The sequence below is a fragment of the Podarcis filfolensis genome (genome assembly GCF_964270895.1).
Source record: "Podarcis filfolensis genome assembly, chromosome: 8".
Classification (NCBI taxonomy): domain Eukaryota; kingdom Metazoa; phylum Chordata; class Lepidosauria; order Squamata; family Lacertidae; genus Podarcis; species Podarcis filfolensis.
The window spans coordinates 86,378,489-86,519,510 of NC_139611.1; the positions used below are offsets into that span (position 1 = coordinate 86,378,489).

General features: G+C 48.4%; 5 protein-coding genes across 8 annotated transcripts in view; 2 read left to right on the forward strand and 3 right to left on the reverse strand.

Annotated features, from left to right (window-relative positions):
- The first annotated feature begins 19,592 nt into the window (after positions 1-19,592).
- Positions 19,593-31,952, forward strand: LOC310768960 (uncharacterized protein). 3 transcript variants are annotated; one of them, XM_083627953.1, is made up of 5 exons: positions 19,593-19,887; positions 26,012-26,283; positions 27,975-28,008; positions 28,382-28,502; positions 30,784-31,952. In XM_083627953.1, exons 1-5 carry the CDS (start codon positions 19,885-19,887, stop codon positions 31,089-31,091), a joined length of 738 nt encoding a protein of 245 aa, XP_083484079.1. In that variant the 5' UTR covers positions 19,593-19,884; the 3' UTR covers positions 31,092-31,952. The 3 variants fall into 3 exon arrangements, with proteins under 3 accessions (XP_083484079.1, XP_083484078.1, XP_083484080.1); XM_083627952.1 differs by having other exon boundaries at positions 26,025-26,283; positions 30,784-31,951; XM_083627954.1 differs by lacking the exon at positions 19,593-19,887 and adding an exon at positions 21,037-21,259 and having other exon boundaries at positions 26,025-26,283.
- A 5,549-nt stretch (positions 31,953-37,501) lies between these two features.
- On the reverse strand, positions 37,502-52,088 carry LOC310768916 (uncharacterized protein). Of its 2 annotated transcripts, XM_083627830.1 has the most exons (8): positions 50,941-52,088; positions 50,748-50,837; positions 48,248-48,337; positions 43,302-43,379; positions 43,107-43,238; positions 41,038-41,207; positions 39,826-39,902; positions 37,502-37,883 (listed from the first exon to the last, which is right to left on the reverse strand). In XM_083627830.1, exons 1-8 carry the CDS (start codon positions 51,008-51,010, stop codon positions 37,757-37,759), a joined length of 834 nt encoding a protein of 277 aa, XP_083483956.1. In that variant the 5' UTR covers positions 51,011-52,088; the 3' UTR covers positions 37,502-37,756. The 2 variants fall into 2 exon arrangements, with proteins under 2 accessions (XP_083483956.1, XP_083483955.1); XM_083627829.1 differs by having other exon boundaries at positions 43,107-43,379.
- Positions 52,089-56,138: 4,050 nt separating this feature from the next.
- On the forward strand, positions 56,139-76,731 carry ERCC1 (ERCC excision repair 1, endonuclease non-catalytic subunit). The gene is made up of 10 exons (XM_083627791.1): positions 56,139-56,559; positions 58,647-58,738; positions 60,141-60,452; positions 61,222-61,325; positions 62,628-62,727; positions 67,700-67,776; positions 69,401-69,500; positions 70,343-70,414; positions 70,995-71,063; positions 76,430-76,731. Exons 2-10 carry the CDS (start codon positions 58,658-58,660, stop codon positions 76,481-76,483), a joined length of 969 nt encoding a protein of 322 aa, XP_083483917.1. The 5' UTR covers positions 56,139-56,559; positions 58,647-58,657; the 3' UTR covers positions 76,484-76,731.
- On the reverse strand, positions 76,635-82,219 carry POLR1G (RNA polymerase I subunit G). Its single transcript, XM_083627599.1, has 3 exons — positions 82,124-82,219; positions 80,101-80,239; positions 76,635-78,077 (listed from the first exon to the last, which is right to left on the reverse strand). Exons 1-3 carry the CDS (start codon positions 82,164-82,166, stop codon positions 77,006-77,008), a joined length of 1,254 nt encoding a protein of 417 aa, XP_083483725.1. The 5' UTR covers positions 82,167-82,219; the 3' UTR covers positions 76,635-77,005.
- Positions 82,220-107,897: 25,678 nt separating this feature from the next.
- EXOC3L2 (exocyst complex component 3 like 2) overlaps positions 107,898-141,022 on the reverse strand; it is a 54,742-nt gene continuing 21,617 nt past the window's right edge. The window contains exons 3-12 of the mRNA XM_083626975.1: positions 139,886-140,528; positions 136,470-136,584; positions 135,355-135,465; positions 132,876-132,976; positions 128,457-128,567; positions 126,600-126,735; positions 125,435-125,557; positions 124,311-124,466; positions 119,288-119,409; positions 107,898-109,188 (exon numbers count right to left, since the gene is read on the reverse strand). Coding sequence (XP_083483101.1) covers positions 108,876-109,188; positions 119,288-119,409; positions 124,311-124,466; positions 125,435-125,557; positions 126,600-126,735; positions 128,457-128,567; positions 132,876-132,976; positions 135,355-135,465; positions 136,470-136,584; positions 139,886-140,528 — 1,931 coding nt within the window. The 3' untranslated portion in view covers positions 107,898-108,875. The remainder of the gene's footprint in view (positions 109,189-119,287; positions 119,410-124,310; positions 124,467-125,434; positions 125,558-126,599; positions 126,736-128,456; positions 128,568-132,875; positions 132,977-135,354; positions 135,466-136,469; positions 136,585-139,885; positions 140,529-141,022) is intronic.

Here is a 141,022-nt window from a genome sequence, read left to right on the forward strand (position 1 = left end):
TATCAATTACATTATTTCCCCCCCTTCCCCCCCATCCCTCCCTCTCCCCCCCCACCACTCCCTCTCCCCCCCCCCCACCCCGGACTTTCCTCAGCTCCCCTCTCTGGTTTCTTTGCACATACAGTATTGTTCTCTGCTTACTATAAAATTGTACATATCCTTGCCTTATCTATCATGCGTTCAACTAATAAATTTGTGGGTGTTTATTCAAAACCTGCCAAGGAGTCCAGATCATTTTGTTGTCATTTTAAGTAATTTGTAAAAAGTTCCCATTCTTCCTTGAAGTCACAATTGTCTTCGTGTTATAAAGGTAAAGGGACCCCTGACCATTAGGTCCAGTCATGGCCGACTCTGGGGTTGCCGCGCTCATCTCGCTTTACTGGCCAAGGGAGCCGGTGTACAGCTTCCAGGTCATGTGGCCAGCAGGACTAAGCCGCTTCTGGCGAGCCAGAGCAGCGCACGGAAACGCCGTTTACCTTCCCGCCAGAGTGGTACCTATTTATCTACTTGCACTTTGACGTGCTTTCAAACTGCTAGGTTGGCAGGAGCAGGGACCAAGCAATGGGAGCTCACCCCGTCACGGGGATTTGAACCGCCGACCTTCTGATCGGCAAGCCCTAGGCTCTGTGGTTTAACCCACAGTGCCACCCGTGTCCCTGCTTTGTGATATACACATGTGGAATTCTACAGCTGGAAGGGACCTCTGAGGGGCATCTAGTCCAGCCCCCTGCAATGCTAAAATCACAGCTAAAGCATCCACAGCAGACAGCCCTCCAACCTCTGCTTAAAAACCTCCACGCTTCCAAGGTAGTCTGTCCCACTCTTGAACGGCTCTTACAGTTTTTACTAATGTTCCATCAGAATCTCCTTTCTGGACATTTTAATCCCTCGGTTCAGGTCCCGCCCTCCTGAGCAGCAGGAAACAAGCGTGATCCAAATTCCATGTGACAGCTCTTCAGATGCCTATCTTCTCTCAGTCTCCTCCCCTACAGGGATCCGAAGGTGGCTATCATATATCTAAAGGGTTGTCACATGCAAGACGGTTCCTAACACGATAGGGAACTTTGTTTCAGAGGACGCAAGCACAGGAACATCCAGCGGCCACAAACACATGCAAGCGTTCACACATTCAGCACCTGTAAGAAGGCGATTTGTGCAGGTGAATGCGCAAGGGACCTTGCTCACAAGTTTTCCTTGCACACCTAAAGAGAGGTAGTGCCGCATAGTGGTCAGAGCGCTGGACTCTTGACCTGGTAGAGACCAGGGTTCAAATCCCACTCGGCCATGAATAATTTGTTTCAGCATTTTGTCTTTCATACACTTCAATGTGTGGTTGTTTGCTTTTCTTGATTTTACTGTTTTACCTTTTTAAAACTGGTTTGAGGGTTTTTTGTTATGTTTTAAAAAATGTCAATCCGTGTATAAGCTTTATGAAACATAGAATAAATAAATTAAGCCGAGTCACTGGGCGACCGTGGGCCACTGTCCCTGCCTCCCAGTCTAACCTACCTCACAGGGTTGTTTTGGGGGGACGAAACCCATGTTTTACCATCTTGAGCTCCTTGTAGAAAAAGGTGGGATAGAAACACGATCAATAAATAAAGAGAATCTCAGAGAGGAATCAGAAGAAGGGGAAGAAGACACTTCTCCACCGCAGATGGCGATTCATAGAATCACAGAACTGAGGGGAGGGGGGGTTGGAAGGGGACACCCAACGGCCATCTAGTCCAACCCCCTGCCATACAGGAATCACAGGGTTCACGCTGGACTCGAGTTGCATGCAATCCTGGCACTGGTAGCCGGTAGGACAACTTTCCCCAGCGCACGTCAAAACTGCTTCTAAGTGGCACCTCCGTTAAATTTGCCTACCTCCATCCAGCCCGCCCACCCTGCAGTGTTGCACCAATACTTTATTACTAATTAATTAATTAATCCGTGTGGCCAAAGATACAACAACAACAAAACGACAACGACAACAACAAAAAGAAAGCATTGCACAGTTAAAATAACTATGCATTCTCTCAAATAAAAAATTGCTCTCCTGAAGGATTTAGGGTAACTTTCCAAGCTCCTACAAAGTGCTACACCGCTTAGGTCAAAGCTGCCTGAAAGACCCTATTCCCACATAGGAACCTTGCCCGGGTTTGGAGATCTTTGCGGGAGGCCCTTCTCTCAGCCCCCGCACCTTCTCAGGTCCCCTTGGTGGGGATGCAGGATACGGCCTTCTCGGTGGTGGCCGCCCCAGGCACCTTCCAAGAGAAGTTAGACCGGCTTCCGCCGGCAGGTGAAAACTCTTTCATTCCAAGAGGCCTTTGGGAATGGACTGGTTTGAGTGAAAGGGCTGGCGCTGTGCTGTTTTTCGGGCGGCTTTTAGAAGACATCTGAAGGCAGCCCTGTTCAGTTATTAAGGGTTGATGTTTCAGCATGTTTTTAATGTTTTGTTGGGAGCTGCCCAACCCCGTCAGATGGGCAGAATATTATTATTATTATTATTATTATTATTATTATTATTATTATCTCTTGCCATTATATTTTCATAGAATTGGAAAGGGACCCCAAGGGCCATCTAGTCCAACCCTTGCAATGCCACTTCCATATATTTTATATGTGCATATTACAGTATTTATATATTAAACACAGAGCTTTAATTGCATTAGTCTAACTGGGTTTTTAAAATGATTTTTATTCTATCTCTATGTTTTTAGCTCCTCTTATTTTATTCGTAAGCCGCCTTAAGTCCCTGTCAGGGCGAAAAGCAAGGTAGGTAGGTATAAATAAATAAATAAATAAATAAATAAATAAATAAATAAAACGGAGGAAAGTGAATAATCAAGTACCCTGTAAGCTGGGAGAATTAAATCTTTGAGCAAGGCTGCCCTTAAGACCTTGTAGATGGAGGCAGCCCTGTTTAGAGAACTTTTGAATGACTGGTGTTTTAACATATTTTTTACTATTATTTTTAGTTACAACTTTGTAACATGCAGAAAACAGCAGTCTCAGAGAAACCAAAGACTGGAACTGAGGGAAGTCGGGGGGGGCGGGTTGTGGGGGGGGGGAACAAGGATGATATGCTTTTGGATAATATGTCTTGTTTTAATTTTGAATAAAAAAACTTTTTAAAAAAGTATTTTTTAATCTTTTGTTGGAAGCAACCCAGAGTGGCTGGGGAAACCCAGCCAGATGGGCCGGGTAAAAATAATAAATTATTACCATTATTATTATTATTATTATTATTATTATTATTATTCAAACAACTACGTCCTCAGGCACTTAATCCCCCCCCCCCCCGCTTTCCTGCAGAATTCAACCATGATATGGGCTTTTTCTCAAGTGGGGAACGTGCTCCTTCCTTCCTCCTCCGCCTCCCTCCAGTCCACAAGCTTCCTCATGCCACACGCAGCAGCCAAGGGTTCCTCAGCCAGCCACAGTCAGCTGGCCAGCCATGTGCTTTTGTTTACACCCCGCCCAGACTGGGGGGGGGGGCCAGGATAGAGGCAGGCTCAATTACTACGTTTTCCCGAGCAGAGCCAAAGATTACGCAATGGTGTACAGCGTGTTCCCAGTACACGGAGACCCACACGCACCTCGCGTATAGGCATGCGTCCCTGTCCCCGCCCCCCCCCCACCGCCGCCTTCCTTGGGGGAAGGGAGGGAGGCTGCACTCTGTGGGGCCCCACCCCTGCCTCAGTGCCACGGTTATAATTTTATGGATCCGGCCAGGGTGGAAGTGTGTTGCAGAACTGCAGAGCTGGGAAGGGACCAGAGCTGCCAACTTTTCCCTTTTCTTGCGAGGAATCCTATTCGGAATAAGGGAACTTCCCTTTAAAAAAGGGAAAAGTTGGCAGCTATGGAAGGGATCCGCCAAGAGTCATCTAGTCCAACCCCTTTGCAATGCAGGAAAGCGGCGGCTGGTGTAGGCAGGTGTGTGCGCTCAGGTTGTTCCCTGGAGGGCAGGTGGAAACCCTGGTCCAAAACCACCGGGTCAGACCCCCCAGACGGGTTCCACCTCTTCTGCTTTGCACCCCCCACCACCACTTTAAAAGCAAAATTCACCCGCTGCCCACAAGCCAAGGGTGTGCTCCCATACTCTCGGCCCCTGTGGCGTTCTGGGAACTCTGCCACAATTCCGGGGCGCCAGGAACGAGGTCGCACCTAAATTGTGGGGATGATGTATGAGGCAGGTGCACAGGAACTTGGCACAGAACCACCCCATTGTCCGTCTGACAAAAGAACACCCTACCCGGAGCTTCTGTACATCTCCAAGCTTCTAGGAGGAAAAAATCGGGAAAGGTAGTGTAGCGTAATGGTTAGAGCGCCGGAATAAGACTTGGGAAAGCAGGGCTGGAATCCCCCTACTCAGGCAGGAAGCTCACTGGGTGTGACCATGTGGCCCTAGCCTACCTCACAGGGTTGTTGTTGTGGGGTTTAAATGATGTGGGGGAGAGGAATGGATGCCCCCCTTGGGCTCCTAGGAGGTAATAAAAGCTGGCAAATAAAATAAAATAATCAGTGGGCTCCAGCTGACGACGCAGAGGAAACCTGGGGGTCAGCCGGGAGGATGCGAGTGTCTGGGTGACCCCGCCTGCAACCCACAAAGTCCCAAAAGCCGCAGTGAGAATGAGATGTCGAAGACGGAACGAGCCATGCCCACAACACCAGCCGTACCCAAAGGTCCACCATCGATATATCGCAACCCCACAAGCCGCCAGCCTCCCGATGGAGCCCCACATACCTGCTCAGCACTCACCCTTCCGACTTTGCCGTCCGAAACCCCTACCTCAAAGGCTTCCTCTCTCCATCATCTGTGGCGAGGGCTCAGCTCCCCTCTCCAGCCAAGCCGGGGAGAAAATAACCTTTCCGCCATAACTGGACGTGCGGGGAGGTGTCTAGGGGCAGGGCCGTCTGATCTGCCATGGGAAAGTTGTGGGAGAGGGGAGGGGAGAGAGGCGCCCCCCCCCTCATGCGTGCTTGCACATGGGGGGGTGGGAGGCAGAGACTCCGCTGTCTAAATATGGACACAGCTTAGAAGCGCGGCGTCACATGGAGCAGCACACACATGAGGCGCAGCTGGAGGAAGGGAAAGAGAGAGAGCGCTCCATTCATCATCTTCTCCCCACGCACCCTTGCCACACCTCCCTCCCACCCAGGCAAGGGGAGCAGGAGGCAGGCAGAACTAAATCTGGATCAGGCATGAGACACGGGCAGACAAAGGAAGAGTCCCCCTTCCCTCCTGACGGGGAAGGCAGACGCATCTTCCGGCTTTCGCTTCCGGTCCCAACAGTTTTGTGTTGTTCCAGGAGCACAAAAAATAAAATAGTTCTGAAGACCCAGCATGGGTTTCTGAAAAACACAAGCACTGCCAAACAAGCTAGCTTCCCTCCTTCCTTCCTTCCTTCCTCTTTCTTTCTTTCTTTCTTTCTTTTTCTTTCTTCCTTCCTTTTTCTTCCTTCCTTCCTCTTCCTTCCTTCCTTTTTCTTCCTTCCTTCCTCTTTCTTTCTTTTCTTCCTTCCTTCCTTCCTCTTTCTTTCTTTCTTTCCTTCCTTCCTTCCTTTTTCTTCCTTCCTTCTTTCCTTCCTTCCTTCCTTCCTTCCTTCCTTCCTTCCTTCTTCTTCCTTCTTTCTTTTCTTTCTTTCTTTCTTTCTTCCTTTCTCTTTCTTTCTTTCCTTCCTTTTTCTTCCTTCCTTCTTTCCTTCCTTCCTTTTTCTTCCTTCCTTCCTTCCTCCTTCCTTCCTTCCTTCCTTCCTTCCTTCCTTCCTTCCTTCCTTCCTTCCTTTTTCTTCCTTCCTTCCTCTTCCTTCTTTCCTTTTTTCCTCTTTCTCTTTCTCTTTCCTTCCTTCCTTCCTTCCTTCCTTCCTTCCTTCCTTCCTTCCTTCCTCCTTTCCTTTCCTTTCCTTTCCTTCCTTCCTTCCTTCCTTCCTTCCTTCCTTCCTTCCTTCCTTTCCTATCTTTCTTTCTGACGGAGTCGCAAGCTTGTTGGAACAGGGGAATGCTGTGGAGGAGCTGTTCCCAGGGCGGAACAGACTCTCATGAGAGGTTTTGAGACTCTCCTGCCTTGGAGGTTTTTAAGCAGAGATCAGGTAGCCACCTGTCCTGGGTGCCTCAGCTGAGATTCCTGCATTGCAAGGGGTAGGACTAGATGACCCATGGGGGGGGGGCCTTGCAACTATGCAATTCGGCGATTCTATGGGGAGGCACCAACGGGAAGTGAACTCTCGATTCTCTCTCGGAAAAGCCACTGCCTTCCTCCAGGAGGAAACATCCTAACTTCTTCCATCAGGAAGCCAAGGAAGATTTGGCACAAGAAAACACGAGTCCTGCGGCACCTACAAAATTAAGCCCCCCCCCCCATCACAACACAGTGCACTGCTCTGGGGGTCAAGGAGGACCCCACTTCTGCCCCTGCCCCTTAGTTGTGATTCCTGCATTGCAGGGGGTTGGGCTAGATCAGGGGTCAGCAAACCTTTTCAGCAGGGGGCCGGTCCACTGTCCCTCAGACCTTGCGGGGGGCCGGACTATATTTTGAAAAACAAAACAATGAACAAATTCCTATGCCCCACAAATAACCCAAAGATGCATTTTAAATAAAAGCACGCATTCTACTCATGTAAAAACACCAGGCAGGCCCCACAAATAAACCAGAGATGCATTTTAAATAAAAGCGCACATTCTACTCATGTAAAAACACGCTGATTCGGATAGTCCGCGGGCTGGATTTAGAAGGCAATTGGGCCGTATCCGGCCCCCGGGCCTTAGGTTGCCTACCCATGGACTAGATCAGCCTTTCTCAACCTGTGGGTCCCCAGATGTTGTTGAACTACAACTCCCATCACCCCTAGCTAGCAAGGCCAGAGCTCAGGGATGATGGGAGTTGTAGTCCAACATCTGGGGACCCACAGGTTGAGAACTGCTGGACTAGATGACTCACGGGGTCCTTTTCCAACTCTATGGTTGCAGGATTCTATTGTTCAAATCAGCCCTGGCCAGCGAAGCTTTTCAAAACGCCTAGTCTCAGCAGCAAACTTTCCGAGACCCTCTGGGATTTGAAACGCAGAGGGTGCCCGGATATAAACAGGCAGCCAAGCTGCTTGGATTGTCCCAGCCGTACTTTAACAGGATTGGGGGGTATGCAGCGAAGGAGGTGCCTTTGTTGGGGCCAGTCCCTCTTGCTGCTGGGAATTCCCAGAGAAAAGCCTGGGCCAACTGTGCGTATGCGCAGTTCCTCCAGGATCCTCAGAAGAGCCTTCTGGGTCAGGCCAGGGGGTCCCATCTAGTCCAGCGTCCTGACCAAGACTCCTGTGGGAAACCTGCAATCAGGATCCGAGAACAAGAGCCTACAGGTCAGGAGATATTCAGAATCACTGCTGCCTCCTCCATCTAGCTTGGTGCCCACTCCTGAAGAGGCCGTTCCTTTTACCTGTCCTGTCCTGAAACCAGCAGCGCCAACTTGAATAAAATATTGGGGGTGGGAGCAGGTAAGCCCCACCCTGCATAATTGCTAACAAGACACGCACCATCTGAATGGCAATGCCCATCAACTTGGGGGAAGGGGAAGGGCTCAAATATTCTATTGAGGGACATCAAAGGGACCTCAGCCCTTAGGAGTTGGCTCCTATGCCTGAAACCAGGAAGCAGCCCCAGGGTTTGCAAAATCAAAATGCAAAGCCACACGTCAGATTCTGGGGACAGAAAGGTGGGATCTGGAGGTACAGGATGCCAAGCCCGGACCAAGCTTGCAGCCCCCAGACTGTACAGTGATAATAATAATAATAATAATAATAATAATAATAATACAGTGGTACCTCAGGTTACAGACACTTCAGGTTACAGACTCCGCTAACCCAGAAATAGTGCTTCAGGTTAAGAACTTTGCTTCAGGATGAGAACAGAATTTGTGCTCTGGCGGCGCAGCGGCAGCAGGAGGCCCCATTAGCTAAAGTGGTGCTTCAGGTTAAGAACAGTTTCAGGTTAAGAACAGACCTCCGGAACGAATTAAGTACTTAACCCGAGGTACCATAATAATAATAATAATAATAATAATAATAATAATAATATGTTGTTTATACTCTGCCCATCTGGCTGGGTTTCCCCAGCCACTCTGGGCAGCTTCCAACAGAATATTAAAATACAAAACCTATTAAACATTAAAAGCTTCCCTAAACAGGGCTGCCTTCAGATGTCTTCTAAAAGTCTGGTAGTTTTTTGTCTCTTTGACATCTGGTGGGAGGGCGTTCCACAGGGCGGGTGCCACTACCAAGAAGGCCCTCTGCCTGGTTCCCTGTAACTTGGCTTCTGACAGCGAGGGAACCGCCAGAAGGCACCTCGCCGCTGGACCTCAGTGTCCAGGCAAAACGATGGGGTGAATGTGGTCGTGCCCGGAATTGCTGAAGCCGCATTTTTAACGCAGTGTTTTCCCACCCCACAACAATGCGGACAACTTTTCTGGGCTGGCCTTTCAACTTGTAAGAAGAGAAAGCACGTAGGGAACGGCACTTGGCCGCCCCGGACTATTCCTGGAGCAAGAAAGAGGATTTTGTCCTGCGAGAGCTTCTGTTAAGCTCGGTCAGCTCTGGGCCATTACCACCCCAACCCAACCCCCAGCCTAAGCAGGTGTGTGGCTACTCTGAGTCTGCACCGAAAGAGGCACAGTAAGCAGCCAGTCGCTGCCAGCGATTCAGCAGGAACCCAAAATCCAGGGCAAGGGAAAATGCAGCGCAGAAAAAACAAGCAAAGTCTAGCCCAGCCCATTATAATGAATCCCTCATACAGCAATTTCCATTTGCAAAGCATTTTCCTTTAACCTGTATGGAATTTGCTCCTTCCTGCAACATCATGACGCATTTCTATAATTCGCAAAAAGGAAACTGAGGCTGATGGATGCAGCAATGGCCGGGGTCACAAAACCCAAACCACAGCAGAGGGAGAATCTGAACCCACATCTCACAAGAACTGCAAAAAAAAGAGCAAATTCAAAAAAGAGCAACACTCCTGGGTCATCCATGCAGATCAGTAAGCTAAAGGAAAAGGTGATGGTGATGCAAATTGCGGCTTAGGGACCGCCTCTCCTGGTATGCCCCGCGGGGGACCTTAAGGTCCACAAATGACAACATTTTGGAGGTCCCAGGTTGCAAGGTGGTTAGACTGGTCTCAATTAGGGCCAGGGCCTTTTCAGTACTGGCCCCGACTTGGTGGAATGCTCTGTCACAAGAGACTAGGGCCCTGCGGGACTTGACATCTTTCCACAGGGCCTGAAAGACGGAGCTGTTCCGCCTGGCCTTTGGTTTGGACTCAGTCTGACCCTTATGTTTCCCTCCCCTTGTGGCTTTGATCTATGGGCTACTTTTAAAATGAGGGTGCATTTTAAATTGCATTTTAACCTGTACTTCAAATTGTGTTTTTTTTTCTTATTATGTTTTTACTGTAATTTTACATGTGTTAGCCGCCCTGAGCCCGGCTCTGGCCGGGGAGGGCGGGTTATAAATAATTATTATTATTATTATTAAATATCAAATAAAGGTACAGGGACCCCTGACCATTAGGTCCAGTCATGACCGACTCTTGGGTTACGGCGCTCATCTCACTTTATTGGCCAAGGGAGCCAATATCAAATACCCCAGCTTAATAGATTCCTTGAAGCAGAGGAATGGTGGCAACTCAAGCAGAGAGCTTTCCACTCAACAGAGGCCTTTCGCACATGAACTTGCCAAGTCACCAGATGCCCCAAAGGGAAACCCACAAGCAGGATCCGACCACAAGAGCAACTCTCCCCTCCTGTGGTTTCCAGCAACTGGGATTCAGAAGCACCACTGCCTCTGACTGTGAAGCACAGAGCAAAGCCATTGTGGCTAGTAGCCACCAATAGCCCTCTCCTCCTCCATGAATTTGTCCAATCGTCTTTTAAAGCCATCTAGGCTGGGAGCCACGGCTGCCTCCTGTGGGAGGGAGTTCCACAGATTAACTATGCAATGTGCAAGGACTTCCTTTTCTTTTATCTGTCCGGAATGTGCCACGTCTTAACTAAACATGGCAACTGGCGTTGGGGATGGAGGGCTGCCAAACCCGGTGATGAGCTGGTGACGGAGCAGGTGACAACAGCCTCTTGCGACGAACTTCTTATTCCGCCCGACGACAAACATCTGTGGCCTTGCACCCAAAAGACCTCACCGCGAGAAAGGGAGAAGAGCCACACAGGGCCATTCCGATCGCACAAAGCAGCAACTCAGAATCTAGCCAGGAGTTCATGGAATCATAGAATTGTAGAGCTGGAAGGGACCCCAGGGGTCATCTAGTCCAACCCCCTGCATCGCCGAAAAGGACTGGAGCATTTGGGGAGGGAACCCTCGTACGCATCGGGGGAAAGAGCCAACTTACAGCGGCATGAAGCTAGTTGTGGTGTTAATCAGGGCCTTGACCGATCTGGCATGGAAATCATTCTGACGGCCCTTTGAGGGCACCAGAGATACTGCCTGTTTGCAGCAGGCTAAGCAGGGAAATTTAAAATAGTCCTGGAGTCGACGTGAGAGCTGCCTGTCTGGTTCCCAGAACTTTCTCCAACCTCCTTCTGCTTGCCCGGGGCTCGTCCCTGCCCAAAATCTGTCTTCTGGTTCAACTGGTTCCACTAAACAGGACCCGCATGACGCAACCCTGGTTATGAGTGCGAGATCAGACACAGCAGAAGCGGCTGGAAGAGGCAGTCCTGGGCTACTGGCCCACATGCAGAGCTGGGGAAACAAGACACGGTCTGATGAATGGCTATGCATTTGGGAAGAAAAGCTCAGGGCTTCCACCAGCCCCACACGCTAAGGAAGGGTGTGGATCCTTCTATTTCAACGGGGGGGGCGCTCGGGGATTGGCCATGATCCGTGCACACTCCAAAACTGGGCGCCTGCAAAGAGAAGCGTCGACTTGCACATGTGAACTGGGCAGCACGGGTGTGACCTCACATCACCCTGAATACACACAGAGCAGATTCCCATATTCAAATGTAAAGGAATCAAGGGGTACACATCACCCCTCGGCAGAAGCTACAATTCCCATCCTGGTGAACTGGCTGGGGCTGATGGGAGTAAGTGCCTGGAGGGCACCAGGTGGGCAAAGGCTGGTGTAGGCACAACATACATAAACACATGCAAAACAGACCTAGGACACAAAATACAACAGGTCTGGTCCCATACTGTCAATGACACTAAGCTCAGCAATATTCACAGGGCGCCTGTTGATTTCTTGCAACCAAGCCTTAAAGGTGCACGTAGGACAATCGGGTTGCTTGTGGCATGCGCAACTTGTGTGCCATGTTTGTCTTCCTGCCTGAGAACGTGCAAAACCGCACCTGCAGCAAGTGCAACCTGGCTGCCTTCCTGGAAAAGAAGGTAGAGCGACTTCAGTCCCACCTATTCACACTTCGAGCCACCAGGTAAGATGACGAAATTCTCACTAGACAGGAATGGACTGACCTGGAAAAGAGACGCAGGTGGGGTGCCCCTAGGGAGAAAGATCGCCCAACCCTGGAGGAATGTGACCCAAAAAGGCAAAACTGTCTGGAGCCTTGCTGTGTCTCTGGAACTACAAAACTGATTCCATGCCCTCACCTCGGACACCGGTTTTCGGCCAGAAGAGAGCAAGTACAGTAGTTTCAAACCCCAGAACAAACAAAGGTTGCAGTTCCTGCTGCTCCCCAGAAAAAGGAAGAGGCATGTGGTGCTGGCAGGTGACTCCCTACTGAGGGAGAGAGAGGCAGCAGCGTGCAGAGGAAGGACTTGTGATTTCAGCTGTGTCTATACTAATGCACAGTGTATGGGAAACAAACAAGACAAATTTGATCACTTACAACAGGTTGGCAAATATGACCTAACAGACAGTACTGAAACCTGGTAGGATAAGACTAATGACTGGAATGTAGGAATTGAGGTGATCAAAAGAAATAGATCAAAAGGAAGGGAGGAAGAGGAGCATTATATGTAAATGATGTGTACACTTGTGAAGAAATCCATGACCTGGAGCATGAAAAACAGATTGAGAGTATATGGGTAAAAACTGTAGGAGAAAGAATCAACACTGATCTTACTGTGGGTGTCTGATATAGATGATGCCTTCCTAGAAGGTTACCAAACATTCAAAAATGAAGGATACTGTAGTCATAGGAGACTTTGACTACCCCGATATATGTTGGAGCGCAAACTCTGCCAGGAATGTCAGATCCAATGAATTCTTCCATTGCCTCGCTGACAATTTCATTTCCCAGAAGGTAGAAGCAGCAACAAGGGGGTGATCTATCTTGGACCTGGTCCTCACCAACATAGAGGAACCGATCAACAAGGTGGAAGCACTGGGAACCTTGGCAGGAAGTGATCGTGTTTTCTTGGGTTTCATTATACACAAGCAAGGGAAAGATGAGTGTAGTCTCTGCACTTTCAGAAGGCTTATTTCCGAAAGCTTAAGGACAGGGGTACCAACATGAATAAAATGGGGAGGGGCAGTTAAGCAGCTGAGGGGATGCAGGTGACACCAAACTTGGGGGGGGGGTAGCTAATGCCACAGAATCAGAATTCAAAATGACCTTCACAGATTGGAGAACTGGGCCCAAAACTTACAAAATGAGTTTCAGTAGGGACAAGAGTGAGGTTCTGCACTTAGGCAAGAACAACCAGATGCACAAATATGGGATGGGGGACACCTGGCTTATTAGCAGCACATGTGGAAAGTATCTAGGGGTCTTGGTGGACCACCAGTTAAACATAAGTCAACCGTGTGATGCAGCAGCAAAAGAAGCTAATGCTATTCTAGGCTGCATCAACAGAAGCTTAGTGTCCAGATCAAGGGAAGTAATAAAGGTAAAGGGACCCCTGACCATTAGGTCCAGTCGTGACCGACTCTGGGGTTGTGGCGCTCATCTCGCTTTACTGGCCGAGGGAGCCGGTGTACAGCATGACTGAGCCGCTTCTGGCGAACCAGAGCAGCGCACAGAAACGCCGTTTACCTTCCCGCCGGAACGGTACCTATTTATCTATTTGTACTTTGACATACTAGGTTGGCAGGAGCAGGGACGGGGCATTGGGAGCTCACCCCGTTGCGGGTATTCGAACTGCCAACCTTCTGACTGGCAAGTCCTAGGCTCTGTGATTTAACCCACAGCGCCACCCGCGTAAGGGAAGTAATAGTCCCAGTCTATTCTGCCTTGGTCAGACCACACCTGGAATACTGTGTTCATTTCTGGGCACCACAATTTAAGAAAGATGTTGACAAGGTAGAATGTGGGCAGAGGAGGGTAACCAAGATGATCAAGGGTCTGGAAAGCAAGCGGGATGAGGAACAGTTGAAGGAGCTGGGTATGTTTAGCCTGGAGAAGAAGAGACTGAGAGAAGAAAGGAGAGCCATCTTCAAATATCCCCTCAAGTTGCAAGGGAGTCCATTCCACAGCTGAACAACTCTTACCCTCAAAAAGTTCTTCTTGATGTTTAGACAGAATCTCCTTTCTTGCAATCTGAATTCACTGGTGCAGGTCCTGCCCTCTGGAGCAGCAGGAAAGAAGACTGCCCCAGAACTCCATCCTCCTTCCTCCCAACCTGGAAGGGTCCTGGGTTTCAGACAGGGAGGCAGGAGAGCACAGCCACCCTGGGACAAGGACAGCAGACGTTTAGCTGAGACACCTACATTGCAGCGGGTTGGGCTAGATGACCCCTTGGCGTCCCTTCCAACTCTACAATTTTATAGGGTATTTTTAAAATCCATGATTCCTGCTTCCGCCCACCAGCACTGAGGGTCCTCGCAATAGGTGCCCTCACCTGCCCCCTCCCTTAAGAGGTTCCCCCAGTCCTGAGCCACAAAGTGGACACTTCTCCCAGGGTTATAACCAGGAACAATCACAGAGCCCACCCCCCCCCCAAAAAAAACCCCTCATGGAACACCACCACTCCCAGAGCACAGGGCGGGCAAGGGGGGCATTTAGCTGAACGGCAGTGGGGGCATCTGGGGTAGTAATCATCATCATCATCATAAATTTTATTTATACCCCGCCAAGACCGGGCTCAGGGCGGCTAACAACCAATAATAAAAACATGTTGATTAAAACACAATTTAAAAAACAAGATTAAAATACAACATTAAAACATTAGGATGCAGCCTCTTCACAGGAGGAGAAAGGAGAAAGAAAGAGGGGAAGGGAATCAAACTGATTCTAAGCCAAAGGCCAGGAGGAACAACTCTGTCTTGCAGGCCCTGTGGAAAGAAATCAGATCCTGCAGGGCCCTGGTCTCATGAGGCAGAGCGTTCCACCAGGCCGGAGCCATCACTGAAAAGGCCCTGGCTCTGGTTGAAGCTAATCTGACTTCCTTAGGGCCCGGGACCTCTAGGGTGTTGCTGTTTATTGACCTTACGGTCCTCCATGGGGCATACCAGGAGAGGCGGTCCCGTAGGTACGAGGGCCCTAAGCCACAAAGGGCTTTAAAGGTCAAGACCAGCACCTTGAACCTGACCCTGTACTCCACCAGGAGCCAGTGCAGCTTGAAAAGCACTGGGTGAATATGCTCCCATGGCAGGGACCCTGTGAGGAGCCTCACTGCAGCATTCTGCACCCGCTGGAGTTTCTGGGACAGCTTCAAGGGCAGCCCCGCGTAGAGCGAATTACAGTAGTCAAGCCTGGAGGTGACCGTCGCGTGGATCACTGTAGCCAGGTCAGGGCAGGAAAGGTAAGGGACCAACTGCTTGATGCGGCAAAGGTGGAAAAATGTCGCCTTGGCTGTTTCTGTAACCTGTGCCTCCATGGAAAGGGAGGCGTCAAGGATTACACCCAAACTCTTAACGGGTAAAGGGGAATAGAGGCAGCAGGCAGAGGAAGGGGGTGGGTCGTGGTCCAAATGCCAAACATCACCAGCAGCATCTCAATCCGGGAGGGACGGGCAGAAGATGAATTTGAAGGGGGTCGTTTGGAAAACTTTTATTACTGGGGGAGGCAAGAGACCTAAGAGAGACGCTGACCCTGGCAATGGTCTGTCCATCAGCGATGCAAAGCCAGCAGCCCCCTTTTCTGCCCCACACTGGGAGCAGCAGGGGAGCAGGTGGACAGCTCATGGCACTCAAATGAAAGGGGCTCCCTAGTCCTCGTGGAGGAAGGCGAATCACAGAATCAAGAGGGTGGGAACTGGGGGTCATCTAGTCCAACCCCCGGCGTTGCAGGAATCGCAACTGAAGAATCCCTGGCAGATGGCAGCCCAGCCCCTGCTTAAAAACAGGCAAGAAAGGAAGGCTCACCACCTTCGGAGGGAGTCCGTGGGGCTGGGGGGCTGTCAAAGCAGACCCTGTAGCTCTAGTCCTCACTGAGGATGGTGAATAAGGGGCTGTCATATCGCAACCTTTAACCTGGGATGGTTCTAGTCCCCGCTGAGGATGGAGAGAGGCTGTCAAATGAGGGCCCACAACACGGGGTGCTTGAAGGGGGAGCTTGTCAAACCAGCCTCTGTAATATGGGGTGGTTCTAACACTCTTTGAAGGGGGTGAGGCTGTCTAATCAGACTCTGTGACACGGGGTGCTTCTAGCCCTCATTGAGGATGCTGGAGGTGAGATGTCAAATCAGGCCCCGCAACAAGGGGATGGTTCTAGCCCTCATTGAGGATACTGAAGCGGGGAGCCTGTCAAATCATGCCCCATGACATGGGGGTGCTTCTAGCCGTCATTGAGGATGCTGAAGCGGGGAGCCTGTCAAATTATGGCCTCTGACATGGGAGTGCTTCTAGTCCCCATTGAGGATCCTGAAGGGGGGAGCCTGTCAAATCATGCCCCATGACATGGGGGTGCTTCTAGCCGTCATTGAGGATGCTGAAGTGGGGAGCCTGTCAAATTATGGCCTCTGACATGGGAGTGCTTCTAGCCCCCATTGAGGATCCTGAAGCGGGGAGCCTCTCTAATCATGGCCCATGACACTGGGACGGTTCTAGCCCTCATTGAGGATGCTGGAGGTGAGCTGTCAAATCAGGCCCCACAACATGGGGACAGTTCTAGCCCCCATTGAGGATCCTGAAGGGGGGAGCCTGTCAAATTAGGGCCCCTGACATGGGAGTGCTTCTAGCCCCCATTGAGGATCCTAAAGGGGGGAGCCTCTCTAATCATGGCCCATGACACGGGGACGGTTCTAGCCCTCACTGAGGATGCTGGAGGTGAGCTGTCAAATCAGGCCCCACAACATGGGGATGGTTCTAGCCCCCATTGAGGACCCTGAAGCGGGGAGCCTGTCAAATCATGCCCCATGACATGGGGTTGCTTCTAGCCCCCATTGAGGATCCTGAAGGGGGGAGCCTGTCAAATTATGGCCCACGACATGGGAGTGCTTCTAGCCCCCATTGAGGATCCTGAAGGGGGGAGCCTGTCAAATTATGGCCCACGACATGGGAGTGCTTCTAGCCCCCATTGAGGATCCTGAAGGGGGGAGCCTGTCAAATTATGGCCCACGACATGGGAGTGCTTCTAGCCCCCATCGAGGATCCTGAAGGGGGGAGCCTGTCAAATCATGCCCCATGACATGGGGGTGCTTCTAGCCGTCATTGAGGATCCTGAAGGGGGGAGCCTGTCAAATTATGGCCCACGACATGGGAGTGCTTCTAGCCCTCATTGAGGATCCTGAAGGGGGGAGCATCTCAAATTACGGCCCATGACATGGGGGTGCTTCTAGCCCCCATTGAGGATCCTGAAGGGGGGAGCCTGTCAAATTACGGCCCATGACACGGGACGGTTCTAGCCCTCACTGAGGATGCTGGAGGTGAGCTGTCAAATCAGGCCCCACAGCATGGGGATGGTTCTAGCCCTCATTGAGGATACTGAAGGGGGGAGCCTGTCAAATTATGGCCCCTGACATGGGAGTGCTTCTAGCCCCCATTGAGGATCCTGAAGGGGGGAGCCTCTCTAATCATGCCCCATGACACGGGACGGTTCTAGCCCTCATTGAGGATGCTGCCGGGAGGGGGCTGTGCAATGGTGGCCCACGGCGTGGGGGCGGTTCTCCTCCCCCCCGCAAGGCGCCCCCTTCCCCCGCGCCCTCCCCGGAGCCATGCACCCGAGGCGGAGATGGGGGGGTGGTCTTTACCTGCGCCCTCCTGCCCGCTCTTCCTTCCTTCCCCGACACAAAGCTCGCAGCAGCGGCGGCGGCGGCCGTAGCCCCGCCCTCGGCTCTGAGCGGCGGCTCCGCCAGCCAATGGGCTCGGCTCTTGCCAGGCGCCCGGGTCGCCCGGGCGCCTCCGCCAGCCACGTGCGAGGCGAGGAGCCCGGTGCGCGGGCACGTGACGGGGCGGGGACAGAACGCGGAGACATGTGCGGGGGCGGGGCCGGGCGGGGAGGCACGTGCAGGAGGGCGAGCGGCGGCGGGGGGAGGGGTCTCGGCGGCGCCCCGTTCACGTGTACAGACCGTTCCGACGTTACGCGAGCGCCGACGCGTGGATTTCCCAGGCGAGAGGCGGAAGGCGTCGCCCAGCGACCACCCGCCGTATCCTCAGGCTGTCCATTGTCCTGCCCCGACCCCGCTCCGCGCCCCTCCTTATAATCTTGCTAACTCATTCATAGAATCGTATGCAGTACGGAGCTGGAAGGGACCCAGCTGGAGGGTCATCTAGTCCAACCCCCTGCAATACAGGAATATTTTTGCCCATCGTGGAACTCGAACCCAAGACCCCGAGGTTGATAGTCTTTTGCTCCCACGACTGAGCTATTTCAGCTGTTCCTGGGTTGGCTGAGAAGAAAGAAGGAAGTAGAAACAGAAAAGAAATTGCACGGCTGCAGCTCAGCCAGATGGGCAGGGTTCAAATAATAAAATTAATATCATCATTGTTGAAAGCATAAAGGGACGAGCCAGTCATTAAGAAAACAATTAAACATTAATAGAATTAAAACCGTTTATAGAGACATAGATAAGATTTCTAAAAACGAAAAGATAGTACAATGATACCTCAGTTTACATACGCTTCAGGTTGCATACGCTTCAGGTTACAGACTCCGCTAACCCAGAAATAGTACCTCGGGTTAAGAACTTTGCTTCAGGATAAGAACAGAAATTGTGCTTCCGGTGGCGCGGCAGCAGCAGGAGGCCCCATTAGCTAAAGTGGTGCTTCAGGTTAAGAACAGTTTCAGGTTAAGTACGGACCTCTGGAACAAATTAAGTACTTAACCCGAGGTACCACTGTATTGCGGGACGTGGGTGGCGCTGTGGGTAAAACCTCAGTGCCTAGGACTTGCCGATCAGAAGGTCATCGGTTCGAATCCCCGCGGCAGGGTGAGCTCCCGTCTTTCGGTCCCAGCTCCTGCCCACCTAGCAGTTCGAAAGCACCCTTAAGTGCAAGTAGATAAATAGGGACCGCTTTATAGCGGGAAGGTAAACGGCGTTTCCGTGTGCTGCGCTGGTGCCGGTTCGCCAGAGCAGCTTCGTCACGCTGGCCACGTGACCCGGAAGTGTCTCCGGACAGCGCTGGCTCCCGGCCTCTTAAGCGAGATGAGCGCACAACCCTAGAGTCGGACATGACTGGCCGGTACGGGCAGGGGTCCCTTTACCTTTACCTTTACCACTGTATTTGGAATCATAACTGGAATTGTAGAGTTGCAATATTAGCTAAAGTAAACCTGGCAGGGGGGGCAGAATAATAATAATAATAATAATAATAATAATAATACTGTAATCATCATCATCATCATACAAACTAATAGCAAACCTAAAAACAGCAAACTAAAACGGCAACCAAGTTGGCAAAGCCAGTGTGTTGTAGTGGGTAAACTTGAAGCTTGGCACTGGGACCCGGGAAAGACCCGGGTTCAAGCCCCGCCAGTGGGCTTGCCCTTGGGGGCCCATCACTGCCTCTTTTTTTTCTTTTTTTTAAAGATATTTATTGGAGTTTTACAAAGACATGAATTTAAAAGATCATATAAAAAGAAAGAAATACAATAAAAAAACATAGAAAAATACATAAAATAAGAAAAGGAAAATAAAAACAAATCCATTTTTGTAGCCCTAACTCGTTACCTTATTTCCTTGGCCTCCTCACACCTCCCCTTTATGTATTCCCATTTAAATAATCAAATCAGCAAATCCTTACCCTCTTTCGTTTATCTTAACTCTATACCTTAACATATTATAACTCTATATTTTCATCCATTTATCAATTCATTTTTGCATATTCTTATTAACTTTGTTGCTAATGCCACTTATTTTCAATCCAACATCATTTTAACATTCATTAATTTTACAGTGTTTCTGAAGATAATCTTTAAATTTCTTCCAGTCTTCTTCCACCAACTCTTCCATCACTGCCTCTTAGCCCATCCTACCTCACAGGGGTGTTGTGAGGATAAAACAGAGGCAGGGGCGCCATGCGTGTCACCTTGAGCTCCTTGGAGGAAAGCAGGAGGGAAATAAATCAAATAAATAGTAAAAAAAAGGAAAAAGTCGCAGAACCGGCAGCAGGGAGTAGAAATGGCCCTGCCCGGTGCCTCAGTGAGGGTGAGGGTGCCTTCCAGAGTGCCTTGTGAAAGCGAGGAGCCACCACAGAAAAGGCTCCGTCTCCTCCCCCTTCACCCCACACGGGTATTGAGGCATCATCCCTGGTCTTTCCCAGTCCAAGAATCTAGCCAGTGGCCAGACTGGTTGAACTGGGAGGCAGCCCTCCATACCCACAGCCTGCCTTCCGTGGATAGGTGAAGAGGCTGCTCCCAGCTGGGCTCTGATTGGCTGAGAGGGATGCTGCTTCAGGGATGCTCGGGGATTAGACGATCAGAGCAGCATCGGCTTGTTTTCAGAGCCTCTGCCTGCCTGTGCCTGCCCCCTCCTCGCCACGCCGCCCTCTGATGGGTGGCTCCCGGCGGGATGAGCAGCGCTGCAGGGATTCCCGCAGGGATCCATCAGGGCTACCTCCGCAAATATGGTGAGTTACCCAACTCCCACCCACCCCACGACCCTGGCACTCTGCTCCATCAGGGCAGAAATGCATCACCCTGCCCCTGGCATCTTGTTGGGGGGGGCGGGGTGGGAACAAGAATCCATGTTGTTGTTGTTGCTGTTGCCTAGGTCTCCTGCTTGTCCCACACCCCCTCTTTCAAAAAATGCTTTTTAAAGAAATAAAGCACTTTTGCTTGCAGAGCGGCTGAGCGTTTTGCAAAAGACCTCCGTGTGGCTTGTATACTTCTCCCTCTCCCGATTTCATCCGCACGACAGCCCTGTGAGGGAGGTTAGGCTGAGAGTGAGTGGGTGGCTCCAACCACTAGGCCATAGCTGTTAACGTTTCCCTTTTTTTATTCCCTTCTTCCAGATAGGATTCCTTGCAAGAAAAGGGAAAAGTTGACAGCTATGCACTAGGCACCCACAGCCACTTCCCAGCTTAATTGGCTCAAAAACCTGTATTTATGTATAAATGTGTATGTGTGGGTATGCAAAATGGTGGCACTTTTGAGTTGCTAGCAAAGTCCCTGTCAAGGGATGTTGTTGTTGTTTAGTCGTTTAGTCATGTCCGACTCTTCGCAACCCCCTGGACCAGAGCACGCCAGGCACTCCTGTCTTCCACTGTCTTCCGCAGTTTGGTCAAACTCATGTTCACAGCTTCAAGAACACTGTCCCACCATCTCGTCCTCCGTCGTCCCCTTCTCCTTCTGCCCTCCATCTTTCCCAACATCAGGGTCTTTTCCAGGAAGTCTTCTCTTCTCCTGAGGTGGCCAAAGTCTTGGAGCCTCAGCTTCACGATCTGTCCTTCCTGTGAGCACTCAGGGCTGATTTCCTTCAGAATGGAGAGGTTTGATCTTCTTGCAGTCCATGGGACTCTCAAGAGTCTCCTCCAGCACCAGAATTCAAAAGCATCCATTCTTTGGCGATCAGCCTTCTATATGGTCCAGCTGTCACTTCCCTACATCACGACTGGGAAAACCATAGCTTTAACTATACAGACCTTTGTTGGCAAGGTGATGTCTCTACTTTTTAAGATGCTGTCTAGATTAATGGATATGGAAAGGCAAATGCTACTACAAACCCGGAGAAATCGCTGGGACAAAATTTATGGGAAGTGGGACTCAAAAGTATCTGGAAGAAGCACACTTTCTGCCCCAGAAGATGCCTGCTTCATTCCCTAATCCCAGCTGTGTAGGATCTCAGGGTTGCGCAAAACAGCGCTCTGCACATGTTCAAAGGGCCCATTCATCTTTCCTAGCGGTTCATCGTGTCTTTCCCATGACAACGGGTTAATGACTTCTCAACCAGAAACCAGGTAATCAGGCTGTGTAAAAATCACCAGCTTAAAATGTGTAAAGGTTGTTCTTTTTCTCAATTCTAATCAAAGCTGGGGGTGTTTTTTGGAGGGTGGGGACATCTAAATACAGCGTTTTGCAAGAAAGAAGAGGATAGGTATGTGATTGTTCCCAAGTAGCTGGTCGTTCTGACGCTTGCTCTGTACTGCTGTTAATGGGTTTTGTTCCGTATATTGTCTCGGCTGTGATATTTCATGAGAGGGCGGTATACAGATATTTCTGCAAATAGATAAATATACAAAAGCAAGCAAAGGAACAATGAGGCTATGCGATTCAGTCTTGGAGGAGACTTGTGCTCAGGCTCAGCCCTGAAAGTAGGTTTGTTGATTTATCATTTGGGGAATATTCAGAATTAGAACTGAGATTAAGAAGAAGAGATCCCTTCCCTTTGAATCTGCCATTTGAGATTCCCAGACTCCAGAGATTCCTAAAGTCCTGGCTAAGTGTAAACAAGTCAGTGTTGTGCCAGCTGCTGCTATGCAGACAGAAATTCAACATGTGGTGGTTGCCTTCAGCCTGAAGGGGGGAGCAGAATGGTTATAGTGATGAGCTGTGCCTGTTGAATTTCTGTCAGCCACACTTTGAGGGTTATTTCATCTTTATTTTTAAATGTCTTAAAAAATCCACAGCTAGGCAGCTTCTACCCAACAGGGGGCTAATTTTGCATTGTGGCAGGTACTAAATTTCTAGAAAGCAGTGAATGCTCCCTCTCATCCTCAGTGAGAGCGATTTACACTCTGTACCTGCTCAGAGGCAGGGACAGCTCCTCTTTCATACATCCCAGGGCTCATTCCTGCTACTGGAGTGGAAGCAGGTGCCAGGATTGAGCCCCAGCACAAATAAATAAACCCCCACTGTGGGTCATGATTCCTTTATAATCCCACCAGTCTTGCATCTTCTCCCACCAGGCAAGGGATACAACTGGCTGATTCTGCCCTTGTTGTGTGTCCCTTTTTTCACAGGATTTTGGGGAGATGAACGCAAATAGTTTTTCTCCCCAGGCAGGGGAAAAAACCACAACTTTCTAGGTCAATCAGGATGCTTTTAAATTACATTTTTAAAAAATCTGCTCCTAGAGCTTTAATTAATTAATTGCATAATTTAGTTGATTAAACCCAAAGCACCAGATCTCCCAGCTGTGCAAAAGGATCAGCTCACCCCGAACCCTGATGACGAGGGTACCCCAGGCCCAAATTTAGCACAGTAATAATAATAATTTTCTTATTTGTACTCTGCCCGTATGACTGAGTTGCCCCAGATCCTCTGGGCAGCTGGGTAATCTTCCTGGCCTGCAAAAGGAAATAACAAAGCTTTTTATCGTTCTGTGATATCGTAATATTGCATTTTATTCCTTCTTCTGCGTGTGTGAGCGCCTTCCGGGGAAGACGTGTCACTGACTGGCCTGCACAGATGAGAGTCAACAAATAAATAGCTCTTACTGGTTACAGTTTGAGGAGCTTTTAAAACTGGACTGCCAACCACTTCCTTTTTTATTTTATTACTCAGGCCTTCCAACGCTGCAGGCATTAGCAGCAGACGACATCAGCCTCCAAGCTTCCCTTGAAGATTTCTCCTCCTAAAGGCAGAGGAGCCAGCTGGGGTGGCTTTGGGTTGATAAGTTGGCAGCCCTGTTTCACACACACACAGACCCTTAACCAGTTCTGACTGTGAATTTGCCCCAATGCTTTTCCATCCGCAAGCTCCCCTCCTGCTTGGAAGATGAACCTTTTCCTCCACCTTCTGCAAGAGGGAAAAATGCTGCTTGAACCCTCTTGGTTTATCTGAGCTGCTCTGCTGCACACTGGCAACTGCAGACCCTCCCAGGTGCCCCTATTTCCCAGGGACAATCCCAGATTTACTTATTGACTTAAGAAAATGATGTTGTTGTTGTTTAGTCGTTTAGTCGTGTCCGACTCTTCGTGACCCCCTGGACCAGAGCACGCCAGGCACTCCTGTCTTCCACTGCCTCCCGCAGTATGGTCAAACTCATGCTGGTAGCTTCGAGAACACTGTCCAACCATCTCGTCCTCTGTTGTCCCCTTCTCCTTGTGTCCTCCATCTTTCCCAACATCAGGGTCTTTTCCAGGGAGTCTTCTCTTCTCATGAGGGGGCCAAAGTCTTGGAGCCTCAGCTTCAGGATCTGTCCTTCCGGTGAGCACTCGGGGCTGATTTCCCTCACAATGGAGAGGTTTGATCTTCTTGCAGTCCATGGGACTCTCAGGATCTCCTCCAGCACCAGAATTCAAAAGCATCAATTCTTCGGCGATCAGCCTTCTTTATGGTCCAGCTCTCACTTCCATACATCACTACTGGAAGAAAATTATACAAACAGCAAAACAAAGAAGTCTGAGTTAACATTGCCTTCTACCAATCAGAGATAGTAATAACTATTACAATAGTGAAAATACTAAAAATACATTTACTTCCCCTTTTGAACTTTTATTCTGGTTACAATGTATTACTATTCTGTAAGAATCTTATTATATCCTTTGCTGTCCCATATATTATTTTATTTCCCAAATTCAACCTAACCCTCCCCTCCTCTCCATTGCTTCCCTTCACCTGTGTGAGATCTTCCCAACATAATATTTTATCTAGTTGCTTTACCAAAATAAAATAACATGAAAACTTATAAATTATAATTACTTCTTTTGTCCTTACACAATTGCCTATTAAGAGTTCTGCTTTAACACCATATTTCTTCATGTATTCACCTATGCATTCCCAATCTGTATAGAATTTTTGATTGGAGCAGCCCCTGATTAATGCAGCCATTTTTGCCATCTCGGCAAGCTCAAATCATTTGTGGTACTTTTTCTGTTTTCCAATATTTTGCCATAAGTATTCTTGCGGCTGCAGTTATATACAAAAATATATTCCTTTTGTCCTTGGGTATGTCTATAGAGTCGGACACGACTAAACGACTAAACAACAACATGTTTATACAACTTTTAAATGACATCTGAAGGCAGCTCTGGTTTTGTTTAATGCTTAATGTTTTATTATGTTTTTATGTATGTTGCAAGCCATCCAGAGCGGCTGGGGCAACCTAGTCAGATGGGCAGGGTATATATAATAAAATTATTTGTAGTAGTAGTAGTAGTATGGAATAGGACATCCCTCCCCCCCCCAGGCCTTTTGGGATTATTGCCGCTAGCATTTGATTGAATCCTAATCCCAAAGCGCCCACGAGAGAATTTAATCATTGTTTTAATCTGTTTGTTGCTGTGCATGATGTTTGTCCCGTCGTCGGCCTGCGACAGATTGATGGAAACGGAATCTCCTTAGTAGCAAATTACTCTGTGGGATAAACGAGCCATCCGTCCACTCAGTAATGAGAGAGCCTGATGAACAGCGGAGGAGAGGGCCAGAGAGGCATAATCCCCACTTCCGTCCAAAAGGGAGCAGAGGAAGTTGCTAGTCCCCAAGAGGCAAGGGTGTTCTGGGGTTGGTCTGGATGACCCCTGGGGGTCCCTTCCAACCCTACCATTCTATAAGATTGAGGTTGAATCCTGACAAGACAGAAGTACAGTGGTACCTCGGGTTAAGTACTTAATTCGTTCCGGAGGTCTGTTCTTAACCTGAAACTGTTCTTAAACTGAAACACCACTTTAGCTAATGGGGCCTCCTGCTGCCGCCGCACCGCCGGAGCACAATTTCTGTTCTCATCCTGAAGCAAAGTTCTTAACCCGAGGTACTATTTCTGGGTTAGCAGAGTCTGTAACCTGAAGCGTATGTAACCTGAAGCATATGTAACCCAAGGTACCACTGTACTGTTTTTGGGGGACACGAGGCGGGTGGGTGAGGAGGAATCCCTGGTCCTGAATGGGGTAACTGTGCCCCTGAAGGATCAGGTGTGCAGCCTGGGAGTCATTTTGGACTCACAGCTGTCCGTGGAGGCGCAGGTCCATTCTGTGTCCAGAGCAGCTGTCTGCCAGCTCCATCTGGTACGCAGGATGAGACCCTCCCTGCCCGCAGACTGTCTCGCCAGAGTGGTGCATGCTCTGGTTATCTCCCACTTGGACTACCGCAATGCGCTCTTTGTGGGGCTACCTTTGAAGGTGACCCAGAGACTACAACTATCCAGAATGCGGCAGCTAGACTGGTAACTGGGAGCAGCCGCCAAGACCACATAACACCGGTCCTGAAAGACCTACATTGGCTCCCAGTACGTTTTTGAGCACAATTCAAAGTGTTGGTGCTGACCTTTAAAGCCCTAAACAGCCTCAAAGGCCCAGTATACCCGAAGGAGCGTCTCCACCCCCATCGTTCTGCCCGGACACTGAGGTCCAGCACCGAGGGCCTTCTGGCGGTTCCCTCATTGCGAGAAGCCAAGCTACAGGGAACCAGGCAGAGGGCCTTCTCGGTGGTGGCGCCCGCCCTGTGGAACGTCCTCCCACCAGATGTCAAAGAGAACAACAACTACCAGACTTTTAGAAGACATCTGAAGGCAGCCCTGTTTAGGGAAGCTTTTAATGTTTGATGCGTTACTGTATTTTAATATTTTGTTGGAAGCTGCCCAGAATTGCTGGGGAAGCCCAGCCAGATGGGCGGGGTATAAATAATAATTATTATATTATATTATTATTATTATAACCAGACTGGGTTGCCAATGGAAAGGTCCCTGGGCTCATATCCGCCTGCGAGTCACACCTTCCACCTCTGAAGCTAGTCGGCTGAGATTCCTTGGCCTTGAACCAAAGCAAATGCTCTCGCACTTCTGACTTCTACCTCCTTGCCAACCTTGACCTCAAGTGGTCCTTTTCAGGAGGCTTCCTTTTCAAGCAGTGGAAGGAGAAGTTCCTCGTCGTCTCGCTGGACGGCAGCCTGCTCATCTGCCCGGATGCCGACTCCCCGGCCGAGCTGGGCATCTCCCTGGGCAGCAGCTGCGAGGCCATCCTGGAGGGCAGCGAGATCTGCGACCTGCCGCGCCTTCCCCTGGGGGCCCAGATGGACAGCTGCCTGGGGCTGAGCCTCCGCGACGGCAAGTTCCTCCTTTTCCTCGCCCCTGACGGCCAAGTGTGCAGGTGGGCCTGCCCTCCTTCTGTAGTTTATTTCGGGTGCTGAGAACTGTGGCTGCATGAGGGGTCTCCGCAAATTCATCCAATCCCCTTTCAAAGCCATCCAAGTCAGTGGTTGTCACTACAGTACGACTTGCGGAGGCGATTTCCAACATTCCTAGCATTGTTGCACACCATGCAATTGCATAATAGTGTTGCGTGTGACTTAGCCCTCATCAGGACTGACAGCAGAGCCATAGAGAACACTGGAGGCTGACCTTGTGTCTTCAGGTACATTTCAGGTGTAGAGTGTTTTGCACAGGAATAGATTTCATTCAGCGCGTCTTGGTAAATATTTTAATGGATGCAACTAAAAGTGGCCCAGGAGTTAAATATTTTTGTTATGTGTTGCCTATATTTTTGCACAATAAGCTGTCATAAAAAGATGTACCTGAATGCAAGAGACATAAAAAGAACAAATTTCCTTTTTATATTGGCTGCATATAAAAATCAAGTTTTCTGAAAATGTGAGCAACGTTGGTATGAATAAAATGCTTCTAGGCTCTGTGCCAACTTTACACCATGTATTTCATTACTATTTAAAACTGTTCTCCATATTTGTGATATAATGATAATGATGATGATGATGATGATGATGATGATGATAATAATAATAATAATAATAATAATAATAATAAATTGCATAAAGGTGCAACGATACTGGCAGTCTTATTTTTGTTCCTCTTCCTACAACGTATTTATTTCTTACTTTTATATCCGACCTTTTCCCCCAAGGAGCTCAAAGCTTTGTGCTTTCTTCTCCACCTCCCACCTCCACCTCCACCTCCAGGCTGAGGACTCACCACACTGACCTTTTGCCCCAGGCACATGTGTGCGCTTAAAAGCGACATAGGATCATAAAATGGTTGAGATGGAAAGGACCTCAAAGATCATCCATTCCAACCCCCCGCAAGGCAGGAATAAGCCGCTTCGAACCTGCAACCTTGGCGTTATCGGCACCACCCTCTAGCCAACTGAGCTATCCAGGCTCTAGCTTGGATATACAGTGGTACCTCGGTTTAAGAACAGCCCTGTTTAAGAACGATTCGGTTTACGAACTCCACAAAACTGGAAGCAGTGTCCCGGTTTGAGAACTTTACCTCGGTCTAAGAACGGAATATGAATGGTGGAAGGGCACCAGCCGCGGGAGGCCTCATTAGGGAAAGCGCGGCTTGGTTTAAGAACAGTTTCGGTTTAAGAATGGACTTCCGGAACGGATTAAGTTCGTAAACCGAGGTACCACTGTATGTCCGATTCACTTGGCTTTGCCCCAGAACTTTCCCCATGGAAACCTGCACTTTCGCATTCAACCGGAGCAAATGTCAATTTGGGTTTTCCACCGCTGGCCATTGGCCTGCTTTAAAGAGCAGGTTACCACAATGAAAGTTCCAGAACAAAAAAAAGGGGGGCTGCTTTGACACTGAGCTTCAAAGCTCAGACTGCCTTGAAAGATCAAGTGTGGATAAGCCCTGAGTGGGGGAATTTGAACCCTGGTCTCTCCCAGGTCCTGGTCCAACACTCTTAACCCTTAGGCCAAGGCAGTTACAGCACCGTAAGATGCCAGATGGGTCAACGGAGTGATGCTTGCAGGGGCAGAGTACGTGATGAGGCACAACGGCATCCATAACACAAAATCCTGTTTTCCTTTTTTCCTGCAGACGGTGGCTCAACATCTTGAGAAAAGTCAAAGAGGTAAGGATTTGAAATGGAAACTGTTGTAAACAAAAATTGCCCTTTTCCCTTATGGGGCATCCAAGAGTCCACTCCTCTATCAGTTTTTGGTCTGATTGGCCTCTTACTACTGCTGTAAGTCTTGCTGATTCTATATATTCACAAAATATATAGCCGGACTATATTTTGGAAGGGAAAAAAATGAACGCATTCCGATGCCCCACAAATAACCCAGAGATGCATTTTAAATAAAAGGGCACATTCTACTCATGTAAAAACATGGATTTAGACGGCGATTGGGCCAGATCCGGCCCCTGGGCCTTAGTTTGCCTACCCATGATCTAGATGACTCTCTGGGGTTCTTCCAACTGTGATTCTCGGCTTCTTTCTGCAGAGCTTCTCCCAGGGATCCCCCTCCAGTTGCAAGCTCCACATCAACTCGCCGGTGAGAAAACGCTTCTGGAAAGGCGCTGGGGACAGCGGATCTCCCAGCCCCAGCACGGAGAGACGAGAAGGTAGTGGTTCCAGGGGTTGTGTGGGGCACCAGTGGGGCACATATGGGCATGTTCGCTCCCTCCTGGTCAATCATTCGGGAGCTTCAAAAGCTTTCTTCAGCCCGAACATCACAGCGATGCCAACAGACACTGGCACACTTAGGGATCCGCAGAGTCTTCGCAGTTCGCGTGACAGACCTCAGCAACTCAGCATTTTGGCTAATCTACTTTATTTACATATAAACACACACGGAGCACTGCAACATGGCTCCCTCTCTAGCATCAGACAGAAAAGAGGAAAAGAACAAAGGACAATAGTCCCACTTCACGGAACACAGTAACACAAACATCCTGTCTCCGTCACTTCCCACTCTGTGGAGTCAAAACATATACCGTCATGTGAAAGACAACAATCCCATGACTGCAATCACGGAGCAGGAATTCTAACATCCCCTCTTGGGTCAGGGCAAGGGAGATACCAATCAGACGGGATTAGCTGGAAGGGTGGCAACCATAATGAACACAGAGGAAGCCAGTATGCTCTACATTCCCCAAACTGGTGCCTTCCAGATGTTTGGGACAACATGTCCCAGCCAGCCCAGCCATATCTCCATTTCCTTGTGGAACCCGCTGCCGCAGGAAACAGTGATGGCTACCAAACCAGATGGCTTTAAAAGAGGATTAAGACAAATGAATGGAGGAGAGGACTATCAGTGGCTACTAGCCAGGATGACTGTGTTCTGCCCTCCACAGTTGGAGGCAGCAACGCATCTGAATCCCAGTTGCTGGTGTTGTAAACAAAAATCTGCCCTTTTTCCCTTTCGGGGTATCCAATAGCCCATATAGAGTCCTTACATAGGTTCCCTATCGGTAGGAGAAAATAACAGAGGCCAACCAGAGAATATTGAGAAGCAAAGCAGCTAGTAAGCTTGATCTTTATTGATCTGTTGCAATAGGGTGCTCCCCTCTCACGCAGGAAAGGAGGAGGACCCAGAAGCAAGGTGTGCCTGCCCTTATATAGACATTTTAAATTCCCTGCCCTGGAGCTCAAGACCACCCCTCCATACATCATACATACATCACGGGAAGTGTGTAACCCAAGACCACCACCCCAGATACATCATACCTACATCACAGAAAAGGCGGTCTACAGCAGAAATCTGAGTGCGTTGTTTATCTCGTCTGACAGGTTACCTGTTAATGCTCACTTGATTGGATACCCTGGGGAGCCCGGCCAGTTTTTTGTAATGATGAATACTTAGTTCCTGAACCAGGTCACAGGCTCGCCCTATTCATACACAGACATACCCTTAAGACAGGATTTGTGAAGGGAAAGACAATGGGGAGGCTTTTCCATTTTCCTTTGACCTTGCAGAGAAAACATTTGGTCAGTTTGGGAATCAAAAATGGTTTCAGGTCGGTCTTCCTGTTCTGATCTATGTACATGATTGGTTGGTACATTTATGAACATTTATTACATATCCAAGACTTTGAAATTCCTATCACACTGGAAACCACAGAAGGGGAGAGGGCTCGGATCCTGCTCGGGGGTTTCCCATTGGTAGGCAGGCTGTATAGCCTTCCGGGTGCTACCACAACAACCATCCACCACAACTGTCCAGCTAGGCTAACTCTCCTCCAATCCTCTTTCCTGGGTCTCACAGTCTCCTTGCAGATGCCAAGACCCAGGTCTGGGGCAAGTAATCTTTGGTGAGAGAACCTCTCCAGAGATTTAACAATCACAAAATAGGCAGCATAGGAAAGCATGGAAGTTTGGCTGTAAAACCTTTAAAAATATGTGTTTTCTATTGAACCCCAAAGTATTTCCTAGCACACAGATAGACCACACATTTGGTCAGCTGTGAAACGGTTTACTTACCAAACTCTTCAAAGGTCAGATTCATGTGATTTTCCGTGCAGCAGTCGTAAAAAGTTGCACAGGCAATAAAACGTCGCTTGGTAACAAAACGGTAAAAGTTCCTAAAATATCAGGATAGGTGGGAAAGGCTGGAGTTTCAGACTCCATCCTTGTCTGGAACGAAAGAGGCTGGTTAAAGCCATGCAGCTGGAGGGAGCAAGTCAGAGCTCCTCACGTGCCGAATCCACATGTAGGCTGAGAACAACAAAAGCCTTCGTTGCCCATTTCCTCCCAAGGAGAGGGGAAGTGACATAGGCAAAGCCTGGCAGGACAGCTTACTCTATGGCATTAACCCCTTCATGTGCCAATTAGACTCAAGCATGATGACTATATGAGGTTGGTTACCCACTCTTACCCCCCCTTGCCTTTTGCTTCTCTCTCCAGTTGCCAGGTCCAGCCTGTGCCACGAAACCTGCTCCCCGCACTGCCTCCGCCACGGCCCCAAGCCCCCCAACACAGGGGTGAAGGCCGCCTGCCTCCTGGTGGGGGGCGCCGCCGCTGGTCCCAGCATGGGTCACATGGTCAGCTCATCCACAGCCGGACCCCCTGCGGACCCCCACCCGCCGGACTTCAAGGAGCTGGGCTACCACCCGTCGGCCTGTGATTCCGAACCGCAGTACGAGGCCCCCCTGGATTACGACGGGATGGAGCAGGACTTAGACATGGTGGATTTTGGGGGGTTTGCCTTCTAGGCTCTGGGAGCCCCAAAGGGAGAGGTCTAAAGGGCTAAATTGCGGGCCTTCTAATCTGGAGCTGGCAAAAGGGGGTGCTCTGCTCCCTCCCTCTCCCCCAGGACTCGCTCGTCTGGCACCCCCTTGCAGACATTTCCTACACATGCCCTTCGTTTGGAAAGGGTGGGGGTTCCTGCTTCAGAGATTTGCCTCCTTTTCCTGTCCCCCCCTCCCCATTTTTTTTTAAAAAATATTTTTTATTGAGGGATTTTTAAAACCAAGGCAACGAAATACAGAAGAGAGCAATGGGATTGCCCCACAAAGAGAGTGGGGAAATCACGAAGGGTTCAAATGAGCACAAAGGACTTTCTCCATCAGCTGGGGGGGGGGAGCATAAAGCAAAAGGACTAAAACTAAGCATTGTGTAGCTACAAAACTACCACAAGGTTTGATCGTGAATTCTTACAGAATTAACCATGCCCATTTGCATTCGGCCGGGGTTTCTTGTCCATGCCTTTTGTTGTTGACGTGAGCAATAAATCCATACCAAACTAGAAGAAAACTACTTTATTTTTCTTTTCTTTTTTGCTCTGTCCTCTGGTGTGTTAACTTTTCTAGCAGGGGTGTCTCCCATCCTTTAGAGCACAAAGCAGCCACGTCCACCTGCTTCAGATGTTTCCGGAAACGAGCTATAATGGCTCCGGTAGCAGCACAAAGATGGGAAATCAACCCTTTAAGCTCCTCATTAAATAGATTTTAAAGGGTGGGTTGGGGGTATGGGAGAAACTTCCTTTCCAATGATCTTCCTGGTTTCTTTGAAAACTGGTAGCCAGACTTTCTTAACCTTGGTGCAGTGCCACCAATGGTGGAGATAGGGTCCTGCTCTCCCCCTGTTTTAAAGTCTTTGTTATCAGGAGAGCTGTGGTCTGTAGCTGTAGGTTCCAGGTCGTAAAGAGCATAGCTGTCAAGCGTCCCTTATTTGGCGGGACAGTCCCTTATCCCAGCACCATGTCCTGCTGCTGTCCCTTATTGATGATGTCCCTTAAATAAGCTACTGAAGGTAATGGGGCCCTTTCTATGTCCAGCTGTCCTTTGTCAACAACAAATTGTTGCTGTTTTTTGTGTTGAATATATGCTATATGGTAATTTATGGACCTAATAGGTATCTAAAGCCATTTGCACGCAACAAAATATGTATTTTATCAAAGTAATTGTTGATCCCTTACTTTGGCTGCTGATCCCTTATTTTCAAGGCTGCTGGTCCCTTATTTTCAAATCTGTAAGTTGACAGCTATGCTAAAGAGTCCCTGGCAGATAGCCATCCATCCTCTCTTTGAAAACCTCCAAGGAAGGAAAATCTGCCACCTTCTGAGGATTCCAAGGACTCTTCACCCAGTCTAAAATGCATAAAGGACATGAAAATGATTTACAGGTGGTACATGACTCCAGTCAAGCTCGCAAAAATTTACCACTTGCCTGATAATAAGTGTTGGAAATGTAAAGAGACTGAAGGTACATTCTTTCACCTTTGGTGGACATGCCCAAGGATCAAGGCTTTCTGGGAAATGATCTATAATGAAATGAAAAAGGTATTTAAATATACCTTCCTGAAGAAACCAGAGGCCTTTCTCCTGGGTATGGTCGGCCAATTGGTGCCAAAGAAGGACAGAACATTTTTATGTATGCTACAACAGCAGCAAGAATACTCATTGCGAAGCATTGGAAGACACAAGATTTACCCACCCGGGAAGAGTGACAGATGAAGTTGATGGACTATATGGAACTGGCGGAAATGACTGGCAGAATCCGAGACCAGGGAAAAGAGACGGCGGAAGAAGATTGGAAGAAATTTAAGGACTATCTTAGGAAACATTGTAAAATTATTGAAGGTTAGAACGATGTTGATTCAGAAATTAAGTGGTTATAAGCTGTAATGATTATGTGATCAAGAAAAGAAAGGTTAAAAATTATACAGAAATTAGGGGAAGGATTTGCTGAATTGAATTAATTAGAGATTGGAATACAGAAAGGGGAGGTATGAGGAGGTCGGGAAAGTAAGTTTTATGAATATAAGGGATTGAAATTATACTTGTTGTTGTATGTGTTTTGTATGTTTTGTATGTATTTTTACTGTTTTTGTTTTTTGTTTTGTTTTTTCTATTTTATATAAACTTTTAAAACCTTAATAAATATTTTATAAAAAAAAATGCATAAAGGACATTCCACATTCTCTTTATTTTTTCTAGCTCAGGGCTTTCTAACGCAGGGCTTCTGTTCTGTATTCTGCTTAGGACCAGCAGGCCAGGCTCTGCACAACAGAATAAAGGTAAAGGGACCCCTCACCATTAGGTCCAGTCGCAGACGACTCTGGGGTTGCAGCACTCATCTCGCTTTATTGGCCAAGGGAGCCGGCATACAGCTTCCGGGTCAAGTGGCCAGCATGACTAAGTCACTTCTGGCGAACCAGAGCAGCACACGGAAACGCCGTTTACCTTCCCGCCGGAGCGGTAACTATTTATCTACTTGCACTTTGACATGCTTTCGAACTGCTAGGTTGGCAGGAGCAGGGACCGAGCAACGGGAGCTCACCCCGTTGTGGGGATTCGAACTACCGACCTTCTGATCAGCAAGTCCTAGGCTCTGTGGTTTAACCCACAGTGCCACCCACGTCCCTCGCACAACAGAATAAATGCATACAAATCTGACATCGGAAATGGCAGTATCTGAAAAACTTTGCATTCTTCCAGGAGGGCCCTGTGTTTCTGACCTCAGCATGGGAGTTCTTGATTTCCAGGAAGAGACTCCAGCATCAAACTGCTGAATTGCAACTTTTATGGAAGTTTGATTCTATCGCCTCCGGCTTACATTGAGATAATGGCTCCCTGTGCACTACTACAGCTATTGATTGACTTAGCAATGTTTGGGTGATTGTGTCATCGCTTATTAGCAATTACTGCTGTTGTGAAACATCACTAGACGCATCGCGAACTTGACATAGAGTTGGCACACGTTCCATTGCCATTCCACACAAGCACATTGTGTGCAAAGCGTACATAAACCGGCCAATTGCAGATAACACATAATGAACCTGTTTGCCTTTGAGACGCCATGGGAATTCGTAGTTGAAATGCTTAATGCTCCTAAGTGGTGCAGCGCTATGGGAGAACTGCTCAAAAGACGTCAGATCTCTCAATAATTTCTCAGAACTTTGCCATTAATATAGCATCCCTAGTGTGGAGATTTTGATCTAGAAAGAGCCTTTCTATCCTAGAAAGACTGGTGACTGGGAGCAGCCACCGAGACCATATAACACCAGTCTTGAAAGACCTACATTGGCTCCCAGTACATTTCTGAGCACAATTCAAAGTGTTGGTGCTGACCTTTAAAGCCCTAAATGGCCTTGGTCCAGTATATCTGAAGGAGCGTCTCCACCCCTATCGTTCTGCCCAGACACTGAGGTCCAGCTCCGAGGGCCTTCTGGCGGTTCCCTCCCTGCGAGAAGCCAAGTTACAGGGAACCAGGCAGAGGGCCTTCTCGGTGGTGGCACCTGCCTTATGGAACGCCCTCCCACCAGATGTCAAAGAGAACAACAACTACTAGACTTTTGGAAGACATCCCTGTTTAGGCAAGCTTTTAATGTTTAATAGGTTATTGTATTTTAATATTCTGTTGGAAGCTGCCCAGAGTGGCTGGGGAGACCCAGCCAGATGGGCGGGGTATAAATAATGTATTATTATTATTATTATTATTATTATTATTAATTGAAAAACCAAAAACCCATTGGTAAGGCCCTCCAGCGGCTGGGTGGGTGGGCAGGTCGGTCATTCATTCATTCCATCCATCCATCCATCCATTCAGATGTGGGGTGCTCAGCCTCTCCTGGTCTAAATTCCACCACTGATTGAGTTTTCTCAGACTTGTTCAGCCACGACAAGTGCTGTGGACTGCCCCTCCCATCAGACCCAGCATCATACGGCTGTGCAAACTGGGGCTATTGGGTGTGCGATGTAATCCACTGGAGCAGTCAAGTACAACAATACCTGTTTTGCTAGAGTGGACATGCAGGGATTGTTGGTCCAGCCAGTCGAACTTCCTGTTACATCTGGCTGGAGCATCCTTCCTTTTGCATGTGACCAGTAGGTGGGCGTGATCTTTCCAGACCTGGTAAAAGGCCAAGTCACGTAGCCACTTCCCTCTAAGCCAGCAGTTCCTGGGCAGTGGCAGAGGAAGGGGTGTATGGGGTGTATGGGCCGCCCCGGGTGTCATCACAGGGTGGGGTGCGACAATATGACAAAAATATGAATTTAAAAATAAATTGGGCTCATGAAACTTTTTAGTTCAGTCAACAAACATAACAAAACGAGGCTGGCAGTGGGCGCCACATCGCGGGGGCTGGCACTTACCTCTGGGGCCTGCAGTGTGCCCAAGCCACGCATCTCTCCTGGGAGTGACATTGTGGCTTGGGTTCCTGCAGGCTCCGCGCTGCCTGTAACGGCAGCGTGGGACTTGCGTCTGCCCTCTGCCTCACCCTATCACAGAGGGGGAGGCGGCGGATAAGCTCCACGCAGCTCGCCCCACCCCCATGGGCGGATTGCCCCGCCCCCAGCTGCAGGACACATGCACCACACCCAGCATCAGGTCCATTCGTGGCCGACCCTGGGGTTGCGGCGCTCATCTCGCTTTATTGGCCTAGGGAGCCGGCGTACAGCTTCCGGGTCATGTGGCCAGCATGACTAAGCCACTTCTGGCGAACCAGAGCAGCGCACGGAAACGCCATTTACCTTCCCGCCGGAGCGATACCTATTTATCTACTTGCACTTTGACGTGCTTTCAAACTGCTAAGTGGGCAGGAGCAGAGACCGAGCAACGGGAGTTCACCCCGTCGCGGGGATTCAAACCACCGACCTTCTGATTGGCAAGTCCAAGAGGCTCAGTGGTTTAACCCACAGTGCCACCCCACATCCCTAGAATGCGTTTAAAACCAAAATCGCATTTGGATAGAAACTGTTTCTCAGGTGGCTAGTCCTATTCTTTATAACCCTGTACCTTTTTCCAGAAGGCAGAAGCTGAAAGAGATCATTTCCAGGGTGCGCACTATCCTGCGCTATCTCTGCAGTTTTCTTATGACACCTGGAAGCATAGATTTGATCCAAAGTGGGAAGACTGCACCCAGTTATTCTCTCCGCAGTCTTTACAACCCTGGACAGCATTGTTTTTTCCCTGACCGTGCAGCTCCCAAACCACACACAGAGACCATAAGTTAATACACTCTCCACAGTACATGGTAAAATGCCATCAACAGGTCCTTTGAGAGATTGTTTTTCTGGAGGAAGGGAGACGATCCTTGTGTTCAAATCCTGCTTGCAGGTTTCCCACAGGCTTCTGGAAGCTGGACCAGGTCAGAGGGATATGAGATGAAGACACCTTTGCCATAAACACCCCTTAAGTGCCAATTTATTCTGAAATAAGCAGTTTATTTTTAAACTCCTTACAAAATAGGCAGTATCATAAACACACGGATATATCGATTGCTATTGTTAGCCTTCGTTTGAATACTGGGAAAGGTGTGTGCGCAGGCAGGGGCCAGGAGCATCTTGTAAAAAAAGAGCGGTCACAATACCAGACAGACCAGGGGTTAGGAAGAGATAGATCTGGAGATCTATAGACCTAGATAGATAGATAGATAGATAGATAGATAGATAGATGATAGATAGATTAGATAGACCTAGACAGCATCTTAAAAAGCAGAGACATCACCTTGCCAACAAAGGTCCGTATAGTTAAAACTATAGTTTTCCCAGTAGTGATGTATGGAAGTGAGAGCTGGACCATAAAGAAGGCTGATCGCCGAAGAATTGATGCTTTTGAATTCTGGTGCTGGAGGAGACTCTTGAGAGTCCCATGGACTGCAAGAAGATCAAACCTCTCCATTCTGAAGGAAATCAGCCCTGAGTGCTCCCTGGAAGGACAGATCCTGAAGCTGAGGCTCCAATACTTTGGCCATCTCATGAGAAGAGAAGACTCCCTGGAAAAGACCCTAATGTTGGGAAAGATGGAGGGCACAAGGAGAAGGGGACAATGGAGGACGAGATGGTTGGACCGTGTTCTGGAAGCTACCAGCACGAGTTTGACCAAACAGTGGCGTAGCGTCGGTTGTCAGCACCCGGGGCAAAGCAAGTAATTTGCGCCCCCTAACCCGTGGATTTGCGCCCCCTAACCCGTGGATTTGCGCCCCCTAACCCATGGATTTGCCCTAAACCCAGATGTTGCGCCCGATGCGGCCCGCCCCCCCTGCACCCCCCACGCTACGCCACTGTGACCAAACTGCGGGAGGCGGTGAAAGACAGGAGTGCCTGGCGTGCTCTGGTCCAGGGGGTCACGAAGAGTCGGACACAACTAAACGACTAAACAACAACAAGTGCCAATTTATTCTGAAATAAGCAGTTTATTTTAAACTCCTTACAAAATAGGCAGTATCATAAAAACATGGATATTGATTGCTGTCTTTAGCCTTTGTTTGAATACTGGGAAAGGTGTGTGTGCATGCAGGGGCCAGGAGCATCTTGTAAAAAAAGAGCGGTCACAATACCAGACAGACCAGGGGTTAGGAGGAGATAGATCTGGACCTCCTGCAAGATCTCTGGGTGATTTGCAGCAGATCAAAAAAGGTTCTGACTCTCAGCTGTTCATGACCAGGGACTGGACTTGGCTATCTTTTGACAGATGTACAGAGACTTTCTGTCACAGGATTCTTGTTTCAGGCCTTCTTGGGTCACTTGCACACAGTCCTTATTACGTTTAGATTTCAGAGGTCTGAAAGAAAATTAATCGACAAAGCAAAAAGGTCACAGCTTGCCTTGCCATTTGTAATGCTCACATTCTGAAGTATCTGTAGTGACTTTGGAAGCCAGATTTGACCATCGCCAAACGGCTCAAATGTGAACCAGGCCAGCTGCCCTGGGCTCATCTCCGCTCCCTCTGGCCCCATATCTATAAGGCCTGGGTCCAAGCAGCTGCCCTGCGCTTTCTAGGCATGGGTCCAAGTGCTTTTGCCCCTGCCCCACCACTTTCCACAGGGAAAAACCAACTCATTGGTGAGAATTTGGAGCAAACATCAGTCCAGAGAAAGCCCAAATGATATTTGCTCCGATTCAGGTTTCCCTGGGGGAAAGTGGCCTTGCACAGGCCAATACTTATTTTCATACCCTCCAACATTTCTCCGATGAAAATAGGGACGTAGAATCATAGAATCATAGAGTTGGAAGAGACCACAAGGGCCATCGAGTCCAACCCCCTGCCAAGCAGGAAACACCATCAGAGCACTCCTGACATATGGTTGTCAAGCCTCTGCTTAAAGACCTCCAAAGAAGGAGACTCCACCACACTCCTTGGCAGCAAATTCCACTGTCGAACAGCTCTTACTGTCAGGAAGTTCTTCCTAATGTTTAGGTGGAATCTTCTTTCTTGTAGTTTGGATCCATTGCTCCGTGTCCGCTTCTCTGGAGAGGCAGAAAACAACCTTTCTCCCGCCTCTATCTGACATCCTTTTATATATTTGAACATGGCTATCATATCACCCCTTAACCTCCTCTTCTCCAGGCTAAACATGCCCAGCTCCCTTAGCCGTTCCTCATAAGGCATCGTTTCCAGGCCTTTGACCAGTTTCCAGGCCTTTGACCAATTCCATTGTTGTTTTTGTTCCCCGGTCCATCTGACTGGGTTGACCCAGACACTTTGGGTGGCTTCCAACATACAGTCGTACCTTGGTTCTCCAACAGAATGCGTTCCAGGAGTCCATTTGACTCCCGAAACTGTTCGAAAACCAAGGCGCTGCTTCCAATTGGCTGTAGGAGCATTCTGCAGCCAATCAGAAGCCGTGCCGTACATTCGGCTTCCAAAAATTGTTCGAAAACCAGGTTTTGGTCATTCGGGAGTCGATTTGTTCAGGAGCCAAGGTGTTTGAGAGCCAAGCTACGACGGTATATAAAAACATAATAAAACATTAAACATTACAAGAAACCTTCCCTATACAGGGCTGCCTTCAGGTATTTTCTAAAGATTGCATAGTTACTTATCTCCTTGACTCGGGGGTCGCATAACTCCAGACCCTCCAACATTTCTTCAAGGAAAATAGGGACACCCTAAGGAAAAGCGGGACATTCCAGGATCAAATCAGAAACCGGGACGGCTTCTGTGAATCTGGGATTGTCCCTGGAAAAAGGGAGATTTTGCACTGTGAGTTGTCGATCCTTGCAAATGGCCAGTGGGCCTCTGCTTGGGAGAGAATGGAGAAGGGCAACCATTCAAGCTAGATTATAAAAGGCCAAGAGTCTGGCTGGGCATTAAAAGGAGGCAGAACCACGTCGTTGTCATCATCATCATCATCATCATCATCATTTATTATTTATACCCCACCCATTTGGCTGGGTTTCCCCAGCCACTCTGGGCGGCTTCCAACAGAATATTAAAATACAATAACCTATTAAACATTAAAAGCTTCCCTAAACAGGGCTGCCTTCAGATGTCTTCTAAAAGTCTGGTAGTTGTTTTTCTCTTTGACATCTGGAGGGAGGCGGTTCCACAGGGCGGGTGCCACCACCGAGAAGGCCCTCTGCCTGGTTCCCTGCAACTTGGCTTCCCGCAGCGAGGGAACCGCCAGAAGGCCCTCGGAGCTGGACCTCGGTGTCCAGGCAGAACGATGTGTTACGTTCTGCTCCTTAGTGAGTGACGAACAGCTCAGTGCCTCTCTACTTACCCTGAATAGTGTGAATTATCCTCCCATTCCCGTACTCCTTTCAGCCCAATCCAAAATGGCGTTGAACGCAGAGAATTCTAGGGTTAGGAGAAGCAAAGCGTTGGAGTCCTGAATGACCAGCCTCACGCCATGTCCACTGAGAGAGGGGGCTGCTAGTATGATGGCTGGGTGGGAGCACCTGCTTCCAAGGGGCTTACTCAATTTCCCTCTCAGCGGGGCCAGATCAGGAAGACAGCTGAGGGAAACCGTCCCTCCCCACACCCGCCCCATAGACAAGAGGGCCATCGTTGAGGTCCCACAGAGCTCTTTGCTGCTGTCTGTTCGGCTACTTAAGGAGGTCTCTATAAGAGTATATTTCCTGCCAACCTAGCAGTTCGAAAGCACCTCAAAGTGCAAGTAGATAAATAGGTACCACTCCGGTGGGAAGGTAAACAGCGTTTCCGTGCGCTGCTCTGGTTCGCCAGAAGCGGCTTAGTCCTGTTGGCCACATGACCCAGAAGCTGTACGCCGGCTCCCTCGGCCAATAAAGCGAGATGAGCGCCACAACCCCAGAATCGGCCACGACTAGACCTTATGGTCAGTGGTCCCTTTACCTTTTTATAGGAGTATATTGTATTATAAAATGGGGTTTCAGAGTTTTTAGGGGTTTTTGAATGTCTTATGTAGCTTTTTCAATTTCATTGATCTGTATGGGACAATGACAATAAAGATATCATATCATATCATATCATATCATATCATATCATATCATATCATCATATCATATCATATCATATCATCGTACTTTCCTGAGGTTAGAACTGTAGGGAGAGGGAACGATTTTCCTGCTGTGGGACATGAAGAGCCACAGGACAGCAGAAACCTCAAAAACTGCAAATCCTTATCACAGCCCTTGCCACATTTCGAAGCTCTTGCGGGTGGCAAGGAGGAGTGACAGAAAGAGGAAAAAGCAGGAAGGCAGGGGCCCAATCCTGCTCTGATCTGCAGCCAGTCTGCATCCCTCAACAGACAGCCTTTGAGGAGAGGCAGCAAAGTTGCAACAGGGTCCTTTCCGCTTTTTAAGATTGGCTGTGAACGCCACATTTCCCTCACCTTTCCCCTTTCTGTGCTGTGAGCATGGAGTGGCCTTCAAGTTCCCCCTTCAGGACTGACGGTGGAGCCCCTCCCTCCCTCACCCCACCCATTAGGCCATGCTACCCGTTTTCACCAGACCATTAAGACTTGGGAACGCTGCAGCTCCTCAGCACTCCAGGGGTCTCTCAAAACAAGCAGCAGGGATCCCTTCTTCGCACAGTCAGTCTTGCTTTCTGCCCAAGTCCTCTCTTCCGCTGAAATCCACAGGCAATTCCATCGGAAGTGCTTCCACTGAGGGGGGCAGCAGCCTGGGAAGGAGACACAAAGGGCCAGGAGAGGGTCTTGGCTGCAGCTCTTCCCAGCTGGGCTCAGGGCACCCCCAGCCAATGTGGTGAGATGCTATTTGTTCAGAGGCCACAAGCTCCATAAGCTGGTCTGTGCTACGTCTGCAGGGTGGCAGGGATCATTTGGGAACAATTAAGGACTCACCCGGAACACAGGTGGCGCTGTGGGTTAAACCACAGAACCTAGGACTTGCCGATCAGAAGGTCGGCGGTTCAAATCCCTGCGATGGGGTGAGCTCCTGTTGCTCGGTCCCAGCTCCTGCCAACCTAGCAGTTTGAAAGCACGAAGGTCAAGTAGATAAATAGGTACCACTCCAGCGGGAAGGTAAACGGCGTTTCCGTGTGCTGCTCTGGTTCGCCAGAAGCGGCTTAGTCATGCTGGCCACATGACCCAGAAGCTGTACGCCGGCTCCCTCGGCCAATAAGGCGAGATGAGCGCCGCAACCCCAGAGCCGGCCACAACTGGACCTAATGGTCAGGGGTCCCTTTACCTTTACCAGCAATATGGAAAGATTCTTTAGTTTGGCAAGCACTAGTAAAAGGAGGGGAATCTCCCATTGCCGTGGGGGCAGAACAGGGGAAACTCATTCTGGTGATTCACGAACCCCAGCCCAGCGCAAGTGGGGATTCCGCCCACCCCCCCCCCCCCGCAGAAAGAATGTGGTTGGTCAAGGGAGCTGTGGGCTCAAAATGTTGAAAACCAGTGTTCCAGGGGATTCTGGTAAGTAAAACAAAGGAGTGGTGGCCATTAGGGAGAAATCAGCAGCTAAGAAGAAATGAACAAATGGCAGTTTTGACAACAAAAATGAAGGCAGAGATGCAGCTCATCGCCCACAATTGCTAGAGCATCAGAGCATGAAGAGCAGTCAGCCGACGTCGCACAGACAGCGCAGGAAGTGTGAGCACATGTCTTTTGCGTGCAGGTTTTGTTGGGCAAGAATACCCCGTTACGGGAAAATTAATGAAAGTGTCCTAAATATAGTGCGCCTAATGAGTGCATCATCCGCATGTCTGAAATAGTACGTGGTGCAATGCAGCAGCCATGCATATTTTAGGATTTTTATCTATCTGAACTGCCCCATCGAGTGGTACTGTTGTAGTGTGTTTTGTATACATCATGTGAGTGTCTGAGTGAGAGTGAGACAGGAAGTCTGAGTATGGTTGGGAGTTAGTTCCACTTCTAAAAGTGTTGCTGTTCTGTACTGGGATGCAGGTGGTGCTGTGGGTTAAACCACAGAGCCCAGGGCTTGCCGATCAGAAGGTCAGCGGTTCGAATCCCCGCAATGGGGTGAGCTCCCGTTGCTCGGTCCCTGCTCCTGCCAACCTAGCAGTTCGAAAGCACGTCAAAGTGCAAGTAGATAAATAGGTACCACTCCAGCGGGAAGGTAAACGGTGTTTCTGTGCGCTGCTCTGGTTCACCAGAAGCGGCTTAGTCATGCTGGCCACATGACCCGGAAGCTGTACGCCAGCTCCCTCGGCCAGTAAAGTGAGATGAGCGCCGCAACCCCAGAGTTGGCCACAACTGGATCTAATGGTCAGGGGTCCCTTTACCTTTTACCTATATAAGGGCAGGCACACCTTTGTTCTGGGTCCTCCTCCTTTCCTGCATGAGAGGGGAGCACCCTGTTTCAACAGATCAATAAAGACCAAGCTTACAAACTGCTTTGCTTCTCAGCATTCTCTGGTTGGCCTGTTCTTTTCTCCGACCGATGGAGAACCTGCAAAGGAGTCTATAAGGGCTCTTGTGTCCCCCATAAGGGAATACGGGCAGATTTTCGTTTATTACACCATGATTCCTGGAGGCAGCGATCAGCAAAGGGAGCACTCCTAGCCCGGCTGGAAAAGGGGGCAAACTGGACGTACCAATCTGCTGGCAAGATCTGGCGTGCGTCAGATTGGTCTCCATCTCCCGGTTCTTCTCTTCCAGTCTGCCCTGGTCCTGACGCAGGAGGGTCAGGTTGCTCTCTGCTCGCCTCAGCTCTTCCCCGGCGCGTTTGAGTCCCGCCTCGGCCTCTCGTAGCATCTCCCGGGCCTGAGCCAGGTTCTCCTCCTCGGTTCTGAGCCTCTGGGCCAGGGCGCTGCTGTTTGTGGCGTGGGCTTGGGAAGCCTCGCCTAGTTGCCGGGAGACCTGCCAGTCTGCAAAGCACAGGGGAGCGAGATGACCGGGGGCCAACAATGCTGTTCCCTTGGGGGCTCTGGGCTGGGCTGCAGGCAGCAGGGCAGAGAGGCTGGATTACTGCAATGCGCTCTTTGTGGGGCTTCCCTTGCATCCGGAAGCTGCGGTCATTGCAAAATGCCGCACCACAATTACTAACAGATGTGAGACCCCGTCGGCTTAGGAAGTTTTAATCTGATTCTTTAGTTGATTCTAAAGAATCGTGGCAAGAAAAATTGACGGACTATGCAGAACTGGCAAAACTGACATATAAGCTACGGGACAAGCAAAACTGTGACTTTAAGGATGAATGGGACCCAACAAAGCGAATTGGACTCCTTGGCAGGTTTTGAATAACCATTCACAAACTTTTTATTGATAATAATCAGCTAAATAGTTTGAGGATCTATACAACTTTGTAACATGCAGAAAAGAGCAGTCTCAGAGAAACCAAAGACAGGAACTGAGGGAAGTCAGGGGGTGGGTGGGTTTTGTGTGGGAGGGGGGGAAAGGAGGAAAAATGGGGGGGGGAATGGGGGGGAAAACAAGGATGATATGTTTTTGGATAATATGTCTTTTTTTAATTTTGAATCAAAAAACTTTGAAAAAGGAAGTTTTAATCTCTTTCAAGTATTTCAACTGTTTGTATGTTTCAAAGTATGGCTTTGAATTTTTTCTTGATTTTCTTGTTTTTGGGTTGCTGTTTTTTTAAAAAACCAATCCAGCAGTATATAAATTTTATGAAATAAAATAATAAATAAATCCCCACCTGAAGGCCATGAAGTCTACTAGGGTTGACGTTGGGCCAGTCACTGCCTCTCAGGTTGAAAGTTTTAAATCACTGCTGTTAATTTTTCTTAAGTGGTAGCTTGGCAAATGAAAAAAAGACAAAAGCTCAATACTATTACTAATTTGGAAGTGGAAGGAAAGAACATTCAGAATCCAGTGGAAATTAGAAAATGCTTCCAGAGGTATTTTAAACAGTTATACACACAAGGGCCATAGAAAGAGTTTGATATAGACCAATTTTTAAAAACAAATGGATTACAAACAATCTCTCAAGAAAACAAGATAATGCTGAACCACAAAATTACAGAACAGGAGGTAGAAGGTGCCATTCAGAATATGCAGTTGGGTAAATCTCCAGGGCCGGATGGCTTAACCTCAAAATATTATAGATCTTTGAAAGATTGGTTAATTCAACCACTAAAGGAGGTCTGTAATGAAATTTTGGAGGGGGGAAAAGCGCCAGAGTCGTGGAAGGAAGCTTATTTTACGCTTATACCGAAAATTGAGTCTGAAAAGACACAACTTAAGAACTACCGCCCCATATCCCTGCTCAATGTGGATTACAAAATATTTGCTGATATTTTGGCTAATAGATTAAAAAAAGTTTTAGTTGAAGAGATACATAAGGACCAAGCTGGCTTTCTCCCAGGTAGACACTTGTCTGACAACACGAGGAATATAATTAACATTTTGGAGAAGTTGCAAGTGAACATTAATACCAAAGCAGTTTTAATTTTCATAGATGCGGAGAAAGCCTTTGACAATATTTCTTGGAATTTTATGAAGAAAAATCTTCAGGGGATGGGGGTTGGTGAAGGGTTTGAAAATGGTATAAGTGCAATTTACTCAGAACAAAAGGCTAAGCTAATAGTTAATAATGTGATGACAGAGGAATTTAAGATAGAGAAAGGGACACGACAAGGTTGTCCAATTTCCCCATTGCTTTTTATTTCGGTCCTGGAGGTTTTGTTAAATATGATTAGACGGGACCGTCTGATTAAAGGTATTCAGGTCGGAGCCAAACAATACAAATTGAAAGCTTTTGCAGATGACCTAGTTTTGACGTTACAGGAGCCAGAATCTAGTATGAAAAGAGTATTAGAACTGATTCAAGAATTTGGTCATGTGGCAGGATTTAAGCTGAACAAGTCAAAAACTAAAGTTCTTGAGAAAAACTTAACACCGATTGAGAAAGAGAGGTTTCAGAAGGAGACTGGTTTAACATTAGTTAAGAAAGTAAAATATTTGGGGGTTAATATGACTGCTAAGAACTTAAACTTATTTAAAGATAACTATGAGAAATGTTGGACAGAAGTGAAAAAAGACTTAGAAATATGGTCAAATTTGAAGCTTTCCTTGTTGGGTCGAATTGCAGCTATAAAGATGAATGTATTGCCAAAAATGTTATTTTTATTTCAATCATTGCAAATTTTGGACAAGATGGACTGTTTCAAGAAGTGGCAGAGAGATATTTCTAGATTTGTCTGGCAGGGCAAGAAGCCCAGAATAAAACTTAAAATATTAACTGACGCAAAGGAAAGAGGCGGATTTGCCCTGCCAGACCTTAAACTTTACTATGAATCAGCAGCATTCTGCTGGTTGAAAGACTGGCTGCTTCTTGAGAACACAGACATTTTGGACTTAGAAGGTTTTAATAATGTTTTTGGGTGGCATACATATTTGTGGTACGACAAGGTTAAAGCACATAAAGCATTTAAAAACCATATTGTCAGGAAAGCATTGTTTAATGTCTGGATAAGATATAAAGACTTACTTGAAAATAAGACCCCAAGGTGGTTGTCACCAATGGAAGCAAAGGCTCAGAAAAAGCTCAATATGGAGGCCAAATGGCCGAAATATTGGGAAATATTGGAACAAGAAGGAGACAAATTGAAATTGCAGAGTTTTGAGAAATTAAAAGATAAAGTGCGAGACTGGCTTCATTATTATCAAATAAGAGAGGCCTATAATTTGGACAAAAAAATTGGCTTCCAGGTGGAAAAATCAAAATTGGAAACAGAACTGTTAGATCCCAAAACTAAGATACTTTCAAGAATGTATAACTTGCTGTTAAAATGGAATACGCAGGATGAAACGGTTAAATCTGCTATGATTAAATGGGCACAAGATGTTGGACATAACATTATGTTTGCTGACTGGGAACAGTTGTGGACCACCGGTATGAAATTTACGGCATGTAATGCCTTAAGAGAGAATATTATGAAAATGATATACAGGTGGTACATGACACCAGTCAAGCTTGCAATAATATATCAATTGCCCGATAACAAATGTTGGAAATGTAAAGAAAATGAAGGTACATTCTTTCACCTTTGGTGGACGTGCCCAAAGATTAAGGCTTTCTGGGAGATGATCTATAATGAAATGAAAAAGGTATTTAAATATACCTTCCTGAAGAAACCAGAGGCCTTTCTCCTGGGCATAGTTGGCCAATTGGTGCCAAAGAAGGATAGAACTTTCTTCATGTATGCAACAACAGCAGCAAGAATACTTATAGCAAAGTATTGGAAGACACAAGAGTTACCCACCCTGGAAGAGTGGCAGATGAAGGTGATGAACTATATGGAATTGGCGGAAATGACTGGCAGAATCCGAGACCTGGGAGAAGAGTTGGTGGAAGAAGATTGGAAGAAATTTAAGGAGAAGAAGATTGGAAGAAATTCAAGGATTATCTACAGAAATATTATAAAATTAATGAACTTTGAAAAGATGTTGGTTTAAACTTTGGCGGGGACTAGCTGTTATGATAAAGATAATGGGGATTATATTGGTTTATGTTATTAAATTTAAAAAAGCTGAATGGAAAATAAGGTTTTATTTTAAAAGGAATGTTAAGAGATTAGGATTTGCTGAATTAATAAGGTGAACTAGAGAACAAGAAGGGGAGGTATGAGGAAGTCAAAGAAATATGTGATTGAAAAAGTGTTATTGAAACTGAATTGTTTTTAATATTTTTCCTTTTCTTTTTCTCTTTGTGTTTATATAAAATTGGAAAATCTAATAAATATTCATTTAAAAAAAAAAGAAGATTGGAAGAAATTTAAAGACTATCTGCAGAAACACTGTAAAATTAATGAATGTTAAAATGATGTTGGATTGAAAATAAGTGGTATTAGCAACAAAGTTAATAAGAATATGCAAAAATGGATTGATAATGGATGAAAATATAGAGTTATAATATGTTAAGATATAGAGTTAAGATAAATGAAAGAGGGTAAGGATTTGCTGATTTGATTATTTAAATGGGAATACAAAAAGGGGAGGTGTGAGGAGGCCAAGGAAACAAGCTAATGAGTTTAAAGTTACTAAAAACGGATTTGTTTTTTAATTCTTTTTTATCTATTTGTTTTTTGTATTTTGTATTTTTATTCCTCTTTTTTCTCTTTTATGTATTTTTCTATGTCTTCTTTTTTGTATCTTTTTCTTTCTATGTGACTTTTTTCTATTTTGTAAACTTATGTTTTTGTAAAATCTCAATAAATATCTTTAAAAAAATAATAATGCAAAGGCATTTCTTCCCTTGCACAGTATCCTGAAACAACATACTGAAATACTGTTGTTGTTTTTTAATTTGAGATGAACGTTGTAAAACATACTTCCTTCCTGTTTATTCACAAATGTACACACAAACACTGAGAAGTGGTAGATCTAATGGTAGATGTATTTTTGTATGTGTTTTTTTTCATTTTTCTCTTTTTATTTTGTAAACCTTTGTTTTTTGTAAAATCTCAATAAATATTTTATATATATATAAAAAAAAAACAGAATTGGCCTCCACAGTCACTTACGGACTCATTGTTAAAACCGTGTTATGGAGGACAATCTTACTCGGCTACGAGTGATTGCCGAAGAAGAAGAAGAAGAAGAAGAAGAAGAAGAAGAAGAAGAAGAAGAAGAAGAAGAAAATATTGCTTGATTCCACATTCCACATCAGGCTGTGTTTCGGTTAAATACTGTGTTGCTGCAAGTTGCTCCTCAATCTGGGACCACGTGAATCCTGAAGAGCGGCAGGTTACAAACAGCTTAAATAAATACTCACAACCGACTACGAATCCGACAGTAGTGGCAAAGAAGAAGAGGGAGACTGCCAGGAGGGCCACGGCTGCATAGTAGGTTTGACGCCTCGGCCCTAGAAGAGAAACCCGGGGAGGGGATGAACTGTGGAACTCCCTCCCACAGGAGGCAGGAATGTCTAACTTGGATGGCTTCAAAATCAAGTTGGGAAAATTCGTGGAGGAGTAGGAGAGGGCTACCAAAGGCTCCTTGCCAAAGTGGATCTGCTCAGTCTCCACAGTCAAGAGGCAGGAAATGATTCTGAATCCCAGTTGCTGGAAACTGCAGGAGGGGGAGAGATCCTGCTTCCTGGTTTCCCTTTGGTGCAACTGGTTCTTAAAAGAGGTCTTATGGCTACCTGCCAGGGATTCTCGGGTTGTGATTTCTGCTATGCAGGGGGTTGGACTAGAGGACCTTTGGGGGGCCACCTTCTGAATCTACAATTCTATGATCCCTCCCCTAATAATAATAATAATATAATTTATTATTTATACCCCACCCATCTGGCTGGGTTTCTGCAGCCACTCTGGGCGGCTCCCAACAGAATATTAAAAACACGATAAAACATCAAACATTAAAAACTTCCCTAAACAGGGCTGGCTTCGGATGTCTTCTAAAACTCTGTGGATGGGGGGGAAAGGGAAGAGGAACCACGGATCTGCATGTCCAGAACAAAGCAGCTCACAGCAATATTCATTAAACACCATGGTGTTTCCAAATTAGAACTACGAAAGAAATGCATTTGTGAGGGGCAGGGAAAGATCTGGCTGGGTTTCCCCAGCCACTCTGGGTGGCTTCCAACAGAATATTAAAATACAATAACCTATTAAACATTAAAAGCTTCCCTAAACAGGGATGTCTTCCAAAAGTCTAGTAGTTGTTGTTCTCTTTGACATCTGGTGGGAGGGCGTTCCATAAGGCAGGTGCCACCACCGAGAAGGCCCTCTGCCTGGTTCCCTGTAACTTGGCTTCTCGCAGGGAGGGAACCGCCAGAAGGCCCTCGGAGCTGGACCTCAGTGTCTGGGCAGAACGATGGGGGTGGAGACGCTCCTTCAGATATACTGGACCAAGGCCATTTAGGGCTTTAAAGGTCAGCACCAACACTTTGAATTGTGCTCAGAAATGTACTGGGAGCCATTGTAGGTCTTTCAAGACTGGTGTTATATGGTCTCGGTGGCTGCTCCCAGTCACCAGTCTTTCTAGGATAGAAAGGCTCTTTCTAGATCAAAATCTCCACACTAGGGATGCTATATTAATGGCAAAGTTCTGAGAAATTATTGAGAGATCTGACGTCTTTTGAGCAGTTCTCCCATAGGGCTGCACCACTTAGGAGCATTAAGCATTTCAACTACGAATTCCCATGGCGTCTCAAAGGCAAACAGGTTCATTAAGTGTTATCTGCAATTGGCCGGTTTATGTATGCTTTGCACACAATGTGCTTGTGTGGAATGGCAATGGAACGTGTGCCAACTCTATGTCAAGTTCGCGATGCGTCTAGTGATGTTTCACAACAGCAGTAATTGCTAATAAGCGATGACACAATCACCCAAACATTGCTAAGTCAATCAATAGCTGTAGTAGTGCACAGGGAGCCATTATCTCAATGTAAGCCCGAGGCGATAGAATCAAACTTCCATAAAAGTTGCAATTCAGCAGTTTGATGCTGGAGTCTCTTCCTGGAAATCAAGAACTCCCATGCTGAGGTCAGAAACACAGGGTCCTCCTGGGAGAATGCAAAGTTTTTCAGATACTGCCATTTCCGATGTCAGATTTGTATGCATTTATTCTGTTGTGCGAGGGACGTGGGTGGCACTGTGGGTTAAACCACAGAGCCTAGGACTTGCTGATCAGAAGGTCGGTAGTTCGAATCCCCACAACGGGGTGAGCTCCCGTTGCTCGGTCCCTGCTCCTGCCCACCTAGCAGTTTGAAAGCATGTCAAAGTGCAAGTAGATAAATAGGTACCGCTCCAGCGGGAAGGTAAACGGTGTTTCCGTGCGCTGCTCTGGTTCGCCAGAAGCGACTTAGTTATGCTGGCCACTTGACCCAGAAGCTGTACGCCGGCTCCCTTGGCCAATAAAGCGAGATGAGCGCCGCAACCCCAGAGTCAGCCACGACTGGACCTAATGGTCAGGGGTCCCTTTACCTTTACTTACAGTCACACAAAAATAAGGTGGGTCCTTAAAAACACACACAGCCAGGGTCAAAAGCCAGGGGGAAGAGGTGTGTCTTCAGCATCCTCTGGAAGCTGTGCAATGAGGGTGCCACAGCTTAGGGGCCGCCACAAAGGAGGCCCTCTCCTGCTGGAGCACCCCAGAAGCCTCTGAGGGGAGAGGAACCACCAAGAGGGCTCCCACTGCCTATCTCAACACCTGAAGGGGTCTGTAGGGAGGTGGTTTTTCAAGCATCTTCCCTCCAGTCCTTACTGGCAGCAGGTCTCCCTGGCAGGGACAAGACCTACCTCACCAGGGCAATACTCAACACTCACCTTTTGCAGGCTCTAAGCTGCTGGGGGCCTTTTCTTCCTCAGGCCTGGCTCCCTGGACGTTCTCGTAGGCGAGCTCCTCCTCATTTGTCTCTGGAAAAGGAGATGGGAGTGAGCAGCAAACTTTGCCGTAGTATTGAAAAAGCTGCAAAGCCGTTGGGAGGTTTGGACAGACGGAAAGACAGCCGCGCAGTACCTTGCCGCTGGATCTTCTCCAGAGGAACCTTCCCGAATCTCAGGTCCGCGTAGGTCACATCCTGAGACATCCTGGGGGTGGGAGAACCCGGGTCACTGTTCTCACGGCACCCGAGAGTGACTTATGGTACTTTGGAGGGAAGTCACTTGGTCTCTGCTGAAAAGGGGTTTCGTCGCCGCTGGTTCCAGTAAGCAGAAGCTTGTGGAGACCAGGTGGAGTCAGCCATGCATGAGTAAAAACCCTCCCTTGACTGTGCTGATGCCATTTGAGAAGTGAAAGTCTTCTCTCATCTCTAACTTTCTCTTCACTTCTGTTTGTTTCCCTGGGGGCAGCAGAAGGCTGCTGGGATTGGCAAGTGATTCTCCCGACGTGTAATTTTTGTGATGTGCTGTAGAGTCTAAGAAGAGCCTGCTTTGGGCAAGAGATGTTGGACACCATATAATGTTGGAAGATTGGGAAAGGCTGTGGAAGAAAGGGATTAAGTTTACTGCATGTACTGTGTTAAAAGAAAATATTATGAAAATGATGTATAGATTGTACTTAACCTCGGTGAAATTAGCAAAGGTCTATCATACAAATGATAATCAGTGTTGGAAATGTAAAGAAAAAGAAGGTACTTTTTATCATATGTGGTGGACGTGTCCCAAGGTGAAAGACTTCTGGGGAAAGATTTATAATGAGTTGAAAAAAATGTTGAAAAATACATTTATTAAGAAACCAGAAGCCTTTCTACTTGGATTACTAGGACTGGAAATGCCCCAAAAAGATGTTAGACTGTTTTAGTATGCCACAACAGCGGCAAGACTTTTATTAGCCAAAAAGTGGAAATCACAAGAAATACCAACAATAGAAGAATGGCAGATGAAGATGTTGGACTTTTTGGAGCTGGCCGACCTGACTGGAAGAATCCGCGACCAGAAAGAGGAGATACATGAGGACTGGAAGAAATTAAAGAATATTTAGCTAAATATTGTGATATAAGATAAATAGAAAATTCTTGGAAATAATAAATAGGCTTAGGGGTAGAATAAGAATATGCGATAGTAAATATTAAGGATTAAAATATTAATAAAGGAGAGAAGGTTAGTAAATGAAAGGAGTTAATATTATTAGAAACATGAATTTGGAGAACTGTTATATAGGTGATATAATGAAATTCAGTTACAGGGGTTTCGAAGAAGTCAGTTATAAATGAAATGAGAATTAGGTATTTGAAGAAACAAATTTTCTTTGTGTTTAATGTATTGTAGTGTAATGTGTTTTTCTTGTGTTTTGTTATGTCATTTATGTGATAAATGTGGAAAAACAATTTTAAAAAATGGTCAGGGGTCCCTTTACCTTACTAGGTTGCCTCCCATGCGAGGGGTTGCAATTTGAAAGGGAAAGAATCTGTAGATTAAAATTTAAACCTCCTGACCCACGTGTGGGAGAGACAAAAGAACAAGCGACTGGGAAGGCTTTCAGCAGAGTAAAATATTGAGTGTGTTTTTCAGCTTATTAAGAAGCTTAGGAATATTATTGATTTGATCTGTATACCTCCCTTCATCCAAAGATCACAGGGTGGTTCACAATAGGCTATTATTATCTGTTGATATTTTCCACAGGAGGTGCTACAGTTTAACTATGCACTGCATGAAGTCCTCTTTCTTTAATCTGTCCTGAATCTTCCAGCATTCATTTTCATTTTCCATGATTTCTACTACTGTAAAGGTATAGGTAAAGGTAAAGGGACCCCTGACCATTAGGTCCAGTCGTGACTGACTCTGGGGTTGCAGCGCTCATCTCGCTTTATTGGCCGAGGGAGCCGGCGTACAGCTTCCGGGTCATGTGGCCAGCATGACTAAGCCGCTTCTGGCGAACCAGAGCAGTGCACGGAAACGCCGTTTACCTTCCCGCCAGAGCGGTACCTATTTATCTACTTACACTTTGATGTGCTTTTGAAATGCTAGGTTGGCAGGAGCAGGGACCGAGCAACGGGAGCTCACCCCCATCGTGGGGATTCGAACCGCCGACCTTCTGATCGGCAAGCCCTAGGCTCTGTGGTTTAGACCACAGCGCCACCCGCATTCCTCTACTACTGTAAGAAAGGGACAAAAACCTTTCTCTACCATCTTTCTCTGTGCTATGCATCAATTTATAAACCTCTATAATGCCGCCACCTACTCGCCTTTTCTCTAAACGAAAAAGTCCCAAACATGGCAACCTTTCCTCATCCATCCACTTTGACCATTTTGGCTGCCCTTTTCTAAAACCTTTTTCACTTCTACAATACCCTTTTTGAGGGGAGGTGACAAGAACTGTACATGGTATTCCAAATGCAGTCACACCATAGACTGCATAATGGCAATTGGGAAAGTCGTATAAGAGTCCTTAAAATCAGGGGTTAGATTACAACTGTGTACACATAACTGGCAAAAAATGCAGGCTAGGTCATTTTCAGAGTTTGGATTGAAGCTGGTTGGGGGTGAAATCAAAATGCGGTATTTCGTAAGAAACATGATATGGATTGTGACTAATGTGTGCAGTGTGTTCCCCAAACCACCGATGAGAGCATGCTGCATGCAGAGTAAATAGACTTGGTCCCAGATGGAGTTTCAGAACTTAGGCAAGTGCTTTTTGAGGTAAGTGCTCCTAGACTTTGGAATTCCCTTCCTAGAGATACCAGGCTGGCTCCCTCCTTGCTGCCAAGATCTTATTCCAACAGGCTTTTGAGGAATGACTGCTTGTAATGTGGTGACTGGTGCCATGTTGTTTTTACAGTGGTACCTCGGGTTAAGTACTTAATTCGTTCCAGAGGTCCATTCTTAACCTGAAACTGTTCTTAACCTGAAGCACCACTTTAGCTAATGGGGCTTCCTGCTGCCGCCGCTGCGCGATTTCTGTTCTCATTCTGAAGCAAAGTTCTTAACCCGAGGTACTATTTCTGGGTTAGTGGAGTCTGTAACCTGAAGCGTATGTAACCTGAAGTGTATGTAACCTGAAGCGTATGTAACCCAAGGTACCATTGTACTATCTTTTCGTTTTTAGAAATCTTATCTATGTCTGTATAAATGATTTTAATTCTATTAATGTTTAATTGTTTTCTTAATGACTGGCCCTACCTCCCCTTTATGCTTTTAGCTGTTCTTATTTTTATCTGTAAGGCACCTTGAGTATAAATAAATATATACTAACAATAATAAATGCGGGGTGGAAGGAAAAAGCATTTGGGCTGCAGCATTTTGCTCTTGCCTGTCTAATCACAAGAGAAGTAAAAAAAAGCAGACCTTCAATTATTTCAAAAGCTTAAAAAAAAAATAAAAGTGTCTTGGCAACTTGCTGCTCCTTCATGATGCAAGGGGCTTCCTATGTAGGGCAAGAGGCAAGCAACAGAGGGCCTCCTTCAGACCTATGAGTTACAATTATTTTATTCATTTATTATACTGCACTTCATCTGAAGATCAGAGGTCGGTTCACAACATTAAAATACAAAATAAGAGCACGAAATACATAAAAGCAGGAGCAGACCAGGAAACCCCCACATTCCCACAACACATTTAGAACGACATTGAATGTTAGTCAGCCCAAGGCCTGGCTTCGCATTTTGAGCATTATAAGGTGCATTCTTTTACGTTTAAAAAGACTGAAAGGAGAAGCAGAGCCCTTGTTGCAGTCCAAGCATTCTTACATCCTCACCACTTCATGGGTTCTCTGGTGTGCAATAAGCTGTGTGCTGAACTGGAAGCCCTGCTCACATTCCGAGCATTTAAAAGTCCTTTTGTTCGTGTGCACAAGTTGATGTCTAACAAGGTTTGATTGAGAACTGTACCCTCTACCACAGTCTGAGCACTTGTGCAGCTTCTCTCCTACGTGGCTTCTCTGGTGTGCAGTAAGCTGCGTGCTAAGCTGGAAGCTCTGTTCACAATCCGGGCATTTGTAAGGCCTCCCTTCAGTGTGGATTTTCCGATGTTTAACAAGGCCCGACAGAGAAGTATACCTCCGATCACAGTCTGAGCACTTGTGAGGCCTCTCCCTTGTGTGGCTTTTCCAATGCACTTTAAGGCTGTTCCTGTAATAGAAGCTCTGCCCGCATTCTGAACACTTAAAAGGCTTCTCTTTCGTGTGGATTCTCCGATGCACACTAAGGTTGGAATGAGAAGTATACCTCTTGCCACAGTCTGAGCACTTGTACGGCCTCTCCCCTGTGTGGGTTCTCTGGTGCGCCTGAAGGCTGGTCCTGTAATTGAAGCTCTGCCCACATTCTGAGCATTTATACGGCCTTTCTCCAGTGTGGGTCCTTTCATGCTCGATCAGCTTTGCCTTGTAATAGAACCCTTTCCCGCACACTCGGCACACGTACGGCCTCTCGGTGGTGTGGGTCACCTGGTGCATGGTAAGGCTCGACTTGCGCATGAAGCTCTTGTCACACCGCTCGCACTTATACGGGGTCTCCCCCGTGTGAATCCTCCGGTGCTCCGTCAGGGCGGAATTGCGCTTGAAGCTCTTCCCACACAGCTCGCACTTGTAGGGGGCCTCTCCTGTGTGCACCCTCTGGTGCTCCGTAAGGTTTGACTTGGATTTGAAGCTTTTCTCACACAGGCTGCACCGGAAGGGTCTCTCGCCCGTCTTCTGGGTTCTGCGCACGCCGCTGCCGTTCGCCTCTCTATGCTCAGATCCTGCTGGCAGCATCGCACAAGGTCCTCCTTCGTGCACAGGATCACCTGCCAGACCTCTGGCCTCCTTCTGCCTCTCTTCGAGGGACCACAGAGCCTGGCCTGCCTCTTCCTCCTCCTCCTCCTCCTCCTTTACTACCACCTGGAGGGAGCGCAGGACCTCTTCGAACCGCCCCGGTTCTCCCCTCCAGGCAGGATCCGAGGGGTCCGGGCCGCTGCTCCCCCCCAGGGAGAGAACATTGGCGTAGTTCTCCAGCGTGACCTCCTTGTACAGGGCCCTCTGCCACGGGCCCAGCAGGTCCCACTCGCCCGGGCTGAAGCGCACGGCCACCTCCGCGAAGGACACCCGCAGCCCGGAGCGGGACAAGGCAGGCGCTCCGGGAAGCGAAGGCCCCGCCTGGGCCTCCTCGGGCGCCATGGCTCTCGACGAGGAGCCGCTTTCCCCTCAGCTTCACCCTCAGGGACGCTTCCGGCGGAAGCCCAACGCGGACGGCCATAGAGGACGGGGGCTAGAGTGACTTCCGGCTCCGCCTGGTCCCATGGCGGCGCCCAGGTCGAAACCGGAAGTGGGTGTAAATTCGCTTTTTCCTGAGGCGGTCGACTGTGAGGGAAATAAATGTTTGAGAGGTTTTTTTATACGTTTATTCTGGAGGCGGATTCGCCCCAGAGACAGGAAAAGCCTTGCCTGGCCTTTCTTTAACCATAGAGTTAGGTGCGAAGGAAGAGGCTAGAGCGCCCGGAAGAAGATACATCCGGGTTCCTTTCGGGAAACGACGGTCGCCGGAAGGAGTCGCCTCACGCGCTGCCCGCCTTTCCGTTATTCGGATTAAAAGCACTGGCGGCTAAAGAAGCCTCGGTGGCCGCTCTGCGCTTCGCTCGGCGTCGGTGTCTATCGTCCGGGAGCCAGAGAGGCCCACTGGCGGAGAACGAGCCGGCCGCGGGAACTGATGCGCATGCGCCTGAGCAGGTGAGCCCTGGCTGTCCAATCAAGAGGCAGAATTTATGATGGACGAGGTGAAGGGAAGGGACGGGCGTTTCCCCGTTACCATGGTGATTCTGACGCGACCCAAGTTTGGAGGTCGTGACCCCTCCCCATATCCCAATAATAAGGAAAACATAAATTGTAATTGACAAAAGAGCAGAATGGAAGGTCCCTGCCTGCAAAGAGCCCACAGTTGTGGGCATTTGGAAGAGGGAGGCTGGGGGGGGGGAGCAGGACCCCCTCCCAAAAATTCTGATTTTAATGCTTTTTTTTTATCCCTTTCCTGTCGAGGGTTTCCCATAATGGGCATCTAGATGGTCGGCCACTTTGAGAGCAGGAGGCTGGACTGAAATGGGTCGATTCATTGGCCTGATCCAGCAGCCAGGCTCTTCCTACACTCTAATGATCACTGTTATCCCTTTTTTGTTGTTTAGTCGTTTAGTCGTGTCCGCCTCTTCGTGACCCCCTGGACCAGAGCACGCCAGGCACTCCTGTCTTCCACTGCCTCCCGCAGTTTGGTCAAACTCATGCTGGTAGCTTCGAGAACACTGTCCCACCATCTCGTCCTCTGTCGTCCCCTTCTCCTTGTGCCCCCCATCTTTCCCAAAATCAGGGTCTTTTCCAGGGAGTCTTCTCTTCTCATGAGGTGGCCAAAGTCTTGGAGCCTCAGCTTCAAGCAAGTGTGGTGTAGTGGTTAAGAGCGGTAGTCCCGTAATCTGGGGAACCGGGTTCACGTCCCCGCTCCTCCACATGCAGCTGCTGGGTGACCTTGGGCCAGTCACACTTCTCTGAAGTCTCTCAGCCCCACTCACCTCACAGAGTGTTTGTTGTGGGGGAGGAAGGGAAATTAGAATGTTAGCCGCTTTGAGACTCCTTCGGGTAGTGATAAAGTGGGATATCAAATCCAAACTTCAGGATCTGTCCTTCCAGTGAGCACTCAGGGCTGATTTCCTTCAGAATGGAGAGGTTGGATCTTCTTGCAGTCCATGGGACTCTCAAGAGTCTCCTCCAGTACCAGAATTCAAAAGCATCCATTCTTTGGCGATCAGCCTTCTTTATGCTCCAGCTCTCACTTCCATACATCACTACTGGGAAAACCATGGCTTTAACTAGACGGACCTTTGTTGGCAAGGTGATGTCTCTGGTTTTTAAGATTAGTCCATCTCTATCCTGCCTTTCTTGCAGCACAGAACTCAATAGTCTTTACGGAGGGGTTTTCCCAGGCAGTGTCTCCTCCAACCACTCCAAATCACACCCAGACCTGTTTAACTGGAGCAAAAGGGCGGGTGCCCTCATACCATGCCCTTAGGGACCCGTTGCTCCCATTTAATGTATGAGAAAGCCGAGAATGTCCTGAATAAATGAACAGTGCCCACTCAAACAGGTCGGGTGGAGCCAAAAGCATTTCAGCAGTTTTCACCCACTCAAGACAAAAACACATTTGCCTGGAATGCAGAAAGCATTTAGTTGTCATAAACATAAACTTGTTTTCGTTGATCTTTTGCGATGCATATATAAACTATTGATTTATAATAATAATAAACTTTATTTATACCCCGCCCTCCCTGGCCAGAGCCAGGCTCAGGGCGGCTAACACCAGTAAAATTACAGTAAAAACATAATGGGGGGGAAAACAATTTAAAATACAGGTTAAAATGCAATTTAAAATGCAGCCTCATTTTAAAAGTTGCCCATAGATCAAAACTGTAAGGGGAGGGAAACATAATTCCTAGCTTGCCCCCATGCCTAAGTCTGCTTCTCACATAAAATGACCCCCCAGTGATTCCTTCCTTGCAGGGGTTGGGCTAGATGACCCTGTTGCTCCCTTCCAACTCTGTGATTCTGTGCTTGGGAAATGGGTGTGTGGCTGGCGGATAAGGTATTCCTCCTGGATTCTGGCAGCTGAAATAATGAAATAAGAGGAGAATCTTTCAGAGCTGTGCCGTGCCAGCTTTTAGCCTGCTGCTCTTGTAAAACACACGTGCTGCCATAGGGCTGCAAGCTGGCATCCCACAGCAGCAGGTGGAGAGACTGAGCAAGGCTTTCAGATGTACCTTCTTGACTCTTGCCAGGAACTGGAGACATGGAGCCCCCAGCATCTGAGAAGGCAATGGAAGGGAGGAAGAAGTTCACTGTGAAGATGGATGATGAAGACGTCGCTCCGGTACGACGGGAGGTTTTGGGTGAGGGTGTGAAGATTTCTCTTGGAGGACTATTCCCCCCACCCCTGAAATCTTACTGGACTGTTGTGGTTCTAGACAGTTAAGAGTTAACACTCCAGGAGTGTTCTTGATTCACTGGGTGCATTGCCCACATGACCTGGGCATTTTCCTTTGATCTGTGCTCTGTGGGGGCTGAGCTCTCCCTGGAGAGCAGTCTGTCTGTCTGGGAACGTTAGCAAGGTCGTGTTGTTTTTGTTAGAGACAGAAAGCTGCGAACATGCAGCTAGATTCTGTAGGTTTTTTCTGTTTTTTTTTTTTTGGATGCTTCTAAATAAAGAGTTATAGATTAGAAGCACTGGTGTCGAGCTGAGTTATTGAAGACACCACGCAAACACAGACAAAGCCATTTTACGCTGCGTGTGAACTCTGCTAATGTCCGACAACTGAGAAGAGTGTCAGCGCGTGAGTGGAAGCGTGTGGGCGCCACTGAAGTTTGTCGGAGTGGCAATAAATCAAATTTATTGCAGTGCTGTTGCAGCAAGACTCCGTGGGTCAAAGGATTTACGACCCAGAAACTTTAACATGGACCTCAGTTGGTTTCATAACCGGGAAGGTCTGACCTCTCTAGTTCATGCACTGGATTGCAGACTGGATTGCTGCAATGCGCTCTGGGTGAGAATTCCCTCACACTCATCCCAGAAGTTGCAGTTAGTGCAGAATGCTGCAGCATGGACCAGTTCACCTGCGAGAGCCCCTTACCCTACAAATGCCCACTCAACAGCTTCGATCGGTGGAACTGGCCCTGTTACGGGTGCAACATAATACCCACTCCACATTTGTAAGAACAAAATATTTTAGTGTGTTGGTGTCTACACTTAGGAACTACCTGTCTATGGATATCAGGCAGGTGCCTTTGCTGAACTCTTTCCTGCACCTACTAAAGGCATTTTTGTTCAGAAAAGCCTACCCAGAGATGCAAAATGAGCATGCAGAACGTTTGGTGCATGTTTTAATCTGTTTTTGGCTTATTGCTGATTTTATAATGCTATAAAGAGTTGTTTTTACTGATAATTTTGTGGTATTATTCCCATTGTAAGCCACTTTGAGCTTTGTTTGTTTAGGGAAGTTTTTAATATTTAATGCTGTATTGTTTTTAATACATGACTGGAAGCCACCCAGAGTGGCTGGGGAAACTCAGCCAGATGGGCGGGGTATAAATAAATTATGATGATGATGATGATGATGAAATAATCAGTAAATAATCTTCACCCGTATGGTCACACTGAAACCCAACACACGCACAGAGCTCCCTCCCTCACAGAAGCCACTGTCTCTCCTCTCCAACAGAGCCAAAATTAATTCCTCAGTCACCCAACATTCTCTCCCCACCCTCTCCATTTCCAGGTGAAACTTCTTTTCAAACCCTCTTCTGCAGCCAAAGCCTCGCCAGCCTCCGAGGCCCCAGTTGCGCCAGGGGGCGCATCGTACGCAGACTATGTCGTTGGACAAGTGGTGGCCTCCTCAGCTCCTCTGGTAAAGCAAGGAGCATCTGTTGCCACAACCGCCGCCTCTGCTCTCCCAAGAGTGCCCCCTCCACATGGCGAAAACAAGGGCCTCCCTGTCGTGCAAAGCGCAACGGAAGACAGAGCACCCCCCTTGAACCCAGCGCCAAAACCTGGAACCAAACACAACAGCATCATCGTCAGCCCCCGTCAGGTGAGAGGGGAGTGGGCAAGCAGCAGAGGACTCCTCCTCCTCTCTCAGCCCCTGCCCCTTTGGGAAATTCTGCTGGCGTTATGTGTTACCCAGAGGCTGCTCTAGATAGGTCAAGCTGTGGTGGATTTCGAACAGAGCCCAGGGCAGTTCCGAAATCCCAAATGAGCCATAGAATTGTAAGGGATGCCAAGGGCCATCTACTCCAACCCCGTGCAATGCTGGAATCACAGCTAATGTGTGGAACCGACTGCGCTTACTGTATAAACTTCCGTGGCTTTGCAGGAATTCCAATCCAGACCTCCTGAACTCAAATCCAGGAACTCTTGTCTATTTTACAACCCTGCCTAGTTTCGCAGAGGGAAAAGCCTTAGACCCCATCTTACTTGTAAACCATTCCTCCTCCATCTTGGCAGCCTTCGAGGGGGCAAGGAGAAAGCACTTTGCACATGTTCAGAGACTACCTTCTCTGTATGAGCAGGCCAGGCATTCACGACTGCTTCCAGGGCTGAGCCCCAGTTTAAATCTGAAAGTGTCACGTGCTCACAGCTGTCAAGAAAACCGCTCCAGGTGTCCATGTAAAAGGGCCTTGGCAGAATTTGACAGGAGGAGGCAAAATCTCTTGCCTCTCCTTTCTGGCCCCTTTCTCCTTTGTCTGCCTTCCCACTTTCCTCTCCCACTTACCCCACATCCTAGTTGCATCTACGACCTCGAGCTGCGTCTGAAACCCTGATGCCCATTGACTCCTCACTTTACCCCCTTCTTTCCTCAGAGGGGGAACCCTATCCTGAAGTTCATCCGCAATGTGCCCTGGGAGTTTGGCGAGATTGTCCCGGATTATGTGCTGGGCCAAAGCACCTGCGCCCTTTTCCTGAGGTGAGAATTGGCAGATGTGAGCATCTGCGCATACCCCAAGCGGCTCAGGCTGCTGCCTCTAGGGCCCCCCAAGTCCAAAGCTTGCAGGTTTCTTGGTCTCCTGTGGAGAGGACACAACTCTTCCCACTGCTAGCCCCTGAGCGAGGCTTCTTTTCTGATCCAAACTGATCCACAAGATCAGCTTACCCCCATATACTCAACCGCTTCAGTGAGTGGAAATATCACTGTCACAAGTGTTGCACAATACCTCTTCCACGTTTGTAAGAATTTGATATTTTTGGTGTGACAGCACTCACACTGTGTAACTTCCTGCCTATTGACATGAGGCAAGATACTCCGCTAAAATAATTCTTGTTTTGACAAGCAGATGTTTAGAAAGCTGGTGGGAGTTTTAATCTGGGGATCACAAAAGGTGTAGTGGGTATATTATTTATTTTACTGGAACAATGATTGGTTGGCGTTGCAGAAAGCAAAGCGTGGTTTCGGTATCCAGTTCTGAAGCAGAATTTTTGAGCTTGTCAATAGCACGGTAACGAAATGCTTTGGTTATTGTTTTGTTGGTTTTAACTATTTTCTTGTGTTTTTACCTTGTTTTTATTCTGTGAACTGCCCCAAGATCTTGTGAGGAAGGGCAGTATATTAAAGAAAGAAAGAAAGAAAGAAAGAAAGAAAGAAAGAAAGAGTTTTTAGACTATCATTTGAACTTTTTAAAAGTCTTAAATCATTGTTGCCTTTTTACTATTGAGAATGTTACTGTTTTATCTTTTTGCAAACCACGTCAAGGTCCTTTTAACAATCAATGTGATGAAACAAACAGAAATAAATGTGATGAAACAAACAGAAATAAATAAAATGGCTTTCTCACTGTCAGAAGCTGCCCTGACCATATTGTGGCCGGCTGCTTCCCCGCTGAGAAGCTGGAGTAGTCGTGAACATTCCATGACGTCATTGCAGCACTCAGCTGTTTCAGCGGGTGGTGAGGTTTGCAACCAGGTGTGCGAGGACCTGTTTAAGCCTTCGACACAGGCAAATCCTTTCCAAAGGATCCAGGGATTGGAAGAGCAGCAGGTGTTATGTGGCAGTGAGGTGGCACTAAAGCACCTGCAAATCAAGCATTGAACCATATAGCATCTTTGCTGGGAAAGGGGTCTCTCCAGCAATGTAACATTTCACCTGTGCCCCGAGATTTGGCAAAGACCATTTAAAGGGCCCGGCAGCCTCTCCCACACAGCTGGTGCACCCCTTTTGACAAAATAAAACTTGCTCTGAATGGTTTCTTTTCTCTCTTTCTGCCACCCGCAGTCTCCGGTACCACAACCTGAACCCTGGCTACATCCACGAACGCTTGCGCCAGCTCGGAAAGACGTACATGCTGCAGGTGCTGCTGCTTCAAGTCGATGTGGTGAGACACCTTGAACCACCTCACCTCCTCTGACTCCAGCCCTCTCCTTCCCTCCGGCTCGGGCTGCCAGCTCCACAAAATCCGCCAATCCCTATTCTCAGTCCCTGGACCACAGAAGCCACTTCTTTTCATCTTCTCTTTCAGTTTAGCAAAAAGGCAAGCAAGGTGTGTCAGGGTAGCTTATCAAATTATGCATGGCAAGGAGAAAGCAGGTAAGAGAGATGTTTTCTCTCCTAATGCTAGAACCTGTAGCCATGCAGCGAAGCTGAGTGTTGGAAGATTCGGGACAGACCAAAGGAAGTCCTTCTTCATACAGCAGAGTTAAACTGTGGAACTCACGCCTGCAGGAGGAAGTGAAGGCCACCACCTTGGATAGTTTTAAGAGGGTTGAAATTCATGGAAGATAAGGTTATCAATCATGGCTCAGCTCTGGCTCCACAGCTGGAAACCTAAATGAAGGCAGAGGGGATCCTGCTTCTCAGTTTTCCTTTGGAATATATGTTTGGCCACTGTGAGAACAGGATGCTGAACTAAGCCCTTTGTGAATTAGGGCCCTCATATTTACGGGACCGCCTCTCCTGGTCTGCCCCACAGAAGACCTTAGAGTCCACGAATAACCACAGTTTAGAGGTCCCGGGCCATAAGGAAGCCAGACTATCCTCCACCAGGGCCAGGGCCTTTTCAGTGATGGCTCCGACCTGGTGGAATGCTCTGTCCCATGAGACTAGGGCCCTGCAGGATTTAACCTCCTTCTGCCAGGCCTGTAAGACAGAGCTATTCCACCTGGCCTTTAATTTGAATTCAGCCTGATCTTTTATTTCCCTTCTCTTCCCTCTCCCTCCCCTTTTATGAAGATCACCCACTCTGGGAGCCCACAGCTAATTCTCCCCTGGCCTCTCCGTTGGCCCAGGTAGGACCAATTCAGCCAGCTAGCCCTGGGGATTATCTAATGCTTATTTCCCCTAAAATGATTTTTGAATTTTATTGCTATTCATGTTTTTATACTGTATTTTTTGCTGCTTTTATAATTGTTTTAAATTTGTTGTTAGCCACCCTGAGCCCGGTTTTTGAACTGGGAAGGACAGGGTATAAACAAAAAATTATTATTATTATTATTATTATTATTATTATTATTATTATTTATACCCTGTCCTTCAAAAACCGGGCTCAGGTAAAAGGCGAAAGATTTATACGATCTGAAGAGAAAGCTCAATATGGAGGCCAAATGGCCAAAATATTGGGAAATTTTGGAACAAGAAGGAGATAGACTGAAATTGCAGAGCTTTGAGAAACTAAAAAATAAAGTGCGAGACTGGCTCCATTATTTTCAGATAAGGGAGGCTTACAATTTGTTGCAGTTATGGACCACAGGTATGAAATTTACGGCATGTAATGCCTTAAGAGAGAATATTATGAAAATGATATACAGGTGGTACATGACCCCAGTCAAGCTTGCAAAAATATATCATTTGCCCGATAACAAATGTTGGAAATGTAAGGAGGTTGAAGGTACATTCTTTCACCTTTGGTGGACGTGCCCAAAGATTAAGGCTTTCTGGGAAATGATTTATAATGAAATGAACAAGGTATTTAAGTATACCTTCTTGAAAAAACCAGAGGCTTTTCTCTTGGGCATAGTCGGCCATTTGGTGCCAAAGAAGGACAGAACTTTTTTTATGTATGCTACAACGGCAGCAAGAATACTTATAGCAAAGCACTGGAAGACTCAAGATCTACCCACTCTGGAAGAATGGCAGATGAAGTTGATTGACTGTATGGGACTGGCAGAAATGACCGGCAGAATCCGTGACCAGGGAGAAGAGTCGGCAGAAGAAGATTGGAAGAAATTTAAGGACTATTTACAGAAATACTACAAAATTAATGAACTCTGAAAAGATGCTGGATTGAACTTTTGTGGTCTCTAGCTGTTATGATAAAGATAACAGGGATTAAAATTGTTTAAGTCATAAAATTTAAAAAGTTGAGTGGAAAATAAGGTGTTAATTAAAAGGAATGTTAGAGATTAGGATTTGCTGGATTAACAATTTGAACCAGAAAACAAGAAGGGGAGGTATGAGGAAGTCATAGAAACATGTTACTGAAAAATTGTTATTGAAATTGATTTGTTTTTAATATTTTTCTTTTTCTTTTTCTTTTTGTGTTTGCATAAAATTGGAAAACTTAATAAATATTTATAAAAAAAAAAAACCGGGCTCAGGATGGCTTTAAAAAAAAATAATTTATTATTATTATTGGACTTCCGGGTTGGCGCCTTTGGTAATGGCGGAATTCCTCTGATCGGGAGGAATTTGCCTCGTGGAAACCCGGGTCTGGCTGCCACGGCGAAGGCGGAGACCCACTAAAAATCACAGGCGGGTGAAGCCTGTGAACGTGGGATTCGGCGGGCACCTTTTGCGCTTCCCCTACTCACGGGGAAACCCGGTTTCGGGGATCCGGAGCGATGTGCGGTGAGCGGTGCTTCGAATCGACTGCTTTTTCCATGGAGCGAAGCTGCACAGCTGTTGCCAGAGAGAGCTGACTTTTTCCTGTGGACAATTGGATTTTGAAGCAACTACCCGTGAGTAGAGTGAAGAATTGGATTTCTAAACGTCTAATTTGGCATCGAAACGGGGAGGATCAAAACAGGAAGTCTGCCTTCCCCTTTTGTAAATAGACTGAAGCAAAGAGGCTGCAAGCTAAAGTCTTGGAAAGCCTACTGTAAAGGACTAAATTTCCACCAGTAAAAAATATTAAACCCCCCTTGGAAGCAGGAGAAGAGGGGGGAAGTTTTTTGGATTGTATACGCCTGCAGGAGAGAGTGAAGGAAGTCAAAATACCACCGCTCTGAACCTGGAAGCGGGCTGCTAGTAAAACTGATGTGCTTTGGAATGTTCATTGACTGCGAATGGAACGTTTGCTGACAGTTAGCATCACCAATGGAAGTGAAGGCACAGAAAAAGCTCAATATGGAGGCCAAATGGCCAAAATATTGGGAAATTCTGGAACAAGATGGAGACAGAATAAAACTGCAGAGTTTTGAAAAATTAAAAAATAGAGTGCGAGATTGGCTCCATTATTATCAAATAAGAGAGGCATATAACTTGGATAAAAAAGTTGGCTTCCAGGTGGAAAAATCAAAATTGGAAACAGAATTGTTAGATCCCAAAATTAAGAACTTGTCAAGAATGTATAACTTGCTGTTGAAATGGAACACTCAGGATGAAACGGTGAAATCTGCTATGATCAAATGGGCACAGGATGTTGGACATAACATTATGATGGCTGACTGGGAACAGTTATGGACCACAGGTATGAAATTTACGGCATGTAATGCCTTAAGAGAGAATCTAATGAAAATGATTTACAGGTAGTACATGACACCAGTCAAGCTTGCAAAAATTTATAATTTACCTGACAATAAATGTTGGAAATGTAATGAGACTGAAGGTACATTCTTTCACCTTTGGTGGACATGCCCAAGGATTAAGACATTCTGGGAGATGATTTATAATGAAATGAAAAAGGTATTTAAATATACCTTCCTGACGAAATCAGAGGCCTTTCTCCTGGGCATGGTCAGCCAATTGGTGCCAAAGAAGGACAGAACTTTTTTTATGTATGCGACAACAGCAGCAAGAATACTCATTGCGAAGCATTGGAAGACACAAGATTTACCCACCCGGGAAGAATGGCAGATGAAGTTGATGGACTATATGGAACTGGCGGAAATGACTGGCAGAATCCGAAACCAGGGAGAAGAGTTGGTGGAAGAAGACTGGAAAAAAATTAAAGATTATTTACAGAAATACTGTAAAATCAAAGAATGTTAGAAAAATGTTGGAATAAAGTTATATGGCTTTAGCAGAAATGTTATAAGGAACTAAGTACAAATAGATTATTAATGTATTAAAGGGAAAAAATAAGGTTAGAATATGTTAAGATAAATTACAGGACAGAAAATAGAGGAAGATGGAAATGAATTGCTGAAACAGTTAATTGAAGTGGAATACAAAAAGGGAGGTGTGAGGAGGTCGCTGAAACAAGTGATGAAAGATAAGATATCGAAATTACTGGATGTGTTTTTAATTGTTTTGTTTTGTTAATTTAATGTTTTTTGTAGTGTTTTTTGTTTTTGTAATGTATTGTTTTGTCTTGTTTAGTTTTTCTTCTTCTTTTTGTAATCTTTAAACTGTTAATAAATATTATTTTTTTTTAAAAAAAATTATTATTATTATTATTATTAGCCATTGGCCTGAGCCAGGTTCTTATGTCCTTATGGATCCTCCAAGCCCAGAGGCAGTCTTATCTAGATTCCTAGGTTCGTTAGGGTTATTTGGCCACTGGGAGAAGCGGATGGGCCCCCCTTGGCCTGATCCACCAGGCACTTCTTGTGTTCATTCCCTCTCCATGACGTCGGAGGAATCCCCAGACACCAATTGTGAACTGTTCCCTTCATGTTCTGCTTGAGAGAGGGATGCTGGGCTCGGTGGGTCTTTGCTTTGATGCTGCAGCCAGATTCTCTTCCTTCCACAGGAAAAAGTAAAGGGATCCCTGACCATTAGGTCCAGTCATAGACGACTCCGGGGTTGCGGCGCTCATCTCGCTTTACTGGCCGAGGGAGCCGGCGTACAGCTTCCGGGTCATGTGGCCAGCATGACTAAGCCGCTTCTGGCAAACCAGAGCAGCGCACGGAAACGCCGTTTACCTTCCCGACGGAGTGGTACCTATTTATCTGCTTGCACTTTGAGGTGCTTTTGAACTGCTAGGTTGGCAGGAGCAGGGACCAAGCAACGGGAGCTCACCCCGTCGCGGGGATTCAAACTGCTGACCTTCTGATCGGCAAGCCCTAGGCTATGTGGTTTAGCCCACAGCGCCACCCGTGTCCCACTCCTTCCACATTGACACCCCTCATTCTCTACCCCCTCCAGACCTGGGTGGCTCATTTTCCCAACTCCTTCCTTGTTCCCTTTAGAAAGACCCACACCAGGCACTGAAGGAGCTGGCCAAGATCTGCATCCTCGCTGACTGTACCCTCATCCTGGCCTGGAGGTGAGGACCAAAGACTGGGGGGGGGGGAGAGAGACGGGGCGTCTGCAGAAACTCGAAACAACAGCATAGAGGAAGTTTCCAGCTTCTGAATCACTGGCCTGAATGCAGTCTAGCTCTCGCCCAAGGTAATTTGGAGGGGGCAGGGATTCAGCAGCAGGGCAAGCACTTGGTGTGCAGAAGACCCAGGGTGCAAATACAGGTTAAAAAGCCAGATTTCTAGCAACAGGGCCAGGAATTGCCTCTGCCCCAGAAAATGGCGGATGGCTGCATTCTTTCACAGGCTGGTTTGTGTGCTCAGCGAGGTCCTTCTCGATCCAGCCGTCAGCCTGTCTCTTCCCATCGCAAAGCCTTTTCTGCTGCTAGACTCCATGGCAGAGGGTGGATTCCTGTGCGTCAGAAGGCAGGCTGCCCCAGCCCACCCCTGGGGGTCATACATAATAAATAATAATATTAATTTATTATTTATACCCCGCCCATTTGGCTGGGCTTCCCCAGACACTCTGGGCAGCTTCCAACAAAATATTAAAATACCGTAATACATCAAACATTAAAAGCTTCCCTAAAAGGGGCTGCCTTCAGATGTCTTCTAAAAGTCTGGTAGTTGTTGTTCTCTTTGACATCTGGTGGGAGGGCGTTCCACAGGAAGGGCGCCACTACAAGAAGGCCCTCTGCCTGGTTCCCTGTAACTTGGCTTCTCGCAATGAGGGAACCGCCAGAAGGCCCTCGGTGCTGGACCTCAGTGTCCGAGTAGAATGATGGGGGTGGAGACGCTCATTCAGATATACTGAACCAAGGCCGTTTAGGGCTTTCAAGGTCAGCACCAACACTTTGAATTGTGCTCGGAAATGTACTGGGAGCCAATGTAGGTCTTTCAAGACCGGTGTTATGTGGTCTTGGCCGCTGCTCCCAGTCACCAGTCTAGCTGCCGCATTCTGGATTAGTTGTAGTTTCCGGGTCACCTTCAAAGGTAGCCCCACGTAGAGTGCATTGCAGTAGTCCAAGCGGGAGATAACCAGAGCATGCACCACTCTAGTGAGACAGTCCATGGGCAGGGAGGGTCTCAGCCTGCGTACCAGATGGAGCTGGTGGACAGCTGCCCTGGACAGAGAATTGACCTGCGCTTCCATGGACAGCTGTGAGTCCAAAATGACTCCCAGGCTGCGCACCTGGTCCTTCAGGGGCACAGTTACCCCATTCAGGACCAGGGAGTCCTCCACACCCGCCCACCTCCTGTCCCCCCAAAACAGTACTTCTGTCTTGTCAGGATTCAACCTCAATCTGTTAGCCGCCATCCATCCTCCAACCGCAGTTGCAGTTGCATTGCTCCAAAGATCTAGGGAATGAGATGCTCCCTTTTGGAAAGCATTTCCCAGCCTCCAAGATCTCGTGAGGTGACACCTGCCTCCCCTCCCCTGTCGAGGTGGTGACACACATTGCACCATGTGCAGAATCCCCAGCTTGTCAGCTACTTGATGAACCTAAGTTTCCAGCCCTCATTGTCAATAGATTGGGGGTGGGGGAAGGCAACCATGAAGCTTGCTGGCAAGCTTTGCTCACGAAACAGGGGGTGTTGTGTTCAGACGTGGGTCTGCTGAGCCCTTTGACTTCTCTTTCCCCTCTCCAGCCCAGAGGAAGCAGGACGCTACTTGGAAACCTACAAAGCCTATGAGCAGAAGCCGGCCGACTTGCTGAAGGAGAAAGTGGACCGGGACTACCTGTCGAGAGTAAGAAACTCCTTCCCACCAGCCTCAGCCGTGTTAGCTAGGGAGCCGCAGGCCTAGATCAGACTCATTCTCCTCGGTAGCTGATTGCCCCCTTTTTATTCCCACTCTCACACACAGAGAGCCCTTTCCAACTCCGCCACTTGGATAACAGGTTGTCAGCATCTATTTCCTCCCCTGCCTGCCATCCAAATAATCCCAGATGGAAAAGGGATGGTGGCGGCACTGTTTTTAAGGAGACAGTGGCCGTAAGTCCTTGACTGTCACATGTATGACAGATCACCCTTTGCCCTGCTGTTCTTTGCCATCTCTAAAACCAAGCATCTCCCTCGCGTGCTTTTCCTGAAAGCACCCGAAATGCTACTTGCATTCATTCCTCTCTGAAGTTTGCAAAATGAATAGAAACACCCAACCATAAGCTTTGCAGGTCAGGTGCTGCAGAGCTTTCCACAGAATCATAGAGTTGGCAGGGACCACAAGCCTCATCTACCGCAGCCCCTTGCAACGCAGGAATCTCTTGCCCAACATGGAGCACGACCCTGAGATTAAGAGCATCCTGCTCTACTGACTGAGCTATCCCAGGCTTGGCCAGTGTGGTGTAGTGGTTAAGAGCGGTAGTCTCGTAATCTGGTGAACCGGGTTCGCTTCCCCGCTCCTCCACATGCAGCTGCTGGGTGACCTTGGGCCAGTCACACTTCTCTGAAGTCTCTCAGCCCCACTCGCCTCACAGAGTGTTTGTTGTGGGGGAGGAAGGGAGAATGTTAGCCGCTTTGAGACTCCTTAGGGTAGTGATAAAGCAGGATATCAAATCCAAACTCTTCTTCTTCTTCCTTCTCTCACTGCAGGTGACAGACTGCCTGACCAGCGTGAAATCGGTGAACAAGACAGACACCCTGAGTCTGCTCTCCACCTTTGGAGTGAGTGTCTTTCCTTGGCGTGGGAGGGGCAAGTTTTCAAGAGAAGCCCCCATTTCAAGTCTGGCAGCTTATGCCCTTTGACCCAGAAGCCCTTCCCTTTAATCCCAGAAATGAGATATTCTGGGGGGACAGGACTGCTTCAGCACTAAAAATACACCCCCATTCCCTTTTGAAAACACTTCCTGTGGCCCTCCTACAGAACACGGCTGGGGAACCACAGGCCTGGGCACTAATTGTGGCCCTCTAAGCCTCTTCTGCCTGCCCTTCAGACCTCTCCCCAGCCCCCCCCCCCACCCATCAGCCCTGCCTCAAACCCTCCTGGAGCATTTCTGACAAGCTGGAATCCTGCAATAATGCTTCTCGGGGCAGCCAGAGAGGGGTGTGGGTGTCTGTGTAGTAGCTAGCTCACTGTACAAAGGTAGTATTTGCATCCACCTGCCTTAGCATCTGGTCCTGCCCAGGGAACATGGCCCCTAGACTTGAAAAGGGTTCCCCAGCCCTGCTGCAGAACACTTTGTGAACTCTTAAGCCCGGTTCTTCCTTAGACTTGCTTTTTAACTTTTTAACTCTTGCCTTGTAGTCGCTGCAAAGCATCGTCCAAGCTTCCAAAGAGGATCTGTCCCTGTGCCCAGGGATCGGGCCCCAAAAGGTACAGCTGTCCAATGCACAAATAGTCTTTCGTCGGATTGTGGGAGGTTGAGGCCTGCCACATCGTCGTAGTCAGGTACTTTGCAAGGTATAGATAAAGGACCCCTGGATGGTTAAGTCCAGTCAAAGGCAACTATGGCGTTGTGGCGCTCATCTCGCTTTCAGGCCAAGGGAGCCGGTGTTTGTCCGCAGACAGGTCATGTGGCCTGCATGACTAAACCGCTTCTGGCGCAACGAAACACAGCGATGGAAACCAGAGCGCACAGAAACGCAGGGGGCGCTGTGGTCTAAACCACATGGAAGGTGCCTAAAGAAGCCAGGGTGGCTATCTAAATAACTTTTAACTGAGTTAAGATTAAAAAAGGATGTGTACAAAAAATGGAAAAGGGGGGAAACCACCAAAGAGGAATTCAAACAAACAGCCAGCACGTGTAGACACAAAGTCAGAAAAGCTAAAGCACAGAATGAACTCAGGCTTGCTAGAGAGGTTAAAAGCAACAAAAAAGGCTTTTATGGGTATGTTCGTAGCAAAAGGAAGAACAAAGAAACAGTGGGGTCACTCAGAGGAGAAGATGGTGAAATGCAAACAGGGGACACAGAAAGGGCTGAACTCCTCAATGCCTTCTTTGCCTCAGTCTTCTCCGATAAAGAAAACAATGCCCGACCTGAAGAATTTGGAGCAAATGATTCAGCAGAGGAAACACAGCCCAGAATAACTAAGGAGATAGTACAAGAATACTTGGCTAGTCTAGATGTATTCAAGTCTCCAGGGCCAGATGAACTGCATCCAAGAGTATTAAAAGAACTGGCAGATGTGATTTCAGAACCACTGGCAGTCATCTTTGAGAATTCCTGGAGAACAGGCGAAGTCCCGGCAGACTGGAGGAGGGCAAATGTTGTCCCTATTTTCAAAAAGGGGAAAAGAGAGGACCCAAATAATTACCGCCCAGTCAGTCTGACATCAATACCAGGGAAGATTCTGGAGCAGATCATTAAGCAAACAGTCTGTGAGCACCTAGAAAGGAATGCTGTGATCACCAATAGTCAGCATGGATTTCTGAAAAATAAGTCATGTCAGACGAACCTGATCTCGTTTTTTGACAGAATTACAAGCCTGGTAGATGAAGGGAACGCAGTGGATGTAGCCTACCTTGATTTCAGCAAGGCATTTGACAAGGTGCCCCATGATATTCTTGTAAAGAAGCTGGTAAAATGAGACTTCCGGGTTGGCGCCATTGTTTAATGGCGGATTCCCTCCGAGCTCCGGAGGGAATCGGCTCCGTAGCGTCTGGGTCTGGCCGCTGCGGCGAAGCGGAGACCCTTAAAATCACAGGCGCGGATGCCTGTGAACACAGAGACTCGGCGGGCACCATTTGCGCCCCCCCAATCCGCGACGGAGCCTTTTTAAAGGCTTCGGAACGGAGGCAGGGTGGGGCGTGGTGCTGAGAGTACTCCCTCGCCTACGGAGTGAAGCCGCAAGCCATTGACAGAGAGCGCCAACTTCTTCCAAGACCGATTGGACTCTAAAACATAAACCCGTGAGTAATACGGAGATTGGAACTTTAAAAATTTTTTAATTTTGGATTTGGAACGAGCGGGAAGGGGCTAAAAAGGAAGTCCACCCCCCCCCCTCTTGTAAACAATTTAAAGCAAAGGACTGGGCAGCTAAGGTCGAGAGAATTTGTTTTTGTTTTTTAATGAAAGATCTTGACTTCACGGTTTTGACACGATAAGAAGATCTACTGGAGGATAAAAAGAATTTTGGGAGTTGAAATTTCACCCCCCCCCCCCGAGACCCGGGAACGTCCCATGAGAAAGCCTGTTGCATTGAAGATTTTGACAGCTGTCAAGTGAGCTGCTAGTCAGCTAGTTGTCAGCTGGAAAAAGAGAACATTGTTTCTGCTGTTCTTGCTGGTTTATTTGGTATAATTTGTTGAAAACAAGGAGGACTGTTACAAAATAACTGGACTTTTGGTTTTGAGCTGAAAGGAATACTAAGGAACTAAAATCCCCCTAGAGGGGTAATAGGGACACTACATCATAAAAATGGCTGGAGTACGTAAATTTCAAGCAGAATTGGACAGAGCACTCGTTCTCTTGGGAAACTTGCAAGAGGAATACAATGCTTTGTCTACAGAGGCATCATTACTACACTGGACAGTAAACAACATTTTTGAGTCTGATAAGGACTTGAAACAGGAAGCCTATTCTACTGAACAAATAAATGAAACTGAAAGTGTAGATACGATGGAGCAATATGTGGCTTTTGAAGAAAATGAAGGAGGAGCAGGAGATTTGCAGGAGTTAAAGGAGAGCTACATTATGAGGCCTGACATGATGACAAAAAAGGACAATAAAAATTGGATGTGGAAAGCCTGGTCTGAATGGGAGTCTGGAAAATGGAGAGACCCTCTTTGGAGGAGATCTGAAGACCTGAGGATTACAAATTTGTTGAAGGGGAAAGCTGGAGCTTTGGGGACATCTGGATCTGAAAGAAACTTGAAACAAGAGTTGGAGCACCCCATAGGCTTTGCTTTTAAGGATGGAGGACCGGCTGGAAGTAACATGGATTCTGTTGGGCCGGAGCCCCTCCGAGACTTGGGGCTTAATATCAAAGACTATCAAAGAGACCGGCAGAAAGGAACTGAGAGAGATATAAGGGCCTCGGACGTGAGATCTCCAGGCTAAATAAATAACATAAAGACTGACGGATATTGGTTGGGGACTGGAACCGGGAAAAGGGTGGGTGGAGGTTGGGAACCCAAAGGGTACATAAGGATAATTTGCTTTTTATATTTTGTTAGTGGTAAGGAAATTGGGTAAATCGTGGAAGGGAAATTTTGGTCGACTTTAGGAAAATGGTCTAAGAATAAATAATGAGGTATAAGTATTGATGTATAATTTTAAAAAGGTAAAATTGGTTTTTTCTTTTTAAATTAATTGAAAATAAGGTTGCTAAAAATAAATTGAGGAAATGGAAAAAAGAAGTAAAATAAAATAATAGTATGTTAGAATAAATGTTTAAGCTAAGGTAAAGAAATAAGTTAAGGACTTGCTGAATTGACAATTTAAATTGGAATACAAGAAGGGGAGGTGTGAGGAGGTCTGAGAAATAAGGTTAAGAATTATAAGTAACAGAAACTTTATGTGTTTTTTCTATTTTTTCTCTTTTGTGTTTAGTTTTGAATATTATGTATTTTTGTGTTTTCTGTTTTGTTTATTTTTTGGTTTTTTGTTTGTTAGGTGTTTCTTGAAAATGCTAATAAATATTTTATAATAAAAAAAAAAGAAGCTGGTAAAATGCGGTCTTGACTATGCTACCACTCAGTGGATTTGTAACTGGCTGACTGACCGAACCCAAAGGGTGCTCATCAATGGTTCCTCTTCATCCTGGAGAAGAGTGACTAGTGGGGTGCCACAGGGTTCTGTCTTGGGCCCGGTCTTATTCAACATCTTTATCAACGACTTGGATGATGGACTCAAGGGCATCCTGATCAAATTTGGAGATGACACCAAACTGGGAGGGGTGGCTAACACCCCAGAGGACAGGATCACACTTCAAAACGACCTTGACAGATTAGAGAACTGGGCCAAAACAAACAAGATGAATTTTAACAGGGAGAAATGTAAAGTATTGCACTTGGGCAAAAAAAATGAGAGGCACAAATACAAGATGGGTGACACCTGGCTTGAGAGCAGTACATGTGAAAAGGATCTAGGAGTCTTGGTTGACCACAAACTTGACATGAGCCAACAGTGTGACGCGGCTGCTAAAAAAGCCAATGCAATTCTGGGCTGCATCAATAGGAGTACAGCATCTAGATCAAGGGAAGTAATAGTGCCACTGTATTCTGCTCTGGTCAGACCTCACCTGGAGTACTGTGTCCAGTTCTGGGCACCACAGTTCAAGAAGGACACTGACAAACTGGAACGTGTCCAGAGGAGGGCAACCAAAATGGTCAAAGGCCTGGAAACAATGCCTTATGAGGAACGGCTAAGGGAGCTGGGCATGTTTAGCCTGGAGAAGAGGAGGTTAAGGGGTGATATGATAGCCATGTTCAAATATATAAAAGGATGTCACATAGAGGAGGGAGAAAGGTTGTTTTCTGCTGCTCCAGAGAAGCGGACACGGAGCAATGGATCCAAACTACAAGAAAGAAGATTCCACCTAAACATTAGGAAGAACTTCCTGACAGTAAGAGCTGTTTGACAGTGGAATTTGCTGCCAAGGAGTGTGGTGGAGTCTCCTTCTTTGGAGGTCTTTAAGCAGAGGCTTGACAACCATATGTCAGGAGTGCTCTGATGGTGTTTCCTGCTTGGCAGGGGGTTGGACTCGATGGCCCTTGTGGTCTCTTCCAACTCTATGATTCTATGATTCTTGGGCTTGCCGACTGCAAGGTTGGCGGTTTGAATCTGCATAATGGTTGTGAGCTCCCGTTGCTCTGTCCCAGCTCCTGTCAACCTAGCAGTTCAAAACCACACCAGTGCAAGTAGATAAATAGGTACCGCTGCAGCAGGAAGGTAAACAGCATTTCTGTGCGCTCTGGTTTCCATCACCGTGTCCCGTTACACCAGAAGTGGTTTAGTCATGCTGGCTCCCTCGGCCTGGAAGCGAGATGAGCGCCGCAACCCCATAGTCGCCTTTGACTGGACTTAACCATCCAGGGGTCCTTTACCTTTTTTACCTTTACTTTGCAAGGTCTCCCAGGAACTACTTTTGAGGCCTCAATCTTCTCGCTCTCAGGACTGAAGGGGGAGAAAGTGCGAAATGGCTGGATTTGCATCCTGGGCTGCATTTCCCATGGGTGATGCAGCTGCAGCAGCGTAGCCTCGTGGGCCCTATCAAAAGTGACTTTAAGATCGGAAGGGAGTCAGGGATTTCATTGTGGGAAACTAAGTGTGTAATGACTGGGAGGCTGCTGCTGCTGGTGAACAGGGAGCACAGCAGAAGCAGCAAATCAAAGTAAGTAATAAGAGGCATCTCAGGACGCAAGCAGCTAAGCTGTGGGCCTTATCTTGAAAAGTAAACATCCCAGTCTTCAACGATTCTCAACACAGAGCTAGCTGATTTAAATAGGAGCAGAAACTGCTGCCTGATACCACAATAGACCATCTAACTGGCAGCAAGCTCTCTAGGGTTTCAGGCATCCGTACTATTGGGGTCTGAGCGTAGGACTCTGATCTGCAATGGCCCCTCCCCAAAGGCTTCGGGGTCTCCTAGGGTTGGGACTGCTTTGAGGAAGAGGGTGACAGAGAGAGCCTCCTTTTCCACTCACAGGTCCCCACAGAGCAGCACCCACGGGAATCCCCACATACACATACGGAACATTTGTCTCCCCAATTTTCAATGGCACCCTTTTCTTCCAGGCCAGAAGGCTCTTTGACGTCCTGCACCAGCCGTTCCTCAAAGCACCCAAGTGAGCAGGGGCCTCCGTGGCGAGAAGACCAGGAGCACGTTCTCTGCAAGTCTGTTGTCTGGCGTCCCGTCCCCCCACCCCTCAAACCTCCTAGCTCAAAAACTCAGCTGCCTGCAGAGCCTTGAGGAAACCCGGCAGAACAGCACAGCCTCCTGGAAGGGGACAAAACCTTTTATTTTTCCAGCAGCCAACGATATTTCTCTTTTTCCCCACCCACTTTGCAATAAAACAACCACTGTGTGGCAAAACCCACCCCCCAAGATTGTCCCTTATTCTTCTTGGGTGGGGGGAGCAAGCTTTGCTGAAAAAGAAAGTTTGGTTCCTGCTTCACAGCTCCTTATCTAATCCAGAGGCAGAAAATAAGGATCTGAGCAGCTGTGGGCAAACCAGGGACCCCTTCAAATCTCTGTCTCCTGTAGCAACCGGACAAGCTGCGTAGTTCGTGGAGGGGACATTGTTCTCAGAAAAAGCAGGAGTTTTTGTCCACACCGCAAGATGTCCCCAACCTGAGCTGGAGGGCAGCTTTTCATTCCTGCTCGCTCGCCGGCTCCTCCTTCCATGACGCTTCCTCCTCCCTCTTGTGCTTCTTCTTTTTCTTCTTGTGATGCTTCTGGCTGAGCTCCTCCGCTCTGGGCTCAGAGGACTCCCCTTCCCACTGCCCCTCTCCTCCTTCTCCGGGTGGCCCAGAGGGGGCTTCCAGCTCCCCCCAACCCCCCAGCTCCTGCTTCACAGAGCTGGGTTCCAGCGACGCCGTCCCCCGTTCCTCACCGGCTTTCTCCCTCTTCTTCTTTTTCTTCCTCTTGGGGGGGCTAAGCTCAGGCTCCTCTTTGACTTGTGCCAGGCAGGCCTGGGGGCTGCCCCCCAGGCTGCTCAGCTCCCTCCCCGGCTCGGTCTCGAGGCAGGCAGGGCCCACCAAGGCTGTCGGCACCGTCGCTGCCTCCTCTTCATGCTTCCGTTTCTTCTTATGCTTGTGTGCAGCCTTCCCCCCTGCCTGGGACCTGGGCTCAGCCTCACCAGGTGCCACCACCCTCTCTTCCCCCTCTTCTTTCCTCCTCTCCTTCTTCCTCTTCTTGCTACTGCGCTCCTCCTCCCCAGCCCCTTCCTCGGGGGCTATCTCCTCTCGCGCCACCAGCCCTTCAGAAATTGCCTCCAGACCTCGACTTTCCCGGGACTCCTCTTGCTTCACCAGGGGGTGCTCCTGGGGGTCTGCCACCCTCTCGAGGGTCCGCTTCTTTTTCTTCTTCTTCCGGGGGTGCTCCTCGGCAGCTTCCTGCACGGGAGGGGGCCGCTTCAGACAGCCCCCAAAAGGCAGGAAGCGCTGCTTGAGGCCTTCGGGGATCTGGGGGGCCGGTCTGGCTGCCACAGGGAAGAGGGGCTGGTTGGCACTGGGGTCTCCGTACCTCTCGCAAAAAGTCAGGGAGCTGCTGAAAGGGGGTGCGCAGGTGAGGAGGTCCAAGTGGCCCGACGAGACGAGCAGGCGGGCACTGCTGCCCCGGTCCCCTGGAGTCGCTTGGACGTGGTAGACCTTCTGGGTCCCGTCTGACTGTGGCGCCTTCAGAATCTGGAAGCCCATGAGGGGCACGGCGTGGCCTTCGAGGCTGGGGGGCAGGAACCAAAGAGCATGTTGAGAGAGTCAGCCATGGAAGAGAACACAGATGCGTTTCCACACAGAAGCAGATGCAACAAAGCTTTGAAAAGGTATTATTTTACAGGATGTCGGTTGTACAAGCGAATGCTGTGTTTGCAGAACCTGGGAACAACCAGACCTGACCCTGCACACTCGTTCGCAGACTGTCCCCACTCCTCCCCAAGGAAAAGAGCGATGGGGGGGTACTGCTGGTTTTGACCTACAAAGGTCTCAGGACCCCAATGGCTCAAGGACCACGTCTCCCCATGTGAACCAGCCTGGACCCCGCAATCATCATTCAAGGCCTTTCTTTGTGTTCCCCCTCAATGAAAGGTCCACAGGGTGGCGACATGAAAATGCGGCCTTTTCAGTGGTGGCTCTTCACAAGATGCTCTCCTGGCATCATCTCTCCATATCTTCTGGCAGCAGGCAAAAACATTCCATTTAAGTCTCTATGGTCTTTTTGCATGAATGGGACGTTTTAGTGTAAAATAAATACAGTGGTACCTTGGGATGCGAACGGAATCCATTCCGGGGCCCTGTTCGCATCCTGAACAGAACGTAAGATGTGTCTGCGCGTGTCGCCGCTTCCATGCATGCGCGTGACGTCGTTTTGACCGTCTGCACATGCACGAGCACCGAAACCCGGAAGTAACGCGCTCTGTTACTTCTGGGTCGCCGTGGAGCGCAACCCGAAAATACTTATCCTGGAGCGTATTTATCCCGAGGTATGACTGTACAGTCAAATCTTGGTTCCCAAACGGCTCAGTTGCCGAACAAACGCTGTAAGTGTTCCAGTTTGCAAACGTTTTTTGGAAGATTTTCAAACTATTTTGGGAGTCAAACGGACTTCCGGAACGGATTAAATTTGAGAACCAAGGTACCACTGCAAATAAATTACATTGTTGTCTTTTAGATTTTTTAAAAAGTTGGTTTTAAGGTATATACAGTGGTGCCTCGCAAGACGAAATTAATTCGTTCCGCAAGTTTTTTCTTCTTGTGAGTTTTTCGTCTTGCGAAGCACGGTTTCCCATAGGAATGCATTGAAAATCAATTAATGCGTTCCTATGGAGACCGCCTTCAGACCAGGTCCGGGGACAGTCTGTCCCCGGACCTCTTCTGAAGGCTGGCGGGGGGGAGAAAAGCCCTTCTCCCGCCGCCAGCCTTCAGAAGAGTTCCCCCAGGGCTGCCTAGGCTGCGGATAGCAGCCTGCTGCCCCGCGCGAGGGGCGCTCTGAAGCAGAGCGCCCCTCGCGCGGGGCAGACATTCGCAGCTTGGGGAGCCCTGCAGGACTTCCCCGCAGGGCTCTCCAAGCTGCGGATAGCAGCCTGCTGCCGCACACGAGGGGCGCTCTGAAGCAGAGCGCCCCTCGCGCGGGGCAGCAGGCTGCTATCCGCAGCCTAGGCAGCCCTGGGGGAAATCTTCTGAAGGCTGGCGGTGGGAGAAGGGCTTTTCTTCCCACCGCCAGCCTTCAGAACAGCCTTCTGAATGTTGGCAGTGGGGAGAAAAACCTTCCTCCCACCGCAAGCCTTCAGGACAGGTCCAGGAACAGAGGAGAAGGCGTGCTGCGCTTCCCCGCTGTCCCCGGAGATTTCCCTATGGGCTTTCGTCTTGCGAAGCAAGCCCATAGGGAAATCCGTCTTGCGAAGCTGCTAAAAAATCGGAAAACCCTTTCGTCTTGCGGGTTTTTCGTTTAGCGAGGCATTCGTCTTGCAGGGCACCACTGTACGTGATTGCTTAAAATACTGCCAGTCGCTTTTGAGGGGCAAAAAGTGAATAATAAATGCAATTAACAATAATAATACCCCCATCTTAAGGCGGCTTTCTCCAACCTGGTGCCCAGGACTACAACTCCCCTCAGCTGAAACCAGTGTGGCCCTGTGACGCTGGGGCTGATGGGAATTGTAGTGCAACATGCAGGGCACCAGGTTGCGGAAAGGTGACCTGAGGCTTCCATAGCTCGCTCATGCTCACATGCACACAAACATACCTACCTCTCAGGGCTGAAGTTAGCAGGGGCTCTGATCAGCACCAGCTGCTTCGAGGGGCTTTGGAGCGACTCAGGGCTGAGGGGCGGCCCAGGGGCAAACGGGCTGGCAGCAAACTCCTCCGGGCATTCAAAACGCAACGGTCCTGGGGGGGGGAGAGAGATAGGAGAGATCGGTAAATAGCCCCCAGTATTATGGCAAGTAAGGGACGCGGGTGGCGCTGTGGGTTAAACCACAGAGCCTAGGACTTGACAATCAGAAGGTCGGCGGTTCGAATCCCCGCGACAGGGTGAGCTCCCGTTGCTCGGTCCCTGCTCCTGCCAACCTAGCAGTTCGAAAGCACCTCAAACTGCAAGTAGAGTGGTACCTCAGGTTACATACGCTTCAGGTTACAGACTCCGCTAACCCAGAAATAGTGCTTCAGGTTAAGAACTTTGCTTCAGGATGAGAACAGAAATCGTGCTCCAGCGGCGCGGTGGCAGCAGGAGGCCCCATTAGCTAAAGTGGTGCTTCAGGTTAAGAACAGTTTCAGGTTAAGAACGGACCTCCAGAACGAATTAAGTACTTAACCTGAGGTACCTCTGTAGATAAATAGGTACCACTGGTGGGAATGTAAACGGTGTTTCCGTGCGCTGCTCTGGTTCGCCAGAAGCAGCTTAGTTATGCTGGCCACATGACCCGGAAGCTGTACGCCGGCTCCCTCGGCCAGTAAAGCGAGATGAGCGCCACAACCCCAGAGTCGGTCACGACTGGACCTAATGGTCAGGGGTCCCTTTACCTTTACTATTATGGCAAGTTCTTAAAGAAATGGGAGTGCCTGATCACTTCATCTGTCTCCTGCAAAATCTCTATGAAGGACAAGAAGCTACAGTTAGAACTGGATATGGAACAACTGCTTGGTTCAAAATTGGGAAAGGAGTAGGACAAGGCTGTATATTGTCTCCCTGCTTATATAACTTATATGCAGAATTCATCATGCGAAAGGATGGGCTGGATGAATCCCAAGCCGGAATTAAGATCACTGGAAGAAATATCAACAACCTCAGATATGCAGATGACACAACCTTGATGGCAGAAAGTGAGGAGGAATTAAAGAACCTTTTAATGAGGGTGAAAGAGGAGAGTGCAAAATATGGTCTGAAGCTCAACATAAAAAAACGAAGATAATGGCCACTGGTCCCATCACCTCCTTGCAAATAGAAGGGGAAGAAATGGAGGCCGTGAGAGATTTTACTTTCTTGGGCTCCATGATCACTGCAGATGGTGACAGCAGTCAGGAAATTAAAAGACGCCTGCTTCTTGGGAGGAAAGCAATGACAAACCTAGACAGCGTCTGAAAAAGCAGAGACATCACCTTGCCAACAAAGGTCCATATAGTGAAAGCCATGGTTTTCCCAGTAGTGATGTATGGAAGTGAGATCTGGACCATAAAGAAGGCTGATCGCCGAAGAATGGATGCTTTTGAATTGTGGTGCTGGAGGAGACTCTTGAGAGTCCCATGGACTGCAAGAAGATCAAACCTCTCCATTCTTAGGGAAATCAGCCCTGAGTGCTCACTGGAAGGACAGATCCTGAAGCTGAGGTTCCAAGACTTTGGCCACCTCATGAGAAGAGAAGACTCCCTGGAGAAGACCCTGATGTTGGGAAAGATGGAGGGCACAAGGAGAAGGGGATGACAGAGGACGAGATGGTGGGACAGTGTTCTCGAAGCTACAAACATGAGTCTGACCAAACTGTGGGATGCAGTGGAAGGCAGGAGTGCCTGGCGTGCTCTGGTCCAGGGGGTCACGAAGAGGCGGACACGACTAAACATCAGGGAGACCTTGCAGGCCCTTTGGCATCAGGACCACAGGCTCCCTCTGCTCCACGCCCTCCGCAGGTACACTGCCCTTGCACATGGAGGCTCCACTCCGCTCCCACCCTCCCTGCAGCTGTCTCGCCCCCTTCTCAGCCTCCCCATCTTAGGCCCCTTCTGGGAAACGGGGGCCGAAGAACCTGCTCGCCTCCCCCCCCCCCGCCCCAAGCTCACCCTCCGGGGCTCCGCTCCGGCCGCCGCCGCCCCGCACCTCCATGGCTGCAGCGCCCACGTGGAGCTCCTAGCAGCCGCAGCCGCTTCCGGGTTCTCATCGGAGGGGGGGAGGCTCTTGGTACGCTCCACGCTCTCAAGCACTCTCGGCCGGATGACGTCAGCGGCGTCCCCCGGACAGAGCACAATGGTACCTTCCCGGCCCTTAAAGGGGAAACGAGCTCGCCTTTCCCCCTTTATTTTTTGTCCGCCGACATCAATGTGATTTTTCTATAGAGAGCTGCCGTTGTTCCAAACGGGGGTTGGCAGCAGGGGGATTTAGCAGGGGGGCAGCGCAAGGGATGGGGAGGGACGGTCAGTGCATCTGGCTGCTAGCCAGAAGGTTGCTGGTTCGAGCCCACCTAGGGGTGGTCAGTGTTCCTGCTTTGCAGCGGGTTGAGCTAGATGACCCCGGGGGAGACCATCCAACTCTACAATTCCATGCTCCTGAGTCGATGTGCTTAGGATTGGGTCTTCTCCATGCGTCCCCCCCCCAGGGCTCTTAAGTTATAGAGTGGTACCTCAGGTTACATACGCTTCAGGTTACAGACTCCGCTAACCCAGAAATAGTGCTTCAGGTTAAGAAATTTGCTTCAGGATGAGAACAGAAATCGTGCTCTGGCGGCGCGGTGACAGCTGGAGGCCCCATTAGCTAAAGTGGTGCTTCAGGTTAAGAACAGTTTCAGGTTAAGAATGGACCTCCAGAACGAATTAAGTTCTTAACCCGAGGTACCACTGTATAAGCGAGTTGGAGTTGGGGAAACTCAGAGATGCTTCACTTCCCTTTGAGCCCCTGGATATATGCTGCTGGCTGGGGCATCCGTATCAACAGAGTTAAGGTTGCAGCTTTTGGGGCTGTCTAAACCACTGAGCCTAGGACTTGCCGATCAGAAGGTCGGTGGCAGTGGCGTAGCGTGGGGGGTGCAGGGGGGCCGGCCACACCGGGCGCAACATCTGGGGGTTAGGGTTAGGGGGCGCAAATTACTTGCCTTGCCCCGGGTGCTGACAACCCACGCTACGCCACTGGTCGGCGGTTCAAATCCCCGCAACGGGGTGAGCTCCCATTGCCCAGTCCCTGGTCCTGCCAACCTAGCAGTTCAAAAGCACGTCAAAGTGCAAGTAGATAAATAGGTACCACTCTGGCGGGAAGGTAAACGGCGTTTCCATGCGCTGCTCTGGTTCGCCAGAAGCGGCTGAGTCATGCTGGCCACATGACCTGGAAGCTGTACGCCAGCTCCCTCGGCCAATAAAGCGAGATGAGCGCTGCAACCCCAGAGTCGTCCACAAGTGGACCTAATGGTCAGGGGTCCCTTTACTTTTAGTTTAGAGAAAAGGCAAGGAAGAGGGGACGTGATAAAAGCTTGCAGCGTTATGCACGGCATGGAGAAAGTGTAGAGAAAAACGTTTCTCTCCCTCTGTCAGATCACTAGAACCCATGGACATCCCGTGAAGCTGAATGTCAGAAGATAAAATGAAGTTGCTGTTGTTTAGTCATGTCCGACTCTTCGTGACCCCCTGGACCAGAGCACACCAGGCACTCCTGTCTTCCACTGCCTCCTGCAGTTTGATCAAACTCATGCTGTTAGCTTCGAGAACACTGTCCCACCATCTCGTCCTCCGTCGTCCCCTTCTCCTTGTGCCCTCCATCTTTCCCAACATCAGGGTCTTTTGCAGGGAGTCTCCTCTTCTCATGAGGTGGCCAAAGTCTTGGAGCCTCAGCTTCAGGATCTGTCCTTCCAGTGAGCACTCAGGGCTGATTTCCTTCAGAATGGAGAGGTTTGATCCATGATCACTGCAGATGGTGACAGCAGCCACGAAATTAGAAGACGCCTGCTTCTTGGGAGAAAAGCAATGACAAACATCGACAGCATCTTAAAAAGCAGAGACATCACCTTGCCAACAAAGGTCCATATAGTTAAAGCTATGGTTTTCCCAGTACAGTGGTACCTCGGGTAAAGTACTTAATTTGTTCCAGAGGTCTGTTCTTAACCTGAAACTGTTCTTAACCTGAAGCATCACTTTAGCTAATGGGGCCTCCTGCTGCTGCTGCACTGCCGGAGCACGATTTCTGTTCTCATCCTGAAGCAAAGTTCTTAACCTGAGGTACTATTTCTGGGTTAGCGGAGTCTGTAACCTGAAGCTTATGTAACCTGAAGCATATGTAACCCAAGGTAGCACTGTAGTGATGTATGGAAGTGAGAGCTGGGCCATAAAGAAGGCTGATCGCCGAAGAATGGATGCTTTTGAATTATGGTGCTGGAGGAGACTCTTGAGAGTCCAATGGACTGCAGAAACGAAGAGCGTATGGTTAAACTGCGGAACTCCCTCCCACAGGAGGCTGTGATGCTTCTGAATCCCAGTTGCTGGAAACTGCAGGAGGGGAGAGTTGCTCTTGCGCTCAGATCCTTCTTGTGGCATCTGGTTGCCACTGTGAGAACAGGATGCTGGTCTACGTGGGCCCTTGGCCTGATCCGGCAGACCTCTTCTCATGTGCTTATGTTCTTAAATGTAATAATAAGGTCAAAATCAATTCAAGTGGGTTAGTTATTTATTATTTAAAGTTCGTGTTCATTCAGGCTTCGTGGCCAAAGCGAAGCAGAGAGGCTGATGCTTTTGCAGTGTGTGCTTGTGGGTGATGCATGAAGATCCCGATCAACTCTAGTGAGCAGGGTCGTGACTCTTGGTTAATCCAAAGGAAAAAGGAGAGTGATCTTGCATATTACGGTGTATAATTTGTGATCCATATGTACCCTGCAATTCTTCTTTACGCCACTGGGTGTCACTGTTGCATTGCCAGTTGGTGCTTCCGTATGTAAAAAATAATAATGTGAAATTTAATCTGGTTTGGTATTTTAACTTGTATGTTTTAAAGCATTGTTGTTTCCCTTGATTTTATTGTTTTGTCTTTTTGTAAGCAGCTTTGAGGGTGTGTGTGTGTTTTTTTTACTTTCAAGCGGAGTATAATTTTTATGGAGTAAATGAGTTTTTAAAAATGAATTTTGCAGCAGAAAAAAAAAAGATTAATGCACAGCTAGGGGTGCAACAGTATGATTCTCACCAGACGATTATTTTAACTAAATTAAGCAGTGTGAGCAGGGGAGGCAGGAGAGCAGGAACCAACCAGAACTAAATCGGTAACGGCCTTAGAGGCATAGCTGTCAACTTTTCCCTCTTCTTGCGAGGAATCCTATTCGGAATAAAGGGAAACGTTGACAGCTATGCTTAGAGGATCAGACCTATGTGCCCCCACCTCCCTCAGAGCCCAGTACGCTCTTTCTCTCATTGCCCAGCCAAATATCCCAGTGGGGTCCCCATAAGGCAAAAGGACTCTCCAGGGTTTGTTCATCTTTAACCCCCAGCAACTGTTGGGCAGACGTATGCAACCATTGATCTATCAAGCTCAGCTGGCAGCAATGGCTGTCCTGTGCTCCAGGGTAGGAATCTTTCTCAGCTCTTATTTATTTCACAAAATCTATATACCACTTTATTGGTTTTTGTTTTTATAAAATCAGCAAGAACCTCTAAGTGGTTTACAAAAGGAAAAAAAAAACAATAAAATCAAGCAAAATTTACAACAATGGTTTAAAACATACAAAAACTTAAAATACTAAAATATAAAGTTCACACCAACTTTCTAAGCAACTGGACAGGCCTGTCTAAACAAGGACGTTTTTTGCAGTCACCAAAAAGAGCACAGGGAAGTTGCCTGCTTGGTGTCAATAGGCAGGGAGTTCCAAAGTGTGGGAATGTTCAGCGTGGCAGGAGAGGATATATTGTTTATTAGTATCCTAATATTAGGTCCGTATAGGTCCGTATAGTTAAAGCCATGGTTTTCCCAGTAGTGATGTATGGAAGTGAGAGCTGGACCATAAAGAAGGCTGAGCGCCGAAGAATTGATGCTTTTGAATTCTGGTGCTGGAGGAGACTCTTGAGAGTCCCATGGACTGCAAGAAGATCAAACCTCTCCATTCTGAAGGAAATCAGCCCTGAGTGCTCACTGGAAGGACAGATCCTGAAGCTGAGGCTCCAATACTTTGGCCACCTCATGAGAAGAGAAGACTCCCTGGAAAAGACCCTGATGTTGGGAAAGATGGAGGGCACAAGGAGAAGGGGACGACAGAGGACGAGATGGTGGGACAGTGTTCTCGAAGCTACCAGCATGAGTTTGACCAAACTGGGGGAGGCAGTGGAAGACAGGAGTGCCTGGCGTGCTCTTGTCCAGGGGGTCACGAAGAGTCGGACACGACTAAACGACTAAACAAAGTATCCTTCCTAATTTGCATTAGCCAGTTTCTTTACTTAGCAGAGTTTACACCCCCCTTTTTACACGCACAGCAGATAGCTGGTTGCAGGCTCGTGTGAGCCTCTGACTATTATACAATTCAGTCTGTCTCAGATTGAATTGTACGTTCCAGGTAAGTTCCCTTGAATCCCTCTTAAAAGAATAAAGACGCCACAATCTTACTCAAAGTCAATAAAAGAAGTTTACTTACATCATTTCACAGTTGGATCCCTGAAGGCAGACTTAGTTACAAATATGTGCATGTGGATCTTCCCCATATAGGGGAATAATCCCAGTGCTAGTCCTAGCCAAAAGCTGGTCAAATGAAGAAGGAAGTGAAAAAGAGAGAGGTGTGCTGTGTGACTCGTCCTTTTGTTACCTGGACAGGTTAGGTCACGCCCACCTTCTATCACATGCAAAATGAAGGATGCTCCAGCCAGGAGGAACAGGAAGTTTCGACTGGCTGGACCAAACATTCCCTCATATGTCTTCTCTAGCGTTATAAGGAATGTTGTACTTGACTGCTTCTCATGGATCACATCCCACACAAAGTTTATGTGCTACCACTCTTAAGTCGTGCCCCTTCCACCAATTGAATGGGTCAAGTGGGCACACATGGGGCAAGACGATCTCGTAGGTACACTGTGTTGAATGGTTTCTTTAAATTTGAAGGTTCATTATTGTTCCACAAGATGTGTATTTCTTTAAAGGCCAGAGCAAATAATGTGACCTAGTTTTACAGCAGTGAAGCAGTATAGCAGGTGCTGTTAAGTTGTGGTAATTAAGCTGTTGGGTATGGTATATAAAGAGCAGCATGTAGTTGGATGGGTCATGCTTATGGATATATTGTAATTTAGTGTAAAAGGAGTTTTTGTTATTAAAACCTAGCAAAAGTTATTTTGCATTTCTTGAATCTGTGGTCTCCCCAGCACACCTTCTGCAGCGCAACTAATCTGCAAAATAACCAACACGTTGGTCCCAGGTTGTTAAAGGTTTTATATGCTAGTAGTAACACCTGAAAAGGGACGCGGGTGGTGCTTTGGGTTAAACCACAGAGCCTAGGACTTGCCGATCAGAAGGTCGGTGGTTCAAATCCCCGCGACGGGGTTAGCTCCCGTTGCTCGGTCCCTGCTCCTGCCAACCTAGCAGTTCGAAAGCACGTCAAAGTGCAAGTAGATAAATAGGTACCACTGTGGTGGGAAGGTAAACGGCGTTTCCGTGCGCTGCTCTGGTTCGCCAGAAGTGGCTTGGTCAAGCTGGCCACATGACCCAAAAGCTGTACACCGGCTCCCTCAGCCAAGAAAGCGAGATGAGCGCCGCAACCCCAGAGTCGGCCACGACTGAACCTAATGGTCAGGGGTCCCTTTACCTTTAGTAAAGTAATCTGTTTAGTTAGTAATCTGAGGGTCTTGGGTTTGGGCCCCACATTGGGCAAAAAGGTTCCTGCATTGCAGGGGGCTGGACTGGATGGCCCTTGCGTTCCCTTTCCAACGCTATGATTCTGTGTTCCATGGCGCAGAGCAACTTTGGCTAGGTCAGTCATGAGGCTTAACCAGTCAGCCAGAACCCTTCACCTAGACGAAGGAACTGGTTTGGCAAGCTCGCTCTCCTACGCTCCACCTCCCCAGATTCAGGATTCGTGGAGAAGGGGGCTGCTGCCAGGGGGCAGCAATGAAAGCCACTTGATGGAAACCGCTCTGCACTGGTCCTGTTTACTAGTTTCCCTTTAGGGCAGTGATGGCCAAACTCGGCCCTCCCGCTGTTTTGGGAATATGACTCCCATCATCCCTAGCTAACAGGACCAGGGGTCAGCAATGATGGGAATTGTAGTCCCAAAACAGCTGGAGGGCCAACTTTGGCCATCACTGCTTTAGGGTATCACTGTGAGAACACGATGCTGGAACTAGATGGGCCGTTGGCCTGATCTAGCAGCCTCTTCTGATGTTCTTGTTATCTTCCAGTCCTGAGAATGGGAAGGGACTCAGGGCATCATCCAGACTGACCCCTCCCACCAAACCCACAGACTTCGGTTCTGCAGTACAGTGGTACCTCAGGTTACATACGCTTCAGGTTACATACGCTTCAGGTTACAGATGCTTCAGGTTACATACGCTTCAGGTTACAGACTCTGCTAACCCAGAAATATTACCTCGGATTAAGAACTTTGCTTCAGGATGCGAACAGAAATCGTGCAACAGCAGCAGGAGGCCCCATTAGCTAAAGTGGTGCTTCAGGTTAAGAACAGTTTCAGGTTAAGAACGGACCTCCGGAACGAATTAAGTACTTAACCCGAGGTACCACTGTAGTCATTAGTGTGCACAGTTAAAACTACGGGGTTTGCTCTCAAGGGATGCGATGATGGCCACAGCGTCAGGATTCAGCAAATCTGTGGAGGAGGCACAAAGTTAAACAGACAAGGCCCATCGCCCAGAGCTCTCATCCGTCTCAGTTTCTCCCTGAAAAAAACCACCAGTATTTGTCCTGGCACTGCCAGCTGGCTTGTGAGAGGGCAATTCTTCTTGCCCTGCAAGTGAACCGTCTCCTCTCTGGGCCAGAGTCGCCATCACTGCATGTGGTTTGACACTGAGCCACGAGGAGGGAGGATCCTGCCCATTTCTTTGGCTTTCTGCTCTCTCCTCCTGGAATGCTGCCCTGACACTGCAGGAGGGGCTGGGGGGGCTGGGTGTCTGCAGAGGGGGGTGTCGTCCACCTAGATTTCTGCAGGGATGTCTGATCTGAGTGCCTGGAGCCTGCTGCCCTCCTGTACCCCATTCCCTCGCCTTTGCCCCCACGGTCTGCTTATTTGATTAAATCCACTTATTGCACCACCGAGATCTTTGTTCCTTTGCTTTCCCTTCTCGCCACGAAGAATCAGGCACTGCAGTTTAGGAAAGATGTTGATGATTACTGAAGGCCACATACAGCATACTATTAGAATGGGAGACGAAAGATGAAGAGGTAAAATCAGTTATGATTAAATGGGCACAAGATGCAGGTCACAACATTATGATGGAAGATTGGGAAACTGATTTAAAATTTACAGATTGTTCCCTACTGAAGGAGAATTACATGAAGATGATGTACAGATGGTACATGACACCAGTGCAGTTAGGGAAAATGTACAAAACTAGTTCAAATATATGTTGGAGGTGTAAAGAAAAGGAGGGGACATTTTATCATATGTGGCGGGACTGTAATGTAATTTTAAAAAATTGGGAAATGATATACAATGAATTGAAGAAAATGTTCCATTTAACATTTGTTTAAAAACCTGAAGCATTTTTGTTAGGGATTGTAGGGAAAGATCTGCCAAAAAAGCTGAAAAACATCTTCATGTATGCGACAACGGCTGCAAGAGTTCTAATAGCACAAGTATGGAAGACTGAAGAAACCCCAACTAAAGAATCATGGCAAGAAAAATTGACGAACTATGCAGAACTGGCAAAACTGACATATAAGCTATGGGACAAGGATAACTGTGACTTTAAAGATGAATGGGAACCCTTTACAAAGTATCTGAAGACGCAACAAAGCGAACTGGACTCCTTGGCTGGTTTTGAATAAACATTCACAAACTTTTTATTGATAATAATCAGCTAAATAGTTTGAGGATCTATACAACTGTGTAACATGCAGAAAACAGCAGTCTCAGAGAAACCAAAGACTGGAACTGAGGGAAGTCGGGGGGTGGGAGGGGGGCATGGAAGAAAAATGGGGGGGGGGGATAAGAATGATATGTTTCTGGATAATATGTTTTGTTTTAATTTTGAATTATTTTTTTTTAAAGGAAATATGTTGATGAACAGGACCAAAATGTTGATGGCATTTTACCATTCTGTTGTGAAGAGTGTATTAACTTATGGTCTGTGTGTGGTTTGGGAGCTGCAAGGCCAGGGAAAAAACAATGCTGTCCAGGGTTGTAAAGACTGCGGAGAGAATAATTGGGTGCACTCTTCCCACCTTGGATCAAATCTACGCTTCCAGGTGCCATAAGAAAGCTGCAGAGATAGCGCAGGATAGTGCGCACCCCGGAAATGATTTCTTTCAGCTTCTGGAAGAAGGTAAAAGGTAAAGAGACCCCTGACTATTAGGTCCAGTCGCGGACGACTCTGCGGTTGTGGTGCTCATCTCGCTTTACTGGCCGAGGGAGCCGGCGTACAGCTTCAGAGTCATGTGGCCAGCATGACTAAGCCGCTTCTGGTGAACCAGAGCAGCGCACGGAAACACCATTTACCTTCCCACCGGAGTGGTACCTATTTATCTACTTGCACTTTGATGTGTTTTCGAGCTGCTAGGTTGACAGGAGCAGGGACCGAGCAACGGGAGCTCACCCCGTCGCAGGGATTCGAGCAGCCAACCTTCTGATTGGCAAGTCCTAGGCTCTGTGGTTTAGCCCAAAGCGCCACCTGTGTCCTTTAACATGGGGATTAGCAGCTAATAAAAGTTTGGGGGCTCTTTTGTTTGGGGCTTCCATCTTGTTCCACCTTGTGGCAGGTGGGAGTCCTGTTGCGACAGTCTACAATAAAGACCAAACCTCCTGGCTGCTGTTTTGCTCTGGTATTCCTGGCTGGTGTCCTTGTTTTTTGTACAAAGGAGCCCTCAGAGTTCTCTGTTAACAAGCCCAAGCCACAAAGCACATTCAAAATGCCATGGTTCCCCTTCAGACAGTCTGCAATGCTTCTGAATGCCTGTTGCCCGAAACCCCAGGAATGGGAGAGTGTCCTTTTGTGCTCATGTCCTCCTTGTGGATTTCCCAGTGTGGCAACTGGCTGGTCACTGTGATTGCAGGATGCTGGACTCGATGGGCCTTGGGCCTGATCCTGCAGCCTCTTCCTCTGTCCTCACCCCACCCGCTCCGAACTGCATTTAAGCCAAGCACCCAGGGGTGCCGTGCAGCAAGACCACAAACTGTCATTGAACTCTTGTTTTGCTTTGGTTTTATGTCCTTAAGCCTAGATTGCATTTTCTTTTCTTTTTGTTGGTAATATTGAATTTCTTGCCAAACAGTAGGATTTTTGTCATTTTATAACTCAACGGCACACTCCCCATTGCCGTATTTTCAATGCTCTGCATTTCGGAAGTTTTTGACTATTCACCATAACTTTGGGCAACTGCTCAAAGGGAGCTGGGATAATTGATTTGTGGTTGTTCTTATTTTTACTATTATTATTTTGTGGGGGGGGGGTTGTATTGTAAATTTTTGGGTGGAGATCTGCCCTGGGATCAGCCGATGAAGGCGGAGTACAAATTTAATTAATGAATCCTAATAGCAGCTCATGGTGGGGAAAGGGCCATATGACTCAAACGATCGGTTTTCAACCCAACATCTTCACGTTCTCTGTGCCCATTCAGGAAATGACTTTAAGCTCTCAAAAGCCCAGGAAATGCCGCCTCTTCCCTCATCCGGACATTACAGCATTTCTTGTTGTTTTTTAATATAGCGACTGAGTGGCACATTTTTGCCAAGCCCCTCCCATTTTACGCACTCTGCCCCCCCTTCCCCTCCGCAACAGATACGGTCGGTACCCCCTAATAGCTTATTCCCCAGGCTTTCGTCTGTCTGGCCTAGAGGAAGCGGGTTTTCTTTTGTTGACTGGGATCCAGAACGGAGAGGGAGGGGAATTGAAGAAAAAACAACCCCATGTCCTTGGCTCACCTCGCAGCCAAAGGGATGCTTGGGTTTCCTCCAGAGGACCAGACCTCTTATGCCGGGGATGTGTCTCAAAATAGTGCGGGGCTGTTCCTGCTTCCTTGATGCTCTTAAGCAAAGTTTGTGGCACCAGACAGAAAGGTTGTTGCTTTTTTATTCCCCTGGGGGGTGGGTGGGAGGGAGATGACCGGTTGCTCTCAGGGGTGAAGGAAGGCCAGGAAATGCAACAGCTCTTTGGCCGCTGACAGAAATCACAGTTGGAAGAGTTGGAAGGGACCCCCAAGGGTCATCTAGTCCAACCCCCTTCATGGCCTAGGACCCTCGTAGCTACGGGACCGTCTCTCCTGGTATGCCCCGCGGAGGACCTTAAGGTCCATAAACAGCAACACCCTAGTGGTCCCGGGACCTAAGGAAGTTAGATTAGCCTCAACTAGAGCCAGGGCCTTTTCAACACTGGCCCCGGCCTGGAGGAACGCTGGAGTTTCTGGGTCAGCTTCAAGGGCAGCCCCGCATAGAGCGAGCTACAATAATCAAGCCTGGCTTGATTACAAGCAGGATTCGAACCCAAGAACAACTTTCCCCTCCTGCCTTTTCCAGCAACCAGCAATTCAGAATTGCTGCCTCCAGCCTGGCTCACAGGAATCGATAGTCCTCTCCTCTTGCATGGATTTGTCCCATCCTCTTTGAAAGCCATCCATGTTGCTGGCCCTCACTGCCTCCTGTGGCAGGGAGTTCCGTAGTTTAACTGTGCACTGGGTGAAGAAGAACCTCCTCTTATCCCGAATCTTCCAAGGCATTCATCTTCCTTGGATGTCCAAGAGTTCCGGCGTTATGAAATTGGTTGTCTGAAGGAGTCCTAAGTTTAGCTCTGGGCATCTGCCCTCACCCTCAGCTTGCCCCATTTTGTTAGTTTGTGTTTGAGGGAGCGGGGCGATTGTTTTGCTTTTATTATTTTGTGTTTTCATCTTGTGTTTTATGCTGTGAAGTTCCCTGAGATCTTTTTTTTATATATAAAATATTTTTTATTAATTTTAGCATACAAAAATTTTATGACATACCACACAAATTATTATACATATGTCCTTGTTTGGACTTCCCTCAGCATCTCTGATAGCCTTCCGTCTTGATTATTTCTCCTGCAATTCTTAACTTAATATTGCCTTTACCTTTTCTAACAAATCATTTCTCCCTTTCCATTTTTACAATCTTTCTTAAATTGCTCCTCACAGAACTTCTTGTAGTCCTACAAACGTAATCTGATCATCACAAATACCTTTTCAGATACTCAGTAAATTTAGTCCAGTCTTCGGTAAACCTCTGGTCTCGCCGGTCTCGGATCCTTCCTGTTAGCTTGTCTAATTCTGCGTAGTCCTTCAATTTCATCCTCCATTCTTCTAATGTTGGTAGTTCCCTGAGATCTATGTGTGAGGAGTAAAAAGGTTGCTTTTTCAAAAGGCCATAAGGTTGCAACGGCCAGGTAACCACAAACTTGCTTGATACTTATATCCAGAACGGCTTGTGATTAGAACACCCATTATCAGGGCGGCATTGCAGCTGAAATATGGGTTATCTGTATGTTTTAGCAGATATAGAACTCATTCCCACCCTGCTAGTGGTCAGGTTGTGGTGTTGTTGCTTGAGTCAGTGTGCAAAAGCATAAAAACATGGGCCAAATAAGAACAAAGAAGACCCCGAGGCAGAATAAACACACATTCAATTACAGAATAAACATATCCTAGGTCTTTGCCCTTCTCTCCGTATCAGAAAAGCAGCCCTGTGAAAAACGCTCCCCTTCACTGAATCAAACCAAAGCTAATGCCCGTGTACTGGAAGAAGCAAAGATCACCAGTGTCGAAGCAATGATTATTCAACATCAACTTCGTTGGGCTGGTCATGTTGTGCAGATGCCTGATGATCGTCTTCCAAAGCAACTACTCTATTCCGGACTTAAAAATGGAAAGCGTAACGCTGGTGGTCAACAAAAGATGTTTAAAGGCTGTCTCAAGGCAAATCTAAAAATATGTAGTACAGTGGACGCTCGGGTTGCGAACGTGATCCGTGCGGGAAGCACATTCACAACCCACAGCGTCCGCAACCTGCAGCGCCATGTCTGCGCATGCACGGGTCGCGATTCGTCGCTTCTGCGCATGCACAAGTGCCGAAACCCAGAAGTAACCCTTTCTGGTATTTCCGGGTTCGGCGTGGTGCGCAACCCAAAATCGCGCAACCCGAAGCGTCTCTAACCCAAGGTATGACTGTATAAACACTGACAACCGGGAAACACTGGCCTGCAAGCGCTCCAGTTGGAGAACAGCCTTTACCAAAGGTGTCAAGGGCTTTGAAGACACTCGAATTCAGGACGCAAGGGAGAAACGTGCTAAGAGGAAGGCACGCTGGGCAAATCCACACCGTGATCAGCTCCCGCCCGGAAACCAATCTCCCCACTGTGGAAGGATGTGTGGATCCAGAATTGGCCTCCATAGTCACTTACAGACATACTGTTAAAACCGTGTTTATGGAAGACAATCCTACTCGGCTACAAAGGATCGCCAAAGAAGAAGAGTTGGAAGGGGACTCCCAAGGGGCATCTAGTCCAACCTCCTGCAATGCAGGAATCGCAGCTCAAGAATCCCTAACTGAGGACTTCCTGATTCATAAATGACAACACCTTGGAGTTCCCAAGCCACAAGTTGGTTAGATTGGTCCCTACTAGGGCCAGGGCCTTTTCAGTACTGGCCCTGACTTGGTGGAACGCTCTGTCACAAGAGACCAGGGCCCTGCGGGACTTGACATCTTTCCGCAGGGCCTGCAAGACAGAGCTGTTCCGCCTGGCCTTTGGTTTGGACTCAGTCTGACCCTTATGTTTCCCTCCCCTTACGGTTTTGATCTATGGGCTACTATTAAAATGAGGCTGCATTTTAAATTATATTTTAACCTGTATTTTAAATTGGTTTTGGTTTTTTTAATTGTAATTTTACTGGTCAGGGAGGGTGGGGTATAAATAAAATTATTATTATTATTATTATTATTAATGGCGTGGGGAGACAGGGAATCCCCTAGACAAAGACCAGCCCTTGTTCACAGCTCATCTGGTTGCTATATCGGGGCACAAAGATTTGTAAACAAGAGAGAATGTTAAAGGTGTCTGTCTCACACCCATCCACACCCCTGGCGTGCGGGCCTGCAATTCTCCCTGCTCCAGTCCCTGCCCCACCCGGCTGCCCCGTCGGCTCCTGACGTGGGTGATGCATCCGTATGAAGTATTTCCTCCCGTCCGTCCGTCCGTCTGTCCATCCTTCCCTTTGCTGCCTTCCAGGCCAAGAAGGTGTTATTTCTGTCCTGCAGGCCATGCCCTCCTCCGGCTTGCTCACCGCCATGGCAATGTGTCATCTTCACAACAGAAGGGCCCCCGAGACGGGCAGCTTAAAATAGCCTCCCTGCTGTTCGTTGGAAGAAAATCATAGGAAAATGATGTGCTGTTTAGTATTTTGACACCTAGTAAAATTGCCAAAATGTATAGAACCAGTTCAAACATGTACTGGAAATGTTAAAGGAAAGAGGGTACATTTTATCATATGGGGTGGTTGTGTGGGGTGGTAAAAGCTTTCTGGGAAACGATATATAATGAGGTGGGGAAAATGTTTAAGTTAACTTTTGTTTAAAAAAACCAGAGGTTTTTTTTGTTAGGCATGGCCACTGGACCCATCACCTCCTGGCAAATAGAAGGGGAAGAAATGGAGGCAGTGAGAGATTTTACTTTCTTGGGCTCCATGATCACTGCAGATGGTGACAGCAGCCACGAAATTAAAAGACGCCTGCTCCTTGGGAGAAAGGCGATGGCAAACCTAGACAGCATCTTAAAAAGCAGAGACATCACCTTGCCAACATAGGTCCGTATAGTGAAAGCCATGGTTTTCCCAGTAGTGATGTGTGGAAGTGAGAGCTGGACCATAAAGAAGGCTGATCGCTGAAGAATGGATGCTTTGGAATTATGGTGTTGGAGGAGACTCTTGAGAGTCCCATGGACTGCAAGAAGATCAAACCTCTCCATTCTGAAGGAAATCAGCCCTGAGTGCTCACTGGAAGGACAGATCCTGAAGCTGAGGCTCCAAGACTTTGGCCACCTCAGGAGAAGAGAAGACTCCCTGGAAAAGACCCTGATGTTGGGAAAGATGGAGGGCACAAGGAGAAGGGGACGCCAGAGGACGAGATGGTGGGACAGTGTTCTTGAAGCTACCAGCATGAGTTTGACCAAACTGCGGGAAGCAGTGGAAGACAGGAGAGCCTGGCGTGCTCTGGTCCAGGGGGTCACGAAGAGACGGACACGACTAAACGACAACAACAAGGTTCTTAGGGATATTTGGCCACTGCCGCCTTTGGTCTGCTCCCACAGGGCTCTTTATATGAAGGTCTACTGAAACAGCAGAACCTCCATGGCCAGGGCAGTCTACCTCTGGGAATAGCAGGAACTGCTCATGCACTCGAATCCTGCTTGTGGGTTTCCTAGGATGGGCATCTGGTTGGCCACTGTGATGCTGGACCAGACGGGCCCCGTTTGGCCTGATTCAGCAGGCTGTTGTGTTCTTGGAGAACCTCCAGGTCCAGAGGCAATCTATCTAGATTCTTAGGTTCCTTTTGGCCACAGGATGCTGGACTAGAGAAGGCCCTTGCCTGGTACGAAAACCAGGCTCTCCTGACATTCTCACGCACCCGCCCCTCTCTCTCCGGCCCTCGCTGGGCTGCTCCCTTCCCTGCACAAAAACATATTTTATTCCTTTTTTGGAGAGGCAGGGCTGTTTTGAAGGAAATGCACTTCTGAGCTGGAGCGTTTTCCTGTGTTTCCCAGATAATAAACATCCCTCTGATCCCCTTCACCCCCTCGCCTCTGGTGCTCCGTCCAGGGGGAATACGTGCAGGAGGGCAGTTGGAAAGGGGGGGGCAGCAGAAGGCGGGGGCCTTCCTTCCCCCAGGCCGCTGCCCGTGACCCACAGTGCCCTGACCCCTTGTGCCAAGCGTCTCCCCACTGAGGAGGACTGCCAGGCGCCCCCCCTCCAAGGCCTAACCGACCTCCAGGTCTGATGCTATCGCTAGATTTATTTCTTCCCTTGCCACTTCATTCTAGTCGGGCCGATTTCTCTGGCAGCCGGCGGTGGGGTGGGGTGGGGGAAGCTGGCCAGGCCATCTGTGGGGCAGCTAATAATAGAGGCCACTTTCTTCCTCGCTGGAGCTGGACACTGTTTCAAAGCAGACCCCCCCCCCTTTCCACAAGTTGGAAATGATTCGTTTGTGGGGCTGGTTCTTTTTCCCCCATCCTGCCCTTCCTTTAGACCTGGTCATCTACTCAATAGCTAAGAGACAAGCAGCTCAGGACAGAACTGCTTGTTCTATTCAAATGGATACGGCCTGCGGAACTCCCTTCCACTGGATATTTGCTGTTCTCAGGCGGGATTGTCGGGCCACGTAAAAATCCAGGTTGCTTTAATGGAAGTTGGCCGAGCACCCCCTTCCTTTGTGTAAAAAGCAAAATAATCAGACTTCTTTGCAAATAAGAAAGAGATGCTACAGGAAGGGTGGAGAAGCATTTGCAGCACCACAAACCTGATTTTATCTTTCAAATGATTCAAAGGGTTGTTTTTACCGTTGAGCTTATTGCTTTATCTTTTTCGTAAACGGCTTCGGGGTGGGTTGGTTTGACGAGCAAGCGCTGTATAGTTTTTCCGAAATAAATTAGTAGGCAAACCTCAGCCTGCTCTTCTCGTAGTTTCTACGAGAATGTAAGGAGAGACCAACCAGCTGCCCATTATGGAAAGCCCAGTAATATCCAAGGCAAAACGATGACCAAGTACGACAATGAAATGTCAATATACTCTCTATAATCTCTACAGAACATTGAACAATATGAAATATATGAAATATGCACTCTCTGCAAAACCAAATAAAGAGAAATCTTCTAAATCTCTGAAAGTCACAAAATATGCCGTCTTGATGGATTCTCTTGAAAACATAGAACCAAATAGGTCTTATAGGTCTCTGGAAGTCTTTGTGGGCTATGCAAGTCTCTGAAAGAAGCAATGGGTCTTATCTGGTGAAAACAAGCTGTAAAGCTTTGTTTTATGACGTCCAATGCTGCCATGAAGAGTGATTCTGGATATACCCACTGTTTCGTGGTATTCTTCTTCAGCGCAGCAGAAGGATACAGAAATGCTTCATAAACCCATCTATATGGTGAATGGAATTGTATAACAACAATTGCTATGGACTAGACAGCATCTTAAAAAGCAGAGACATCACCTTGCCAACAAAGGTCCGTATAGTTCAAGCTCTGGTTTTCCCAGTAGTGATGTATGGAAGTGAGAGCTGGCACTCCTGTCTTCCACTGCCTCCCACAGTTTGGTCAAACTCATGCTGGTAGCTTCGAGAACACTGTCCCACCATCTCGTCCTCTGCCGTCCCCTTCTCCTTGTGCCCTCCATCTTTCCCAACATCAGGGTCTTTTCTAGGGAGTCTTCTCTTCTCATGCAGTGGCCAAAGTATTGGAGCCTCAGCTTCAGGATCTGTCCTTCCAGGGAGTACTCAGGGCTGATTTCCTTCAGAATGGAGAGGTTGGATCTTCTTGCAGTCCATGGGACTCTCAAGAGTCTCCTCCAGCACCAGAATTCAAAAGCATCCATTCTTCGGCGATCAGCCTTCTTTATGGTCCAGCTCTCACTTCCGTACATCACTACTGGGAAAACCATAGCTTTTACTATACGGACCTTTGTTGGCAAGGTGATGTCTCTGCTTTTTAAGATGCTGTCTAGGTTTGTCATTGCTTTTCTCCCAAGGAGCAGGTGTCTTTTAATCTCGTGGCTGCTGTCACCATCTGCAGTGATCATGGATCACTGCCTTGCCGTTGTGAAGGGGCTTGAATAACTCAGAGAAGCTATGAACTATGCTGAGCAGGGCACCCAATATGGGCGGGGTACAAATAATAAATTATTATTATTATTATTATTATTATTATTATTATTATTATTGGAAAGGGGAAGATTTTGTTTACATCATCACAACCTCCTGTGGAAGGGAGTTCCATAGTTCAACCATGTGTTACATGAACGGCTTTCTTTTACAGTGGTACCTCGGGTTAAGTACTTAATTCGTTCTGGAGGTCCGTTCTTAACCTGAAACTGTTCTTAACCTGAAGCACCACTTTAGCTAATGGGGCCTCCCACTGCTGCCATGCCGCTGCTGCACGATTTCTGTTCTCATCCTGAAGCAAAGTTCTTAACCCAAGGTACTATTTATCCCGAGGTACCACTGTATTTGTCTGGCATTCAGCCCACGAATTCTAGTGTCACGGGAGAGGGAGGCAAGCTTTTTCTGGTCGCCCAGAATTGTGGGTTTGAGAGTGCAGCTAAGAATAGAGGCCACTTTCTTCCTCGCTGGAGCTGGACACTGTTTCAAAGCAGACCCCCCCCCCTTCCACAAGTTGGAAATGATTCGTTTGTGGGGCTGGTTCTCTTTCCCCCATCCTGCCCTTCCTTTAGACCTGGTCATCTACTCAATAGCTAAGAGACAAGCAGCTCAGGACAGAACTGCTTGTTCTATTCAAATGGATATGGCCTGCGGAACTCCCTTCCACTGGATATTTGCTGTTCTCAGGTGGGATTGTCGGGCCACGTAAACATCCAGGTTGCTTTAATGGAAGTTGGCCGAGCACCCCCTTCCTTTGTGTAAAAAGCAAAATAATCAGACTTTTTTGCAAATAAGAAAGAGATGAGGAGATGCTACAGGAAGGGTGGAGAAGCATTTGCAGCACCACAAACCTGATTTTATCTTTCAAATGATTCAAAGGGTTGTTTTTACCGTTGAGCTTATTGCTTTATCTTTTTCGTAAACAGCTTCAGGGTGGGTTGGTTTGACGAGCAAGCGCTGTATAGTTTTTCCGAAATAAATTAGTAAGCAAACCTCAACCTGCTCCTCTCGTAGTTTCTACGAGAATGTAAGGAGAGACCAACCAGCTGCCCATTATGGAAAGCCCAGTAATATCCAAGGCAACACGATGACCAAGTACGACAATGAAATGTCAATATGCTCTCTATAATCTCTACAGAACATTGAACAATACAAAATATATGAAATATGCACTCTCTGCAAAACCAAATAAAGAGAAATCTTCTAAATCTCTGAAAGTCACAAAATATGCCGTCTTGATGGATTCTCTTGAAAACATAGAACCAAATAAACATAAGTCTTATAGGTCTCTGGAAGTCTTTGTGGGCTATGCAAGTCTCTGAAAGAAGCAATGGGTCTTATCTGGTGAAAACAAGCCGTAAAGCTTTGTTTTATGACATCCAATGCTGCCATGAAGAGTGATTCTGGATATACCCACTGTTTTGTGGTATTCTTCTTCAGCACAGCTGAAGGATACAGAAATGCTTCATAAACCCATCTATATGGTGAATGGAATTGTATAACAACAATTGCTATGGACTAGACAGCATCTTAAAAAGCAGAGACATCACCTTGCCAACAAAGGTCCGTATAGTTCAAGCTCTGGTTTTCCCAGTAGTGATGTATGGAAGTGAGAGCTGGCACTCCTGTCTTCCACTGCCTCCCACAGTTTGGTCAAACTCATGCTGGTAGCTTCGAGAACACTGTCCCACCATCTCGTCCTCTGCCGTCCCCTTCTCCTTGTGCCCTCCATCTTCCCCAACATCAGGGTCTTTTCCAGGGAGACTTCTCTTCTCATGCAGTGGCCAAAGTCTTGGAGCCTCAGCTTCAGGATCTGTCCTTCCAGTGAGCACTCAGGGCTGATTTCCTTCAGAATGGAGAGGTTTGATCTTCTTGCAGTCCATGGGGCTCTCAAGAGTCTCCTCCAGCACCAGAATTCAAAAGCATCCATTCTTCGGCGATCAGCCTTCTTTATGGTCCAGCTCTCACTTCCATACGTCACTACTGGGAAAACCATAGCTTTAACTATAGGGACCTTTGTTGGCAAGGTGATGTCTCTACTTTTTAAGATGCTGTCTAGGTTTATCATTGCTTTTCTCCCAAGAAGCAGGTGTCTTTTAATCTCGTGGCTGCTGTCACCATCTGCAGTGATCATGGATCACTGCCTTGCCGTTGCGAAGGGGCTTGAATAACTCAGAGAAGCTATGAACTATGCCGAGCAGGGCACCCAATATGGGCGGGGTACAAATAATAAATTATTATTATTATTATTATTATTATTATTATTGGAAAGGGGAAGATTTTGTTTACATCATCACAACCTCCTGTGGAAGGGAGTTCCATAGTTCAACCATGTGTTACATGAACGGCTTTCTTTTACAGTCGTACCTCGGGTTAAGTACTTAATTCGTTCTGGAGGTCCGTTCTTAACCTGAAACTGTTCTTAACCTGAAGCACCACTTTAGCTAATGGGGCCTCCCGCTGCTGCCATGCCGCTGCTGCACGATTTCTGTTCTCATCCTGAAGCAAAGTTCTTAACCCAAGGTACTATTTATCCCGAGGTACCACTGTATTTGTCTGGCATTCAGCCCACGAATTCTAGTGTCACGGGAGAGGGAGGCAAGCTTTTTCTGGTCGCCCAGAATTGTGGGTTTGAGAGTGCAGAATATATCCAAGCACAGACATTTTTCTCAGGGTGTTTGTTTTGTTTGTGACGGAGGGGATGGCGGCCGGGGGTTGGGGGGGGAGAGGAGGAGGACTGTTCTAGGAAATGTCACCGAGGACAAGTGTTAACTTTCCTAACACAAGCAGACCGCCAAGTGGTCCCTGGAGGCGTCTGCGTTGGCAGGAGGGCCCTGGCCACGGCCGCAGCTATTCTTCATCCATCAAGAGAGTTTACATCTCGCAGGATAAATGGTCCGGCCTTTTCCCGCCTGTGTTTACTTCTGGACAGGTCAGGACACGAGAGGGATTGATAGGGGATGCTGTGCTGGCGGTGGAATATCCCCTGACGGAGGCTGGGGGGTTTGTCTTTCTGAGCTGGATCTGGAAAACGTCCCTGAGAAACTGAGACATAGGCGGTGCGCCGGGACAGGCCGTGCCGCCCCAGTGTGCTGCTTCCGCCAATGGGTGTCGTGTCCGGACTGTGGCAGCCCCTGTAGGAACAGAGGATGCTGATTTATACTGAGTCAGACCACTGGTCCATGCGGCTAAGTACCGTATTTTTCTCTCCATAAGACGCACCTGACCATAAGACTCACCTAGTTTTTAGAGGAGGAAAACAGGAAAAAAATATTCTGAATGAAACAGTGGATGTATGATTTTTGTGGTTCATACTGTGACCACAGACATGTGATTTGACAGTGAGTTTGGGATAGCCCAGTGCAAAAATCCTGAGAATCCACGTGGATCCGTGCTTTGTAACCACGTTTTTGCGCCATTGTGGCCCCACGAAACAGTGGATGTGTGTGTGTTTTTGGTGTAGGCTGTAGCCATGGATATGCTATGTGATCTGATGGTGAATTTGGGGTGATCCAATGCAAAAATCCTGAGGATCCATGGGCTTTTACCTCCCCCCTCCCAGGCAGCCTCCTTTATCTCTAGCTCCCTTATCTCTCTCCCCGATCGCTTGCTGATCAACGGCTTTGTTTCAACACCCCCTTCCCTCTTTAAAAAAAAAAAGCATGATCTGCTTTTCACAATTCAGCTCCAGGGACCATACATTCACTCCAGAAGACACACAAGACATTTCCCCTTACTATTTAGGAAGAAAAAAGTGCATCTTATGGAGCAAAAAATACGGTAATTTCTGCACTGGCTGGCAGCAGTGACTTTCCACATTTTCAGGCAGAGACGTCTCTCCCCACCCTACCTAGGGATGTTGCTGGGGATTAATCTCTGGGACCTTTCTGGCGCTGAGCTACTGCCAGGGCACGCAAGAACACAGGCCCAAGTCGGTTCAAAACAGCCTGCCTCTAAGCCAGTTGTAGGCAACCTGCCAGGTGTTTAGGCGTGAAATCATTTATCAGCTACTTTAAAATGAGGCTGCATATTAAATTGCATTTTAACTTGTATTTTAAATTGGTTTTTCCCCCTTCTCTTTTCCCCCTATTATGTTTTTACTGTGATTTTATTGGTGTTAGCCGCCCTGAGCCCAGCTCTTTAAAACAACCACCAGCACCCATCCTCACCCCAAAAAGTCCGCCCAATGGCTCCCAGTATGTTTCCGAGCACAATTCAGTGTTATTGTTGAACTTTAAAGCCCTCAACGGCCCAGTATACCTGAAGAAGCGTCCCACCCCCATCGCTGAGGTCCAGCTCCAAGGGCCTTCTGACAGTTCCCTCACTGCAAGAAGTGAGGTTACAGGGAACTAGGGACAGGGCCTTCTCAGTGGTGGCGCCCGCCCTGTGGAACGCCCCCCTCCAGATGTCAGGGGAGATAAAGAACTACACAACTTTTAGAAGACATCTGAAGGCACCCCTGTACTGGGAGGTTTTTAGACTCATAGAGGTGGAAGTGATCTAGGATCCAGACATGGATGGCTGGCTGGTCACAGTTCTGAGCAAATGGGGCATTCCTCTCAGGAGGCGAAGGTGTCATGCTGCAACATTTTGTTGCAGGCTCAGCTTTTGAATATGCGGGTGTTTGACAGTTCTCCTGTCTCCAGCGATTCCCGGCTGGCAGTAAAAAAACAGGAGGCTTGTTGTTAAATCCCTGGCTGGTTGGCTGCACCAAGTTTGAAGAGGACGCAAGCCTGCCAGCCGAGCTATAACTTGAGAGGCTCTGTGTGCATCTGAAAGTCACATTCTGCTGCAGGCACTCCGAGTGGAGTACCTCTGAGCCTGCACAGAGTGTCTCCTCCTGGCGACCTTCCTGCCTTACCCTGCCCTCAGAAAAAGGAATTAATTCCATTTGAGAAGGGGATCCATTACTGGGCTCATGCTTTATTCTTTTAGAGTACCTCAGAGCATGTGCAGAGTGCACCCCTGCAAGTAATCTTTTGGGGTTCATCGTTTTAAAGAAACAATCTCTCTCTCTCTCTCTCTGTGTTTATATATATATATATATATATATATATATATATATATATATATACACAAACAATTCCTCTTCCACCATTCCCTCCTGAATTTATTTGCTCCTAGCTCTGGCTAGGGAAGGGGAAATCTCTCTGTTTCTAGTTCTCTCAGTTCCTCCTTTTTCCAATCAAAATCTCAGTTCTCTGCATTTGCACAGCAGTTTGCAATGTGCTTTTTAGGCCCTTGTGAAAATTCGGCAGCCTTTTATCAGGGATTTGCTAACATTCTTGCACAGCGATTTGTGCATTCTTGATAGGATGCATTATTGCATACCGTTTCCCTTGCTATGGGCATCTTATATTGCATACTTTGCCCTCGTATGTGCCGCTCTGTGAGCACTATTTTAGTGGAGGTGTGTTTGATGGCCTGGGACTCGGGCTCAGACTTGGAACCAGAGGCGACTCGGTCTGCACCGGATCCTCTGCCTCAGGCACCATCTGAACCAAGTCTGGGACCTGATCCTGAAGAGTCCCAGTCTGCACAGGTTCCCCTGCAGCAAACACAAGTGAAATATACTCAGAGTCGAGCGTGGATTTCATGCTCTTTATTCAGCTCATAGTGGTGAGGAGGAATGAAAGTCCCCCCAAAGTATCTGCTTTATATACATTATTTACACAATGGGCTGCACGTGATTGGCTAATTCCGGGCTTCTCCTGTAGGCCAATCAGGTTGTGGATTCACTTCCATCTGGAGCTGGATTGGGTGGCTCCTGCAGACCAATCATACTGCTGCATTGTTCTAGGACCAATCAGACTGCTGCATTCTGAATCCTATTGTTCTAGGACCAATCAGACTGCTGCATTTTGCATCCTATTCAACTCAGTACATAACAACCAGCTGGGCCGAGTCAGGGGCCTGAGTCTGCCCTGGCTCCAGATGTGGGGATTCCCTCGTTGCCTCCAGCTGGGCCATCACTTACAGCTGCTCCACTACCGGTTGGGTCAGGGGAGGCTGAGGTGGCCCCTGGGTCTAGTAACCCACCGACATCTGCCGAGCTGCAGAGACTGAGGTCTGAGAGAAGGAGAGACCTGAGTACTCGCAGGAGGAGTGCTCGCCTCTGGGTGAAACAGGGAGGTGAGTAGCCGGGGGATCAGGACCGGCCGCTACCCCGACAAAGATAAAAGGCTATTGGACCCCGCCCCAGGTTGCGGGAGCAACATTGCTGTATGCCAGATCCTGCCTGAGATCCTGCACCTGTCCTTGCCTGGTTTCCTGCCTTGGCCCTGTCGGACTGACTCCTAGCAGAACCTTTTTATTCTGGACCGGTCCTGGACTGCGTTTCATGGCTTACCCCCGGGCCCAGCACAGTGTGCAGTGCAAAATTCAGAGAAATGCAAATTTCAGAGAACGGCTGTGATTCAGTTCTTTGTGAACCGGTTTCCGAAAGCGCAGGGGGAAAGGTCACCTTTAAATGTGACCTGAGCCAGATTCCTCTTCTGTGTCCTTAGCCTCTGGCCATAGCAAACCCTGACCCCTTGCACTCTTGCTTCCTCCACCTTGGCCTTGACCTTTTGTACCAGCCCCCCCAATGCTCTTCCAGCCAAGATCTTCCCTGTACCTCCATCCTTTGGACGTTTCCAGGAACACACAAAGCCTACCTTTGACTCACTATGTCCCCTGACCCAGGGAGGGAGAACATTATGTCTGCAAACCATGTCTCCAAATTGATTATGATCTGGGCCTGACCTCGAACCTTCGTCACACAAAGCCCCACCGACGGCTCAGGTGGCAAGCTAGCCCGGGCCCCGCCGTCGGACAGGAGGCTGCTTTGGACAGCTTCTGGGGCACAGTTAAAACCTGCCATTCAGTTGTTAATGATTCACCACTGGAGGAGGAAGGAATAGGATGTTTTCTGCCTTAGGCACCAAAATGTCTGGGGGGTGGTGGTTTGAGTCCCGGACTCTGACTCCGTCTCGCTGCCCTGCCCCCTGCCCCAGCCCCCTCCATCACTGGGGGAAGCCGCTGGGATCCAGCAGATCCCAAAGGAAGGAGGCTGTGTGAGAGCAATTAAGCCCTGTGGCTGGGAAACTCATTAAGCCAGCCTCAGGTTAGCTCCTGCCCTATTGCGTCTGGGGGGTGGGGGGGGCGGATGTGTTGGGAGGGGAGTCCCCGTCTTCAGCCGTTAAGGGGGGGGGAGGCTGGGGTGGGCAAGGGTCTTCCTGGAAGCTTTTCTGAGTCTCACCGGAGAAGGACTAATGGCAGGCGGGGAGGAAAGGGGGGGCTTTCCCCCTCCTCTAAAAAGCAATCAAGACACATTAGGAAGATCATCATGCAATTGTTCTTTCAAGCCCTGAGCTATTAGCTCCTGAAGGCAGGCTTGGCCTAGTCACCTACGGCGAGCGGATCTTGCCAGCAGGCGACTAGGTAGATGTTGCAGGAATTTATGTCTAGGTTGGGGGGGTTGCCTGTCCAGCAGATATCATGCCCATGCAGCCCACTACCAAAACCAGCACAATCACTTTTGTGACTTTTGTGATTTGTCCCCACAAAACACATCATCACAGTTTATTCCTGCCTATTCAAAGGGCCTCTGCTGCACGATACCAAATGTAACAATTCACTGATAAATGCATCTATGTACTGGCTCACTGGGAAAACTTCAGAAATTCATATAGACACCTGAGCTCAGCTCCTCAGCAGCCCCTCTGCCTGAGTGATAATCCCTGGCATCCTGATACCTGAGTGCCAGAGACGTAGCCATACTAGAAATAACAAACCCAGATGAAGACAAAAAGGGTGTGGTTAACTTGGCTGGGAAACAGGGAAATGTAAATATCTCTTTTGTTACACTTGATGGGTGTTTGGTGGAGGGCAAGGGGAACCATGGGGCAGGGTCCAGGATGCTCAGATTACTGCCACCAGACCTCCCCTTTCATGATGTAACCATGATGTAGTTTGGGGGGGAGTAACACGGGGATTAGCAGCTAATAAAAGTTTGGGTTCTCTTTTGTTTGGGGCTTCCATCTTGTTCCCCCTGGTGGCAGGTGGGAGTCCTGTCGCGACAGTCTTCAATAAAGACCAAGCCTACTGGCTGCTGTTTTGCTCTGGTATTCCTGGCTGGGGTCCTTGTTATTTTGTCCAAGGGAGCCCTCAGATTTCTCCGTTAACAGTTGAAAGACCTTTGTGACTTGGAAGGCGGTTAGTCTTTCTCTCTTTGGGCTTCTCCACCCTTCCTCTGGTCTTGCCACTTTTCCCTGGGGGAAATCACTCTTTAGTGCTCAGTCGGAGCAAACAGCAATACAGGTCGTCCCCTCCATTTGTTCCGATCTGTCACTAAAGAGTGTGTTTGCCCTTGAAAAGGAAATCGCTTGGACCCATTACAAGTGGAAAACCTCTGGGAACAGTGTTTTCTAGCCACAGTGGAAGTAGAACCTTCCTTGTAGGCAAGCTTTTTTTCTGCTGCTCCAGAGGGTAGGACCTGAACTGCTGGATTCAAATGACGAGGAAGAAGATTCCAACTAATTTATTCAGAAAAATTTTCTGAGGATAAGAGCTGCTTGCGATTGGAACGGCCTCCCTCGGAAGGACGTTTTAAAGCAGAGATTGGATGGCCATCAGTCAGGGCCTCTTTAGCTGAGGTTCCTGCATTGCAGGGGGTTGGAATAGATGACCTCTGGAGGTCCCTTCCAACTCCCTAGCTCTACGAGTCTACGACTGACGTGGGCCAGGAATTCCTTGGTGTATCCCAAGATACACCAAGAATTCCCAAGAGCAGAGAAAGGCCTCATTTGAAGATGCTGGAGGTGGTTTAGAGACATACACCCACTCCAAAATATGCAAAAGAAAGGGTGGTATTAAATTAATATGCATTTATTTATTTATACATACATACATACATCCAGAGCAGGTATACGTACTCCCTTAAGGCCTCGCTTACTCCAACCCTCGCTTTGTCCTGTGCCAACCACCCGCCCCCTAGTCCAAGGGAGAAACTGAGTCACGGAAGTGGGGGGAGGGGAGGTGTGCCCCCTACTTTGAGCGGAGGGTCGGGTAACCCCAATACATCTCTTGCCATATAAGGAACTGAATTATGCAGTAGAGCCTTGACGGGTGAACAGTTCACATTGTAGGTGTGTCAGGATCTGAATGTGGTCCCCCGAGTCCTCTCCACGTGGCCCCTGAAACATTCTCCAGGCCACACCCCTCCCAGTTTCCACCTGGCCTGGAACTCTGATGATGTTTCTTGTTTGCCTCTCGAGGGAGCATGCGCAGAAATGAGCCCACTATACATAGGTAAAAATTTACATCCATTGCCCCGCCCACTTTGACCTCTGGCACCGCCCACCTGTGGCCCTTGGGAGGTTAATTCAGAAGAAATGTGGCCCTCTGCCTGGAAGAGGTTCCCAACACGACTTAAATAAACGATTTTGCCCATCTCTCATGATACACCAGTGGCTCGATTTTCCCTGTTCCAGCCAGAACTGGATTCTTCTTTAACGGATGCATAAAATTCTCCCTCCCTGCATTTGCAACCTTAGTTTTAAAGTTTTAAGCCTGCAGCCCAGTTAATAGGAGAGGAGTCCTTTCCTTCAACCGCCCAGGTGCTTTGAAAGGCAGCCAGGATGCCTGCGGAATCTCGGCTGCGGAATAAAATGCAGGCAACAGATACAACTGGTTTTTGCAGGTAGCGGGTGCCGCAGCCCTTGCTTGGAGTGTGAGCCCTGCAGCGGGTGGCTCTTGGGGGTGGAAAAAGCACCCCCCGTGGGAGGCTCCAGGCCCCCGCCCCGTAACCTGGCGGCTGAGAGAGGGAGTCCACCATTTGGCGGGGTGCCTCACACCTGCGACTCGGCCCCGCTCGCTTTGGACCGCCGCCTGTGCTGCCGCCGCCGCTGCTGTTGCTGCCGCCGCCAAGGCATCTGGCGGAGCCGGGAGAGTCCGGTCACCCCCAGGACTGAGACGCAGCGCAGCTGGAGGCGGACGCAGAAGACCTTGCTGGTGGGGATCTCGTTGAAGAAGGCCCGGTCCAAGCAGGGAACCTCCCCTTCCTCAGTCAGCTCCAGGCTCTCTATGGCGGCCAGGACGTCCTGCCGGTGGGACTGGTTCTGCAGACCGCGGATGTCCAGGATGGCAGACACGTGCTTCTTCCTGCAGAAAGAGGAAGATAAGTTTTTTTCTTCTTTTTTTGAATTTGCATTTTATCTATTTGTTAACATTCTTATATTACATCGGTAAATGTTGTCATATTACATTACAGGCCTTAAATGGTAAAGGGACCCCTGACCATTAGGTCCAGTTGTGACCGACTCTGGGGTTGCGGCGCTCATCTCGCTTTATTGGCCGAGGGAGCCGGCATACAGCTTCCGGGTCATGTGGCCAGCAGGACTAAGCCGCTTCTGGTGAACCAGAGCAGTGCACGGAAACGCCGTTTACCTTCCCGCCGGAGCGGTACCTATTTATCTACTTGCACTTTGACGTGCTTTCAAAATGCTAGGTTGGCAGGAGCTGGGACCGAGCAATGGGAGCTCACCCCGTCGCGGGGATTCGAACCACCGACCTTCTGATCGGTAAGTCCTAGGCTCTGTGGTTTAACCCACAGCGCCACCCGCGTCCCTGACATTACAGGACTTACTATAATTTCCAACATGTATACAAAAATTATATACAAATTTTATATACCTAGAAAGAAAATGAAACCAAAAAAGAAAGGACAAAGAGAAGAAACAAAAACAACCCACCCCCCCCCGCAATCATATACATTCCAACACACTAGACTTCCTGTCTTTCCCGTTGTATATTCCTTTTTTACAAATGAATGTTCTCTTATTATAGTATATTTCTTTACATATTATCTAATACATTCCCATAACAATATGTGTTCTTTGTCTTATCATTAGTCTCACTCCGTCAATCAAATGCTAGCATAGATAGCGAACCTTTACTGTATTTTTGAGCATATGTTTTATATCTATCCCACTTTTCCACAATTTTTTGTTTCAAATTGCCTCTCAGGCTATTTGTTAACTGCGCCATTTCAGCAAATTCTTGTAGCCTGTAATGCTAGTCCGTTATCGTCGGGGCTTCTTGTTCCTTCCACCCCTTTGCCACCAAAGTCTGAGCTGCGGCCGTTGCATATAAGAATATCTCCCTAAAGGCCTTTGGGATGTCCCTGCCAACGATGCTTAACAGAAATGCCTCTGGTCTTTTAAAAAAAGTTATTCCAAACATTTTTTTCAACTCCTCGTAAATTAAGCCCCAGAACACTTTGACCTTGGAGGAAGAGAAGTTTTCAATGTCTGGTGCTTTATTATGTTTTTATATATTTGTTGGCTGGGGCAACCCAATCAGATGGGCGAGGCGCAAATAATGCTTTGCATTTCTCTTAGTCTGGTAGCACCTAGACTTTGGAACTCCCTGCCTCTTGATCTCATGCAAGTGCCTTCCCTAGACTTCTGGCACCTGCTAAAAACGCTCTTGTTTACACATGCCTGCCCCAGAAGCTTACAGCATCGAGGCAAATCTTAACCTGCAGCAGTGCTTCTGAATACCAGTCCCTGGAAGCCACAGGAGGCGAGAGTGTTTCTCTTGCGCTCAAATCCTGCTTGCAGGTTCCCCACTGGAGAATCTGCTTGGCCACTGTGAAAACAGGATGCAGTGGACCAGACCCTTTGGCCTTGTTCAGCCGCTCCTCTTATGCTCTTATGCAGCCTCCATCTCCAGTGGCAGTCTACCCACATTCCTAGTGTCTTAGGGGTATTTGGCCACTGTGAGAAGAGGGTGCTGGACTAGATGGGCCCCCTTTGGCCTGATCCTACAGCCAGGCTCTTTACAAATGGCCTTCCAGGTTCCTAGGGCTGCAGCACATCCCAAAAGGTCAGCTCTGTGGTCCAGCCCAGGGGTAGGCAACCAAAGCCCGGGGGCTGGATGCAGCCCAATCGCCTTCTCAATCCGGCCCGCGGACGGTCCGGGAATCAGTGTGTTTTTACATGAGTCGAATGTGTCCTTTTATTTAAAATGCATCTCTGGGTCATTTGTGGGGCATAGGAATCCGTTCATATATATTTTCCCCCCAAATATAGTCCGGCCCCCCACATGGTCTGAGGGACAGTGGACCGGCCCACGGCTGATAAAGGTTGCTGACCCCTGGTCCAGCCCTACGCCAGTCCCAAACAGCTCTGTCCTCCCCCTCTCGCCTCTTCTCCCTTTGCCCCTCTCGCCCCTTCAAGCAAGGCATGGGTCCGCAGGAGCTGCCCCCTGGCTCCACAAAAACGTGCCTTCGAGAGACAGTTTATTTAAAGCCCTGCTGCTGCTGCTGCTGCTGCTTCGGATGTCTCGTTAACTTCAGGAAGCTGGCGCTTGGCCCGTGTAATCAGCCGAGCCCCGTTCTGCCGGCTGCCCAGAATTGCGGCAGGCGGGGGCGAGAGGCCTGGCGCAAGGCTGGCCGCCGCTTTAATGGGCCCTCTGAGGTTCTCCTTCCCAGCACAGGAGAACCCTGCGGTGTGGAGGGGAAGTCGCCCAGCTTCTTCGGAAAGGCCTCTGCTAATTAGGAATTTGCATCCGTCCCCTGCCGACCATCCCTACCGCTGCCACCCGGGCGCAACAGCCTGGCTGCCACCCCCCATCGTAGCAGGGTCTCCTCAGAGGAAGTCTCGCCTGGCAAAGCGCAGAGCTTCCTTCCTCCGCGATTCTCTGGGAGCACCATTTGGGGAGGGTGGTGATTCTGGGTGACGGAGGGGGGCTGTTCTTTCCTCCCTGACCTCCCTGCGAGCCCCGAGTGGGGGGTGTCGTGTGTGACCTGCATACTCTCCTGCGGCAACAGGATCTGTTCCCTTCTCCCCTGCAAGCTGGGTTGAAGAGGTGCAAGCTCAGAGGGAAGGATTAGGGTGGTTGCTCAGCAGGGCAACTTTGGGGGAATCTTTCAGGGTTCAAGGCTTCCTCTGTGCAACGGTTTAATAGCCAGAAAGTTTGAAATATACTCAGAGTCGCAAAGTGATTTCATGCTCTTTATTCAGCTCATAGTGGTGAGGAGGAATGAATGAAAGTCCCCTCAAAGTATCTGCTTTATATACATTATTTACACAATGGGCTGCACATGATTGGCTAATTCCGGAATTCTACTGTAAGCCAATCAGGTTGTGGATTCACTTCTATCTGGAGCATGATTGGGTGGTTCCTGCCAACCAATCATACTGCTGCATTGTTCTAGGACCAATCAGACTGCTGCATTCTGAATCCTATTGTTCTAGGACCAATCAGACTGCTGCCTTTTGGATCCTATTGTTCTAGGACCAATCAGACTGCTGCAGTTTGGATCCTATTCAACTCAGTACATAATAAAGTTTAAACTACAGAACTCGATCCTTGGGACTTGGGCTTGGAACTAGAGGAGACTCAGTCTGCACCGGATCCTTTGCCTCAGGCATCATCTGAACCAAGTCTGGGGCCTGATCCTGAAGAGCCCCAGTCTGCACAGGTTCCCCTGCAACAAGCACCAGCTGGGCTGAGTCCGGGGCCTGAGCCTGCCCTGGCTCCAAATGCGGGGATTCCCTCGTTGCCTCCAGCTGGGCCATCACTTACAGCTGCTCCACTGCCGGTTGGGTCAGGGGAGACTGAGGCAGCCTCTGGGTCTAGTAACCCACCGACGTCTCTTGAGCTGCAGAGACTGAGGTCTGGGAGAAGGAGAGACCTGAGTACTCGCAGAAGGAGTGCTCGCCTCTGGACGAAACAGGGAGGTGAGTCGCTGGGGGATCAGGACCGGCCATCACCCCGACAAAGATAAAAGGCTGTCGGACCCCGCCCCAGGTTGCGGGAGGAACGTTGCTGTTTGCTAGAACCTGCCTGAGACCCTGTGCCTGACCTAGCCTGGTTTCCTTCCTTGGCCCTGTTGGACTGACTCCTCACGGAATCTTTGGATTCGGGACCGGACCTGGACGGCGTTGCTCGGCTTAACCCCTGGGCCCAGCACACACGGGAGGCGGGGTGACCACCAACCTGGATGGCTTTAACAGAGTCTTAGTTGAATTCATAGAATTACTGAATCGTAGGAAGGGACCGCGAGGGTCATCTAGTCCAACCCGCTGCAATGCAGGAATTTCTGCTAAAGCATCCCTGAACAGATGGCCACCCAGCCTCTGCTTAAAACCTCCAAGGGGAATTCATAACCTCCGGAGGGAGTCTGTTCCATTGTTAAACAGCTCTGTCAGAAAGTTTTTCCTTATGTTCAGTCAGAATTTCCTTTCTTGTTACTTGAAGCCGTGGGTTCGAGTCCTACCCTCCAGAGCAGGAGAAAACAAGCTTGCTCCACCTTCCATGTGACAGCCCTTTAGATATTTGAAGACGGCTATCCTATATCCTCAGTCTCCTTTTCTCCAGACTAAATATACCCAGCTCCTTCAACCGTTCCTCATCAGGCTTGGTTCCCAGTCCCTTGATCATCTTGGTCGCCCTCCTCTGCACATGTTCCAGCTTAATATCCTTCTTAAACTGGGGTGCCCAGAACTGGACACAGTATTCATGGAGAGGACTATCATGATGGCTTCTTGCCATGAAGGATCTGGTTGACTCTGAACACCCATTTCTGGAAACCACAGGAGGGGAGAGTTGCTCTCACACTTGAATCCTGCTTGCGGGTTTCCCAAAGGCAACTGTTCAGCCACGGTGAGAAGAGGATGCTGGGCTGAATGGCCCACTGGCCTGATCCTGCAGGCTCTCCTTATGTTCCTGTGACATGTGCCATTTATGTCCACTTCGGAGAAATCTTTGAGAGATCCTGTTGTTGTTGCTGCTGCCGCCGCCGCCATCTTCTGAACAATTTGGGGCCATCACCCAACTAGGCTACCTCGCTGCTCACCCCTCATTGCAGGTTGACTCAGCCCTGAACACTTCCCCGCTCTCCAGTAATAATAATAATAATAATAATAATAATAATAATAATAATAATAATAAATTTATTATTTATACCCCATCCATCTGGCTGGGTTCCCCAGCCACTCTGGGCGGCTTCCAACAAAACACTAAAATACAATAACCTATTAAAAATTAAAAGCTTCCCTAAAGAGGGCTGCCTTCAGATGTCTTCTAAAAGTCTGGTAGTTGTTTATCTCTTTGACATCTGGTGGGAGGGCGTTCCACAGGGCGGGCGCCACCACCGAGAAGGCCCTCTGCCTGGTTCCCTGTAACTTGGCTTCTCGCAGCGAGGGAACCGCCAGAAGGCCCTCGGAGCTGGACCTCAGTGTCCAGGCAGAACGATGGAGGTGGAGACGCTCACACAACCATGGCGGTTAAAAACTGGATTTGCGGCCTGTTGGACGCACGATGCTGATAGATAAAATGTGGCCCCAGATCTCTCTCTGTGTGTGTCTGTATATGAGATAGATGGGTTCTATGGACCCAGGGGCTGACTATTACTCTGGATCCATCCATTCGCATGCTGGTGGCTGGGAAAACCCAGTCAGATGGGCGCAAGAAATTTCTTATTATTATCACAAGGTTTGTGCTCTCCCTTCCTAAGGCCTGAAATTAGAGACATGGCGCTAGGCAGACTTTTGCTGCAGTCCTCAACATTCTCAAAACCTTTTCTTCCTCCAAGAATTCAGGACAACACCTAACTAGCCTAGAAGGGTCGCAGAGACCTCTGGCTCCCAGCACCGCCAGTCCGATTCTCGCCCTGCCACCCTCTCCAGGAAGTTGCTACAGAGCCCGCTTCCCGTCTGAAGGCCAACCGCTTGTTTTTCTCCTGCTGAACGTCTCTCTCTCTCTCTCTTTCCTCTTCCAAGAAACAAGAAACCCGAAATGGTCCAGATAAAACAGGAAACGTCCGTCAGCCACACTTAGCGGGCAATCTGTCGCCTCCGAAACAATTCCTAAGGATGCAATAAGCAGGAAGATGGAAAGGGAAACAAACAGAGGAGGCACGATAAGGCAGCGCCTTCGCCCTCCCCGAGTGACGCAGCCGGCTGGTAGCTGGAGGGAGCTGCGAGGGCAGCGTGGAAGCAGGCGGCCGGTATTTATAGCTTGCCAGCCTCCCCTCCGTCCTGGGAAAACCGGGAGTGACTCCTCTGGCCATTCTTGGAGGAAGGAGAAAGACACCCTCTGGCATCCCTAAGGGACTTGACCCACCTGCCTCAGATTCCGCTTCAGGGGTCAAGCAAGAGTTAGGAAGATATATTGGGAATGTGTGTTGTCAAAAGAGGGGTGGGGTGGGTGGGGGCGAAGGCAAGGACATGAGAAGAGCCAGCTGGGTCCGGCCAAAAGGGGCTCATCCAGCCCAGTTCTCAGTAAAGGTAAAGGGACCCCTGACCATTAGGTCCAGTCGTTGCCAACTCTGGGGTTGCGGTGCTCATCTTGCTTTATTGGCCGAGGGAGCCGGCGTACAGCTTCCGGGTCATGTGGCCAGCAGGACTAAGCTGCTTCTGGCGAACCAGAGCAGTGCACGGAAACGCCGTTTACCTTCCCGCCAGAGTGGTACCTATTTATCTACTTGCACTTTGATGTGCTTTCAAACTGCTAGGTTGGCAGGAGCAGGGACCGAGCAACAGGAGCTCACCCCGTCGCAGGGATTCGAACCGCCGACCTTCTGATCGGCAAGTCCTGGGCTCTGCGGTTTGAACCACAGCGCCACCCACGTCCCTATCCTGTTCTCAGAGTAGTAGCCAAATACCCCAGGAATCTAGATAGACTGCCTCTGGACCTGGAGGCTCCGTAAGAACAAAAGAGTCCAACATCCTGTTCTCAGGATGCAAATGTCAAGGGATCGAACCCACCTGCTTGCAAAGCACAGGCTCAACACAGAGGCCAAGCAGATGCCTCACTGGTAGACCAGCAAGCAGGATCCGACCACAAGAGCTCTCTCCCTTCCACAGCAACTGGTGTTCAGAAGCACTGCTCCCTCTGACCGTGGAGACAGGTCATAGCAGCCATTGATAGTCGTCTCCTCCATGAATTTGTCTAATCCCCTTTTAAAGCCCTCCAAGTCAGTGGATTATATGGAACTTGCCGAACTGACCGGGAGACTCCGAGACCAGAGAGAAGAGACGGTGGAAGAAGATTGGAAGAACTTTAAAGAATACTTGAAATAATATGTTAATATTTAAATCTTAGAATAGCTCTGGAAGTGGATATAGGCTGTAGGGTTAGAAGTAGAAGATAGTGTATTTTAAAATAGTATTATTTGTAAGTGATAAAATGTGAAGATTTTTATGGTAAAAGTGAGTGTGATAAAAAATGGCTAGAAATTATGATATATGTAAACTGCTAAAGGTGAGGTAAAATGAAAATCAGATGTGGGGACTTGGGGAAGCTCACCTAGCAATGTTTAAAAAATATAAGGATAAGACAAGAATTTGTTTGTACTGTTTGTTTTTCTGTTTGTGTTGTTTAACTGTGCTATAAAATGAATAATTTTTTTTGGAAAAAAAATAAAAATAAAGCCCTCCAAGTCGGCGGCCACTGCTGCCAACTGTGGCAGGGAGTTCCACAGTTTAACTGCGTCAAGAAAGACTTTATCTGTCCTGAACCTCCCAACGTTCAGCCCCGTTCAGGAAAGAGGCAGAGGATGCCAGAGAGAGAGAGAGAGAGAGAGAGAGAGGACCTCCGTGGAGATTAGAGCCACACGGCCACAGGGTCAACAGGCCACAGAGCCCAACCCTTTTCCGCAGTGCTGAGAAACTTTATCTAGCTCCCTCTCAGAACTGGCACGAGGACAGACATCCTCCCTGAGCAGCCGATTCCCCCAGGGGAGCTGCTTTTCCTCCTCTTAGGAAGTCCCACCTAAGCACGCTTCCCTTGTCTCCTCTTATCGCACCCTCAGAAGATGCGACCGGGCTGCCCGATGCATGCCAGAACCTCCAGCCACGGCACAGGAAAAGGCGCTGAGCGGCCGCTGACCCCACTGTGGCCCTGAGCCACTGGCTTTGCTTCTCCGCAGGGAAGAGGTCAAGGTCTGGAGCGTCCTGTTTCGGGGCCTGAGAAGCCTCCTCGCTGGCCGGGAGCCACGGCCTCAGGTTGCGCACATCCCCACCTGATGGGCCTTTTCCTCTCCCGATGGGAGATCGCAACCTTGATGGATAACTGAGCTCTGAGTTCGTGCTTCTTTCGCACGGAACGAGGCTGCCTGGCGCTGGCCAAGGGCCCGTTCGCGTGGGATCAGGAGGTCAGGCAAGGACTTGGGTGAGGCCTGGGTGGCCCCTGCCAACAGCCTTGTGGCTTCACAGGAGCTGCTGCCACTCAGAACGCAGAAAAGGAACTGTTCTGAAGTAGCATCACAAAGACAGAAGAATAAGCTGAAGGAGCGTCTCCACCCCCATCGTTCTGCCCGGACACTGAGGTCCAGTGCCAAGGGCCTTCTGGCGGTTCCCTCATTGCGAGAAGTGAGGTTACAGGGAACCAGACAGAGGGCCTTCTCGGTGGTGGCGCCCACCCTGTGGAACGCCCTCCCACCAGATGTGAAGGAAATAAGCAGCTATCCTATCTTTAAAAGACATCTGAAGGCAGCCCTGTTCAGGGAAGTTTTTAATATTTAACACTGTACTGTTCTTAACACTTGATTGGGAGCCGCCCAGAGTGGCTGGGAAACTCAGCCAGATGGGCGGGGTATAAATAAATTATTATTATTGTTATTGTTATTGTTATTGTTATTGTTATTGTTATTGTTATTGTTATTGTTATTGTTATTATTAGCAAAGGCCTCATGGCTAGTAGCCTTCGACAGCCCTCTCCTCCTCCACGAATTTGTCCATCCCTCTTTTCAAGCCATCCAAGTTGGTGGCCATCCCTGCCTCCTGTGGCAGGGAGTTCCGCAGTTTAACACTGCGCTGCACGGAGAAGGACTTTCTTTTACTGCCCTGATTCTTCCAGCGTCCAAGCTCCCTTGAATGTTCTATGACTTCTAGAATTATGAGAGGAGGAGAAAAACTTTTCTCTGTTCTCTCTTTCTCATTTTTATAAGCTTCTTGCAACCACCGATAAAAACTTCGCCGCTGCTAATGTTCTAGCATTTGTCCGGTCTTCCAATAGGAACCTGACATAGTGAGCCTCTGATTTTCCTGGGAAAGGTACCAGCAAGGGTAATTTTATCAGTTAAGCCCTGGCTTGCTCGTATTTTGCACAGTGCAGCAAAATATGTTTTATGGAATCGATGTCTTGAGCACACGAGCAAAGTCTGTCCTGGTAGGGAACTCCTCTCAACCTGCCATCCAACACTGCAGAAGGAAAGTCTGGCTTTGGTGAATAACCTTCGATAATTTGGTACTGGTTTTTAGTGTAAGGTGTTAACTTAAAGACATGCCCATATTGTACTCCTATTGCCAACAGACTACAGACTGTGTGTAATCGAAATCTCAAGTAACTGTGTGTATTATCCCAGAATCTTTGCTTTAGGGCACCTTCATAATAAAGATTGATTGATTGATTATAAGCTTTCACCTGGAGGAGGAACCGGCAAGCCACTCCAGTATCCCTGCCAAGAAAACTCCATGGACAAAGACAACAAGCATATGCTCACTGGAAGGACAGATCGTGAAGCTGAGGCTCCAAGACTTTGGCCACCTCATGAGAAGAGAAGACTCCCTGGAAAAGACCCTGATGTTGGGAAAGATGGAGGGCACAAGGAGAAGGGGACGACAGAGGACGAGATGGCTGGACGGTGTTCTCGAAGCTACCAGCATGAGTTTGACCAAACTGCGGGAGGCAGTGGAAGACAGGAGTGCCTGGCGTGCTCTGGTCCAGGGGGTCACAAAGAGTCGGACATGACTTAAAGACTAAACAACAACAAATCATGTTGCCTCTTCTCTAAGTCCTAGAGGCTGCAACCTTTCTTCATCCCCTCGATCATTTTGGTGGCCCTTTGTGAAACTTTTCCAGCTCTACAGTATCTCTTTTGGGGGCGAGGCAACCAAAACTGCACACATTGCACCGTAGATTTGCATTAACGGCATTTATGATTTCGGGACTGATATTTTCAATTCATTTCCTAATGATTCCTGGCATGCAATTCACCATATATTTTTTTTGCAGCCGGCGTGTCCTGGGTCAATGTCTTCCTATGCACTCGGCAAACCCAGACAACCTCTTGTTAAGTTCTGCTGTCCATGTTACATTTTCACGACATGCTGCCTGTTTGGTTTTTTTCCTAGCCTTCAGATCTGGGAAATGTTCTGCTCCAAATGTTTATGAGTACAACAACCCCCCCCCTGCAGTTAAAGAAGGTTTGGCCTCCCCACCCCCACAAAAAATGAGTGCGGGAACTCACTGCACATCGGGAAAATCTCTTGCGAGGAAGCCCACTTGCAGTTGGATGGCAGCGATGTCTTCCAGCTCAATGATCTCCGCCAGGTGTGGAACAACCTTGTCCAGCCAGGATGAGGTAGATTCCTGCGCGGAAGGGGAGGGAGACAGGAGACGGTCAAGCAAGGGACAGCAGCAGCCTTAAAGTAGGGACGGGAGTTAATTATAGATAACCCCTTCCGACTCGAGGAGACAGGAGAGTTTATGAACTGCCACTGCAAAACAAACACCAGGAAATGACTTTTTTGGGAGAAAAGCAAAATAAAATCAGAACTGACCTTTGGAACTCCCTCCTATGGGTCACACCCAGTGAGCCTCGTGCTTGAGTGGAGGATTTGAACCCAGGTCCTAACCACACCGCCATCACTGGCTCTCAGCAGCTGGCAAACCACACCCAGCATCCCCTATCGTGCTTTATGCTTCTTTAATTTTGTTTCCATAAAGAAGGCTGATCGCCGAAGAATGGATGCTTTTGAATTCTGGGGCTGGAGGAGACTCTTGAGAGTCCCATGGACTGCAAGAAGATCAAACCTCTCCATTCTGAAGGAAATCAGCCCTGAGTGCTCACTGGAAGGACAGATCCTGAAGCTGAGGCTCCAAGACTTTGGCCACCTCATGAGAAGAGAAGACTCCCTGGAAAAGACCCTGATGTTGGGAAAGATGGAGGGCACAAGGAGAAGGGGACGACAGAGGACGAGATGGTGAGACAGTGTTCTCGAAGCTACCAGCATGAGTTTGACCCAACTGTGGGAGGCAGTGGAAGACAGGAGGGCCTGGTGTGCTCTGGTCCATGGGGTCATGAAGAGTCGATCACGAGTAAACAACAACAACAAATTTTGTTTCGCTTTACATTGTGTTGTCATGAACCATGATAATAAAGATTTGATCTTATTTTGTTTGACCCAACATCCCCCTGTAGGCCTCCTCTGTGCTGACACCTGCAATAGCACGTCCTTCCTGACCTTTCAGGGTATATTGGTTGGCGCCTTTAACTCAGCTTCAGGGAGAGAAGATGATAATCTTTGTACCTTCAGCCACCCATCTTTTTCATAGAATCATAGCTGGAAGGGACCCTGGGGCCATCTAGTCCAACCCAAGCTTGCTCCATGTGACAACCTTTCAGATATTTAAAGATGGCTGCCACATTGTGCTCTCAAGGGCAGGACTCGAACCCGTGGCTTCCAGTTACAAGAAAGGAGATTCAAGCTAAACACCAGGAAGAACTTTCAGAGCTGTTCGTAGAGCACCGCCGAAAACGTTTTTCTTCCAACCGGCTTTTAATGTCAATCATTCTACCATTTTAAAAGGGATTTCAGCAATTCGGCTGATTTCAAGTTGCCTTTGTGTCATGACTGGCTGGGTGCAGAGGATTGGGGGGGAACCCCCAAGGGAAGAAAGCTCAGAGCCAGGGGTGGTGGGGTGTGGTCAGAGGGAGAAGGAGGAGCAGACCGGGGGGAGGAGATTCTGGAAGCTGAAAGTATAGCAGGATTTGGTGAGCGGGAAGAGGCTGTGGCGGAGAGCAGTCCAGACTCAGAGGCAGGAGAGGAGGCTGGAGAGGAGAGGGGTCAAGAGGCAGAGTGGAGGCAGACTGGGGAAGAAGCCAGGGAGTCTCCCCCTCCTGCCGCGACAGGCTCCCCTCCCCTCTGGTCTCCCAGGATCCAAAGAGGTATGAAGAGAGAGGGAAGATACAGGCACGTTGGCATAGTCTCAGATTGCTGGGGAAGGACTCGGTGGAGGAGGAGACTTGGAGCTGTGGGAAGACGTGGATCTTTAGCCTCCACAATTGCCTCAAAGGGGCAAGACCTTCCGAGAAGAGTTGCTGTGCTCCTGAGCCGACCAGGATAAATAAAGAGTTGGCTTACTCCATGTGATTTAATGCTGACCCGGTCCTGACAACCGCCGTGACACTTTGTGAATGTTGCTCTTGGGACTGCTGGTTTTAAGTTTCAGGAACAAAGGAATCTGCTGCCATGGAATTGTAGAATTGGAAGGGGCACCAAGAGTCATCTAGTCCAACCCCTTGCAATGCAGCGAATCTCAGCTAAAGCATCCATGACAGATGGCCATTCAACTTCTGCTTAATACCTCTGCTTTATACTGAGTCAGACCACTGGGTCCATCTAACTCAGGCTGGTCTGGGCTGGCAGCCAGGGCTTCAGGCAGGGTTCCTGGCGATGCTGTCGGGGATGGGATCCCTTGCCATGGGATCACATTCACCTGGTGCTATACCAGCTGCACTGGCTCCCAGTGGAGTACAGGATCAGGTTTAAGGTGCTGGTTTTAACCTTTAAAGCCCTATACGGCCTAGGACCCTCGTACCTACGGGACTGCCTCTCTCGGTATGTCCCACGGAGGACCTTATGGTATTCAAATAAAAACATAGTGGAGATCCCGGGCCACAGGGAGGATAGGCTGGCCTCAACCAGAGCCAGGGCCTTTTCGGCCGTGGCCCCGATCTGGTGGAACGCTCTGGCCAAAGAGACTAGGGCCTGCAAGACGGAGCTGTTCCACCAGGCCTTTGGCTAAGGCACAGTCTGACCCCCTCCTTCTGTAATCCTCATAGAACTCTAGCCCAAAGGTTGCCATTAATTTGATTCTGAATTGATTTTTTAATGTATTTTAATTAATTGACTGTGCTTTTATATACACTGTGCTATTTTGACTTCTTGTTAGCCGCTCTGAGCCCGGCTTTGGCTGGGGAAGGCGGGATATACCGTATTTTCCGCCCTATAGGACGCACTTTTCCCCCTCCAAAAATGAAGGGGAAATGTGTGTGCGTCCTATGGGGCGAATGCAGGCTTTTGCTGAAGCCTGGAGAGCGAGAGGGGTCGGTGCGCACCGAACCCTCTCGCTCTCCAGGCTTCAGGAAGCTATCCGCAAGCCGTGGGAGCCCGGCGCGAAGTCGCGCAGCTCTCCCACGGCTTGCGGAGAGCTGCCTGCATCCTGAAGCCTGGGGCGCACTGAGCTCAGCGCGCCCCAGGCTTCAGGATGCAGGCAGCTCTCCGCAAGCCGTGGGAGAGCTGCGCGACTTTGGGCAGATATCCTCAAGCCTGGGGAGACCGGCGCGACTTCCCGCCGGGCTCCCTAGGCTTGCAGATAGCAGCCTGTTCTGGGGGCTGGGGTCAGGGGTCAGGGGAAGCTCGGGCTTCCCCCGCCCCAGCTCCACACCTGGGGGAAAAAAATTTCCCCCTTTATTTCCCCCCAAAAAAACTAGGTGCGCCCTATGGGGCGAAAAATACGGTAAATAATAATAATAATAATAATAATAATAATAATAATAATAATCTGGGACCTCCTGCATGCAGAATAGACTGCAACTGAGCTACGGCCCTTTGAGGGCCTGCTATTTTTACCGCTTTTGTTTTTGATTGCACCTTTTTTAAAAAAACAAAACAAAACACTGCTTCTATTTTTGTAGCAAGCTGCCTTGAATGATTCGCAGAGAAGTGGATATAATTACTACCACGGATCCTCCTCCTAGAACAACAAGGAAAACAGCTCTGGTAAACAATGCCTTGGCGCTGGGTTTGACTGGAGGTAAAGGACACAGAAGAAAGCTCAGTTTTCGGCACCCCTGTGCGGGTGCCTGATGAAATCCGGCTATTCAACAGGACTTTCGCTTTAGTAGAAGAATGCAAGGCGTTTTAGCAGTAGGTGAAAAAACAACTCGGAAATTACATGTTGCCAAAGGTTCAGTGAACGTTTCCCCCAACCCCAATAATTCTGGCATTTTATCACACTGTTGTGAATTGTCGGTGATGGGGTATCACTCTGCAGGATGCCCTGCTAATCTCTGGGGGTCCCGGACCAAGCAAGGGTTAAAATCTAATGGAGGATCCCACTGCTGAACTGGTCAGACAAGAGAGATAAGGCCCCGTCTGGCGCTGTGGGTTAAACCACAGACGGGTGAGCTCCCGTTGCTCGGTCCCTGCTCCTGCCAACCTAGCAGCTCGAAAGCACGTCAAAGTGCAAGTAGATAAATAGGTACCGCTCCGGCGGGAAGGTAAACGGCATTTCCGTGCACTGCTCTGGTTCGCCAGAAGCTGCTTAGTCATGCTTAAGGGAAAAATTAGAAAAACCTAAAATTTTGAATTTTTGAATTTTGGTCATTTAAAGTTTATGATTTCCTATTTCCTTCTGGGGAAAATGAATAGTATAGTGAAATGAGGTTTGTAGCCGGCATCCCATTAAGGCTTTGTTCTATTTTAGGTTTCTCTAATTTTTTCCTTAAGCTTTTCGATTTTTATTATTATTTCCACAAGATAATATTTCTAGTTGGTTACTTCTCGTTTCAGGGATTTTCATGATATTTCATTTGCTTTGTGCAAATTTTTCAGTTCCGTGACTGTCTTTTTTCTATTGGTTTTTACCCCTGGGCTAGAGGCAGGTACAGGGGCCCCACTTTCCCGCTTTGATGGCAGGGGGGCCCACACCTCACCCCATCCCCCCGGTCCTCACCATAGCTGTCAACTTACAGATTTGAAAATAAGGGACCAGCAGCCTCGAAAATAAGGGATCAGCAGCCAAAATACGGAATTTTCAGAGCACAGGTATGTTCAGCTTCTGAGCCCCTCCAAGCCAAAGTCAGAAAGCCCAGCCAGCAGCCAAACGAAGCCTCAAGCGGTGGTTCCCACAGCGCAGCAACCCGGCAAAGGGGATGCAGCAAGGAAAACCACCGTCACCTCTCCGCTGGGAAGCGCTGAGCAAAGGCAAGTCCCCAGGCAATGCGGCCGATTTGATCGGCACAAGGCATGCAAGCTCCACCCCCCCAGTCGTTCTTAGACTCCTTATTGGGTGAGCAACGCAGCCAAGCAACACAGCTGGAGCCTCCCTCCTCCCTGGCCGGCAAGGAGGGAGGGAGAGGAGCTGCTTCCTTTAAACCCGGGAAATTTAAGGGACATCATCAATCCGGGACAGCAGCGGGACACGGCGCTGGGATAAGGGAGTTCCCCGCCAAATAAGGGACGGTTGACAGCTATGGTCCTCACCAGCTGGATGAAGAACTCCTTCAGCTGTTTGGCTTCGCATCGCAGCTTGTTTGCCATCTTGGTCCTCATCTTGGAGGTGGTGCAGACAAACCGCACTCGCATCAGGGGCCGGACGTACTCGATGAGCACCCGGCGGTGCACATCCTTCAGCAACATCTGGCGAGAGACAGGGAAACAGCTGCCTAAATTGCACAGAAACGTATTCACGTATGCAGCTACAGAGGCAAGAACAGTACTCGCCCAAAAGATGGACAGAAGAGGCAGTCCCAGCAAAGGAGGAAGAATGGATACAAAAACCTATGGAATACAGTGGTACCTCGGGTTACATACGCTTCAGGTTACAGACTCCGCTGACCCAGAAATAATACCTCGGGTTAAGAACTTTGCTTCAGGATAAGAACAGAAATTGTGCGGCGGCGGAAGCGGGAGGCCCCATTAGCTAACGTGGTGCTTCAGGTTAAGAACAGTTTCAGGTTAAGAACGGACCTCCGGAACGAATTAAGTACGTAACCAGAGGTACCACTGTATGCAGAAATGGCAAAACTTACCGGAAGGATAAGAAATCAAGATAACAAACTTTTTATAAAAGAGTGGAAATGGCTTACGGAACATTTACAGATAAATTGTAAACAGATAAAAGCACTGGCAGGATAACTGTAGTAACCTGCATAAGAGTATCTATTTAAAGAAGATAAATAAATCAGTAAGTGAATTTGAATATGCAGAAGGTATTAAAAATTAATTTAAGGAACCGCAGAAAGAGGGGGAAGGAAGTCCAGTTTTGAAATGTCAAAATGATTGCGAAACCAGTGAAATGCGTATATCTGAAAAGTATAAATAATATACTTCTGGTCCAGAAACAACAGCAAACACCAACAGCAGAAGAATGGCGACAGAAGGTAATGGAATGTGCAGAAATAGCCAAACATTTGGTCAGTTTGGGAGTCAGAATGGTTTCAGGTTGGTCTTCCTGTGCCGGTAAATGAACTAACATGCTTGGTGAACATTTGGTTGAAATGTTCAACATTTATGAACATTTATTATATATCGAAGACCTTAAAATTCTTATCACAGCAGCAATGGCTTGGGGGCAGGGCCATTTGCCGTCCTGGCAGGCCATTCACCTGGTACGGCTCCATCTTCATCTTCCTCAGCTTCCGGGCGTGTTCTTCCAGGGTGCCCATGATGGTGGAGAAGGCCTCCGAATTGCTGAGCCACTTCCGTTTCATCAGCTTTTGGAAGTGGGGCTGTATGGGGCAGAGGAGGGAAGAAGGAGGTAGTTATTTTTCTCTTTGACATCTGGTGGGAGGGCGTTCCACAGGACGGGTGCCACCACCGAGAAGGCCCTCTGCCTGGTTCCCTGTAACTTGGCTTCTCGCAGCAAAAATGATGTATAGATGGTATATTACACCCGTGAAATTAGCTAGAATGCATAAGACAAATAATAAATGTTGGAAATGTAAAGAAAAAGAAGGAACGTTTTACCATATGTGGTGGGAATGTAAGAAAGTCAAAAACTTCTGGGAAATGATATATAATGAGATGAAAAAGATGTTGAAATATACATTTTTTTAAAAAACCAGAAGCATTTTTACTTGGTATTATAGGTCAGGACATTAATAGACAAGACGTTAAATTGTTTTTATATGCAACAACAGCGGCAAGAGTATTGTTAGCCCAGAAATGGAAGCAAGAAGAAATTCCGACGAAAGAAGAATGGCAGATAAAATTAATGGGCTACGCAGAATTGGATAAAATGGCAGGAAGGATTCGAAACCTGCGGGACCAAAGATTTACAGAAGATTGGAAGAAATATACGAACTATTTGAAGAGCAACTGTAATCAACCAATTACGCTAGTAGGACTACAAGAAGCTGTGTAAGGAGAAATGTATGAAGCATTGCAAATTAGTGAAAGAATAGTGATATCAGTTATGAGCTAAATGTAATAGTGAAAGTAAGAAACGTAAATTAAGTGAATAGATTGGAAAATTTTCAGATGTTGGAATTCAAAAAAGAATTGTATAAGATATAAAAGTATGTTTAATTATTGTTGAAAATGATATGTTAAAAAACTAATAAAAATTTATAATAAATAAATAAAGCCGTCTTTGGTGGGGGAAATCACTGCTTCCTGCAGCAGTGAGTTCCACAGTTTAACTATGCATTAGCTTCCCCCCGATATTCCTCACCCACCCCAAGATCATGTTGGACGAAGCCATCGATTTCTCCCTCCTGCAGTCTGCTCCCACTAATGTCCCCCTGGGGAGGTCTTCTCCAAAATCAATACCTTGAGGTTTTGAAAGAGGTGGTCAGCCAACACCCTGTTGCACAGTCGAGTCACTCTGTCAAGGGAAGCGTTGGCCTGGCATCTCACTGCCTCGCTCTCGGGGTGGCCGAACCTCGCCAAGCGCTCCACGTAATCCCTGTGGGAGAGATTCTGGTCAGCGGGGCAGAACACAGGGCCTACCGTATTTTTCGCTCCATAAGACTCACCTGACCATAAGACACACCTAGTTTTAGAGGAGGAAAACAAGGGAAAAAAATATTCTGAATGAAACAGTGGATGTATGATTTTTGTGGTTCATGCTGTGGCCACAGACGTGTGATTTGACGGTGAGTTTGGGGTAGCCCAATGCAAAAATCCTGAGAATCTATGTGGATCCGTGCTTTGTAACCATGTTTTCACACCATTGTGGCCCCAGGCAACAGTGGGTGCGTGATTTTTCTGGTGAAGGCTGTAGCCATGGACATGCTATGTGATCTGATGGTGAATTTGGGGTGGCCCTATCTCTCTTCCGATCCCACCGATCAGCTGCTTCCTTTCAACACTCCCTTCCCTCTTGTTTGCCCTAGTATCTTTTCCTTAGCTGGAGCAGTTTTTTGCTCCTCCTTTTCTTCTAATTTCTCTCCTCATTGCTTTCGTCTTCGTTTCCCCCCTTTGCAAGTTTGCAGTCTTTACCTCCCCCCTCCCAGGCAGCCTCCTTTATCTCTAGCGTCCCTTATCTCTCTCCCTGATCGGCAAACGATCAGCGGCTTTGTTTCAACACCCCCTCCCCTCTTTCAAAAAAAAAAAAAAGCATAATCTGCTTTTTGCCCCTGGGCAATTCAGCTCCAGGGACCACACATTTGCTCCATAAGACGCACAGACATTTCCCCTTACTTTTTGGGAGGGAAAAAGTGCGTCTTATGAAGCGAAAAATACGGTACATTCTCGCCATGGGGAGGAGGCACAGGCGGAGAAGCGTGTGGAAAATCCAGAGAGAGATTTTGCTTGACTGAGCTTCAGTTCAGCGGGTAGGATTGGATTGCCGCAAAAGGAGCAAAGCTCTCAGATCCGAGAAAATAATAATAATAATTTTTTATTTATACCCCGCCCTTCCCAGTTCAAAAATCGGGCTCGGGGCGGCTAACAACAAATTCAAAATACTTAATCGATGCAACAAAAAACAGCATAAAATACAGTATAAAACGTGAATAACAATAAATTCAGAATTCAAAAATCGATTTGGGGGGAAATCCATCCAGTAAACATTAGATGACCACCAGTCCTACTTGGGCCAGCAAGGAGACCAGGGGAGAATTAGATGTGGGGTCTCAGAGCGGGTGATCTTCATAAAAAGGGGAGGGGGAAGGAAGGAAGGGGAAGAAAAGATCAGGCTAAGTTCAAGTTGAAATCCAGGCGGAATAGCTCTGTCTTACAGGCCCGGCGGAAGGAGATTAAATCCTGCAGGGCCCTGGTCTCATGGGACAGAGCATTCCACCAGGTCGGAGCCATCACTGAGAAGGCCCTGGCCCTGGTGGAGGATAGTCTAAGGGCCCAGGACCTCTAAACTATGGTGATTCATGGACCTTAAGGTCCTCTGCGGGGCAGACCAGGAGAGGCGGTCCCGTAAAAACGAATGAGTACCCAATACAACCCAAATAGGGGAGAATTGAAAGTGGGGGTGAGCTTTTCAATGTCGTTGTGCAAGTGGAGAGGATGCAAGTTCAGGCTGATAGACATTAGGTTGGGAATTTGGGGAGGGGGGCACAGGAGAGTTTGCAACGATTGTGGGAGCCGGAGGAGAAGGGGTTGAACTTTCAGCTTCTCTGGTTTTTCCCTGGCACTCGAGGCTTAAACGGGGAACGCGAGTCCGTCTCTTACCTAAAAGGTGGGCAGTGGTTAATGAGCATGATGGTCCGGTCCATTAAGGCGTCGGCAGTGAGGGGGGTCTCAATCTGCCCCTCGTGGAACCTTTCGACCTTCTTCTGAAAACTGGGGGGGGGGGCAAAGAGGGAGAGAAAAGGCAGAGGGAAATTCAGGTGGCGCAAAGAAGTCCTGCTCAAAGGCACCCTCCGTGCCTCATCTTCCCACAACCATCTGTCGTGGCCAGAGTGGTCGGACCTGGGAGATCAGGGTTCAAATCCCGCCATGGCCAGGAAGCTCACTGGGTGCTGCTAAAACCAGTAGGTGGCTCTTCCAAGCCCCCATCACCCCACTGTTAACCGGGGTAGCAGCCCCACGGTGAACCTCTGGTCTTCCTTGGGCTTTTGCGTCCCCACAGGACACGAACATCCCATTCAGACAAACAACAACACACACCCAGCTTTCTGAAACATCAGGCACATCAGGAAGCAGACCTGCTAAGAATAACTTTGGATTTCCATCCCTGGCTGACTCCACCGGGGGCGGGGGGGGGGCTTTGGCTCCATTTTGCTGGCATTTCCTTACGGAGCAGCTATTTATACCCCGGGATGACCCTGGTCCTCGGCGGCCAGTTTGAAATGGAAACGGCATGCCATTCTGCTGCCACTGTCCGGGGGGTGTTCCCAGATCTGCTACCCCACCCCAGCCCCGGCTGCCTCCTGCGTGCCACCCACACGGAAAGCAGTTGCGACGAGAGCAGTTCGGGGCTGGCTTTGGTTTCCTTGGACGATTCCCCCCCCCCCAGGCCGGCGGGAAAACAAGGGGGTTTTTTTGCAACCCTCCCCTGTGCAGCTTATTCCTTGGCCCTGTGCCACAACATGCTTTGCTGCCGCCGCAGCCTTCTGCATCATGCCTGCTGTCTTGCAAGTGGCACAGACTGCAAGACTCCGGCTGGCCTACCTCGCAGGATTGTTGCAATGGAAAAAAGAGAGAGGGAAGGACCAGGTGCCTTGTGTTGCAGGAATGTATGTATAGGTTGGGGGGGGGGGTTGCCCCTCCAGCAGATATCATCCACATGCAGCCCACTACCAAAACCAGCACAATTGCTTTTGTGACTTGTCCCCACAAAACACTTCATCGCAGTTTCTTTCTGTCTATTCAAAGGGCCTCTGCTGCACGATACCAAATGTAAGAATTCACTGATAAATGTATCTATGTACTGGCTCACTGGGAAAACTTCAGAAATTCATATAGACATGTGGGCTCAGCTACTCAGCAGCCTCTCTGCCTGAGTGATAATCCCTGGCATCCTGATATCTGAGTGCCAGACAGGTAGCCATTCCAGAAATAACAAACCCAGATGAAGACAAAAGGGTGTGATAACTTGGCTGGGGAAAAGGGAAATGTAAATATCTCTTTTGTTACACCTGATGGGTGTTAGGTGGCGAGCAAGGAGAACCATGGGGCAGGGTCCAGGATGCTCAGATAACTTCCACCAGACCTCCCCTTTCATGATGTAACCGTGATGTCAGGGAACTGCCATCGGAACTAGAGGAGGAGGCTCGGCTCCACAGCGATGCTGGAGAGGGGCCAAGCAGGGAGAGAGGCAGGTCTCATGTTGGGGAAGAAAATCAGCGCAACACCAGTGATAGAGGGGGGCCAATGGGGGAAGCAGAGAGCAGGCTCCGGGACTCTTCACTGGACACCAGCGGGGAGAGCACAGGTCCTCCGCTACCCACGCCCTCCCTGCGCAGAAGACTTCCGCGCAGGGAGAGTAGGAGGAGACTGGGCGTCAAACAACTTTTATGTTGGAAAAGGTTTAAGAAACGCCCACTGACGGATTCTGCCAGCAACTGAACAGCCACGGAGTGGATGGCTGTCCAGCGAGAAATGGTTTAACCAGCCAACCTAGCCCAGAGCGGCAGCAACTTACGCACAAGCAACCCCTAAAGCCATTACACGTGATGTATGAATGAGGTAGTTTGGGGGGGTGTAACATTGGGATTAGCAGCTAATAAACGTTTGGGTTCTCTTTTGTTCTGGGCTTCCATCTTGTTCCACCTGGTGGCAGGTGGGAGTCCTGTCGCGACAGTCTTCAATAAAGACCAAGCCTACTGGCTGCTGTTTTGCTCCGGTATTCCTGGCTGGTGTCCTTGTTTTTTTGTCCAAGGGAGCCCTCAGATTTCTCCGTTAACACTTGGAGGAAGGGCAGGATAGAAGGGCTATTATTTGGGGTTCAGCCATCTCCCCTTGGATCTCCAGAAGCATGCAGTATATTTGACGATATACTGAACTGCATCTTAATATTGTGTTTCATACTGCATTGCAGTATCGTAATGTTGTTTATTTATTTCCTATCCAAGGAGCTCAAGGCGGTGTGCATGGTTCTCCCCACTCCCCATTTTCAGCCCTGGGAGGTAGGTTTGGCTCAGAGGCAGTGACTATCGCCCCCTCAGCTTCATGACTGAGTGGTGATTCGAACCCGGGTTTCACAGGTCCCAGTCCGACACTTTAAACTGTTACCCCACATTGTTTCTCTGTCCGTCTTGTCCTCTCCAGGGCCTCATGTGACCTGAGACCCTTTTGACTGAGACGGGAGAGCTGGATCCTGCACACTAAGCCTCTGCTCTGTCGTCAGTTGCAGCGACACGATGGACTCCTCCATACTTCCTCTTGCGCCAGGCTTAGACAGCATGGCTCAGAGCCTTTCCCCCCTTTCCCTGCTCCTTCCCTAGGGAAAAGCCCTAATTGCCGTTTGCTCTGACTGAGAGTTACAAGGCAGTTTCCCCCTGGGGAAGGTGATGGAACAAAAGGACGGATGGCGAAGCCCCATATTGTGTTTTAACGTTGCAGCCGGCTCTGGGACATTAAGGGCAGGTAATTAATAACAACAACAACTAAGACCCACTGGAATGAAGGGCCCTGAGTCAGGTTCATTCATTTCAAAGGGTCTATGACCACAGAGCTTGCTGATCAGAAGGTCGGTGGTTCGAATCCCTGTGACGGGGTGAGCTCCCGTTGCTTGGTCCCTGCTCCTGGCAACATAGCAGTTCAAAAGCATACCAGTGCAAATAGATAAATAGGTACCACTCCGGAGGGAAGGTAAACGGCGTTTCTGTGTGCTGCTCTGGTTCGCCAGAAGCGGCTCAGTCATGCTGGCCACATGACCCGGAAGCTATACGCCGGCTCCCTCGGCCAATAAAGCAAGATGAGCGCCACAATCCCAGAGTCGTCCGCAACTGGACCTAATGGTCAGGGGTCCCTTTACCTTTACCTTTATGCTGAGTATAACCTAGCCGACTACCCTAAATCTCTGGGTCAAACTGCATGTTACATTGTTCATGCATATTTTATTTTATTTTATTTATTTATTATTTTATTTTATTTATTATTTTATTTTATTTATTATTTTATTTTGTCTACTTTCCCCCCCATCCTTTCCATGGTTCGTTTCATTATTTTCTTTTCCATCGCATATTCTCATTAATCCTTATATTTTCATCTTCTCATTTTTATATCTCATTAGTTGTTACTGCTGAATTTATTCTATCGCTCTTAAACTTTTAAAATGCTCATGATAATTTTCAAAATAACTTACGAAACATTTCCAATCTTCTTCAAATGCTTTTTCATCTCTTATTCTACTTGCCAGTTACATTATTCGTGCATTTAAAGCAGTGTGTTCAGCAGAAAACCCCAGGAAAGGGAGGAGAGTCTTTGTCAGACAGAACCTCAGACTTGGTACCAAATCACCCAGCAGTTGCAGACAGTGGGGCTGGGCAGAAGCTGGTTTTCGACATCGTGATATATCACCATCTAAACATTGCGATATACCAATATATCACTATGTCTGGAATAAGGGTGGAGAGGCAAAGAGTCAGCCTTCAAGACCCTGACTGCCAGCACCAGATTCCTGTGAAAATCCCCTTTACCCACCCCTAAATGCTGTTTGCAGTACACAAGGCTTAAATCTGCATAGAGGCCAGAGATCTGCTGCATTCCGAGCTGTCAAATTACCCAGGATCATTTTTGATTAGCTCGAAACTTCCAGGTCGGGTGGAATATTTTAAAATTCCACCAGGCCTTTGGCCAAGGCGCAGTCTGACCCCCTCCTTTGGTAATCCTCACAGAACTCTACCCCAATGGTTGCCATCAATTTGATTTGATTTTGAAACGATTTTAAAATGAATTGATTTTAGAATGTTGTATTATTTTACTGCTGTTAGCCACTCTGAGCCCGGCTTCGGCTGGGGAGAGCGGGATATAAATAAATTATTATTATTATTATTATTATTATTATTATTATTATTATTAAAAGCAAGGCTTCTATCAATGCTCTAGACCACGCGCTGCTTCCGCACCAAACCCGCAGCGAAAAGAAGAGCTTGCTTCTCTTTTCCCGGGGTCGCCCTCGCCTGTCCTTCAGAAGGGAACTACCTCTGCAGGAAGTCTGCCAAACAGCTCAGGCAGCAATGTGCCACCCTCCTTCCAAAATCTTCTGTGATCTGGGGGGCTTTGTCTACGTGAGCCTTCAGCACCTGTAGAGAGGGAGAAAAGGCCTGTGATAAAATCAAGAGATGGGTGCCTTTGGAGAGCCACCCTGCCATAGCTGTCAACCTTCCCTTTTCTGCGGGAAATCCCCTTACTACTGCGCTGTTTCCCGCTGCTATCCCGGATTGTTAGATATCCCGTATATATCGTATATATGGCAAAGGGTACGTGCTGGAACACCAGGTCCTCAGAACGCTCGATCTGAGGGTTTTTTGGGGTTCTGCGACGCTCTCGCGGTCACCCCAAACTTCAAAGCGCTGGGGCTCTTTCATCTGAAAGAGCTCCCGTCCGCCATTAATTGTGCGGCCAACCGGAATTCTATCCCGGATTGTTAAGATATCCCGTATACTGTCCCCAGGGCAGGTGAGGCTGCTGATCCCTTATTTTCAAATCTGAAAGTTGACAGCTATGTACCCTGCCCAGTCCCAAAGGACTCCCACCCAGCCACCCTTCAGTCCCAGGAGAGGGAACATCTCAGGGAAAGATTAAGCAGGAAAGAAACAGGCAAGAGTAGGCAGGGATGAAGTCTTTCTTAAGAGGAAGTACTGGAGTCCTGCGCCCAGTTCCTGGTTTAAGAAGGGTACAAACAAGCTGGAAGGTGTGCAGAGGAGGGCAACCAACATGATCAAGGGTCTGGAAGCTGAGCCTTGGGAGCTGGGTATGTTCAGCATGGAGAAGAGTAGATGGACAGCTGTCTTCAAACATCTGAAACAAGCTCGTATTCTGCTACTCCAGTGGGCAGGACCTGAACCAATGGATTCAAAAGGAGGTGCCAACTAAACGTCATGAAGAACTTTCTGGTGGTAAAAGCCATTTGACAGTGGAACGGATCACTTCGGAAGGTCTTGAGGTTTTTAAGCCGAGGTTGGGTGGTCACCCACCAGGGACTCTTCAGCTGTGATTCCTGCATTTCAGCGGGTGTGGGAATGTTCAGGGATGCAGGAGAGGCTATACTGTTTGATTATATCCTTTCCAACTTGTGTTAACAAGTTCTACAATTTAGCAGAGTAACATCCCCCTTTTTTAAACTTTGCACAGCGGATGTGTTTGCTCAGGCTCGCTAAAGCCTCTAAATAAATTTTAAAGGTAATTCCCCATTTAGAAGAGTTTGAATTTGATATCCTGCTTTATCACTACCCTAAGGAGTCTCAAAGCGGCTAACATTCTCCTTTCCCTTCCTCCCCCACAACAAACACTCTGTGAGGTGAGTGGGGCTGAGAGACTTCAGAGAAGTGTGACTAGCCCAAGGTCACCCAGCAGCTGCATGTGGAGGAGCGGAGACGCGAACCCGGTTCCCCAGATTACGAGTCCACCGCTCTTAACCACTACACCACGCTGGCTTCCTAGTCCCTCATAAAAAGATAAGACACAATACAGTCTTCTACAAAAGTATAAAAAGGGTTTACTCACTCACATTCTGTTCACAATTGGATCCCAGAAGGCAGACTTAGCTTAGAAAAGTAATGTAGACCTGGAAACTATCCCATAAGGAGACAGTCCCTTTGTCCTCTTGAGGGCATCTTAGGCTAAGCAGATATTGCTTCTTCAATGAAAGTAGTCAGAGAGAGAGAGATGGCGGCCAGTCCTATGCTTTTGTTACCTGCACAGGTGAGGCCACGCCCACCTCTAGTCAAATACAGAGGAAGTCTGTCCCAGACAGGAGAAACAGGAAGTTCCGACTGGCTGGTCCAGACATCCCCTTTTATGTCCACTCTAGGGATGTTGTACTTGACTGCTCTTGTGTTTCACATCCCACAGTGAGCTGCACTAAGTGATCCTTGAGGTCCCTTACAACTATGATTCTAGGTGATCCAGCCCTTCTCTCCTGGTGACATTGAGAATGCACACTGGCAAAAACACCTGCATGTACGCCAACCCAGGAAACAGGGCAGCTAGTGAGTGTTTGGAATGGGGGACACACACACTCCAAGCACCGGACGGTTCATTGTTCTAGTGGGTGAGACTGGAAGGGTGAGGAATTGGCTGACTGGCACCAGACTTGGCAACACCAGCGAATCTCTGAGACGGGTTTGTTTGCCTCCGATTCTCCCATGTCAGAAGTCACAGGAATGAGTGAGAATCCAGTCTGGGTTTTTAAGGGAAATTCCACAGGAAGAGACATGGCTCAGGGGCAGAACACCTGGTCAACTCCTGACATTTCCGGGCAGGGCTGGGATAGATCCAGAATCCTGCCTATGGTCCGTAATAAACAAATGGCCGCCTTGCCAAACTGTGGCCAGTAAGTGTAAATGGCTGAAGCTCCATGCAGACGTGAAGGAAGAGCGAGAGGGAGAGTGAAGCATGCAGGCAGAAGTCCAACAGGCGAAGCCGCTGGCTCCTTTGGGTGGCCAAGCGTCCTACCTACCAGTATGACTTTGCCAGACAGGCCGAACTGGAAGCCGTCGCCTGTGTCTTCTTGCGCCCATCTCTCCTCCTCCTTCTGAAGCTCTAGGCTCATGTCCTCAGTGATCTTCGCCTACAAACAAGCAAGGAAAGGTGCATACCAGGGAAAGAACGGGCGGAATCGGTGACTTGTCTACATGCCTGCCACCCTAAAAACGTAAGAACAACCTTGCAGGATGAGGCCTGTGGCCCTTCTGGTCCAGCACCCTGTTCTCACAGTGGCCAACGATATGCCCATTATGGGAAATCTGCAAGCAAGGCCCCTCTCTCCTCCTCTTGCTCCCAGACCCTGACATTCAAAAGCATTGCTGTCTCCAACTAGCCCTCTCTGCCATGAATTTGCCCAGTCCCTCTTTTAAACCCATTTAGCTTGGTGGCCGTCCCTGACTCCTGCAGGAGGGACTTCTTATGTCCTCATTAGCTGCTGTGATGGCCTGGGACTCAGACTCGGAACCAGAGGAGGCTCAGTCTGCACTGGATCCTTTGCCTCAGGCATCATCTGAACCAAGTCTGGGGCCTGATCCTGAAGAGCCCCAGTCTGCACAGGTTCCCCTGCAGCAAACACCAGCTGGGCCGAGTCAGGGGCCTGAGCCTGCCCTGGCTCCAGACGCGGGGATGATCTCATTGCCTCCAGCTGCACCATCCCTTACAGCTGCCCCACTACCGGTTGGGTCAGGGGAGGCTGAGGCGGCCTCTGGGTCTAGTAACCCACCGACGTCTCCTGAGCTGCAGAGACTGAGGTCTGAGAGAAGGAGAGACCTGAGTACTCGCAGGAGGAGTGCTCGCCTCTGGGTGAAACAGGGAGGTGAGTAGCCGGGGGATCAGGACCGGCCGCTACCCCGACAAAGATAAAAGGCTATTGGACCCCGCCCCAGTTTGCGGGAGCAACATTGCTGTATGCTAGATCCTGCACCTGTCCTTGCCTGGTTTCCTGCCTTGGCCCTATGGGACTGACTCCTAGTGGAACCTTTGGATTCTGGACCAGTCCTGGACAGCATTTCCCGGGTTACCCCCGGGCACAGCACAGCCGCGGCGGAAAGCTGCTTCCCCATCACCCTTTTGCGATTCACCGTTTACCTTCACAGCAGCGATGAGGTCCTCTTCCAGGCTCAGCTGGGTCTCGGGGGACAGCAGCGGTCCCAGCTCCTGGGTCTTGACAAGGGAGGAGATTTCTGCTCGGCCGAGAACTTCTCTGTGCGGCGTAGAGAAAGAGAGCAGGAGTGAGAAGCAGGATCTCCTCCAGAGGGATGCAAAGTACATCACACAGACCGACCAAAGAAATGCCCTCACATGGACACTTGGTGGGGTAGCGGGAGAGGGCTTTGTCGGTGGTGGCTGCTGCCAGACAATTTTGGAACTCCCTTATTAGTGAAGCCAGACTGGACCCCTCCTTGCTGTCCTTCCATTGGCAGGTGAAGATATAGGGATATATCAACCAGTTTGAAGTCCATATTATAATTATAATTATAATTATAATTATTATTATTATTATTATTATTATTATTAATATCCTGCCTATCTGGCTGGGCTTCCCCAGCCACTCTGGGCGGCTTCCAACAAAATATTAAAATACAGTAATGCATCAAACATTAAAAGCTTCCCTAAACAGGGCTGCCTTCAGATGTCTTCTAAAAGTCTGGTAGTTGTTCTTCTCTTTGACATCTGATGGGAGGGCGTTCCACAGGGCGGGTGCCACCACCGAGAAGGCCCTCTGCCTGGTTCCCTGTAACTTGGCTTCACGTAGCAAGGGAACCGCCAGAAGGCCCCCGGCGCTGGATCTCAATGTCCGGGCAGAACGATGGGGTGGAGACGCTCCTTCAGGTATACTGGACCGAGGCCGTTTAGGGCTTGAAAGGTCAGTACCAACATTTTGAATTGTGCTCGGAAATGTACTGGGAGCCAGTGTAGGTCTTTCAAGACTGGTGTTATGTGGTCTTGGCAGCTGCTTCCAGTCACCAGTCTAGATGCCACATTCTGATAATGGTTTCATAATTTTTGTTCTGGCGATATATTGCAAATCATGGTGTGTGTGTTTGTATGTGTGTGTGTGTGTGCAACAATTGCAATGTGGGGAAAACCATGAAGCCAGCCAGTGCCTCTACATAGCTTCATCCTTATTTCAGACTTCACAACATATCAGTATATCACAATGTTTAGCTGGTGATATATGATGATGCTGAAAACCAGATATCGCCCAGCCCTACTGAAGACCACTTTGTTCTGATAGGCCTTAGGGATCTGACTGCTTTTTAAGGAAAGGACGTTTACGTCGCGCTCTGCTGCTTTTACTATCTGTATTCAAATACATCTATTTTCAAATATTGTTTCAATTCTATTAGAGTTTAATGACTCTTTAATGATGGCCTTTTATACAATTTTAGCTCCTTATATTTTATCTGAGCGGTTTTAATTTGTGTAAACTGCCTTGATCCCCGATCTGTAGGGAAGGTGGGATATTAATAATAATTAATAATTTTCGCTCACAACCTCCCTACCTTCTGTGCGCAAAGGCAAGACTGTGACAGCCTGGCAGCCAGGGCTGGCTGAAGTCAGACGCGTCTGGGGCAAAGCTTGTAGTGAGCTGGAGTCACTCTGGACATGCTCAGGGGTGTTCTGTCATCCCTGGGCTGAACTCTGCCCTCCAAAATCAGCTGTGGGATTAACATTGGCTTTGGTGTTCAAAGCCCTTAATCAAGGGTGTTTCATCAAAGGGACAGGCTGTGTGTTAAGTGTTAGTCACATATCTGAACTACCTTGTTTATTACGAACAAAAATAAGAACAATACCAGATCAGAACAAACGTCTGACTACCCCAAGCCTGGGTGGATGGGGTCGTTTTGGCTCTCTGAGGATCAGTGCTTGGTAAAGCATGCCTATAAATGGAAAGCGGCAAGGGAATAATAGAATCCTAGAGGTGGAGGGGACGCTAAGGATCATCTAGTCCAACCTCCTCCAGTGCATGAACATGTACATTTCCAAGCACAATTCAAAGTTTGGTGCTGACCTTTAAAGCCCTAAATGGCCTCAAAGGCCCAGTATACCTGACGGAGCGTCTCCACCTCCATTGTTCTGCCCGGAAATTGAGGTCCAGCTCCGAGGGCCTTCTGGTGGTTCCCTCACTGCGAAAAGTGAGGTTACAGGGAACCAGGCAGAGGGCCTTCTCGGTGGTGGCACCCGCCCTGTGGAACGCCCTCCCTTCAGATGTGAAGGAAATAAGCAGCTATCCTGTCTTTAAAAATCTGAAGGCAGCCCTGTTTAGGGAAGTTTTTAACGTTTGATGTTTACCATGTTTTTAGTGCAGTGGTACCTCGGTTAAGAACTTAATTCGTTCTGGAGGTCTGTTCTTAACCTGAAACTGTTCTTAACCTGAGGTATCACTTCAGCTAATGGGGCCTCCCGCTGCTGCCGTGCCACCGCCACACGATCTCTGTTCTCATTCTGAAGCAAAGTTCTTAACCTGAGGTACTATTTCTGGGTTAGCGGAGTCTGTAACCTGAAGCGTCTGTAACCCGAGGTACCACTGTATTCTGTTGGGAGCTGCCCAGAGTGGCTGGGAAACCCAGCCAGATGGGCAGGGTATAAATTTATTATTATTATTATTATTATTATTATTATTATTATTATTAAGCTGCCCCGTTCGGGGATTGAACCTGCAACCTTGGCATTAACCCACTGAGCTGTCCAGTGCTAGCCCACACTGATGCCTCACAGATGCTGTTGGTCTCCCAGCTCCCTTGTCCTTGAAGGTGGTAGTCTCTTCGCCACTGGAGATATTTTGAGCAGTGTTTGGGTGGGCCTCTGCCAGGGTTCCTTTTACTAAGGTTCCTGCATTGCAGAGGGTTGGACTGGATGACCTTTGGGGGTCCCTTCCCACTCAACAATTCTATGACCATCAACCCACGCTGGCTGGAGCCCATACGAGAGCACCATGCTGGCTACCTCAGTATATAGGGGGACCTTTGGACACCATTAGCTAAAGTGGTGCTTCAGGTTAAGAACAGTTTCAAGTTAAGAACGGACCTCCAGAACGAATTAAGTTCTTAACCTGAGGTACCACTGTATAGGGATGATTTTTTATTTTATTACAAAGTTCAGTGTTTAATTATCTTTTTATATACAGTGGTACCTCGGGTTAAGTGCTTAATTCGTTCTGGAGGTCTGTTCTTAACCTGAAACTATTCTTAACCTGAAGCACCACATTAGCTAATGGGGCCTCCTGCTGCTGCTGTGCCACCGGAGCATGATTTCTGTTCTCATCCTGAAGCAAAGTTCTTAACCTGAGGTACTGTTTCTGGGTTAGCGGAGTCTGTAAGCTGAAGCGTATGTAACCTGAGGTACCACTTTATGTTGGAAGCCACCCAGTCACTGGGGCAACCCAGTCAGATGGGCGGGGTATACATAATAAAATTATTATTAATATTATTATAGAATATTAATATCAGAAAAATGTTGGAGGGCGTGCAGACCGCCCAGATCCTCCCCTGCCTTTTTACCTCTGGTAGATGTTGCTGCTCCAATCCAGGACGAAGTAGAGGTCTGAGATGCTCAGCTTCTTCTGGACTGCCTCAGCCAGGCACCTAGCGAGTCCCTGGTGGAAGCTGCACAGGTAGACCCCGAAGGCCTCGTATTCCTTGGGGTAGGCGTGCAAGAGGTGGAACTTGACGGTGCACAGGTCCTCCAGGGCACACTTGGCCAGGCGGTCCATCTGCGTGGCCACGGGGAGGACCCTGCCCTCAGTGCACTGGCGCAGCCGCTGTCCGACCAGCTGGCGCACTGCCTTGGCCCACTGCTCCTTCATGGCCCGTGGCCGGGGTCCGCAACCGCCTGCCCGGTCCCCTTGAGCCGCCAGCCACTTGCGGTCGGTGTCCTCCTCCTGCTCGATCACTCGCACCACAAGCTCCAGAGCCGGGCAGGAGCTCTTGCCGGCCAGAGACTCAGCCAGGACGGCCCAGAGCTCCTTCTGCAAGGCCTCATACAGCAGCGCCACGTCCTTGGCTTTCCGGCTCCCAGATTTCCGGACCTCGCTTCCCTCCGTGCTCTGCTGCCCATCCTGCTCACATTCGGCCTCCAGTTCAATGATGTGCTCGTCGGCCACCAGGAGATCCCTTTGGTGGATCAGGTTCAGGATTTCCAGAACTGGAGCAGAAGGAGGAAAAAGAGATCCAAAGTGTGTCTAGGAGCCATTTCAGCATACAGCATAAAAAGGTAAAGGTAAAGGGACCCCTGACCTTTAGGTCCAGTCGTGGCCGACTTTGGGGTTGCAGCGCTCATCTTGCTTTATTGGCCGAGGGAGCCAGTGTACAGCTTCCGGGTCATGTGGCCATCATGAAAAAGACGCTTCTGGCGAACCAGAGCAGCGCATGGAAACGCTGTTTACCTTCCTGCTGGAGTGGTGCCTATTTATCTACTTGCACTTGACATGCTTTCGAACTGCTAGGTGGGCAGGAGCAGAGACCGAGCAACGGGAGCTCACCCCGTCGCAGGGATTCGAACCGCCGACCTTCTGATCGGCAAGCCCTAGGCTCTGTGGTTTAACCCACAGCGCCACCTGTGTACAGCATAGCTGTCAACTTTTCCCTTTTTTAAAGGGAAACTCCCTTATTCCGAACAGGATTCCTCACAAGAAGAGG

Excerpts from the sequence above, each read along its gene's own strand:
- LOC310768960 (XM_083627952.1), top strand. The coding sequence starts at position 19,830 with ATGAGCAGCGCTGCAGGGATTCCCGCAGGGATCCATCAGGGCTACCTC. Across the intron at positions 28,009-28,381 it reads TCTTGAGAAAAGTCAAAGAG|AGCTTCTCCCAGGGATCCCC; the intron begins GTAAGGATTTGA and ends TTCTTTCTGCAG. Across the intron at positions 28,503-30,783 it reads CAGCACGGAGAGACGAGAAG|TTGCCAGGTCCAGCCTGTGC; the intron begins GTAGTGGTTCCA and ends TTCTCTCTCCAG.
- LOC310768916 (XM_083627829.1), bottom strand. The coding sequence starts at position 51,010 with ATGTCTCAGGATGTGACCTACGCGGACCTGAGATTCGGGAAGGTTCCT. Across the intron at positions 41,208-43,106 it reads CAGATCTTGCCAGCAGATTG|GCTGCTGCCCCCCTCAGTGG; the intron begins GTACGTCCAGTT and ends TCTCCTTCCCAG. Across the intron at positions 39,903-41,037 it reads AGCGTTCCCAAGTCTTAATG|AATTCTCTGCGTTCAACGCC; the intron begins GTCTGGTGAAAA and ends TCCTAACCCTAG.
- ERCC1 (XM_083627791.1), top strand. The coding sequence starts at position 58,658 with ATGGAGCCCCCAGCATCTGAGAAGGCAATGGAAGGGAGGAAGAAGTTC. Across the intron at positions 60,453-61,221 it reads TCATCGTCAGCCCCCGTCAG|AGGGGGAACCCTATCCTGAA; the intron begins GTGAGAGGGGAG and ends TTCTTTCCTCAG. Across the intron at positions 69,501-70,342 it reads ACCGGGACTACCTGTCGAGA|GTGACAGACTGCCTGACCAG; the intron begins GTAAGAAACTCC and ends CTCTCACTGCAG.
- POLR1G (XM_083627599.1), bottom strand. The coding sequence starts at position 82,166 with ATGGAGGTGCGGGGCGGCGGCGGCCGGAGCGGAGCCCCGGAGG. Across the intron at positions 80,240-82,123 it reads CCGGAGCGGAGCCCCGGAGG|GACCGTTGCGTTTTGAATGC; the intron begins GTGAGCTTGGGG and ends TCCCCCCCCCAG. Across the intron at positions 78,078-80,100 it reads GCTAACTTCAGCCCTGAGAG|CCTCGAAGGCCACGCCGTGC; the intron begins GTAGGTATGTTT and ends CCTGCCCCCCAG.